Below are 131,478 nucleotides of genomic sequence, written 5' to 3' on the forward strand. Positions count from 1 at the left end.
TTTGAGCCTGGAGCCTGCCACACTGGGGAAGCCTTGTGCTGTGGTGTCTTCCTCTCTCCTTCTGTCTGTCTCTTTTTCTCTGAAAAAAAAAAAAAGGATACCCAGTGAAGCCCTGGTGAGGATTTAAAAAGAAAAAAAAGAGGAAAATGAAAAATAAAGGAAGGGAGGGAGGGAGGGAGGGAGGGAGGAAGAAAGAGAGAGAAGGAGGAGGAGGAGAAGGAGAAGGAGAAGGAATTGTTGGCTTAGGTCCCCTGCCGGAGTCCTGTGCTTCTCTGAGGCTGAGTGAAGGCCCCCACCCGCACCCTGAATCTGGCGCAGTTACTCACCCATCTGCAGCCTCCTGTGCCCTTGGCGAGGTGGTCAACAGAGACTGCCCCTCTGCACCTGCTGGCCGTGAGCTCCAGGATGCGGTGAGGGGAGGAAGCGGGGCCAGTCATCCTGGGGTTTCCAAGGCGCTTTCCGCCAAGGGCATGCACAGGGCACCGTCTGGGTGGCATGGAGGAGAGTGAAGGGGAGGGTTGTGCGGAGGATAAGGGCGTCCTCTGTCAGTGGGGGTTTGGGGACAGCTCCCACCAGGTAGTAGGGACTGGGGGACCCCTGTCCTCTGTCACTGTGTGGGGGTGTTGGAGGGTACCAACAGGGCCAGGATGACTTCTTCCATGAAGGTATGTTGGGGGATCCCTACCCCCTGTTACTAAAGAGATCAACAGGGAGTCCAGTGGTAGCGCAGCGGGTTAAGCGCATGTGGCACAAAGCGCAAGGACCTACGTAAGGATCCCGGTTCGAGACCCGGCTCCCCACCTGTAGGGGAGTCACTTCACAAGCAGTGGAGCAGGTCTGCAGGTATCTATCTTTCTCTCCCCCCTCTGTCTTCCCCTCCTCCCTCCATTTCTCTCTGTCCTATCTAACAACATCAATAACAACAATAATAACTACAACAAGAATAAAAAAAACCATGGTCCCGGAGGTGGCGCAGTGATAAAGTTTTGGACTCTCAAGAAGGAGGTCCTGAGTTCGATCCCTGGCAGCACATGTGCCAGAATGATGTTTGGCTCTTTCTCTCTCCTTCTATCTTTCTCATTAATAAATAAATAAAATCTTTAAAAAAAGAATAAAAAACCAACAGGGTAGCAAAAGGGAAAATAAGTAAATGAAAATAAATAAATAAAAAGATCAACAGAACAGTTCCCACTAAGTAGACAACTGAGGGGTTCCCTACTTAAGTTAGGGGGGTTCTGAGCAGATCAGCAGAACATCTCTTGCCAGGCAGGTGGACTGGGGGGTCCCCAACATCCATGAGGAGAGCACGCTTCAGCCCACAGGCAGCCATCACTCCACTTTCTAAATCTCTGTTGTGGAGACCCCTCTCCCATTTCCCAGGAAAGCCAGCTGGCAAAGGGGAACCCAGCACTCTCAGCCAGGGCAGGGAGCAGAGGAAGAGAGGGTGGATTGGGGGGGGGACACTGGTCAGGGGTCTCTGCCAGTTCCACCTCTTTCCTTGGCTGAGAGTCCCCATTCCCATGGGGGCTCTGGCTTCAACTTTCAGGTTTCTTTTATTCTTTTGTTTTTTTTAAGATTTTTTTTCCTTTTTAAAATATTTATTTATTTATCCTGTTTTTGTTGCCCTTGTTATTTTATTGTTGTAGTTATTGATGTTGTCATTGTTGGATAGGACAGAGAGAAATGGAGAGAGGAGGGAAAGACAGAGGGGGAGAGAAAGATAGACACCTGCAGACCTGCTTGCTTTACCACGTGTAAAGTGACTCCCCTGCAGGTGGGGAGCCAGGGACTCAAACCAGGATCCTTATGCCAGTCCTTGCACTTTGCACCACCTGCGTTTAACCCACTGCTCTACCGCCTGACTCCCTTCCTTTATTCTAAATAAAAGTTTTCAGAATCTTTTATTCTAAAGATTGCCTTAATTTTCTCTTTATTTTTATGAGAGAGGCCAGAGCACCATTCAGCTCTGTCATATGCAGTTCTGGACATTGAACCTGGGGCCTCAGGCAAGCAAGTCCTGGGCTCTAATGTTGACTTATCTCCTAGGCTCCTTCCAGATTTCTTGCTCCCTGACTTGCAGCTTCTTCATAGGCTTGGGGCTCCCTGCCCAAAGCAGCTCCAGGCTCCGTGCACCCAGAGGCTAGGCAGCCAGAGCAGAGACTCCAGCTCTGGCACAGAAACTGCCTGGCTCCCATGAGCTCTTAGCAAAGGGATCAGATGTGTACAAATCAGATGTCAGATAAAACTCTGCATTTCCAGGTTGGTTTTTTTTAAAAGATTTATTTTTCTTTTAACTGTTTATTCACTAATGATAGACAAAGGAGGAGGAAGAGAGAGAGAAGCAGAGCATCACTCTGGCACATGCAATGCTAGGGATTGAACTGAGAACCTCATGCTTGAGAGTCCAGTGCTTTAGCCACTATGTCACCTCCTGGGCCGCTTATCTATTTTCATTTTTTCTCTTTAAATTTATTTTTATTTTTATTTTTCATTGTCACCAGGGTTATCCTTGGGGCTCAGTGCCAGCACTACAAACCCACCGCTCCCTGCGGCCATTTTTTCATATTATGGTGAGCCCCAGTGATAACTCTGGTGGCATAAAAAGGGAAAGATAGGTGCCGTGCAGTGGGGCAGTGGTGCACATGGTTAAGCACACAGATCACCATGTGAAGGACCTGAGCCCCTTAACCCCATCTGCAGGGAAGCCAGTGCAGGTCTCTCCCTCTCTCTCTCTCTCTCTCTCTCTCTCTCGTCCTCTCCCCTCTCGATTTCTCTCTGTCCTATCAAAAAAAAAAAATTCGGGAGTTGGGTGGTAGCACAGCAGGTTGAGCGCACGTCGCAAAAAAGCACAAGGACAGGGGTAAGGATCCTGATTCAAGCCCCCGGCTTCCCACCTGCAGGGGAGTCACTTCACAGGCAGTGAAGCAGGTCTGCAGGTGACTATCTTGCTCTCCCCTTCTCTGTTTTCCCCTCCTCTCTCCATTTCTCTCTGTCCTATCCAACAATGATGCTATCAATAACAACAATGATAATAATTACAAGAATAAAAAATGGCAGCAAAAAATAAATATTTTTAAAAAGAAATATATATATATATATATATATATATATATATATCACATATGCAAGGCCCATGTTCTCCCATCAAGATATGCCCCCTGACACACACACACACACACACACACACACACCTCAGGTTTTGCTTTTGAATCAAGCAGCTCGTTCTTGGAATGGCTCTTGCAGTGATGGTCTGAGTTCCAGTTTCCATCACGCCCTTTTGTGTTCTCCTAGCTTCTCCCCCTTGACCCTCCCCCCAACCCCCTCATCTACACAAGGCCAGGTATAGGTTACTTTGCTGCCAACTAAATATAGTGGAGTTGGAAAACCAGCATTCTTTTGTTCAAGATAGATAGGCAGAGACCTCACAGCCCTGAAGCTGCCTTCCACGTGGTAAGGGCTGGGCTGGGCTCCAGGTTGACTTATGGCAAAGCAATGCACTCTATCCAGGTGAGTTATCTTGCTGGCCTGGAAAATCAACATTCTTATATCTGATGTCCTTCGTTTCCCCTCTCCACTGCCTGACCCTCTAGCTATTTGAAGTTCTTCACCAGCCCATTTCAGGGATAAGAGATCAGAAGATTTCGTTTCTGATTCCATATGAGTCACTGACTGGTTTAGCATCTTTACCTCAATGGTTTCACTTCTCTGAGCCGTAGACCCCTGGAGATAGTATTGCCACAAATCTCACCTGGCAAGTACAGGTTTGTAGGACACACTTACCACCTCTGCTTCCTTCTAAAGCAATTCCTCCAGGGTATCTTGCAAATGGACTCCTGCTCCAGTCAAGGCTAGGGCCTGCTTTCATGTGGGAAGCCCTGAGTTCAAATCCCAGTCCTGAGAATGACAAGCATGAAACAAGCCAGTGATTTGCCCTGTCTCTGTCTTTCTCTCAGTCTATCATAAAAAAAAAAAAAATCAGTCAAGGTTAGACACAGAAGGCTAGCCACTTCTGTTCTTGCTGGGGTCTTATCCCTGGGCAAGGGCACTGCTTAGAGTGGTGTAACCAATACCTTTCCTGTCCCCAGTCCAGGTCACCTCTCCTTCCTGGTCCTCAAATGCCACACCCCTCCCCTTATGCCTAGAACCTCCTGCATTATTCCCATCTATATGCTTGGAGATTGAGACTTTCTGGAAGCTCCTGTTTCTCTCTCAGAGGAATGGTTTGGGTGAATGAAAAGAGAGAAGGAATATAACTGAATACTTCAGCAACTTATTCTGGGAAGGCAAAATAACTCATCTGGCCCCACTGTGTCATGAGCACCAGACCCAGGTTCAAGCCTGGACCCCACAGCACCAGAGGAAGCTCCCATGCTGTGATCTCTCTCTCTCTCTCTCTCTCTCTCTCTCTCTCTCTCTCTCTCTCTATCTGAAAAAGTCAGTCTGGAATGGTGAAGTTTCAGTGAAAGTAAAAGCAAATTACTCCATCCCAGACATAATAGTAACAGCACCTATTGCCACAGGACTTTTGCTCTGTCTACCACTCAACTTTCCCCATAATTCCCCCCTTTGGGCCTTTTCTCTTACACACATTCCCAGTTCTAGAAGTGTAATGATGTGACATCTCCCAGGTCTCTTTTCTCCAAAGGTCTCTTTGTGCTTCAAGCCCCAACCAGGACCCATTCATCTCCTAAAGTGAACCCACTGAAGCTTCATGGCTAAATTATAACCTGGGGTCTCCCCCACTCCCTCCTCTTTGTAGCCAGGAGAAGTCAGGTCAGAGTGGCCTCTTAAATAGCTCTTGGGTCCTGATGTCTCCCTCCACCCCCAAATCCACACCCCATCACCCTTTGCTGTCTCCCTGTTTCCAAACAGCTATCCTACCCATCTATTGATAGTTCAGACATTAAAGTTTTCTTCCTTTTTTTTCTTTTAAATTTTATTATTATTATTTATTTTCCTTTTGTTGTTCTTGCTGTTTTATTGTAGTTGTTGTTGCTGTTGTTGATGTCGTCATTGTTGGATAGGACAGAGAGAAATGGAGAGAGGAGGGGAAGACAGACAGGGGGAGAGAAAGATACACACCTGCATACCTGCTTCACAGCTTGTGAAGCGACTCCCCTGGAGCACAAGAGGCTCGAACTGGGATCCTTGCGCGAGTTCTTGCACTTTGCGCCACCTGTGCTTAACCCGCTGTGCTAACACCCAACTCACTCTTTCTTTTTTAAAATCTTACCAGAAAACTGCTCACCTCTAGCTTATGGTGGTGAAAGGAATTGAACCTGGGACCTCTGAACCTTAGCCATAAGAATCTTTTGCAGAACCACTGAGCTGTCTCTTCAGCCTATCAAACTCTGAGCAAAGCAAATGACCTTCCATAAATCAGTGGCCTAAAAGCTCAACTGAAATTGAATCTGGGCCCACTGCTTGGTGTCATGGAAAGTCAAATACTGTTGGGTCAGCCTTTGCAGGAAGAGAAAGCTCTATTAAATGCTGTTTGAGTGGCAGGGAGAGAGGAGAGCTACCCAAATCTACATCATCCACATCATGTCCTTTCTTTCATGGAATATTTATTTCTGTAATATGGAGCTGGGAAATCAGTGTGTGTGTGTGTGTGTGTGTGTGTGTGTGTGTGAGGGAGAGAGAGAGAGAGAGAGATGGGGACAGGTTCTCAAGGGCCAACAGAATGAGGCCTTTCTGCTTCCTGGACTGGGATGCTTCCACCCATCGTGGTGGAGGAAAGAGAACTCTGGCACATGTGATGCTAGGAATTGAACATAGGGCCTTGTGCTCATAAGTCCATCACTCTAGCCACTGTGCTACTGCCTAGGCCACTGAAGAAGGAGAATTAAGCCTGGAAGAGTCTCTCTATTGCTTTGTTTCCTTCCTTCCTTTTCTTTTCTTTCTTTCCTTTTCCTTTTTTTTTTTTTTTAACCAGAGTACTGCACAGTTCCGGTTTATGGTAGTTCAGGGGATTGAACCTGGGACTTTGAAGCCTCAGGCATGAGAGTTTCTTTGCACAACCATTATGCTATCTATCCCTGCCCACTATTCCCTTGTTTAAGTCCCCAGCAATTCTAACAGTCATCACACTTCCCTAGCCATTCCACCCCCAACAAACATATACGAAGTCCCCTGGCTCCTTTAACCTTTAACTCCCCACCTTCCAGGCCATTTCAGTTTATGTGACAGTCCTTTCTTCTGGGGAGGTATCCCTAGAGAAATTAAAAGTCCCCTCCATGAGAAGTCCCTTGTTGTCAGCACAGGCTTTCTGTGAGCAAGAAGTAAGGCCAGTTTTAGTTTGTAAGCAACAACTTTGCTCATTATTCTGAAGGACCCAGAGCAACAGAAATGGAGCAAGGTGGTGGTCAGAAGTGTGTTTATGTCCACATGATTTTGTTTTTCAAATTTTCAACCATTATTTGCAAAAAAAAAAAAGAAAGAAAGAAAAGAAAAAAAAGAAAGAAAGAAAAGAAAAAAAAGAAAAGAAAGAAAGAAAAAAGAAAAAAAGGGACTTGGGTGGTAGCACAGCGGGTTGAGTGCAGGTGGCATGAAGCTCAAGGATGGTTTAAAGATCCTGGTTAAAGCCCCCGGCTCCCCACCTGCAGGGGAGTCGCTTCACAGGCGGTGAAGCAGGTCTGCAGGTGTCTATCTTTCTCTCTTCCTCTCTGTCTTCCCCTCCTCTCCATTTCTCTCTGTTGTATCCAACAAGGATGACATCAATAACAACAACAATAATAACTACAATAACAATAAAAAAACAAGAGCAACAAAAAGGAAAAAACAAAACAAAACCAAGTTCCTGCTAGCAGAGCACAGAGTGGTCTTTTCACCAACAGCCAGCTTCTCAGGTCATCTGTCCCCACCAGGGTCAAGCAGAAAGTCCTGTCCCTTTCGGTCCAAGGTTTCATAATCTGCTTTGAAGGCCAGAGGAGAAGAAAACTTGGGGGAACTCTAACTTCAGACTGGCTGCCATCTTCTTCTTCTAGCGTTTGCCCTTCTTCTGTAGCCAGTCAACAGCGTCAGGTTGAGCCTGATGTAAAGTTTCAAGACCTCCTTTGAATCTGGAGAGGTGGCAGTAGTTGACTATGTGGGTCATAGTCTGTCTGTAGCTGCAGGGGCAGTTCGGGTCGTCTCTGGCTCCCCAGTGATGGAACATAGCGGCGCACCGGCCATGGCCTGTTCGATAGCGATTGAGGAGGGCCCAATCATAACGTGCTAGGTCAAAGCCAGGTTGACGCTTGCAGGGGTCTGTGATGAGTTGTCTGTTCTTTACCTCAGCTGACTGCCAACTCTGTTTCCAAGAGACTGGAACAGAGAAGTTCAGTGTAGGCGTAGGGGACCAGATTGGGTGACGAGACGTCAAGCGTTGGACAGGGTGGGCGAAGATATCCGCGTATATTGGCAGGTCCGGTAGAGTGTAGACGTGGGAAATGAACTTAGATGATGCCGCATCCCGATGAATATCTGGCGGGGTGATGTTGCTAAGAACTGGCAGCCATGGAACCGGGGTGGAACGGATGGTTCCAGAAATTATCCTCATGGAGGAATATAATTTGGAATCGACCAAGTGGACATGGGGGCTATGGAACCATACTGGGGCACAGTATTCTGCAGTGGAATAGCATAATGCCAGAGATGATGATGGTAGTGTGGAAGCGCTCGCGCCCCACAAGGAGCTGGCCAATCTTGCAATGATGTTATTCCTCGCGCCCACCTTTGCTGCAGTTTTTATGAGATGTTTGTGAAATGACAGGGTGCGATCGAGAGTAACGCCAAGATAGACTGGCTGGGCTTCATGCCGGATTCTCGTATCGCCAAGCTGCACATTAAGCTCACACGAGGCCGAGGCATGGTGTAGATGGAAAACAGATGATACCGTTTTTGCAGTGCTAGGGATTAGTCGCCATTTTTTACAGTAATCAGATATCAGAGACATGTCTTTCGTGAGTTTTTCCTCGAGTATGTCGAACTTGGATGCCTGAGTTGCACAGCAGATGTCATCGGCATAGATGAACTTCCTTGAAGAAGTTTCTGGGAGGTCATTGATGTAAATATTAAATAGCGTAGGAGCCAGAACAGAGCCCTGGGGGAGGCCACTTGAGACAAGTCTCCATCTGCTAGACTTGTCACCCAGATGCACCTGGAATCTTCTGTTTTGGAGAAGAAACGATATAGTGTTGGCCACCCATGGAGGCAGGCATCTTGAGATCTTGACTAGGAGACCACGGTGCCAGACCGTGTCATAGGCTGCTGTGAGATCAACAAAGACAGCACCCGTCTTTAAATTCTTCTGGAATCCATTTTCAATGTAAGTTGAGAGGGCCAGGGCTTGTTCGCAGGTAGATCTTCATGCTACAGCTTTTTTCTGGGGATCTAAGCTACCAGCCCACCCTGCAGAATCTGGCTGGTCAGCCTTCCTATTTGCATAAGCCATTACATTTACATTTTTAGAAATGTATTAATAAGAGAGAAGGAAGTGGAAGACGAGAACCAGAGCATCACGCTGGCACACATGATGCCAGGGTTTGAATTTAGGACCTCATACTTACTTGAGAGTTCAACACTTTGTCCACTGTGCTACCTTCTGGGACACAAAGGAACACCTTGAAATAAACACCTTCTCTGCTCAAGGTGTGTGTGTGTGTTTGAATAGTAACAATCCTATCCATTTAGTTTTTCTGTTCACCACAAGAAGTGTCTTTTCCATTTCAAGACAATTTGCACTGCTCAGCTCTGGTTTATGATGGTGCCAGGGGCTGACCCTGGGCCCTTTTGGGCTGCAGGCATTACAGCACATTTGTCTATATAGACATGTGTATGATTTCCCAGTTTTATGTAACTGGTGTCTGCTAAATACTCTTGTCCCACTTTCCATGAAGGACCCCAAACTCCCTCTCCCCTGATTTACTTATTTATTTAAATATTTTTATTTATTTATTATTGGCTAGAGACAGAAAGAAATTGAGAGGGGGAGGGGGAAACAGAAAGGGAGAGAGACAGAGACACCTGCAGCCGTACTTCACCACTTATGAAGCTTTCCCCCTGCAGGTGGGGTCTCGGGGCTTGAACCTTCGTTCTTGTGCACTATAATGTGTGCACTTAACCAGGTTCACCACCGTCTGGCCCCTACTTATTTATTTTAATGAGATGGAGAGAGAAGGATCAGAGCACTGCTCAGCACCGGTCTCAGGATTGAATCTGGAACCTCAGAGCCTCAGGCATGAAAATTCAAGAAAAAAAAAAAAAAACCTTAAATCTTTAGTTACCCACACAGCCGTTCAGTCAGCATAGCTCCCACAATGACTTGGGGCAGATTAGGCAAAGACACCTTAAAGAGGTGGGTTCAGGACCTATAGGACTGAGGCCAGTAGGCCTTCCTGCGTGTATCCAGGGAAAGAAGTAGAGCTTTGATCCGTCTAGACCAGCACTGAACACAGAACAAATGAACTGCAGGGAAGTGTAAGTAATGGATGGATGGATGGATGGATGGAGGGAGGGAGGGAGGGAGGGACAGGACGTGTCGCTCTGTGAACGGTAGGAGACGCTCGTCAGAAGAGGGGTTCAGCCAGCCGGCGCCAGGAACGTCTTGAAGCGGGAGTTGGGGTGCGGGTTCCCGCTGCCCCAGCGCGTGGCGGCCCGGCAGCCAGACAACGTGCACTTTATGGAAGCTGGGGCTCTGGGGGTGCAAGGCTGCTCCCCGGCGCAGCACCCCTTTTTTCCTGCACCCCGGCGTCTGCAGGCGCGAAGAGTGGCGGGGCCGGGAGCACGCGGGTGCAAGACGCGGAGAGCCACCTCCCTCCGGGACGCGCGCACTGGCGGCGCGGGGGGGACTCACCATTCGGGCTTCCGGCTACGGGTCGGGGGCGGCGCAAGGCCTGGGGCTGGGGGGGTGGTCTTCAGGACACCCCCTCTAGGCGGCATCTCAGCACCGCGTCCCGCGGCCCCGCTCCGCCTCGCGGGCGGGAAACCCGAGCTTGAGCTGCGTGGGTCCCCCCGCCGGCGGCCTTGGTACGCCCCGGGGGACAGATGTCTCGGGATCTTTAACATTCGGATGCTGCAAATGCCGCAGCTCAATGAAATAGCTCCGGGGTGGGTGGGCCGGGGGTGAGGGCCGGGGTCCCTGTGCCCTGAAGACGGGGGCTGCAGCCGGGGGCACGCGGGCAGGCGGGGGGCGCCCCTGCTCCATGGGGCAGGTAAGGGGGAGACCGGGGGCGGTACTCGGCACAGGGAGGGGGACGGAGGGGGGACCGGCCCCTGAACCCACGGTCTCCCGCCTCAACCGAGGGGGCCCTGGAAGGGGACTGGGGTGATTTTGAAAGGGGAGATGGGGATAGGTACCCTGCATTTTTACCCCGGACGAGCCCTTCCAGCTCCTCACCCCTTCTCATTCCCACCTCCTCCAGGCATGGTGGGGGTGTGGGTCCCCGGTCAGGTTCCGGGAAGCCCGAGGGCCGTCAGACAAAAGGAGGCGAGTCTGGGGCCGCGGTGGGGGAGGGGAGCGGGGTGGACAGGACAAAGGGGCTTTTTAAGGGACGCCGAGAGGTCTGGTTTCAGGGCGCATTCCAAGGGGGCGCGGAGTCCCCATGCTCCCCGCCTGCCCCGCGGAGCCTGCCTGCAGGCGACACCTTTTCGGGTGGGGGGGTGCAGGCTGTCCAGAGGCGAAACCCGGACTCAGTGTCCGCCACCCCTGACCTCCCCCCCCCCCCCTTTAACCTCGAAAGTCGAGGAATTTCCCCTTTCTCTTTCGGGGCTTGGCTCCAGCTTCTGCCCATTGATTCCCTGGTTCGTGCAGTGAGATTTACGGGAGCGCCCCAGACTTGCACTTAGCTGGGTGCTGCTGGCACCGCGGGGCTGGGGAGAAGGAGGAGGAGGAGGAGGCCGCTCTCGAAAAAACTTCCAGTCTCTTGTAACAGAAGAAACTTCAAGAAGGGACTTAAAAAACTCTCAGAGACTGAAGCCTGCAGGGTATGTTAGAATTTTGGGCCTTTTCTGCAGGAAAGCTAAGCCCTAGAGAGAGGCAGCTTTTTGCTTTCTTTCGAAGTTAAATTCCGAGTGCTTTGATGCGGCAGCAGGGCTGCTTACCTGGAGTCTGGGCTGGGGCTGACCACCTGGACTGACTGGGGAGTGGGGCGTTGAACCCCAGGTTCCCCGTATGCCACTGCCATGCCCACTTCCGCTTGGGCTTGAAGTGGAATGGCCGGGGAACAGGGAGAACCTGTTGGTTCTCGCATCTTGGGGGCTGTGGATTTTTGCCTCCAGAGATGCAACAAGTGGATTTGAGAGAGGACTGAATTCCAGCCACCAGTGCAAACAGCAGGGCTGCTCTCCTGCGCTTCTGGGCCCTGAGCTTAGAGATTGAGGGGGCTTGGAGGCAAGTGGGGAACCTGGGTGGGGTGCTCTTAACTCCTCTATGGACATCACAATTACTAATGTGTCTCTACTTCTCACCAGCCTTTTTGCTGGAGCTTAACATCGCCAGAGAGCTGCTGGTGGCGCCTGTGACTTTGCCATTGATATTCCTAGCAGATCCCAGCTGGACTGGCTGAAAGTCCAGTTCTCATCCCTGAACTGAACCACTGCAGTGTTTAATAAGTGCACCACTGGCTTTTGTGCTTTTCTGCTTTGAGAGCTGTGTTTCAATATGATCGGTTCTCTGAGCAAATCTCTTAATTCTATTATTTATTTTTATTGAGCTGATTCTTTTTTTAATATTTATTTTATTTATTTATTCCCTTTTGTTGTCCTTGTTTTTTTTTATTGTTGTAGTTATTATTGTTGTTGTTGTTGTTGGATAGGACAGAGAGAAATGGAGAGAGGAGGGGAAGACAGAGAGGGGGAGAGAAAGATAGACACCTGCAGACCTGCTTCACCACCTGTGAAGCGACTCCCCTGCAGGTGGGGAGCCAGGGTTCGAACCGGGATCCTTATGCCGGTCCTTGTGCTTTGCGCCACCTGCACTTAACCCGCTACGCTACAGCCCGACTCCCTTGAGCTGATTCTAGAGACGTCTATTATCCATCCTCCACAAACAAAAACCAGCTTGAGACTGGGGGGGCTGGGCAAGGTGGAGAGTGTCAGCTCTACAGTGTCAACTTTCTAGAGGAATGTGACAAACCTGCAGGGGGTGGGGAGGTCTGTGGAGTTTGTGTGTCTTGGAGGACTGGGGCTAGCTCCTCAGCACACAACTCAGCTGTTTGTCCCCTGTCCATCCCCAGCCTAACCCTGGGGGAGAAGGAGGTGGCTGGCCTGGGGCTAGCTTCTCAGCACACAACTCAGCTGTTTGTCCCCTGTCCATCCCCAGCCTAACCCTGGGGGAGAAGGAGGTGGCCAGCCTGCAGGAGTCTGGCTGGCCGACATTCTCTGGAAGGAGGGTTGTACAGAAATGTCGGGTGGTAGCGGGTTAAGTGCAGCGCAGCGGGTTAAGCACAGGTGGTGCAGAGCTCAAGTACCTGTGTAAGGATCCCGGTTTGAGCCCCCAGCTCCCCACCTGCAGGGGGGTCGCTTCACAAGTGGTGAAGCAGGTCTGCAGGTGTCTTATCTTTCTCTCCCTCTCTCTGTCTCCCCCTCCTCTCTCCATTTCTCTCCTAGCCAACAACGATGACACCAATAACTACATCAATAAAACAACAAGGGCAACAAAAGGGAAAATAAATAAATAAATATTTAAAATAAATAAATAAATAAGAAATGGGAAGGTGAGCTGGGTTTGTTTGGGGGAGCTCCCTCAGTAGAGACACTCTCCACACCCTGCCCTAGGTGGGCTTCTGGGGGCTGGGAGAAACATCCCAGGAAAAAGTGGAGGACTTGGGAAAAGTCCAAGGAAAGGGGGCGTGGTGAAGTCTTGAGGGATTCCAGTTAGCTGATGGGATGTCAGCAGGTGACCCAGTCCCTCCCCCTCCCCCCTCAGCCACACTGGTCAAATTCCAAAGAGTTTTCCCTTTGCCTGGGGCTCAGGGGATGGCAGTACTGCAGGCCTGGGTTTTGTTTTGGGTGGGGAACTAATTGCATTTTGGCCTTCCGTTCCTCATATTTGGGAAATCAGCTTAGAGCCTGGGTCTCAGTTGGCCCTCTTGTGGAGTAAGGGACAGGACAGGGCTCAGGGCCCTGTGCCAGGGACTTTGTTGAAGGATGAATGTGGTACAGCATGACAGTGGTCTTGGGGAGGGGGATTTCTGGGATAAATGGAACAGCCTGGTCTTTTTGGTGACCCCAGACCTCCCCATATGGGAGTTCCAAGGCCACTGTTCTTCCTGAGAATTTTTTTTTTTTTTAAATTCCTGTTTGGAGGGAAGGCTTCAAATTGGTCTCCCTTTCACTCAGTTTGTATGTGTCTTGCTGGCTTTCCCTATGGGCTGTGGGTCATCTCCCTGCCCCCAGGGGTCTTACTTGCCTTGATTTTTGGAAAGGGAAACTGAGGCCCAGGAGAGGAATGACATCAAAGGGAGGGGAAACTTGGGCTCTTCACTGTTCAGCAAGTTGCACCCAGGCCCCTTGGGGCCATGAGGGCTTGACCCCCTGTTGCCCTCTCTTGGGGTTCTTCTGGGGAGCCCCTGCTCCCTGCCCCCCCCCCCCCCCCAGCTATCTCCGGAAGTGCAGAGGCCCAGGAGCTGCTGTGGCAACACCTTGCAGGATTAGTTCAGGGAAGGACTTGCTCACCTGCTCCTCCCCTCTGACTCAAGTCACAACAAGAACCTGGTTCCCCTGCTGGGGCAGCCTGGGAGGGACTGGCGGGCGGGCGGGACAGAGGAGGGACCGCCAGATGCCTGTGGAGAACCCAGGCCAGCTCAGAGGGTGCAGGAGGCCAGCCGGAGACTCTGGCAGTGCTACACCCCTTGGACCCCTGACCCAGGAACAAGGGATGTTTCCCTGGATGAAAACTGGAAGCAGGTGAGGGTGTAGTGGTGTGAGTGGGCCAGGAAGCAGCCTGGCCTGAGAAAACGGGGTCTGGACAGTGACCATAAACACTGCCCTGGGTCTGGGGCACAGGGGCAACAAGAGGGGCTGGTGGCCTTGATGAGGGGCTTGTCACAATAGTCCTCAGGCCTCAGTGTCCACAAAGAGAGGAAAGCAGAGAGACAAGAAGGGCCAGCCAGCCTGAGGGCAAGTGGACAGGGGTGTCCTTCCTCTGCCTTTTTGGGGGTTCAGTCAGATTGTTGACCCTGGAGGGTGTTTTCTAAATGGCCTTTCTCTTAAAATTGACACATGGCTTAAAAGTCTCTGTGGACTCTGGGGCAAGGCCCCTACAAATGTAGGGGGCAGGGACAGCCGAGGGTCTGACACAGCCATGTGGCTTCCAGCCCTCCTGACCTTGTCCAGACTGGCAGCTGGGGTGGGCCTGGGGCGCTGTATACTGGAGGAACGGGAGCCCAGCCAGCGGTGGTCTCCACTCAGAACCAACGTAGACACCTGGGGCTCCCCACTTTGCGTGCTGTGTGTTTTGTCCGACTTGGAGCAGCAGGTCAGCCCAGAGTTGGCACTTGATTGGGGTCCCTGAGTGATTCTGCTAAGCGGCTGGGGAGTCGGTTGTGGGGAGGGGGAACTTTTCACAGTCCCTCTAGCTCCCTGCTCCTCCATAAGTCCGGGAGCCCCTGAGAAGCAGGGCCAAGTGGCCACAGCTTCCCAAGGCGACTACTTAGTGGTTAATAATTAATTAGCAAGTGTGCCTAATGAGTGGTTCCCTGCCCACCTCCCCTCCTCCCCTTGTCCAGAGCAGAGGCTCAGGTGCTCTGCTGTGAGTCGTCCTGGGCCCTGACTGCTGAGGGTGTGGAGGCAGAGGGCTGCCTGGGGGGGCTGGTGGGTGGGAGAAGGAAGGGGAGGCCCCATGGAGGAGCCAGATGCCCGCTTCTCTGCACAGCTCTCATCTCCAACAGGGATCACTGGGAGGGATGGACCCGACTGAGGTAACTTGCCCTAAACACCTCCATCTGTGTCCCCATAGCAAACATGGCCACTCTTTGGCCTGTGTGCAAAGGACCTGCATCATTTCCCCTCAAGGGCTCAGGGTTGAATGTGCGCACTGGGGCTGCCTTTTCCTTCAGATAGAAACACAGAGGTGGGGAGTTGGGCAGTAGTGCAGCGGGTTAAGCGCAGGTGGTGCAAAGCACGAGGACCCTCGTAAGGATCTCAGTTCGAGCCCCCGTTTCCCCACCTGCAGGGGAGTCACTTCACAGGTGGTGAAGCAGGTCTGCAGGTATCTATCTTTCTCTCCCCCTTTCTGTCTCCCTCTCCTCTCTTCATTTCTCTCTGTCCTATCCAACAACGATGACAACAATAATAACTACAATAATAAAAAAGGGCAACAAAAGGAAATAAGTAAATATTTTAAAAGAAAGACAGAAACAGAGGTGCTACGGTGACTAAATCAGTGGACTTATCATGAGTTCCTGAGTTCAATCCCCAGCATCACATGTGTGGGACTGATGCTCTGGTTCTCTCTCTCCTCCTCATTCTCTCTTATGCTACTGAATTCTCAAAAGCCAGACAGAGACCTAAGCTCTCTCCAGTGCTCCTGTCTCACCTGTGGTGCTGGGGCTCCAATCTGGGTCTTGCACATGACAAGGTGGTTCACCTGCCTGGTCTCCTGCCCCCTGCATGTGCTAAAATAGATAAGTAAATGAATAAACAAGCACCAAACCTGCCATGTGTTCTGCAGACCTGCCTGGAGAAATCCCACATGAGCTGCCATGAAGGTATGCTGTTGGCAGCCCTCCTTTTAGTCACTACCCATGGTGCTTTGCAAAGCCCTGCCACTCCTGTCAGTCTGTACCAGCTCTCCTGTTCCTGTTCTTTTGGTCACCATGGTTGACCTATGCTTTTGGGACACCCCACTGTCAACATTCCCATCACTGCAGTAACCCCCCTCCCCAGTATTGTCCCCCAAGCCTGCTTTTTTCCCCCTGATGGTCCAGGGGTAGAGCTGTTCCCTCCCCTAACCCCAGGCAGGATAAGCTTCAGACGGAAACTCAGAAGGATTTTTGGACTCTTGCTCAATGGGCTGAGTCAGTGAGGAGGTGGCTGGGCTGTCCTCCACGCCACCCGCCCTGCAGCACCCGCCCCTCCCCACTCCTGCAGCAGGCTCCACGACCCTGGCTCAGGCAGGAGAGAGGGTGATGACAGGTGTTGTGACGGGTGTCCTTCTGTGCCCACATGACGGGGCTGTCCCTGGCAGCCCAGTGCTCCAGGGTGCAGAGGGGTGGGTCTTTTTCCTGGCCTTGGGGTGTTTCTGCTCAATCACTCCTTCACCTCCACCACTCTGGCACCACCAACACACATGCCCCAGGCTGTATGTGTGGGGGGGTTCTAACAAACCCCCTGTTGTGGGGTTGTCTCAGTGTAGCTGGTGGCACTGCCGTCTGCCTCCAAATGAGAACCCAGCTCTGGGTTAGGGCAGCCTGGGCTTCAGGGCGCTGGAGAGCAACCCCACTCTTTAGTGCCCCCCCGCTAGTGAGGCCAACAGAATAGCTCCAGACACCCTGGGTTCTCAGCTAAGGATGGGCAGCTTCCTTTCTTTTCCCTTTCTGTCTCTGTCTCTGTCTCTGTCTCTGTCTCTCTCTCTTCATTAATGAGAGAGCAAAAGAGACCCAGAGCATCACTCTGGCACATGTGGTGCTGAGGCTTGAATTCAGGACCTCTTGCTTAGGAGCCCAATGCTTTATCCTCTGTACCAGCTCCTGGCTGCTCTTTGCTCTTGGTCACAGTGGCTCTGTGGCCACCATTGCTGTCCACCTCCTTGGACGTTGGAAGAAGGCTCATCAGGGCCAGGGTGTACCCAGAGAGCCCACAGTGGAGACAGGTGCTCTAGCAAGACCCATGGACCCTTCTACCCACCCCCTCATAATGAGACCCCCCTGGAAACACAATGCTCACTCACTCATGCTCTCTCCCTGCCCACAAAGGCGTGACTCCAGAGTCCTGTCTGGAACTGAGCTGTTTACTTGTAGCTTTTGTTGCCCCTGTTCTCTTAAAAGCTGAGGAATCTCCAGGCCACCTACGTGTCCCGGCCCAGGCTGGGCTGGGTGTCGCCCCTCCCTGTTGTGCACCCCCTCCTCCCAGAAGTCCACCATGGAGAGTAAGGATGAGGTCAGCGACACTGACAGCGGCATCATCCTGCAGTCTGGTGAGTGAGTGGGGAATTCCCTCTCTCCCCAGGATCCAGGCCAGGCAGGCCATGGTGCCCACGGCCAGGGAGAGGCAGGGTGGGAGGTTGGGAGGGGCTGGTAGCCTCTGGGGTTTGGCCTGAGGAGACTCAGTCTGTCTGGAGCAGCTTTCTGGCCAGAGACTACAGCCTAGTCTGGAGTAGTCTGGACAGAGGACAGGAGAGAAAAGGCAGGAATGTGTGTACTGGGGAGAGAGGAGGAAGAGGAGGAGAAGGAGGAGGAGGAGGAGGAGGAGGCAGCGGAGGAGGCTAATGGCACTGGGTAGAGGGTGGGAAGGGAGAGGACTGGTCCTCTGAACCCCTTCCCACTCACACTGCCTGGTGGGGCAGCTGTCCCTCCGCTCTGTGACGTCACCCTGTGCAGCCAGGAGACGTGGTGTTCTGTGGTCAGGATACAGGCTGCAGAGGCTAGCCTGTAATCTGTGGGCAGGCCAGAGCGTGTGTGTTTGCATGTGTCTCTGGTGTCCTGAGTGTGCATTTCTGCCATGCCAGGCCCTGACAGTCCAGTGTCCCCGATGAAGGAGCTGACCCACGCTGTGCACAAGCAGCAGAGGGCCCTGGAGGAACGGCTGGGGGCCTGCCTGGAGGAGCTGCGGAGGCTCTGCCTTCGGGAGGCGGTGAGAGCCTGGTGGCCTGGCCCGCACACACAAACCCAGGCTTCACTGTGGGAGTTAGACTGAGGGAGAGGAGCCCTGTCCCCAGGAGAATTCTAGGTTATGGTGCCCAGAACATTTGGTCTGAGCACTGGGCTGCGCAGATTAGGGACAACCCAACAAAGCATGAGAGGGACTGTGGGGTGACTGAGGAGGTGGAGGATGAGACTTGGTGGGACTCTGTGTCTCCTGAGAGCTGAGAGGGAGGGGGCGGCAGGCAGAGTGCTGGCTCTAGGCTCATCCTGGCACTGCGTGTGGCTATGCCCTGCTCTGCTCTTTCTGTCATTACAGAAAAAATCCTGGTGTGAGTATAGCTGGGGTCTTGTACATAAGCAGTGAGTGTTCTGGACTAAATCTTAGACAGACAGACAAACAGGTGGAGAAAGAGACGGCATAGCACCGAGCTTTCTTTTTTATTATTTTTTATTGTTGTTATTGATGTCATCATTGGATAGGACAGAGAGAAATGGAGAGAGGAGGGGAAGACATAGAGGGGGAGAGAAAGATAGACACCTGCAGACCTGCTTCACCACTTGTGAAGTGACTCCCCTTTAGGTAGGGAGCCGGGGGCTTGAACCAGGATCCTTAGGCCGGCCCTTGCGCTTTGCATCATGTGCACTTAACCCTCTGCGCTACCGCCCGACTCCTCAAGCACCAAGTTTTCTTAGGGCCTCAGTATGTGGTGCTGGGTCTTGAACCAAGGATGTAGTGTGAGGCACACACTTGGTGAACAATCTCTCTCTTTTTGGCCCAAACAGAACCCAGAATGCAGTGGGTGGGAACCCTAGACGCGCCACTAGGCTCTGGGCCTGCAGGGTGGGGTGGAGGACTGGCACAGGCAGTGGAGCCCAGGGCCGGAGGGTGGAGAGGGCCGACTTGACCTGGCTTTCCTGCAGGAGCTGACGGGGACCCTGCCGGAAGAGTATCCGCTGAAGCCGGGGGAGAAGGTCCCCAAGGTCCGGCGCCGCATTGGAGCCGCTTACAAACTGGATGAAAGGGCACTGCACCGAGAGGTAGGCTTGAGAGGTGTCTCCTGGCTGGAGGGGGACCCTATGAGGTGCCTGCCTCCTCCTGCATGTGGCTTTCTCCATTCTACCCTGTGACATCCTGTGAGGGACACCCACCACGTGGAGCCCGGCATCCCTAGGGTCCAGAGCTAGATGCTGGCAGGAGGACCTTGGGCTTGGTCCTAAGTGGGTATAGTATGAGCATTTGGCAGGCAGGTGGGTGGATAGGCGGGCCTGCTGGGATAGTTTCCTCTGCCAGGAGACAGGAGGGCGGTGGGGGCGACATCTGGCCCTACGGGGTCTGGATGGAAAGTGACCAACTTTACTGTCCTCCCCACCAGGCCCTGTGCTAGGTTTCCAGGCTGGCATGTCCATACTTGAACACCTGCCACCTCTCTGCCCTCCGCCCGGGTGCTACCCTCTGCTGCCAAGGCCAGAGCTGTCCTTGGGGACCCTGCGCCTCCCACTCCTCACCCTGTCACCCCCCCCTGCCCACAGGACCCCCTGAGCAGCCTGGAGCAGAAGGTGGCACTGCAGCGGCAGATCACGCAGGCGGCGCAGCGACTGTGCGGAGAGGAGAAGCTCAGCCGCCAGGCCCGCCGGCAGCGCAAGCACTCGCTGGTGCAGGAGGAGCGGAAGCTGCGGGAGCTGGAGCGCTGTCTGGGGGAGCAGAGGCGCAGCAGTGCCCCCCCACCCACCACCGCCCTCTCCCTGGGCAGAGGTGAACTTCCCAGGGGCTCAGGCCCAGTGGGACGGGAGGGGACGTGGACCAGTGGATGCTATGCTCTGGCCGCACTTGCCTCGGTCAGCGTCTGTGCCAGACTAGAGCCGTGTTTGAGGTTCCTCAGGGGCACCTGCTACTCAGCCTCCCACCCTCTTTACCCTCTGCCGCCTGCCCCAGTTAGCCTGAGGACAGGACTCTCACCCCTTAGTTTTAGTTTTTGTTGTTGCTGGGTCTTCACTGCTCCAGACTGAGTCTTTTCAGATAGAAATAGAGAGACTGGCTTGTGAAATAGCTCACTTGGATAGGGTGTGACTTTACCATCTGCAGGGCCCAGGTTCAGCCCCCACTGCAATGAAGAAAGCTCTGGTCTCTTCTTTCACTCTCTCTGCCTCTGTCTCTATTAAGAGAGAGAAAGAGAGAGAGAGAGAGGAAGGGCACCACAGCACGGGAGCTTCCTCCTTTGCAGTGGGGGCCAGGCTCCAAGCTAGGCCACACACTTAGCTAAGCAGGTGCACTCTTCAGGTGAGCTATCGGGCTGGCCCCTCAGCTTCTTAGAGAACATTCTATTCATTCTTTCCACATCCCCTGGACACTCCAAAGATGCACTGTTCTTAGAAAGATTTCCTGGACAGATGGCTGGCATTCTTGGGCTGACATAGGCTCATTTTTTTTAAATATATATTTTTAAGATTTTATTTATTTATTAATGAGAAACATAGGAGGAGAGAGAAAGAGCCAGACATCACTCTGGTACATGTGCTGCCAGGGATTGAACTCAGGACCTCATGCTTGAAAGTCCAATGCTTTATCCACTGCGCCACCTCCTGAAACCACCTACATAGGCTCATTTTGAGAACTTACTCAGCCCTGGTATCACAGGACTACTTTCCTGCCTCCAGGCCCTAGGACAGTGGTGTCACCAAGGCCCCTGGCCAGTCAGGCAGCTCATGGCTTACTTGGCCACACATTACTGACCACTGAGGCACTCCAGGGACCCGATGCTACTAATGGGGTGTTCAGGTTAAAATCTAGCACCACCAGTGCCACATCTCATAGCCTCCCTAAGTACCCAGAGTCACCGGGTTGAGATGGGGTCCTCCCACTCTGTCCTCTGCCTCCAGTCTAGTCTCTGAGCCCTGTGGCTGTGTGGCACTTCCGAGCTGCACACACTGTGGCCCTGGGAGGGAACTGGATCCTGAGGCCTCTCGGGCCAGGAGAGCTGTCTGCTTCACCCTCAGCCTCAGACCTGCACCTCACATGCACTGCTGCTGTGTACAGAAGCCAGAGGGCCCTTCCTCCCAGTGCTCTCTGGTGACCTCCAGCTGTCAGGAGGAGCGGGCAGGACAAGGAAGGAGGTGTCTCCATGTGACCATGGGCAGTGGTCACAGGAGCAGTGGCACTGAGCCAGGATGTGCCTTGGGCTCAGCCCTCTGTGGGAGGCAGGAGGAACCTTCTGGGGGCCCTCAACCAGGGCTGTGGAGAGAGCATGGTGGAGCAGCCAACTCCCGCCCAGCAGTGCAAGAACAAGGCCCCTCCCGGTCCACCAGTCCATCAAGCCCTTCCATGTCTTGCCATGGGAGCTTGGGGGAGGCAGCTCCAAGACAAGCCATTCCTGTTCTGTGGTTCCTCTGTCCAGCTGTGCGCTCCCATGAAAGGAGGAAGTGGAGAAGGGTTTGCCATTGGAAACTGAAAGGCATTCTGAATGAAAATAAATAAACAGGAGAAAAATAGAGGGAAGAAGAAAAGAAAAACACACTAACCCCCCCCCCCCCAGGTCTCCACACAAGGGTTATTCAGCTTGGGAGCACACTCATGCCAGGTAAGAGCAATTAGCTCCGGCCACAGGTGGCAGGGAGCGGGCAGGTGTGGCCTTAATGGCCTCCCAGTGCTGGGTGCTCTGGGTGCTCACAGCAGAATGTGTCTGTTGATTGACAGACTGCAAGACTGTTGGGTAGATGGAATCTCTGTGTCTGCACTGGAGGCTGTGGTGATCCGGGGCCACAGGGCCTGTGAGCGTTTGAACACACCTCCTGGGACTGAGGAACGGAATGTTCAATTTTATTTTGTTTTCTTTCAGACAACTCCACATGAGGTTAGAGGCTTCTAGCTTCTAGTGTGTTGGGATTTTTTTTTTTTAATAGAGAAATTGAAAGAGAAAAGGAACTAGAGAGGAGGGAGAGGAGTGAAGCTCCTCCCCCTGCAGGTGGGAACTAGAGGCTTGACCCAGGTTCTTGTGCATGACAATGTATGTGCTCTACCGGGTGTGCCACCTCCAGCCTCACTGGGTTGAGAATGCACAGTGTTTAGGATCTGGGACTCCATAGTTGCCCCCTTTCCTGGGTGTCCTGCTGGTCTCAAAGTTGAGGTGGAGTTGGGTTGGGGTGCTGTGGCCAACCTGGAGAGTGGGTCCAGGAGCCCCTTGAGCATGGTGCTCCTGCAAAGGTGCGGGGGGGGGGGCGCTCCAGACTCCCCACTTGCATTGCAACTATGTGACCAATGGAATTCTGATTTGCTGGATTAAACATGTAATTATTATATGAGAGGAAGAGAGAGACTGGAGTTCTGCTCCAACGTATGCACTGCTGGGGATCTAGCCTGAGCCTTCGTATATGCAAGTTCTGTGTGCTACCCACTGAGCCACCTCCTAGGCCTTTGATATGCTTACTTTTATGAAGGTTGGGGATGGTGGAGAATGAGGACTTCCTTCCCTACTTTATCTTCAAACCAAAGCGCATGGCTCTAACTCCAGGGTGGTAATGGCTCCACTACTTGGCATTTGCAACGCTCTTTACTCTCCAGGGTTTTGTGAGAGACCAGAGGTGGGGGATCAGACTGCAGGAAGGTTCTCAGTGGATCCCAAAACAGGCCAGTGTGAGCCACGGGCTAGATCCCCACATGCCAGCCCTGTAATTAAAGAACTGCTCTGAGCAATAGGTAACAAATGCCTGTGAAGTTCAGACAGTAAATATGCTTGGCTTTCTGGACCATATGGCTTCTGTCACAGCTACTTGACTTGGCTATTATGTGAATGGACCCACAACTGGGATTCAGTGGAACTTTGTCTATACAGGTAGCCATGCAGTGGGATTGAGCCGTTGGGCCTGTATTTACTGTCCCTCTTCTAAAGAGCAGATGTGTGTTCTGCCACAGTTACTCTTGGGGGTGGGGTGGGGTGGTCTGAGACAGAGTACTCTGTCTGCCTGCCTCAGTTTACCAGCTGCTCTGGAAAAGAGAGCTGCCTCCATCTTACAGGGCTGCTTCTAGGACCACGTGGAATACACCTGTCTATCACACTTTCTCTTTTTTCTCCTCCTCCTCCTGCTAAAATATTTTATTTATCTTAGTAAGAGATAGACTGACTGACTGACTAACTAGAGCACAGCTCAGCTTTTGGCTTATGGTAGTACTGGGGATTGAACCTGGAACTTCAGAACCCCAGGAATAGAAGTCTTTTATGTAGCCATTATGTTGTCTCCCCAGCCCTATACTTTATTCTTGTCATTGGTGGGCATCACTGCTGGTTGAAATCACTCTGGGTTGATTTCTTCAGCTAGCAAGAAAGAGAGGGAGAAAGCTGTCACAGCTAGAACCTGGGTCATGGGCTTGGCAAAACAGGTGCATTGTCCAGGAGAGCTACTTCGCTGGATTTTGCCACAGTAGAAACAGTACTGTCACTTAGCTTTCATCCTTGTTCTCCAGCTGAGCGGAAAGTGCTTTGTGAGTACTGTCCAGGGCTTCTTAGGCTTGTTCTGAGGCCTGAAGGGCCCAGTTTGTCCAGGGGGATATGGCAGGAACAGGTTCCTCTTCTCTTTTCCTGGCTGAGTGCTGTGCCATGCTGGAGAGCCATCCTCCCTGTCCTCAGGGGACTCACCACATCACTGGCTTCAACCCACCGCTCAGATTCTCTCGGGCTGGTGGTGCAAGGCTTCTTGATGTAGCATTCATGGCAACAGAGGCTACAGAAAAATGGGCACAAAGTCCATTTTTGTCCCAAGGGGCTCCTGGTCTTTGCCTTCCAGAGCCAGGCAGCCCTGGCTTTGACAGATGGGGAACTGAGGCCTTGCCTTCAACATAGAAATAGCAACTACCACCTGCTCTGACATATTCAGAGTTGCAAAGCTGTGCCAGAGGCAGTGCAGCATCAGAGCATGGGACTTGTGCCTGAGGTCTCAGTTCTGGTTCCAGCACTGTGGTGTGCCCGAGTTGAGCAGAGCTAGTGGTAGAGCCTGGGTTAAGTCAGGCATCCTGTTCCCTGGTTCCTGACTTCTGAATGTTTCTACTACCAGGAAAGACCTTCACACCCAGGCTGGTATTTGGGGTTGGGGTGTGGCCCGGGCTGCTGGGTTGCCGATTCTGAGGGTCAGTGTCCTCACTTCTTTATCTCTCCTCCCCTTCTGCAGAACTCAGTGCCTCTGATGACAGCTCCCTCTCAGACGGGCTGATCCTAGAGGAAGGTGAGAGGGCGGGGCTCCTTCCCCCAAACCAGGGGGACTTGAGAGAGATCTCTGGGGAGATCTGGTAGGACTAGAGATGCAGGGAGCTAGTGAAGGCTCAAGAGTGGCATGTGCTGACTCATCTCCCATTCTAGAAGCTCAGACATTGGGGGTCAGGCGGTAGTGCAGCGGGTTAAGCACATGTGGCACAAAGTGCAAGGACCGGCGTAGGGATCCAGTTCAAGGTCCTGGCTCCCTGCCTGCAGGGGAGTTGCTTCAGAATAGGTGAAGCAGGTCTGCAGGTGTCTATCTTTCTCTCCTCCTCTGCCTTCCCTTCCTCTCTCTATTTCTCTCTGTCCTATCCAACAATGACGGCATCAATAACAATAAAATAAGGGCAATAAATAGGGGGAAAAAGCAAATTAAAAAAAACTAGGGGGAGTCGGGCGGTAACTCAGCAGGTGACACAAAGCACAAGGGCCAGCGTAAGGATCCCGGTTCGAGCCTCTGGTGCCCCATATGCAAGGGAGTCGCTTCACAAGCCGTGAAGCAGGTCTGCAGGTGTCTATTTTTCTCTCCCCCTCTCTGTCTTCCCCTCCTCTTTCCATTTCTCTCTGTCCTGTCCAACAATGACATAAATAACAACAACAATAACTACAACAATAAAAAACAATAAGGGCAATAAAAGGGAATAAATATTAAAAAAAATACTTAGAAGCTCAGTCATTCCCATGGGGCTGTGGGGGGAGGAGACCTCCCACAGTGCCATTCCCTTTGCCCTGAGACATTACTCCAGCATGTACATGTCTGGGTCCGAGTACTGTTGGCCCCAGCTGCTGTCCTTTCTGGAAAGAGGGTAGTGCTGGGGGACAAGAAGGCATGTAGGTATAGACACAGTCCTGAATACCAAACTTGTGGATGCTGGGGGTTGGGGGGAGGGGGTCACAGCAGGCTGAGAAAGGGTGCTGCTTTGCCCAGGAGAGTGCTGGGCCCACAAGGAACAGGGCACTTGGGCACGTCCTAGACAGGAAAAGCAGGCACCTGGAGGGGTCACTGCAGACATGGCATGGGGCAAAGGTCAGAGCTGAGACATGTTAGACTGGGAGTTAATCTGGGGAGGCTTCCTGAAGGCAGCAGGTGAGCAAAGGCTACAAAGGAGGGAAGGAGGGAGGGGTAGAGAAGAAAGCTTTTCTGAGTGTCTGGGGATGGGTGGGGTCCCCCTTCTGCCCATCACTGTCCTCACAAGTGTATTCCTCCCCGCAGAGGACTCCCAAGTGTCAAAACCTCCCCCTGAGTCCCCAGCTCCACCAGCCCGGCCTGTCCCACCCCAGAGCTTGGAAGGACTGCAACCCTTAGGGCCTGAGACAGGGGGCCTGGAGCGGGCCCCCATCCAGAACAGCCCCTGGAAGGAGACCAGCCTGGACCACCCCTATGAGAAGCCTCGGAAGACGTCAGAACCCAACAGCGAGTCCAGGTGCTGGCGGGGTGGGGGTACAGGTGTGGGTGGCGTGAGGGCTGGCCCCTCCTGATGGAGCTCAGCTCAGGGCTCCCCCTGCCCCATCCCTTGGGACCCCTGGGTGGGCCATCCGCACCACTGACTGGCTTTCCTTCCTGTGCAGTAGCCCGGCCACCACGCCTCAGGACAGGCCCAGTGCCTCCAGCTCCTGGCTGCTGGAAGCCGCCACCTACCATATGGTCCCCATCCGGGGCGTTCCCAGCCTAAGGCAGGGTAGGATCAGCGCCCCGGCCACCCCCGAGATGCAGGGGCGCAGAGGCCAGTCGCAGTCTCTGAGGTAAGAATGCAGGCCACCACTGAGGTGCTGGGACCCTCCCTTGACAGCCTACAAGGAGTGAGGGTGGTGGCTTCTGGGACAGAGCCCTGCAATGATCCCCTGGGAGCTCTTGCTGAGCCGCCCCTCCAGAGAGGCTGCGGCACCACCCCAGAGCCAGAGGCTGAGCATTTGAGAGGTCAGGGTTTTTTTTTCCCCATTTTGCAGCCAGGATTTTTGCTGGGGCTCCATATCTTCAGTATCAGTTGATTCTCCCCTCCCCTTTAAGCAGAGAGGGAGAGACAGAGAGAATGAGAGACACCATGGCACACTTCCACCACTGATGATGCAGCTTCCCCCTTGGCATAGTTCTCCCACGTGGCGGTGGGTTGGAGCCCTGGTTCTTGCATGTGGCAAAGTGTGCACTCTACTGGGTGAGCTATAACCCAGCTCCAGTGTTTTCTTCTTCCTTTTTCCTTTCCGGCTCCTTCTCTTCCTCTTCCTTCTTACATGATCTGGTTCAAGTTTTTTGCTTTTGACAATGTTTTGTTGCTAGAGTGTGTGTGTGTGTAAAGATTTTATCTATTTATTTTAATTTTTCAAGATTTCTTTCTTTTTAATATTTCATATTTATCTTGGATAGAGACAGAGAATTGAGAGGGTAGGAGGAGATAAGAGAACTGCAGCACTGCTTCACTGCTCTTGAACCTTCCCCCTTGCAGGTGGGCATTTGGTGCTTGAACCTGGGTCCTTATAGCATGTTTACTTTGCTGGGTGTGTCACCACCAGGCCCCAACTTATTTTCATGAGAAAGAGAACAGAACCCAGCTCAATTGGCATATGGTGGTGCTAGGGATTGAATCTGGGACCTCTGGGGTGTCCGACATGCAAGCTTAGTGCCCTACCACTGTGTTATCTCCCCCGCCCTCCTTGAGAAGATGTATCTCAGAGACACTTTTGCAATAAATAGCTTTACTATTGGTTACTGACCATGAAGGATGCACTTTTTCAGTTGACCTAGAGTTGATCTTCCCACCCATGTACTCACCAGGCCCAACCCTGCCTAGCTTCTGAGATCAAAGGATCAAGTTCAACATGGTATGTCAGTGTCCTCATTATTTGCAGGAGTTACAGCCTAGAAAGCCAGGCAGACACCGACCTAACAAACGCTGAGCCACTGCTTTTGGGGAAAGACAGGGCTAGGATCTTGGGAGTCATAGAATTTTGATCATTGATTTGTACATTGTGTGTGTGTGTGCATTTTTCTGATTAATGATCTTATTTTGGTATCTGAGAGAGAGCTCACTAGTTGGGGCAGGTGCCCTAGCACCACATGGGAGCACCATAAAGACACAAAGTAAGCTTGAATCTATCTGAATGAAAAAGTAGGTCCAGGAGCATTGAAATCACACATGCCTCTGGCTCCAGAGAAAGAAAAGATACCTCATTTAACATCTATTGGTGACTCACTAGTTTTGAACTCACAGCCAGCAGCCCGCCGCCCCCCCCCCCAACATTCCTCACAAGCACATGTGCTGAGGGACACATAGCCCTCTTTAGCACTGCATTCAGAGGCCACTAACAACAGTGACATCACAACGCACAGGGACAGGAGACCCATCTCTGAGCAGACTGTGGAAGGACACTTGTTTATAGCTCAAGCAAGAAGTCAGGGTGTTACTTGGATCCATTTCCAGACGAAACCTGTCAGTCTGGGAACCTGTCTGTTGGGCAGCTCACATCCCCCTCCGCCCTGTGCTGTCTGCAAGTGACCTCAACACGCACTGGAGTGGAGGTTCCCAGGGCCTTGGCTCAGCCAGCGGCAGGAGGCTGTGCAAAGGCAGGAAGTGTGAGGAGTTACCAGGTATTGGGGACTGGCTGCCGTTTGGCACAACAGTGATGTTATTGTGCTTTTCATTGCTGCCAGGTTTATTGCTGGGGCTTGCTGCTGGCATTCCAAATCCACCACTCCTGACAGCCATTTTTTCCCTTTATTTATTTATTTAATTAATTATTTGATAGAACAGAGAGAAATTGAGAGGGGAGGGAGAGATGGATAGGGTGAGAGACACTCGTGAAACATCCCTCCTGCAGATGGTGATTGGGGGCACGGACCTAGATGTGTATACCACCACCTTGTCCTTTTTCTTGTTTGTTTGCTTATTTATTTTAGTAACATGGCAGAGAAAACCAGAGCGTCATTCTAGCACATGTGATATGGGGATCAAACTCAGGACCTCATGCTTTTAAGTCCAGAGCCCTAGCCACCGCCCTGCCTCCTGGTCACCCTGGGTTGGTTTCTAGCACCACCACAACTCTGACACAGATTAGGGGCTTCAGTGATGAGTTTTAGTGGCTGGAAGTCCAAGGTCAAGGTGTCAGTAGGCCTTTTACTCTGTCAAGCTGCCCTCCCTGCCCCCTGTCTGCCTGCCTCTTGGGTGCCTGGTATTATCCACCTCACTAGATTCTGAGGGTGAGATGGCCCCTCAGCACAGTGCCCCCCAAAATGTCTGCAGACAGGTGGCACTGAGGTCGCAGGCCTTGACACAAGCCACTGAAGTATGGCTGGAGCTAAAGTGCATTTACATGCAGTGAGGGCGAGAAGGAGCTTTGAACTGGAGTCCCAAGTGCAGTTTCTTCACTCTCATGGAAAGGGAGAGAGTGCAGGGGTAGAAAGCATAATGCTGTTATGCAAAGAGATTCTCATGCCTGAGGCTCTGAAGTCTCAGGTTCAATCTCCTGCACCACCATAAGCCAGAGCTTATCAGTTCTCTGGTACAAAAAAAAAAAGAAAAAGAAAAGAAAAAGAGAACACACACCGGGGCTTCTTCTGGTGCCCCAGCACCTCCATGTCGTGTCAGGGGCTCGAACCTGGGCAGCTTGAATGATTGAGCTAGCCTTCCCCCCCCCCCCCCCGTTTCTTTGTCCCCGAATGTGGAGGTCCCCTGCCAGCCTCAGCGCCCTCTTGTGCCCCCAGGATGGAGTCCTCTCGGGCAGGCCACGAGGGCCGCGGCCGCAGCGCCTTCCCACGCCGGCGCCCCACGCACTACACGGTCACGGTGCCTGAGTCCTGCTTCCCGGGCCCTGCCTGCCACTCGTGCTCCGAGGACAGCGGCTCCGACGTGTCCAGCGTGTCGCACCCCACCTCGCCCGGCAGCAGCAGCCCCGACATCTCCTTCCTGCGGCCCCTGGCCCCGCCCGAGACGGCCCGGCCCCGCGGAGCCTGGAGCGCGGCCCTGTACCCCAGGCTGCTGTTGTCCCCCGGCTTCGTGCCCGCCGGCTGCCTGGTGGCTGCGGGCGAATGGGAGCTGCTGGGCCGCCCCAGTGCAGCCCGCGGGGAGGAGGAGGCTCCACGCCGCCCGCACCTGCCGCCCGCGGGCCCCCTGCCCGCACCCGGCCGCCTGGTGCGCGCGCCCTCGCTCAAGGACGGTGCGGCCCGCGGGCTCAGCAAGGCCGCAGTCTCCGCGGAGCTCAAGTCCTGGCACGAGCGCGCCCGCCTTCGCAGCGCCCGCCCGCACTCGCTCGACCGCCAGGGCGCCTTCCGCATGCGCAGTCTGCCGCCCGGGAGGGAGAGCTTCGCGCGTGCGCTGGGGGCCCGCGCACAGGTAGGTGGATCCTAGGGGTGGATGGGCATGGAGGGTGTCCCCAAGGGGGGGCTTCCCGGGCTGCCAGCACAGGAGGGAAAACCATGCCCTCCTAGCTTTGGAGGTCCTCTGGTTGCACTTCCCCTTCCAGCTTCCAATTTTGCCTGTTGTGTTCAACCAGGAGCACTTAGCTACCCACCCTGGGGCGGGGGTGGGTGGGTGAACCTCCCAGATAGTCCTCAAAATACACATCCCCCGCCCCTTTTGTTTTTATAAGACAGAGATTGAGAGGCAAGAGGGGAAATGGAGAGGAGGAAGAGAGACCTTGAAGTTTCCCCTCAGCAGGTGGGGACTGGCGGCTTGAACCTCGGTTCTTGGGCATGGTGATTTGTGTGCTCTACTGGGTGTGCCACCACCCGGCCCCCAAAGTCCAGTCCCAGGAAATTTCCAGGTTTGAGGGCCCAGGACAGGACAAAGGGACATCCTGGAAAAGTGGAGAAACCAGAACTGCTGACTACGTGTCAGCCGCCCCCCTCCAGCAGCCTGAGTAAGGAGCAGGCTGGCAGGCTGGCTAAGTTCACAGAACCGTGTCAGCCGCCCCCCTCCAGCAGCCTGAGTAAGGAGCAGGCTGGCAGGCTGGCTAAGTTCACAGAACCCAAAGTCAGACTCCGTAGGTTCAAATCTCAAGTCCGATAAGATGAGCCTTTGCCATTTCTGCTGAGAAATGTCGTCAGGCGGGAGTCGGGCGGTAGCGCAGCGGTTCAAGCCCCCGGCTCCCCACCTGCAGGGGAGTCACTTCACAGGCGGTGAAGCAGGTCTGCTGGTGTCTATTTTTCTCTCTTCCTCTCTGTCATCCCCTTCTCTCTCCATTTCTCTCTGTCCTATCTAACAACGACAACATCGTCAACAACAATAATAACTACAAACAAAAAACAAGGGGGAGTCGGGCTGTAGCGCAGTGGGTTAAGCGCAGGTGGCGCAAAGCACAAGGATCGGAGTAAGAATCCCGGTTCAAGCCCCGGCTTCCCACCTGCAGGGGAGTCGCTTCACAAGCGGTGAAGCAGGTCTGCAGGTGTCTATCTTTCTCTCTCCTTCTCTGTCTTCCCCTTCCTCTCTCCATTTCTCTCTGTCCTATCCAACAACGACGACAACAATAATAACCACAACAATAAAACAACAAGGGCAACAAAAGGGAATAAATAAATAAAATAAATATTAAAAAAAAAACAAGGGCACCAAAAGGGAAAATAAATAAAAAAAGAAAAAAAGGAATGTCCTTGGGCAAATTAAGTCTGGGCCTTTCTCTTCTGTGAACCTGGGGACAGTAAAATACTTACCTCCCAGGGCCATTAGTTTAAAATGAGTGAACATGTATAAACTGTTTTAAGCAAAGTGCAGCAAGTACTAAGTGTTTTAATTAATTAATTGGTTAGAGACAAATTGAGAGGGAAGGAAGAGAGGGAGAGAGATAAAGAGACACCTATAACACTGCTTCTCTGCTCATGAAGCTTTCCCCCTGCAGGTAGGGATCAGGGGCTTGAACCTGTATCCTTACAGTGTGCACATTCAATTGGGTGCACCTTACCCTGGCCCATAGCTAAGTGGTTTTATCTCTTCTGGGGCCCTGGAGGCCAGGGGCCACCTGGCAGAAGACAGAGGACTCTTAACATGGGGTAGAATGATCCTGGTTTCTGTGACCTCTATTCTTCCTTCTGAAACACAGGCCACAGTCCTTTATTCCTCCTCCCAGGGACCCAGGAGGTAGGGTGGGGGTTTCTGTAGGGTATGAGCCCCAGCTGCATGTCCCTCCCCCACCCACCCGTTCTCTGTGTGCAGCTGGCAAGCAGGCCTGGCAGTGCCCTGGCCGCAGTCCCAGGCCGCACCTCCATCTGATGTACTCTGGGCTTCCTGCGAGCTTGGGCCTGCCCTTGGCCCCTGCCCAGTCCAACCTGCCAGACAGGGAGGTGGTGAGAGGCCAGCCCAGGAAAGTGGGGGGAGGAGGGACTCAGGCTGGAGTGGGGGCTGGCAGGGGGCAGAGAACCCTTGGATGGGGCACTCACTGAGCTGCTCGCCTGTGTGTTTAGGGGCCGGGTGGAGTGACTGGGCTCACCTACCTCGCCCTTCTCTCTGCCCCTGGCAGGTGCCCGCGGTATGTGTGCTGCGCAGGTCGCCTGAGGGGGCCCCTGTCCAGGTCTTCGTGCCCGAGAATGGCGAGATCATCAGCCAGGTGTGACAAGATTGAGTGTGTCTACTGCATCCAAGTGCCTGGAAAGACTCTCTCGAGTGGACTGGGGCCTGGCCCGCCCGACCCAAGTGCCTTCTTCAGCCTCCTTGCCTCCATCGCAGGCCGATGGCCTGGAGCTGAGCCTGGATCCACCCCACCCCACCCCCTTTATTTTTATTTACTGGTTTTTGTTACGATGTCCTGGACTCTGAGGATTTATATCAGTGATTTATCCTCTAGATCTCTGTAACATGATAATGCTTTACTGCCCAGATGTGGACTAAAGGCCTTATCCACCTGACAACATTGGTCTCCTTCTAAAAACCCCTCCCCATCTGCCTGAGAACTTTCCCAGAAATCAGCTGCCCTACCTCACCTAGAGGTGGGTGGTGACACTCATCACTGTCCTCTCTGGCTCTCGGAGTGCCCAGCTGGTGGAGATTCCCTCACCCCTTATAATGTGCTCCGTGATGCACGCACCAAGTTCTAGGGTAAAGGTCAGAATGTTCTGGTCAAGTCTTGGCTCCCTATAAATCCTATCACAACACCCTCCATGAGCTGGCTGCAGCTGTGGTTTGGGCACTGGGGACCAGCTCAGCTTGTCTGGGCGTTGCAAGAACTCAGGTCCTAGCGCTCCCTCCCTCAAACACCTGTCTACCACCATCCTACAGTCGCCTTCCCAGTGTTATTATTACAAAGGCACCGTGCAAAGTCACCACTGTGGCAGTGTGATCTTTGGATGGCTTGGGGGGAGGACTGCCCCTTTTCTCCAAAAAACTGGGCATTGGCTGAGGTGTGGATTTCCCTGTGAGAGGGAAAGCCCTTGTTTTTAACACTTACGGGCATTGTGAAGTCAGATAAGGGCAGCCCGGCAACTGCTGTGCTGAGACTCATCCATCCACAGTCCCTGGGTTCTCCTCCCAGACCCTCCCTTCCCTGCTGCCAGCATCATACAGGACAGTGACAGTGCACCCAGTTGAGGGTTTTGAATGATTCCAAAGAGAGCACTTCTCCCTGCTGCACAGGAAGCAGTGTCGCTGACTGCACAAGGGTGCTGGGCAAAAACCATGGTGACCCACCAGAGAAAGGGGGAGAGGGGAGCCCCAGGGGAAAGGCCTGCTTTTCTCTCATCTCACCACTTCTTTGGGGACCCTCACTTTGGGGACAATCCATTACATCCCAGCACCCCACTTTGATTGCAGTTCTCTCTCAGTCTGTCTCACAATTGCCCCTGCCCAATGTACAGCCAGGTCCCTTCCCTGTCCTGGAAGCCCAGAGCTCAGGGCACTAAGGGTACCCCCCTAGCACCCTCATTCACTGGAGTATCCTTCACATTAACTTATTGGTCCTACAGGTGCAGGCTGACTCCTTGGGGCTGGAATTATGGGATTTGGTGCCAAATAGCTCAGTAAAGTCTGTCCTGGGAGAATGGCTGAGCACATGGTAAAGGGGTCTTTTGTGCCCTGCCCAGCTCCTCAGGGAGCCTGGATGGTGTGGTGGCATCATCCAGCTGGTCTGGCCAGATCCCTGTGGAGTGGCTTCAACGTGGGGTGGTAGAGAGAGGCTCCGGGGCTCTCTGCTAACCTGGAGCAGTGCAGGCCCATACAGGTTCAATCAGATCACTCCAGAGGGCTGGGGGCACAGTTCAGACTGTTGAGCCAGAAGTCCCAGGTTCGGGGCCAGGTGGTGGTGCATCTGGATGAGCACACGTTACAGTGTGCAAGGACTTGGGTTCAAGTCCCCGTCCCCACCTGCTGGGAGAAGCTTTGAGAGTGGTGAAGCAGTGCTACAGGTGTCTTTCTGTTGTTTCTGTACCCCCGCCTCTTGATTTCTGGCTGTCTCTATCCAGTAAAGATAATGATAATAAAAAAGTCCCAGATTCAACCCCTGGTACTGCCCTGTGCCAGAGCTGAGCAGTGCTCTGGTCCTTTTACATTATCTCATAATAAATATATACATTTTGGAGCCAGGTGGTGGCGCACCTGGTTAAGTGCACACACTACAGTGCACAAGGACCCAGGTTCAAAGCCCTGGTCCCCACCTGCAGGAGGAAAGCTTCACAAGTGGTGAAGCAGGGCTGCAGGTGTCTCTCTGTCTCCCTCTCTACCCCCCTCCCCTCTCAATTACTCTGTCTTTATCCAACAATAAATAAATAAATATATAAATCTTGCTGGCTGGTGGCACCAGCTAGGCACACATATTACTAAGTGTAAGGACCCGGGTTTGAGACCCTCTTTCTTTTTTTTTTTCTTTACCTGCAAGGGGATGTTTCACAAGTGGTGGGTAAAAAAGAAAGAAAGGAAGGAAGGAAGGAAGGAAGGAAGGAAGGAAGGAAAATGGCTCCTGGGAGCAGTGGATTGCTGGTATCAAGTCCCGGCAATAACCCTGGTGGCAATAATATATATATGACAGCATAATGGTTATGCAAACAGACTCTCATGCCTGAGGCTCCCAGGTTCCAGGTTCAATCTCCCTTACCTCCATAAGCTAGAAGTGAGCAATGCAGTGGTTAAAAAGAAAAAAAAAATTCCATGTTAGGTGATTTGGGGAGCTTCCTTGGGGTGAGGGATAGTGCTCTTCAACGCCTCTCCCCAACTCTGGGCCCCTCCCCTGAGGACTCTGGGGGTGGGGGTGGGGTGCTCCAACTCAGTCACCTCTCAGTCTGCCCTGTAGGGGTCTCCACAGGACCTGGGGACACAGTGCCCCCTAGAGCCTGCACCCTGGCTCTGAGGCCTCCAGCTTGTCAGGTAAAAGGGGTCCTGCCTGTCTGTCCCCCTCCCACACACACAGCTGGGCAGGGCCAGGGCAGGAAGGCCTAGGCTGTATGTGTGGGGGGCCTGCCAGCCCTGTCCTGAGTGCACACCCTTGGCCTGCGGTCCTCTGTGGACCTTAGGGACCTGGTTTACTCAGGCCTGGAGGCACCCCATTCTGACTAGAGGTGGGCTGGGAGTGGTGATGCCTCTGGGGGTGTTCCAGGAACTTGAGCATCCTGGTCTCAGACCCCAGCTTTGGCCTAACTGAAGTGTAGGTTCAGGGCACCTGGGTGTGTGCTTCAGACAGGCGCCACGGGTTGGGCCTTTCATCGGGAGTTCTGAGAGGGTGGGCATGAGGAGGCAATGCCTTGCCGTAGGACAGACCAGGAGGGGGCTCTGCACGGAGGTATTTGGAGATACCTTAGCAATAGGGTGTCCATTTGGGAGACCCCAAGACCAGGGCAATGAAAGATGCAGGCTGGGGTTTCCCTCTGGGGGGAGAGCACTGAGAAGACTCCTGGGGCTGGGGGAGGGTGCAGTGGTGGTGTAGCAGATTGCCTACCTGAGGCTCAGAGGTCCCAGGTTCAGCCCCTGGCACCACTGTAAGCCAGAGCTGAACAGAGTGCTGGTCTTTCTCTAAAATGAATGTCTTTCTTAAAAAAATATTTATTTATTTTCCATTTTTGTTGCCCTTTTTTATTGCTGTAGTTATTATTGTTATATGTAGTTATATTATTGTTGTTGATGATGTCGTTGTTAGATAGGACAGAGAGAAATGGAGAGAGGAGGGGAAGACAGAGAGGGGGAGAGAAACATAGACACCTGCAGACCTGCTTCACCGCTTGTGAAGCGACCCCCCTGCAGGTGGGGAACCGGGGGCTCGAACCGGGATCCTTATGCCAGTCCTTGTGCTTGGTGCCACGTGTGCTTAACCTGTCATGCTACCACCCAACTCCTAAAATGAATAAGTCTTAAGGGCTGAGAGAGAGCTCACCTGGTAGAGTGCACACTTTGTTGTATACCAACATCTAGGTCTGAGCCCCTGGTCACCACATAAAGTCACCTCTGTGAGAGAAGCTATAAATAAACAGTCTTCCGGGAGTGGTGGGATCCTAATGGCCTGGAGTCCCAGCAATAAACCTGGTGACAAAAATAAAATAAATAAATTCATTCATTCATTAAAAAGAATGACGGCTCCTGGGTAGGACAGGGTAAATTTGGGCATTGGAGGGTTCCCTGTCTTCTCAGGGACAGGAAACTGGTATGAAGGCCTATCCCTGACACTGCCCCCCCATTCTCTCTCTGTGTAATATATATATATATATTATGTATATGTAATATATGTATAATAATGTATACATAATCATATATATGTAGTTGTGGGGCTTCACTGTTCTATGCTGACTTTTCAAATAGAAAGAGAGACAGAGGGAGTCAGGCATAAGGATCCCGGTTCGAGGCCCGGGCTCCCCACCTGCAGGGGAGTCGCTTCACAGGCGGTAAAGCAGGTCTGCAGGTGTCTATCTTTCTCTCTCCTTCTCTGTCTTCCCTTCCTCTCTCCATTTCTCTCTGTCCTATTCAACAACGACAACAACAACTACAGAAACAATAAGAAAAAAAGAAAGAGAGAGAGAGACAGAGGGAGAGACACTATTGAACTGAAACTTTCCCCCAGTGCCAAGGCAGCTGGGGGTCTGAACCTGGGTGGCATGTAGGCATGCTCCCCAGTGAGCTATCTTTCTTTTTTAAACTTTTTTAAAAAGATTTTATTTATTCATTCATGAGAAATTATAGGAGAGATAGAACCAAACATCACTCTGGTACATGTGCTGGCGGGGATTGAATTAGGACCTCATGCTTGAGAGTCCAATGCCTTATCCACTGCACCACCTCCCGGACCACCCCAGTGAGCTGTCTCTTAGGCCCTCAGCCAATTCTTTCCCCCTGCAAATGGCCTCCCTAGGAAGGAGTGTTTCCCTGGCCCGGCCAGGCTGCTGATCACGTGAGCCAATGCATGAGCCCAGCGGGAAAGGACACAGCAGGGTGACCTTCGCACCAATTGGCCACATCTTGACAGGTGAGCAGGTGCCCGTTGGGTGTCTCCACTCCCAGCAGCAGCTTAGGAGTGGTGGTGAATGTCTTGCCCTGGCTGGAGATGTCATCACCAAATGGGGGCAAGTCCCTTCTCAGCCTTTGCATGTGTGCCCTCTTCAGACCAGCCGCTGAGAAGCCTGTAGCTGGGAGGGAACCAGACGTGGTCTGGAGAGCTTTGTTCTCAAGAGCGGGAGCAGAACTTCAGTGCCACGTCAATGCCCACACTTCTCTCTGTACTCCCGGAGCCAGGCCCTCTGCTCAGCCCCAGACTCTCAGTCCCCCCGTTAGTACTTGTGCCTTGACACCTAGCAGATACCTCAACTTTATAGGTTCCAAATAGGACTCCTGGCTTCCCTCCCCACCTGAACCTGCTCCCATTTCAACTTCATTTAATATATTTTTCCTCTTTTGTTACCCTTGTTGTTTATTATTGCTGTTGTTATTGTTCTTATTATCACTATCATTGTTGTTGAATAGGACAGAGAGAAATGGAGAGAGGAGGGGAAGACAGAGAGGGGGAGAGAAAGATAGACACCTGCAGATCTGCTTCACTGCCTGTGAAGCGACCCCCTGCAGGCCAGGAGCCCAGGGCCGGTCCTTGTGTTTCCTGCCATGTGTACTTAGCCCACTGCACCACCGCCTGGCCAATGTATATATTTTTTATTGCCTCCAGGGTTAGTGCTGGGAGTCTGTGCCTGCGCAATGAATCCACTGCACCTGGAGGCCATTTCCCCCCTTTTCTTCCCTTTATTTTATAGGACAGAGAGAAATGGAGACGGGGAGGGGGAGATAGACAGATAGAGACCCGCAGCACTGCTTCAGTGCTTGCAGAGCTTCCCCATTCACAGGAGCACTGAGGGCTTGAATCTGGATCCTTTTGCACGCTAACATGTGCATTCAGCTAGGTGCAACACCATCACCTCCCCCTCATTCTGATTTTAAACAAATATATTAAAGATTTATTTGTGAGAGAGAACCAGAGAATCACTTTAGCACATTCAATGCCAGGGATCAAACTCAGGACTTCATGCTTTATCCACTGGGCCACCTCTACTTCCTTTTCCAATTCAATCCCAGCCTTCCAGTCTCCCAGGCTAAATATCTTGATCATCCCGCCATTTCTTTCTTTATCTCCTTCCTTTCTTTCTTTTCTCAGAGTAGTTCTCAGCTCTGATTTATGGCAGTGCTGGGATTGAAGCTGGGATCTCAGAGGCTCAGGCATGATCTCTCTGTTTGCATAACCATTATGCTATCTCCCTCACCCTCCCTCACTTCTTTTTCTCACACTTACGCCTAGTTTCTTGCTTTTCCTGTGGATCTGACCATTGGCTCCAACTCTCCCTGCTCTGGACACCTATTGAGCTCCCCTGGGTAATTATCACACACACCTGCACAACCCCACTCCTGCCCCATTACCCTCCACTAGACTTCCAGAGCCATCCTGGTGAACACAGGTCAGCCCACAATCACCCCTCGTTCAACCCCCCTCAGGCATCCAAGTGCAACTCAGTGGATAAAGCACACGACTGGCACTCAAGAGGTCCCAGGCTCTATCCCTGACACCACATAATGCCAGAGCTGAGCACTGTTCTGTTCTCTCTCACTCTCAATAAATATATAAATCTTAGAGAGAGACTGCACTGGGCAGGATGCATGCCTTACTGTGTGTGTGGGCCAGTTTCAGACCCTGGTGCCACATGGGAGGGGATATAGCACCAAAGAAAGCACCAGTGCTGTGGTTTTTGTCCTTTCTCTGTCTCTATCTGAATGAAAAAGTGTCCTGGATGGTTAAAATAGTGAAAAATCAAAACCAAAACAAGTAGCTGTCACCCCCCTGCCCTCAGCTGCCCTCCCGTTCCAAGTAAAAGCCCTAAGGAGGCTTTGCCGTCTGATCACATCAGCTCCCACCACAGACATGCAGGTCTCCCTGCTAGTCTATGAGTGTGCCAGGCCTCTGCTTATCGTCTCATCCCCTGCATTGGCTGTTTCTTGGGTCTAGAATGTTCTTTCTCTAAGTAGCTGTGTAGCTTGCTCCTCACATTCCTCAGCATCATCCAACTTCAGTCCATGACATGCTTTCTTTGTCTCCAGGGTTTTTGCTGGGGCTCAGTGTCTGCACTATGAATCCACTGCTCCTTGAGGTCATTTTTCCCCATTTTTGTTGCCCTTGTTGTTATTGTGTCATTGTTGCCATTGTTGTTGGATAGGACAGAGAGAAATTGAGAGAGGAGGGGAAGACAGAGAAGAGGAGAGAAAGATAGACACCTGCAGACTTGCTTCACCGCTTGTGAAGCGACCCCCTTGTAGGTGGGGAACCGGGGGCTCGAACCGGGATCCTTACGCCTGTCCTTGTGCTTCACTCCATGTGCACTTAACCTGCTGTGCTACCACCCACCCCCCTTTCTTTTTCTTTCTTTCTTTCTTTCTTTCTTTCTTTCTTTCTTTCTTTCTTTCTTTCTTTCTTTCTTTTTAACCAGAGCACTGCTCAACTCTGGTTTATGATGGTGTGGGGGATTGAACTTGGGACTTCGAAGCATCAGGCATGAAAGTCTCTTTGCATAGCCATTATGCTATCTTCCCCACCTCCATGACATTTTTTCCAGCCTCCTATACATGCACACACACACACACACACACACACACACACACACACACACACACACACACACACTTCCCTACCTGGATAAGTAGATGCTATAAGAACTCATTAGAAGGCTAGTAAATAAGCTCTGTATCTTTTTTTAAAAAATAGATTCTATAAGTCGTTATTTCTTAAAAAAATAAAATAAAAAATTTATTACCATTAGAGAGAGGTGGAGAGAGAGAACCAGAGCATCACCACAGCACATATGATGCGCTAGGGATTGAACTCAGGACCTCATGGCTTTCAGTCCAGTATTCTAGCTGTGGTTCCTCCTCCTGGGCTGCAAGTGCACTATCTAGAAGAAGGGACCTCCACAGAGATGCTCAGGGGGAGTCTGCTGTGGAATGGATCTGCTGTTGTCCTCCTCAGCTCCAGAGACTATGCTGAGGTTTTCACATGAGTGGGTGAGTTTCAGTCTCAAAGCAGTCACAGTGCTGTGGCTACTATCTCCAAGTTAAGAGAGCACAAGTGTGGTGGAAATTCACTTTACTCCCTATTTCTGCATAAAAAAGGGAAAAGAATTGGCCACCAGGAATGGTGGAGTAGTGCAGTAGAGCCTCATTGATAACCTTAGTGGCAAGAGAGGTGGGGGGGCGGGGGGAGAGACTAAGAGAGACTGATGTACAGAATGACAATTTGGAAAGAGAGAAAGAAGCCTTTAAATCACACCACCATCACCACCATCACCACCACCTTGGCCACAAATGACTGATGTCCTTACTTTGGCAATGAACTTGAAACTCCAAATTAATGTTAGAACCTCACTTGTTTTGGAGACTTAGGTGAAGATGCAGAGACAGGAAGTCAAGGTTAAGAGTAAAGCCTGTCCACCCCAAAGGGTCTACTGGGGAGAGAGAGAAAGGGAGAAAGGGACAGAGAAAAGGAGAGACACCTGCAACACTGCTTCACTGCATATGGAGCTTCCTGCTTCAGGAGGGGACCTTGAACCTGGGTCCTTGCACATGGTGGTGTGTGTGCCACCACCCAGCTTCTCCGGAACTCACTTAACTAAGTGTCTGTATGACTGATTGTCTTTTCACTGAGGCTTCTGAGGCTGGCACTAGGCATCCAGCCCTTGGAGCTGGGTCACCCACACATGCTACTTACGGCTCTGAGACTTTTGACCAGGGCTACAGGAAGGATGGCTCTCTCTGCCTTCTCATCTCTTCTGCTCGGAACATCCCGACTCCTCTCAACAACTTCTCTCTATAGGACTGCGCCAGTCAGAGCAAGAAGCCTATCAGTTCATTCTGGAGTTTATAGATCAAGGAAATGCGGTAAGGAGATTCTCTGAAAACTTTCAAAGAGCTGAGAAGGGAAGTGGGGTGGGGGGAGGGAAACAGACAACAACAAAAAGATGAGCACAGGTTACCTGAAATGCTAGTCCTGGCTTTGAATTCAGCATGCTGTGGAACCTTCAGACCTGGCCTGTTTTAGGTGGCCAGGCCACTAGACAGGGTACTAGCACTTGAAGCCTCTTCCTCACAGACCCCAGGCCCACTCTCCCCATAGGGCCTCAGCAGGATCAGGACTGGGGAGCACCAGTCCAGAGGACCAGGGGTCTGGGCTGGGTGTGAGGGCAGGCGCTGGGCTGCAAATTTGAGCACGGCCTGTAGGAGGCGCTAAGAGGTGACGCTAAGGGCCTCAGAGGCAGACATCATCCGTGTGTTGTATCCTAGATGGAGTTGGACAAGCTGAAATTCCTGAGGGCTGTGGAAACCTTGAGTGATGCTGTTCGTTACCAGGCAGACGCGAATATAAACAAGTATTTTCCCAAAGTCATCCTGGCCAAGAAAATTGAGGTGAGAGGGATCCAAGGTCTTCTGGGAGCTAATTATCGAGGGGCGAGGAAAACATATCCTAGTCCTGCAGCATCCCCCCACATCCCTCTCTGAGGAAAATTCTTGTTTTTCTTGGCTCTTCCAGGCAATAATACTTGAAGAACCCACTGAGAACTTGACCAGCAATGTCTGTCAGCAAGCCATGCTCTGCATTGTGGCTCTGAGGTTCCTTCCTTGCCATTATCTCTTGAGTCCCTGGGTCTCTGATACTGAGAACATCTGGGCTGGGGAGGGAGGGACAAGGCTTGGAGGCTTGACTATTGGGTGGTGGGTGGCAGCATCCAGAAGTGTTAAGGGTGTCCCCCAATTTCTCTATTAGAAGCTTAATAGCAAACTCAGGGTGGGGAGGATACCCCCAAGAAGCCAGGGCCCCTATTTCCTGGTAATGAGGTCACTGGAAAGCATTTGGGGGTTCAGGTCTCTGTGACTCCCCATGCCTCAGAGAGAAGCAGAGTGTTCTTCTGCAGGAGTCTAGAAATACAATCCATCCTTTCACAATGCCCCTCCCCCAGGCTTCCTTGTCTTTTCTCACCTCTCCCCACAGCCAGGTGAACCCACAGTTCTATTTACCCCAGAAGCTGGACCTGGTGAGCGCAGCCATTACTAGTGTGTTCCCTCTGCCGCTCATCACGCCCAGCCCAGACCGGAAGGAAAGCGCGAGTCTCTACCTCCAGGTCAGCGCCATCTTGGTTGCCTTTTCTGGGGAGCATAGGAGAGGGACTATCTTCTGAGACCTCCTGTCCTCTCAGCTCTGAATGTTTGCCTCTCTCTTCCTCTGACCCCTCCTTCGGGAACCTAAGGTTCCATGACCCTCATGCCACTGCCTCATCCTCACCCGTTTCCCCAGGGTGGCCCCAAACCCCATACTGTCTGTGACCTACTCTTTCATCAAGGCTTATGACCTTCCATGACACCCTCAGTCTTAGGAGGGGGCAGTCTAGCAATAAAATACATAGTTTTGACAGAATAGCTGACTTCCAGATCGTCCCTAAGAGTTTCAGTTTCAAAATCAGAAGCTTCCTTAATCTAGCAGAATAACTATATCTAGTGGTGAGGTCTGTATTTGTTGGGGAGACCTGCCCAACATCTGCCTTTTCCTACCCACCCTCTTATTTGATCTGGCCCTGCCTGGTCTGGTCAGCGAGATCAGGGAGACAGCACTAAGGGATGTTCAGACCAGGATGGCCACCACTTTCCTTCCACTAGAGGAAAGTTCTCGGGGGGGGGCGGGTGAGAAGGACCTTGGGGGGCTGGGGCTGAGCTGGCACTGGCTATGATCATGTGGATGACGCCGTCTTTCCTTGCTGCTCAGACAATCCAGGCCTTCGATGAAATGCTGCAGGCACTTGTGATGGAGCATATGGAGCCCAGCATGTTCATCCTGCAGAACATTCTTGAGGTAAGCAGTCAGGGGCCAGGGGAGCTCGACATACAAGGGAACGTCTGTTAAAGGGAAGTAAAAGCATATTCATTCCAACATGTCCTTCGACCCAAACACCATCAATTACATCAGAATCACTTGGGGGCATATTCTTAGCCCAAGGATCACATCCAGAGAACCACAGCCATTTCAGGATTCCTTCTAGAACCTAGGAATTTGGCTTTGGCATGTATATCAGACCACACAACTGTCAGTGGAGTTGACTGGCAACAGGCAGCCTGAGCTCTGGTCTTCCATCATGGCGGTCTTCGAGAGACCTATTCTGGAGTCCTCCTTCTCCAGAGTGATTCAAGATTAATGGAGCAACATCCCCCCCCCCCCCCCGCCCTGCCCATCCAGCACTGCTTGAGACAAATATCATGCGAATACCCAAGGATCTGAAATTTCATAGAAAACAAGCGAGGGGCACAAGTTTGCAATCAGACTCATGCCTGAGGCTCCCAGGTTCAATTCCCTATACCACCATAAATCAGAGCTGAGTAGTGCACTGGTAAAAATAAAATAATAATAAAAATAGCAATACAAGCAACAGTGTAGAGAAGGGTAGGACGTCTTTGAGTAAGGACTTGAGCTTGATCCCTGGCACTGCATATGACAAGGTGATGCTCTCTCTTGTAAATAAATAAATAGTTTTTTTAAAAAAGGAAATAGCAAGGAAAATTACTTAAGCAAAATTTAAATGGTAACAATAATATTTTTAGATGCAACAAAATTTAGGTTTTAATCTCTGCGCTGAAGTCATTCTTAAGACGAGGGAGTCAAACATGAGAACTGTAGATGTATTTCCTTTGAAATCACATGGCAGCCTAGCACATCATCATTTATTTCTCATTTGTCTTTGCAACTGTAAAAATATGGAAAGTCTGTATTGTTTTCTGCAAGGGCTCCTACTTTTCTCCCATATTAATATATATGAGAGAGAGAGAGAGAGAGAGAGATGAGAGATGTGAGAGGAGGGAGAGAGTGGGAAGATCTGTGTTCAGCCTAGCATAAGGTGGTGCCAGGGACTGAACTTGTGGCCCTCGGGTCTTAAGCATGCATGTTGGTGCTCTAACAAGCGGAGCCATATCCCCACACCCCCATATTTTTATGAAAGTATAATTTGTAGCCAGTGCAATTCATCCTGTCTAGTGTATGCTGCTGCGGATTTTGACAAACAGACACAGGCACCCACAATCAAACTTAGGGGAGTTCTATGCCCACTTCCAGTTCCCCCAAATCCTCCATCCACCCCAGCCCCTGGAAGTGACTGACTTGTTTTCTGTCCCCCTAGCTGACCTTTTCTCAAATGTCCCATCCATAAAATCATACAGGACATAGCCCTTATTCTGTCTTCTTTCATGAGGTGTATTTGAGAGCCATCCTTATCTGGTATATTATTAGCAGTGAGTCCTTTTTCTTTTGTCACTGGAAGGATCCTGGTTCGTGTCTCCATCCTCCCTCTGAGAAGTGTTTCGCTTGTTTCCAGCTTGGGATGATTACAAATGAGGCTGTTGTACATCCTGGCCCTACCCCAAACAGGCCTTTGCATGAACTGTGGGTCTTTATTCCACTTGGGTAAACACTTTGGGACAGGATTGCTTCACTGCAGGCCTCACGCACACTGAGTTTTAGAGGACACTTGTCAGTTGTTCTCCAGAGTGACTGCAGCGAGTCCAGGTTCCAGTCACTCTGCCCTGTGGCCACACCGTGCTGTTAGTGTGTCTCATCTCAGTCACCCTTGTAGGTGCATAGCGACCTCTTGCATTTTTTTTTTAACCACTAGGGTTACTGCTGGGGCTTAGTGCCGCTACTAAGAATCCACTGCTCCTGGTGGTCATTTTTTCTTTAAATTTTTTATTACATAAGACAGAGAGAAATTGAGAGAGGAGGGGGAAGGAGAGAGGGGGAGAGAAGAAAAGAGAGAGGGAGGGAGAGAGAGTCATCTGTAGACCTGCTTTGCCTCTTGTGAAGCGTTCCCTCTACAGGTGGGGAGCCTGGAGCTCGAAGTCGGATCCTTGCATGGGTCCTTACGCTTAGTACTTTATGAGCTTAACTGGGTATGCCGCTTGCTATTTATTTATTTATTTAATTTTTAAAAAAGACTTTATTTATTAAATAAATATTTATTTTATTAAAAATATTTATTTATTTTATGTATTTATTAAATAGGAGGAGAGAGAAAGAACCAGACATCACTCTGGCACATGTGCTGCTGGGGATCGAACTCAGGACCTCATGCTTGAAAGTCCAAAGCTTTATCACTGCGCCACCTCCCGGACCACCACTTGCTATTTATTTTTACAGTTCAGGCCTCTCAGTTCTCTAGGTTCTACATGAGTGAAACCACTTGGTGGTTGTCTTTTGCCTCTTTTTCTTATTTCGCTAAGCCTAAGATGGTGAGCATCTTGTCACAGATTCATGTGCCTTCTCTGGGTCTAAGTGGGGGGAAGACTAGAACCTCACTCTGGTAAACGCAATGTGGAGGATTGAATTTGGGACCTCATGCTTCTAAGTCCAAGGCTCTAGACTCTGCACCATTTCCTGGGCCTTTATTTTTATTTCTTTGTACATGAATGTCCATGAAAGGGTCTATTGTCTGGGCAGAAGGCCTGCTGTGAAGGGCAGCTCTGAAGGTTTGCACTGAGCAAGACAGGTGGTGTGATTCTCACCCTGTGAGACACTGCTTGTGGGCACCTCTGCAGGGAGAGACTCTGAGGACATCAGGTGCAGGGGCAGAGGTGTGCAAACTCTCTGGCTTTGCCAAGTCCAGGGGGGAGCCTCGCATTATGGTGCCTGTGAGGCTGTCCACACCTCAGTTCATCTGTCTGCCATCAGGGATGTGGAATCCAGCCAGGGAAGGGAGGGGACAGTTCTCTCAGAAGAGGTGTTGGTGGAGTCTCTCACTCCCTTCCAGATCATCTTGCCTTGGCTGACACAGGCAGAGAAGGTGCACGAGCAGACCCGTGCGCTGGGCGCCATGGCCCGGATGCTGAGGTTCCTCTGCAACTTCCCGGAGCTGTCGGTGAGGGCCTGGAGGCGGCGGGGAGGCCGGCCCAGGGGGCATCTCTGGAGGGTGGGCCGAGGAGTGCATCGCAGAGAGGCAACCAGAGTCTTCTGGCTGGCAGCACATGGCAGAGTTCACAGTGAGCGGGAAGCTGGTGGGCACGCTGGGCCTGTACTGCATCCACCACCAGGCGGAGGTCAGCTCGGGGGCGGCCGAGACGCTGCACTACCTGTTCAAGGTCCTGGTGCTCCAGAGAAGTAAGTGAGCTGAGTGGGGAGGAGGGGGCCTTGACTGAGCCGGTCTTGACACCTGTTGGGGACCAGAGTGCCAGGCCCCGACCCCAAGAGTCCACTCTGAGCTAGGGACACCAAAGCGGCTTTCCTGAGTGCTTTGCCTGGGTGAACTCTGATCCCATTGCTAATGCAGAAGCTTTATTTATTTATTTGATAGAACAGAGAGAAATTGAGAAGGTAGGGGTAAGAAATGGGAAGAGACAGAGAAATACCTGCAGACCTGTTTTGAGGCTTGTGAAGCTTCCCCCCTTGCAGGTGAGGACTGGTGGCTTGAACCTGGGTCCTTGTGCATGGTACTGTGTGTGCTCCAGCAGGTGTGTCATCGCTCACAGTGGTCTCTTAAGAGAGTCCTGGAGAGTCTTGGGGGAAGGGAGGGCCTGGGTTCGTAGCCACCTATGAGACCACCGGCTCCTTGCTCTGTCCCTGCTGTCCCCTTGTTACTGACTAGTGGTACTGGGAGCCTAAGAATTCTTTCTCAGGGAGCTAATTTGGGGTCCCCTGGTCCAGACCTTCTGTATACCAAGGAAGCCAGAGAGGCAGACACCCAGTTACAGAAGCATCTGAAGATGGGCTTTTCAGAAATCTTGAGTTTTGGGGATTCAATAGGGTTTCCTGCATGCAAACAGGCATTTCCCTCAGTAGCCAGGCTGAGGGACCATCCACATGGTGGCATGGAACAAAGACAGCAAATCCTAGAGGGCCAACGATGTCCACAGGTCTGCCCTACCCATCAGCCTGGCCCCAGGGTATTCTCTGAGGCAAATCCCTTGAATCCTGCTGATGCTTGAGGTGCACAGGCAAAGGAGGAGGGGGAGTGTGTGTCCCTTTGTCCCCTTTAAGGCCCTTAACTGTTGATTTTGGATCTGAGGTCTGAAACAGAAGACAGAGACCATCCTGAAAAATTTGCAGAAGAATTTCCGTGGGGACTGGTCCGCCAACATACAGAACCTCACGATGGTAACCCTCAGTGCCCCACAGGGTAGGGCTCTGGAGAGTGGAGGGGAGGTGTCCTGGGGTAATCCTCCCACAGGGCAGCATTCAAGGCCACACAGACAGCAGACTGTTTCCCCAGTGGCTTCTGAGTTGACTGAAGCCTGAGGCGTGTTTAGAATAGGGGTCTGGTTGCCCCTCTTCTGAATCAGGCTCATACCCCATGCTCCTTTGTGGCTCAGTTTGTTACAGAAATTATCCCTGGGGGGGTCGGGCTGTAGCGCAGCGGGTTAAGCTCATGTGGCATGAAGCACAAGGACCGGCATAAGGATCCTGGTTCGAGCCCTGGCTCCCCACCTGCAGGGGAGTCGCTTCACAGGCGGTGAAGTAGGTCTGCAGGTGTCTATCTTTCTCTCCCTCTCTCTGTCTTCCCTTCCTCTCTCCATTTCTCTCTGTCCTATCCAATGACAGTGACATCATCATCAACAACAACAACAACAATAATAATGGCAACAAAAGAGAAAGTAAATAATAAAAAAAATAAAAAAGAAAAGAAATGATCCCGAAGCACAAGACTTAAGCCAGTTCTTGATGAAAGAGAGTTTATTACACTGGTGTATAAGAGACTCCAGGTCACTCTGGGATGTTCTCCCTGCACCTTCAAAAAGCACACAGTTTTATGAGGCCCCTCTTCCCCAAAGGGGTGGATGGAGCAGGTTTGTTTCACTGTCACAAAGTTGGCAGAAACATATGCAATCTTTCACGCAATTGCTATACATCTTCCTTATCTGTGGCCTTGGTAAAGAAAGTGGAGAACTGGTGTCTAATAAGTATCAGTCTTGAGACAGCTGAATCTACCCCCTAGTCATCTTTTACCTAAGTACCTGTTGTCTCAGGCCCATTAATTTAGGAATGTGGAGGGGAGGAGGGGTAGCAACTACAGCCACTGAGTTAATTGCCAGAAGGGCAAACACAAAGAAAATGCAGTCTTAGGGTTTATGTCTCCATATCAGAGAGGAAAGGCACTTCTCCACCGGGCACACAGATTAAAATATCCACATGGGGTAAGTCAGGAGAGTGTGCACTCTGTTCATCTAGTTCCCATAATAAGCTTTGCTTTTGTCCTGTGAAGGCCTGTCACTTGTCTGAGGTGTGGGGTTCCCTGGCTCAGTCAGTTGCTGTCACCCTGCACAGACACCCTCGGCTCACAGTCACTCTGACCCTTCACTCTGGGTCCTCCCCACGTCTATCTCTCCATCCCCACTTGGTTCTGCTCCAGCCACACTGCGCCAACTTGCCTGGGACAAGTGCAACAGTCTACCACTGAGCTGTCCTCTCTTCCTTTCTTTCTCATTTTTGTTTTACTTTATTCTTAAGATAGAGGCAGAGAGAGGACAGTGAGAGAGACCACAACACCAGAATGGCTTTCCTTTGCGCACATGGCAAAGCAGCACACTATTTCAGTCAGCTATTTCACTGGTTCGCTTCCTTCCCTTCCTCTTTCCTTCCTCTCTCCCTTCCTTCCTTCCTTCCTCCCTCCCTCCCTCCCTTCTACATTCCCTTCTTTCTCTTTTAGATAAATGCAGAGAAAGAGAAACCAAAGCACCAACGCTTCCTTTAATGCAATGGGGAGCTGACTCAAATCAGTGTGTTGCTCATGGGGCAAAGCAAAGCACTGTCTAAGTGACCTATTTTGCCAGCTCACGATTGTTCTGTTTCCAACCATGCTGCCTCACCATTTTCTGCATTGTATTTGAGTAGGCCCTCCTCTCCCTTCCCCTCCTCTACCCTCTTCTCCCCTTCCCTTTGCACTGTAAGATCACTGAAGTCTCAGGTGTGCATCCTTGTATGTCTCAACTACAATACTTTAAGTCCACTGCTAAAACCTCAGCTTCTTCCTTCACCAATTGATCTTTTCCCCTTGATCCCCCTCCCTCCCCACTTCTGTTCCTGCAACTAGAATCTGAGCTCTTATTATTTGTCCTATGTGGCTCATTCTTGTGCCCAAGAGAGGAGCGAAATGCCGTGGTGTTTGTCTTCCACTGCCTGACTTAGTTCACTAAGTTCCAGTCTTTTCCACTCACATTGCTTCGAATGGGAGGATTTCATCTTCTTTCATATGGAGTAAATAGCTCACTATCTTTTTTTTTTTCCCCAGAGCACTGCTCAGCTCTGGCTTATGGTGGTGCTTGCGGGGGGGGGGGGGGGGGGGATTGAACCTGGGACTTGACAGAACCTCAGGTATGAGAGTCTTTTGCATAACCATTGTGCTATCTACCCCCACCCAATAGCACACTATCTATATATACACCCCATCTTTTATTTTTTTCCTTTCCAGAGCACAGCTAAACTCTGATTTACTGTGGTGCTGAGAATTGAACCTGGGACCTCAGAGCCTCAGGCATTAAAATGTTTTGCATTACTGTTGTGCTGTCTCCCCAGCCCCTGTCCCACCTCTTCTTTACCAGAGATTTCTAAAATACAAATATCCTCACAGTATTCTTCTGGGTTTGCACTAGCTCACTCTTGGTTTTTATGCTATAATACAAACTTGCCCTAACTGGCAAGGCTCCTTGTGATCAGGCCCTGGTGTAACCCTCAGGCCTCCCCTTGTCTGCACCCCTGTTCCTGCTTCCCTGTGGGGCTGGGAGCCAGGCTGTGCACATCTGCATTCTAGGCCTTGGCTGTTCCCACTAACTGGTCCTCTTCCCCATGTTTTCTCTGGGACTTTGGAAGAACTGCTTCCAGAAAGAGTCCTCAATCTCTCTAGTCCAGTTCTGTGTCCCTTAGTAGCCTATATATATTTTTTTTTTGAAATTTTTTAAAAAGAATTTATTTATTCATGAGAAAGATAGGAGGAGAGAGAGAAAGAACCAGCCATCACTCTGGTAAATGTGCTGTCAGGGATTGAACTTGAGACCTCATGGTTGAGAATCCAATGCTTTATCCATCGCGCCACCTCCCGGACCACCCTTTTCTAACACTGCTCTATAGCTGTCTACTTCCTTACTTGCAGCCTTTGAGGTCAAAAGCATTGAATGTCTTTTAAAAATATTTGTTATTATTTAATAATAATAATAATTATTATTAGAGAGAAATTGAGAGGGGAAGGGAGATAGAGAGGGAGACAGACAGAGATAGATAGGTAGAGAGAGAAACCTGGGGGGCTGGGTGGTGGCTCAGTTGGTTGAGTGCACATCTTACAATGTGCAAGGACACAGATTTGAGCTCCCAGTCCCCACCTGCCGGGGGAAAGCTTTGTGAGTGGTGAAGCAGTGTCGCAGGGGTCTCTCTGTCTCTCTCCCTCTCTATCACCCCCTTTCCTCTCTCGATTTCTGGCTGCCCCTATCAAATAAATAAATATAATAAAAAAGAGAGACACCTACAACACTGCCTCACCACTTGTGAATCTTACCCTCATAGGTGGGGGTAGGGGCTTGAACCTGGGTTGCTGTGCATAGTAATGTGTGTGCTCACCCACTGCCCAACCCTCTGGATATCTTATTTGTTGTCTTTGCCTTCTCCCAGCATTATAACCAGGAGCAGAACTGGGGCTCACTATTTAAGCAAAAGAACTTCTCTGCAATGTTTAGACTCAAAATTTCCATTTGCGACCTTTGAATCACTATTTGTCTGAAATGCCTTTAATTCCAGGAATGTCAGAACTCACTTTCCCATGGAACTGTGGGAAATGAGCCACTGAATTGCATTCCAAGTTCAAGCAGTGGTGGCTTTTGCACTGTCCTCTGGAGGCTTAAGAGTTGGGGACACGTTGGGGCTTGGCCTTGCACCATGGGCTGTCTCCAGGGGACCTAGGGTGACAGTCCTTTGTGGGCTATCCCAGCAATAGCGTCTCTGCTGTTACCACAGAGAGCTGTCGTTCTTCTTCCTTCAGTTCTTTAGGTCTTTTTAAAAAAATATTTATTTATTCCCTTTTGTTGTCTTTGTTGTTTTATTGTTAGTTATTATTGTTGGATAGGACAGAGGGAAATGGAGAGAGGAGGGGAAGACAGAGAGGGGGAGAGAAAGACAGACACCTGCTGACCTGCTTCACCACTTGTGAAGTGACCTCCCTACAGGTGGGGAGCCAGGGGCTTGAACCAGGATCCTTACTCAGGTCTCTGTGCTTTGCACCACCAGCGCTTAACCTGCTGCGCTACCGCCCGACTCTCAGTTCTTTAGGTCTTATCTGACCCCCAATGAGAGAGCTGACATGATCCTGGTGCTGCTGGAGGCCATGACCAAAGACAACCCGCACGGGGTGGACGCTGCCTCCAAGGTGCTGCGGACGGTCATGAAGTACTCAATGCCGGAGATCGGGAAGGTAGCTCTAGAGGGAGCTGAGGGGGTCGGGTCAATACTTCCTGCTGGGTGACTTGTTCCCTGCTAATTTGGGTATAAGAAATCACATCCCTTTAACCCCAGGAGAAGATATTAGGAGAGGAGCTGCTTGTAATTGGGTGAAAGGCTGTTCCGGGGGAGGGGCCTCCACCGGCCTTCCATACCCCACCCCCACCCGCCAGGGAGAGAAGCAGCAGTGAGTCAAAGTTGCCAAAAGAGGCCACAGTGGGTCCCAGCAGCATCGCTCCTGCTAGCAGCTATGAGTGTAGGTCTGCGGGGGCCTTCTTCACCTGCACGATAGAGATAGAGGAGCGCATCGTGCGTGTGCTCACACGTGTGTATACCACACACCACACACATTATGTGCATTTAGCTCACGTTACCTGGATGAAAAATACACATTTCTATGAGAAGTTGACATGTGAAAGTGTTGGAAAGCCAGACTTTTGTAAATCTGTAAAATTAAGACAGTTTAAGTAATATATATGTATATATATATATTTTTTTAATTTACTTATTAATGAGAAAGATAGGAGGAGAGAGAGAGAAAGAACCAGACATCACTCTGGTACATGTGCTGCCGGAGATTGAACTCAGGACCTCATGCTTGAGAGTCCAGTGCTTTATCCACTGCACCATCTCCTGGACTGCACTTTATATTTTAATTAGAAATACAGAGGGAATGATACAAAGAGGTAGAGATAGAGGTAAAGGTAGAGAGACTGGGACCAGAGCACTGCTCAGCTCTGGTTTATGATAGTGTTGGGGATTTAACTTGAGACCTTGGAGCCATGGACATGAAAGGTTTTTTTTTTTTTTCCCCCCCAGATCACTGCTTAGCTCTGGCTATTGATGGTACTAGGAATTGAACCTGGGACCTATTGCATTCATGTGCTTCCTCCTCTATGTCCCCAGCTCAGCAAGTCTTTTTTCAAATATGTAATGCTTAAAATGAGTCACAGATAGGGTCACCGATGGGCTCTCTCCTTTCAAGACACCTCCATGAAAGGACCCCTTAGCAGTTCTGGAGGCTCCCCTCCCTAGTCTCTTCTGGCCTGGAGAGCAGTCTGATGGCTCTGAGCAGACACTGAGAATGCTCTCAGACTGGGAGGGTACTCCAAAGGGGAACCCCTCCAACTTCCCGCTTAGTCCTTGAGGTCCCTCCTGGAGTGCCCTTCATCCTTGGGAGCAGACTCAACTGAGAGTAATCTTGCTCCACGCCTCTGGCTCCTTCCCTGCCTTCTTTCATCCATCCTGCCATGTGACTTCCAGACAGGACTCTGGTCCTCTTATGGAACCTGGGGAATAGGACAGTCCCCAACCAATCAGGGCCCATCGTGCAGCCAGTGACTTCTGTATGGATACTGGGGCCCACATGGACATGCAGCCCTATGCTGTCTGTACCCAGGGGCCTGGCTAGTTGGTTCCCTCTGAGCTGGTGGCAGCATCCAGAAAGAAGCTCCCCCCCTTAGTCCCCTCGTCCCCTTTCCGGCTTCAGGTGCCGGTGATCATCCAGTTCATCTACCAGAATCTGAACCGCATTACCAACAACGTTGCCCGAGGCATCGTAAAGAAGGTCCTCCACCTGTTGGCCCAGAACTACACAGATCAAGTCATCCTGACACTTGTGGAGATTGAGGACCACATTCCGAGGTAGGGGATGGGCAGCCTCTGGAAGGCCTTCTTCCTTGCCCTCCATTTTTTCCTGTGAGCTTTTGGTAGGACTGTGTTTAAAATAAAATCTCATTCTGGAAACATTGCTTTGTAACCTTACATAAGTTTCAGGTGGATATTCCCGATCATGGTCACAACCCAAAGTCTAGTGTCCATCTGTCACCAGACAACCCCAACAGCCTTTTAATCTGCTTATTCTTTCTTATTTTAAGGATGTATTTATTTATTTGTGAGATAGAGACAGAGAGGCAGAGAGAGAGACAGAGAAAGAGAGAGAGACAGAGAGGCAGAGAGAGAGACAAAGAAAGAGAGAAAGACAGAGAGGCAGAGAGAAAGAGAGAGAGAGAAAGAGACAGAGCATCACTCTGGCATATGCAGTGCTGGGGGGAGGTCAAACTTGGGACATTCCTTGTACAAGTCCTGTCCTTGGTTCTGTGTCACTGCCCAGCCCACTCATTTGTTTATTCTTCAAAGTAGATACACTTTTATTGATTTATCTATCTAGTTACCTTATTTACTTATTTTAGAAAGAGAGAGGAGAGACAAAGCAGTGAGACAGCATAGCTTACTTACTTCCTCAGGCACTGCACATGGTCCTCTCTGGTACCTCCATGTGGTACCAGGGCTTGAACCCAGAACTTCACAAACGATGAGCCATGCTCTACTGGCTAGCTGTCTCTGGGCCCCCAATGTATTCACTTTCTAATGCAAATAAATGCCACACTTATTTGGGGTGAGGTGATTATAAGAGTAACACCAATGTGTTGCAGGTAATTTGGAAAGCATGTAAATTTTGAAAAAGGAGTCAGGCTGGGGAGACAGCAAAAGACTTTCATGTGTAAGGTTTTGAGATCCCAGGTTCAATCCCAGTAACACCATGAGCCAAAGCTGAGCAGTACTCCAGCCTCTTTCAGCCTTTCTCTCTGTCTGAATCTCTCACTAAAATAAACAATGAACAGATAATTAAAATGAATAAAATATAGGGGCCAGGTGGTAACGCAGCGAGTTAAGCACACAGGGCGCAAAGTGCAAGGACCAGTGCAAGGATGGTGGTTTGAGCCTCCGGCTCCCCACCTGCAGGGGAATCGCTTCATAGGCAGTGAAACAGGTCTGCAGGTGTCTATCTTTCTCTCCCCCTCTCTGTCTTCCCCTCCTCTCTTGATTTCTCTGTCCTATCCAACAATAATAACAACAATGATGACAACAACAACAACAACAACAACAAAGGAAAAAATGGGCACCAGGAGCAGTGGATTCATAGTGTAGGCACTGAGCCCCAGCGATAACCCTGGAGACAAAAATAAATAAATGAGTAAAATATTTTTTAAAAAAGAAATAGCAACACAGAGAGATCAGATCACTGCTTAGTTATGGCATATGGTGGTGCTCTGGATTAGACCTGTGGTCTCAGGCATGCAAGTCTGGTGCACCACTGCTGTGTATCTCCCCTTCCCTGGGTACATTAAAAAATTTTATAGTTTGTCCATAGGCAAGTGTGGAATGACAGAGAACTGGGAGGTCCAGGGGTGTCAAGAGATGAGCGGAGCAGAGGGAGAGGCAGAGAGGGGGTAGTGAGGGTGGAGGCTCAGGAGGAGGAAGGCAGCCAGTGAGCGGACTGGGCCCAGGAGCTGAGTTCCCTCCCAGGAGCACTGCACCATGGAGGGTGACCCTGCTGGTTTCTCCCACTGCAGGGGGATTTGCAAGCCCTGGGAGATCCTGTCCTCGTTCCCCAAAGGTTACGAGATGATCCTGGAGTACCTGCTGCAGAATCTGACCACCTACCAGCAGCCCAGCAGCCAGGAGCCTGACCAGAGAGCCAAGATCTCCTTGCGGATTGTAGGGAGGGGCCCTTGGGGGGAGCAGGGGCTGCAGGGCAGGGGCTCCCTAGTGCCCACATCTAGACTTTTCGGCACTTTGCTTTGGTGTTCGGTTCAAGTTATTCTTATGGCAGAGACCTTAGGAGAGGTTGGAGGGAGGGGGTTTCTAGCTGACTTGGCTTTGAAGGGACTGGTGTTTTATTTATTATTTATTTTCCCACTGGGGCTATTGCTGGGGCTCAGTGCCTGATGCCACCACTCCTAGTGCCTACCTTTTTCCTTTTTTTGATTTCTTCTTGATAAAGGGTGAGAGACAGAGAGAGATAGGGCTAGAGATAGAGAGAACAGAAGAGGAGACTCCTCATAGCACTGCTCCACCACTCTGAAACTTCCCCTCCCCGCAGACACTCATTCACTCCCATGTGGATACATGGGGGCTTGAACTCAGGTCCTTATCATGGTAACATATGTGCTCTACCACATGGGCCAACTGCTGCCTCTCAGGTATTTAATTAATTATTATTTTAAAAAATTTAACCAGAGAACAAATAAGCTCTGGCTTAATTTGTACCTATTAATTAATGAAAGAATTAGGAAGAGGGAGAACTGGAGCATCACTCTGGCACATGTGCTGCTGGGGCTCAAATTCTGGACGTCATGTCTGAGTGTCCAGTTCTTTCCCCACTGTGTCACCTCCCGGGCAGCTGGCCTGGCATTTCAGTTTTCTTTTGGTGAGAGCTCAGGGCAGACAAACACCCCCAGTCCCTCCTTCCTTCTCCAGGATGGTAAGGCACTAAAAGAACTGCCCAGATTCAGGGGCACGTTCTAAAACAGCAACCTGGAAATGGGCCCCGGTTTTCCCCAGGCTCCCGCTGATCTCGTCACTTGCTCTCCTGGTCTGGGTTTCCTTGAACCTGCCCATGGGGGGATGTTTGTAAGCAGAAGGTTGAAGGTGATGACCTTCCCCCTCCCCCAGGCCACCAGAGCCATCCACGAGCTCCTGCTGGAGCCAGACCGCCGGCTGGAAGTGCAGACCATCTTCCCCTCGATGTTCATGGCCCTACTGTACCAGATGTCCTTCCTTGTGGTGGAAGGGGGCGCACAGGCAATGCAGGACGAGCAGCAGTCCGGCGAGTGGGTGGACCTCGTCAGGTACCTGTGGACCCTGAGCCAGAGAAGCCAGTGCCGCGCTCCAGGGCCCGTCACTGAGTGCCTCACACTCCACCCAAGCCAGCTCTGCTTCCAAACAGAGCCTCAAGATGAGAGTCTTTTTGCATAACCATTATGCTTTCTCTCCCCATATTCACATAGCAAATATTTTCCAGTTCCACTCATGATAACTCAGATGGAAGGATTTGTTTATCCTTCAATAGTGGCATGGTATCCCCTTATATGCATGAACCACATCTTTCTGCTCCTCCATCTCTGGGTGCTTACATGGTTTCTGCGACTTAACCACTGTACATAATGTTTCAGTAGACATAAGGGTGTACCTGTCTTTTCAAATCACTGTTTCTGTTATTCTTCAAATAGATATCTAGAAATGGAATTGGTGAGTCACGTGGTGGGTCTATTTTTTCATTTCTGCGGAGGCTCCATATTGTTTTCCATAGTGACCGCACCATTTCCATCCCTACCACAGTGTGCCTGCGTTTGCATTTCACCAAGTCTTACTGAGCTTTTTAGAAAGGACCCTTTACTTCTCTCTGATGCACAGATTCTGCCAGAGTGAAACCAGTACAACAGACCCAGTCACTTGAGTCCACAGACATGGCTTCCGTTCCACGCCCTTTCCCTCAGGGAAGCTGTGCTTCTCTTGACTATGGTTGCCTCATCTGTAAACTGTTAACCCTGGGACTCTGAGGACTGTCCCATCATTAGCAAGCAGTTCATGATTCTAAGAAGGGTCATAGATGAGGGAGAGGAGCTGATAGGTTGACTTCCTGTCTGCAGATGGAACGACTTCTTATTTGCTTTCTACCCTCTCCTCAGTACCACGTTGGAAACCATGAAGAGTCTTATGCGAAGTTCAGGCTATGGGGAACTTGTGTCTTATATTCAGAAGCTGGAGGGCTGGGAGCTGCTCATCATTCCTGAGAGACACTACGAGGGCGTCACTGTGCTGGCCAGGTTAGCCAGCATGCAGGCTTCAGGCTCAGGCCCGACTCTTGTGGGCAGTGGGCACTGTCCAGGCCTGAGCCAGGACACTGTGCTCCCTCTACAGGGTCATGGTCCTCAAGAACTGTTGGCATAGCCGGCCCATCTTCAGCCTCATTATCAGGATCCTCCAGCAACTCAACTGCACAAATCATATCACATCCATCGTGCTTCTGATTGAGGTGAGAAGAGTAGAGAGGAAGGAGGGCAAAGGGAGGGGGGTGGAGACAGCCATGACCAATGGACACCTTCAGGGAAGGCCACTAGGGAGGGCTGCCCTTGCTCTGTGTTGCTGCCCCACAGAGAGTTGGGAGGAACGCTGATGACACCTCACTGGGCAGCCTTGAGTCCTGTGGTATTAACTGGTCTGAGTCCTCTTTTGCTTGACTTTGCCATGACTTTAAGCAATAGCACAGGTCTTTCCCTCAGCTGCCTCAGTCTTTTTTTTTCCTTATTACAGACAGAGAGACAGAGAGACACCTGCTGCCATGCTTCACCACCTGTGAAGCTTTCTCCCTGCAGGTGGGGACTGGGGGCTCGAACCTGGGTCCTTGCGCATTGTAACATGTGAGCTCAACCATGTGTGCCACCACACAGCCTCAGGTGCCTCAGTCTTTTCCAACCTTTTAGAATTAGTCTCTGAGGGGCTGGAGAGATCACATGGTAGTGCATCTGCCTTGCCATGTGCTAGGCCCGGTTATATTTCAGACACGACATATGCGGATATTCTGATCCCGGCAGAAACTTTGGTGCTGTGCTATCTCTCCCTCTGCCAATCTCTCCCACATCTATATCTAAATCTACATCTACATCTATGTATTGACACTGATATTAGCATCTGTATCTGTTTAATAGAGTCTTCCCAAAGTTGTGACCTCCCCCAAGTATGAGGCTCCAGTGAAGTCAAAATAAATTAATGATTAATTTTGAACAGAGCCACAGTCACATACAGTGCTCACACTACAATGGGGACAGATGCCATTCTAGGGCTTTGTGATGCGCCTCTGTGTGGGTATCAGGACCTTGGGTCCTTGTGGAAGGTGCCCAGGCTCTGAGCTGGTGTGTGGCTGGTGGTATGGGGTGTGACACCTGCAGACACAGATGTGTGTCATGTGGGCAGCAGATGTGGATTGTGCCTGCAGAACCCTGGGAGGGAGGGATGCCTTTGCCCAGTGGGCATCAAGATTCCTGGCACTTGCCCCCAGAATTTTGGGATCAGCAGTTCTGGACATGGCTCCTAAGTCATCATTTTCTGAAAAACCCCAGGGTGGTGGTTGGACAGGCAGTAGCTGAGCCCAGCTTTGAAAACCAGCATCAGGTACAAGCCCACTGGACAGGGGACTGTCACCAGGTGGGGATCATTCTTCGTAGAGCAATGGCTCTGGTTAGAACCCTCTGGGGGCTTTCTGAAACAATAATGTTGAACCCTCACTTGTTAAAGTCCTCTCCCCAAGTTCAGCTTAAGCTCCACCTCTTTCTTCAACTCTCCCTAGATCAATCAATACCTGTTTATGATTTTAATTTCTTAATTTTTTTATTGTCACCAGGGTTATCACTGGTCTCAATGCCTGCATAACAAATCCACCACTCCTGGTGGCCTTTTTTTCCTTCCTTTTTTTCCCTTTCTATCTTCCTTCCTTCCCTCCTTCCTTCCTTCCTTCCTTTCTTTTCTTCCTTCTTTTTTTTTCTTCCCTACTTCTCAGAATTGAGAGAAACTGATAGGGGAGGGAGAGATAGGAAGGGATAGAGAAGATAGAGAGATAGAGATAGAGAGACCTGCAGCACTGCTTCATCATTTGTGATGCTTCCCCCTGCAGGAGGGGACCTAGGGTTTAAACCAGGATCCTAGCACATGGTGACATGTACACTCTATAGGGTGTGCCACCACCAGGCTCCCTATTTATATATTTATCAATTTTTTAAATTTATCTTTATTGGGTAGAGATGGTCAGAAATTGAGAGGGAAGGGGGGATAGAGAAGGATAGAGAAAGAGAGACACCTGTAGCCGTTTCACCATTCTCAGGTGAAGACTGGGGGCTCAAACCCGAAACCCAGGTCCTTGCTCATTGTAACATGTGCGCTCAATCAGGTGAGACACAACCAAGCCCCCAGACTTCCTATTTGTAATTTTAAAGTTTATTTGAATTTGTACAGCACTGTTAGTACCTTGAAATAGTCACCCAGTGCTCCCTAGCTCCTCAGCTGAGTGAGGACAGAACACGCTTCTCTCTTATTCCTACACACCTCCTATTTCAGAAGCGATAAAGGGTGTGTGGGTTCTGGGATGGCAGGGCCCACCTTCCGGTAAGCTCTGGCTTCTCTCCACGTTGTTCCATAGCCTTCAGAGCCTGGCTTCACACAGAGAGGGAACCCAGACTCACAGCCATTGAGGGTTTTACTCCTTTGCCCTCTCAGTCTCTCTGGGTCTCCCTTTGCCAGCTGGTCCGGTGCCCCAGCCTGGCAGCTATGATGGATGATGTTGCTACCCAAGTCCTGGGGAACTGGTTTCAGTGCGAGGAGCCGGCCACAGTGAAGCTGCTGCTGCAAGTGGTGGAGATCTTCGCGAAGCATGGCACCATGGTGAGCCCAGGGCCTGTGCTCAAGACCTGCAGTCGCCAGGAGAGGATCCAGAGGCCAGTGTGGCCTATTACAGACCAGGGAACCACACTTTGAGGATCAGACCCATCAAATGCCGGTTCAGTCAGTCCCTGGGATTGAGGCAGTAATGCTTTCTCTCCCCAGGCTAGGTAGGAGAGGGGACATTTATCCTTGGACATTTCTGAGCACAGACCAAGTCAGACCCTGGATTCAGTCTACCCAGGGCTCCTGGAAGTTTGGCATCATCACCTCGTGTCATGAGCAGAGCCAAGGACTTGACTTGCATGCCAGAGTGAGGCTCTAGTTTTCTCTCTTTTAAATTCTTCTTCTTCTTCTCCTTCTCATTCTAATTATTATAACTATTATTATTAACTTTAATGAGAGAGATAAAGAAAGATATAGAGACCCAAACACTGCTCAGCTCTGGCTTATGGTGGTGCTGGGAGCTGAACCCGGGACCAAAGAGCTTCAGGCATGAAATTCATTGTATAGCCATTATGCTATCTTTCTAACCCTCTTTCTCTTATTAGTCAGTACATATCTTCCTTATTTTTTTGCTTTTTAAATTAGCAATTTAACAGCATGTTTCAAAATTGCAAGATAGCAGGGATACAGTTTCATACCCAAGCATGGTGTGTGCGTGTGTCACTACACCCTCCACCAAAATTCTGCCCACCCCATAACCACCACAGTTCTCACAGAACTGTATCTCCTGGCCTGAGAGGGGGTCTCATGCTGCTTGGGCCCTGAGGCATGAGGTCCTGAGTTCAAATCTCCGGCATCACATATTCCAGAGTGATGCCCTGACTTTCTCTTTCTCATTAGCAAATAAAAATTTAAAAATATTAATATATATTCTTTTATGCCACAAGATTATTACTGAAATCATGGCACTTGGACCACTCCATGGCTCTCAGCAGCCATTTTCTTGATAAAAAGTGAGACAGAGAAGGGGAAAGACAGAGAAAGAGAGACACCTGCAGCACTGCTCCACCACTCCTGAAGCTTCCCCCCTGCAGGCAGGGAACCTCACACATGGGAAAGTGTGCTCTCTACCAGGTATACCACCACCCAGTCCCTAAAATAGATATTTTTTTGCAATGGGAGGCGGGCTTTCCTTTGCCTCCTTTTTGCTTCGTTTGCCCATGAGGACTAGAGGAGAGAGGAACATCTCTCTGGGTGGTGTTCTCTGGTTGACTCTGCCAACTGGGCCAGCCCTGGGTGTGGGGAGATGTGGCAGCGTGTGTGGCCACAGGCCCAGCCTGGAGGGCTGGAGAGAGAGCCCTGGACTGGGCAGCCTACGTTCCTGATAGTCCTCGCCTGCCTCCACAGGCCAGGCAGATCCGCATCCTCCAGCCCCACGTGTTCAAGTGCTGTTACTCCCTGGACAGTGACCTGGTGATGGAGACCTTCCTGCTGCTGCACCGGCTGTTGGAGCACCTCAGCTGGCAGAACGCCCCCTCCTTCCTCACGCAGCTCGCCTTCACCCTGGGCTCCTTCTTTGAAGAGGTGATGTTCTGAGAGGCTATGTCCATTCTGGCATCTCTGAGGTCAGGGAGTCTGGGCACTGTTGTCTTGGCAGAACCTTGTAGGGGGGTGGGCAGTGGCACACCCAGATAGAATGCACATGCTTGAGGATCTGGGTTCAAGTCCCTGGTCCTCACCTGCAGAGGGGAAGTTTCACACATGGTGGAAAAGTGCTGCAGGTCTCGGTCTCTCTCTCCCTCTCTCTCTCTCTGTTTAGAAACACACACACACACACACACACACACACACAAGATTGACCACCAGAAATGGTGGAGTCTTAGACACTGAGCCCCAGCGATAACCCTGGTGGCAAGTCAAACAAGTGGGCAACCTATACAACACAACCTAGTTGCCTACGTGCCACTGTGATGTCTCCTGTATAATAACCAGGGCAGGGGTGAGATGGAGTGAGGAGAGGCCACCAGGGATAATGGTGGTGCTGCAGAGTCAGAGTGAATTGTGTTGGGGGAACATCAATGTAATGGGGGGGTGTCTGGTTGGTGGGGTGGAGCTTAGGGGATACCTGTCCCCTGGGCAACTGGGGAGACTGAGAGTGAGGTGCCTTCTCCATTGTGTGTCTGTGTGCATGTGTGTGCCTCTGTGTATGTGTTTGTGTGTCTCTTTATGTGTGTCTGCGTGCATGTGTCTCTATGTGTATCTGTGTACATGTCTCTGTGTGTGTGTGTGTGTGTGTGTGTGTGTGTGTGTGTGTGTGTGTGTGTCTTCCTGTCCAGGAGTCTGAGAGTCTGCGTGTGATGGCCTTTGAGATCTACGGGGCTCTCTTGGCCAAGGTCAAGAGGCGGATCCTGGTCTTCCCCCTAAGGCACCAGGTCCTCAACCTCATCGTCCTCCTGGTGCTCCACCTGCTTGATGAGAACTCACACGTGGCTCAGGTGAGAGGCTGGGAGCAGCCCCCAGAGCTCACGAGAGGTGAGTGGGGGAGAAGCACCCAGCAGGGGTCTTGGGGGTCCATTGGGACCATGTAGCAGGTGTACTCTCCTCAGATCCTGGAGGGTGGCCATGAGCTGCTCGAGGTGGGCAGACACTGACAGCAACCTCTCTCCGGCACCTGACTTTCTCTACTGGCCACCAGCACACAGGAGTATGGGGGACATGAGAGCCCCAAGGAGGAGCGCCACGGGCTGGGCCCCTGCCTCACCTGCCTCCTTGCTCTGCACCCCGTCTCTGCAGATCTGCCGGCTGGCCCTGTGCCACACGGCCACCATCTTGGGCTGGGCACGGCTCAAGGTCACATTTGCTGAGAGAGACACATGGTCAATCCTCAGGGCCCTGGTAAGCCTGCAGCTGCCTCCCACACTGCACCTGCGCCTATGCCTGTACCTGTACCTGTGACTGGGGTGGAGGGATGTCTGGAGAATGGGCGAGTGGGAGAATCCAGTGTTTCCCGGGGGCTTCTGGGGTGTGTGGTGCCAGAATCCAGCAACAGAGTGTCTGCACTTCATATTCATCCAGCATTCAGGCAGAGTGGCCCCCTCTGCTACTCCCAGGAAGTCTAAGTTGGGAGGCTAGGCTCCTGAGTGGATAGTTAAGATCATTTGGGTCAGATGAGAGAGAAACGGCCAGAGGAATAGCTCCCTCAGACAGTGTGCTCCTCTGTCATGTGCTTGATCCAGCTTCTAGCCTGGTCCCGACCTGATTGAAGAAAGTTTGGTGCTGTGGTCTCTTCCTCTCCCTCTCCCTCCCCTCCCCTCCTCGCTCTCCAACTTCTCTACCTCTATCAAAAACAAAAACAAAATAGAAAGGCATTCTTTATAGTACAAGAGGGCTTAGCTCACTCTGGGAATTAAGGAAGACTTCCTGGAGGAGGAATGAAATTCATAGTCTCCTCTACCTATATACACACAGAGGCGTGCACACACACAGCCTTTGCTGCCCAGGAGAGGGCTCCAGGGCCCTTTGTGGCTTAGGCGAAGAGAGGCAGGCAGCCCTTACCTGACGCAGCCTCCCCTGTCTCTTCTTGCAGCTGGAGCAGGAGGCCAGCAAGGCGCTCTGGTTCCTGAGGCAGAGCCTGGCTCTCTTCAACAACCCGCAGACACCCATCCGCCAGGCTGCTGTGTGGTTCTCAGGTGGTTCCCCACGGCCCAGGAGGCAGGACTGAGGGTCAGAGCAGGAAGAGGGCCTCTCCTCTGCCCCCTCCTCCAGGGCAGGAGGCTCAGAGACAGATGGGACCAGCAGGCCAACCGCCTGTACCCCCAGGGAGCATCTTGGGAGCAGAGGGGTGCCTTCCCTCTTCCTTTAGTCCAGATGGGGGAAGTAATGGAAACTTCTTAGACTAAAGGCCTCAAGAAGGGACAGAGGAGGGAGGAGGCAGGTGAGTGAGGGTGGGGGCTGAGCTGCTCCATTCGGTGCCCCCTCAGGCCAGGTCATCCAGATCCTCAGTGAGGAGGAGACCAGTGACATCGATGATGTGTATTCAGGTGAGTGGGACCCAGTGGGCCATTCCTTGCCTCTGAGAGGCGTGGGGGGTGGTGGAGGCTCAGGGAGGAGGGTAAGGGGCTTTGGTCAGAGCCTTCCTGTTCCCCCTCCACTCCCCCAAATTCTCTTATCCTCCCCCACTGGCCTGTTCACCACCCAGAAGTCTTTTAATAAAAAAACAACAACAACAACAAAAAAACCTTGACAGAACAGAGAGAAATTGAGGGAAAGAAGAGATACCCTCAGCATTGCTTCACTACTTGCGAAGCCTCCCCCTGCATGTGGAAACTGGGGGCCTGAATATGGATTCTTGTGCATGGTAACAAGTGCACTCAACCAGATTTGCCACCGCCCAGCCCTTCAGAAATGTTTAATATGTGAAGATTTATTTATATTTACTAGATATTCACTGCTCAGCTTATGGTGGTGCTAGGGATGGAATCTGAAACCCTAGAGGCTCAGGCATGAGAGTATTTTTGTATAATCATTATGCTATACCCTTCACCCTGCCCAAAATTTATTTTATTGCAAAATAAGAGGTGGCACAGTGGCTAGAGCATTGGACAGTCAATCATGAGTTCAGTCCTAGGCACTGCATTAGCCAGAGTGTTGTTCTGGTTATTTCTCTGCTCTCTTGCTCTTTCACGTGAATAAAATAAATACCCCCCTTTTTTAAACTAGAGTGCTGAGAAGCTCTGGCTTATAGTAATGCTGGGGACTGAACCTGGAACCTTCAGTGCCTCAGGCTTGAGTCTGTTTGCATAACTACTATGCTGTCTTCCCAGCCCAATATAAGTCCTTAGTAAAGGATTTATTTCATGAGATAGAGTTGCACATGACATTGAGGACTGAATCAGGAACTTCAGGCATGCAAGTCCTATTCTCTACCAGCTGAGCCTTTACCTTTAACTGCTTTCTGAGCTCTTTATGGGTGAGAGGGGAGACAGCTACCTTTTTCTCCCTTGAGGGGAGATGGTGTTTCCCCATGTCTCCTCTTGGAGCCTCTAGAGCTGCTCTCATCAGTGTCCCTGTCCCCCTAGAAGCACCCTCCCTTGCACTTCCCTGGGCCCCACTCCAACGCCACTCTCACTGAGAGTTCAGTGCTCAGCTCTGGCCTGTGGAGTGGGAGTACTTCACTGGCAGCTGTTGTCCAGGAGAGAGGAGGGTGGAGCCAGGGAAAAGGAGGGGCTGGTGGGTCACTGAGCCTTTTCTGTTGTAGCCCTCAGGCAGAAGCAGAGAGACCCAGAGCCCACTGTCAGCTGCCTGGCCACGCAGATCTTCTACATCCTGGAAGTCAAGGAGAGGAGGCTGTCAGCCAGCCCTGCCTTATGCTTCTGTCACAGGAGGTCTTGAGAGGGTGCCTGCGATGGTGACAGTGACAGTGGCCAGCTCCTGAGCAGCCGCATGCCTCAGCAGGGTCCTTATAATAAAAGGAGGCCGTGTGAGCTTTTGTGAAGTGTTTCCTGGTCATTCCACTCCAAGGAGCTCTTGGCTGTTTTGAGATTCTTCTCCCACTCAGCTACGTGCGCTGAGAGCTTTTGACTTTAAACACTGACTTGCTCTCAGTGCAGGGAGAGATGTGATGTGGGGGACACTAGGGTATGTCCTCAGTCAGGTGCACCAGGGAAGGCCTGCCCTTCCCTCTAGGTTGCCACTTCTGTGATCTCTGTCTTTGGAGATAGGGATGGCCTGGGGGGGGTGAGGGGGGGGAGTAACACCATCCTCAGAAGCCCCTAGAGGAGTGGCTCCCAGTAGCTGTCTGAGGGACCAGGTGTCAGGGCAGCTGGCCATGGCTCCCTGTGGGGCCCTTGCAGACCTGCAGAGGGGCATGGCAGGACCTCTGGAGATGGTAGGGGAACCATGGTCCTCAGAGGGGAACTGCCTTTTCAATTTTCCTGTCTGCTCTAGACCAGAAGGAAACTGGTGAGTGGTCAGGTGGATCTGAGTTCCAGTCCTGCTTCAGTTCTTACAAGCTGAGGTCATGGGCAAGTCACCTCCTTCTTGACTCTTCTCACTTCAGAGAGAGACCCTGGCTTTGTGGGACAGCTCGCTCAGCAGAGTGCACACTTTATAATGCTCGAGGACCTGGGTTTGAGCCCCTGGCACTGTATGGGAGTCCCATGCGTGGCAGCCGGGGACACAATGAATAGTACAGTGGTGCTGTGGGAGCTCTCCTTTGCCTCCAAATTGCAGCCCCCCTTCCCCAGTTTCTATCTGTTAAAAGGAAAAAAAAAGGGGGCTGGGTGGTGGCACACCTGGTTGAGTGCACATTACAGTGCACAAGGATCCAGGTTCAAGCTCCAAGTCCCCAACTACAGAGGGAATGCTTTGCAAGTGGTGAAGCAGTGTTGCAGGTGTCTGTCTCTCCCCCTCTATTACCCCCTAAAATAAAGATAAAAAAATTTTAAAAATGGAAAAAAGGGCATTGTGGTGGGTGGAATAACAACTGTGAAGCCCCTGCACAAATACTGATGTAATAGCAGTGATGAGAGGCCAGGTGTTAAGCACACGTTACAATGCCCAAGGCTCCAGGTTTAAGCCCCCAGCCCAACCTGTAGTGAAACAGGGCTGTAGGAGTGTCTCTTGCTTTTTCCCTATCTACCCCTTCCCTCTCAATTTCTCTGTCTCCAATCAATAATATTAAAAATAATAAAAGACCTTCCAGCCCATCACACAGAGCAGTGCAGTGCCAACCAAAATAAAAGCTAAAAAGAGGACCCACCAAGGTGCAAGTGCCCAGTGAATGCCAGCACCCCACTTCTACCCCTGCACCTACCCCAGGAGCCCAGAGTCGTGAGGAGAAGGCCATCCCCCATCGTCATCTCCTGAGTGGACAAGTAGGGCACCCACCGCCCAGGACACTCTCACAGGTTTCCCACCCCAGAGGGTGTCACTGGCCCTTGGGGCCCACACCACTAGACACTGGTCATTCAGGTTTTATTTATGACAATGTCTCAGAACACACATCCCGTCTAGGAACAGAAATGTACGGCGGGGGCTTAAATAACTCTCGTACACTATGTACAGTCGTCAGCAGAGGTACAAAACTTATCTACACCTTGTGCTGGCCATGAGGCGGGCGGGGGTGCAGGGGGGCCCGAGGACAGCCCCCGCGGCTCCAACAGGGTAGACCTTGAGAGAGCTGGTGTGGATGAGGCCTGATTCACCTTCGGGCCTGCACCGACCACCCTGGCCATACAGGCAAGGGACCAGGCAGGGAGTGGGGGTGGACTTGGCTGCCATGGAAGGGACGACCTACCTAGCCTGGAGGCTCTGTCCGTGCACAGGAGGGGCAGCAGAGGCCCTGGGTCCAGGAGAGGACAGCAAAGGCCCTGGGGCGGTGCAGGCCTGTGGGTGATGATGCACAGCTCCGGAACTGGACCTACTTCCTGGCTGAGATGCCAAGGGCAGACACTGGAGCTCTGGGCCATTCACACCCACTCACACAAGCATGGTGATGAATGCAGGGCAACAGGCCAGAAAGCATCCTTCAGGACTGAGGCAGAGGACAGCAGAGCACCTGCTTGCCTGTGCCACCACCTGGGTGGCAGAGAAGTCCCGGCCAGCAGGCCTCCCCGAGGTGGCTTTGTGCTTCTAACTGCCCTGTGCCCAAACTGGCACCTCCCTGTGGACGGTTTCTGGGTCTGGAGCTGGGGATTCACAGGCAGCACTGGGGAGGGGGCAAGAGGGCAGCTGAGACTTCCTCACGGCAGCCCTAAGAAACACTGCCATGGTTAACACTGGGGATGGTGGGGGACTCTGGGGGGCCTTGGGGTTGGAAGATGCTGAGAATGCAGTGGGCAGCATGGACAGAACTGTGTTCAGGAATGTGGGGTATGGGTTTGAGTGAGGGATTCAGGTATGGCCCAACCTGAAGTGGCCCAGCCTCAAGTCTCCAGACGGGCTCAGAAGAGGAAAAGACAGTAGGATGAGTCCCAGATTGGCCTTGGGGTGATAGACACTCCTCGTCCCCACAGGCAAGCTTTAGTCTAATTCAGTCAACTTGGAGGCCCTTCCTCGCCACCTGCCCCGAGTCCCACTTTTGTGCTCAAATCCAAACCATTTTGTGCTTCCCACACCAGGGGTACTTGTGCAGAGAGTGGAGTTGGGGGGGCCTGCCCCGAATTGTGTGCCTTGGACATCCCTGAAAAAGTTGGGCCGAGACTCCAGGGCCGGGCAGCCCAGGGCTCCTGGAAGGTTTCAAGTTTGGAGCACCATGAGGTAGCTGAGCCGTCAGAAACAGCAGGAGACGGGCAGCGATGCGAAGGGGACAGGCTCTGTAGCCACAGCGCAGCCCCTGCCCTAGGCAGGCACCCTGGCTGGCCGTGGGAGGTGGGGCTGGGGTGCAGTTTCTTGTTTCTAGAGTTTGTAAACAGTCATGCAGAGGGAGTCTTTCTGACAGGTGCCAAGGCTGGAGCTCGCTCTGTTCAAGACAGAGGGACAGGGTAGGGTGACAGGTGTGCGGACTTCTCAGTTGCTGAAGAAGCCCCCTGCCCCCAGCCCAGGGACTGGAAGGAGGGAGACTCCGGGCCATTGAACAGACAGCCGCAGGCTCCAGCAGCCCTGCCCATGTTCTTCCTATCAAAGGGTATCACCCCCAAGCCCAGAGGGGCCACTCACAGCAGAGCAGCACAGCCTTCTTAGCTTGGGTAGGGGGACACTCTGAGGGGGCTGCATTCAGGCCTCAGCAGTTTTTCTGTTCTTCCTTTTGTAACTGGCCAGTGCTCTCAGGCCTCAGAGCCAGCAGGAAGTAAGCTCAAGAGAGGTGCCAAGTCCAAAAGCCACTACAACTTCTGAGCAGAGCTGGGGTTCCAGGCTTCCCCTGAGGGACCAGCTGAGCAGCAGAAAAGCAGTGAGGACAGACTCAGGCAGAGGGACAGAGAGGGACCTTCTGGGCTCTGTCCTGGAAATTCCAAGCTGTCGCAAGAGGGGGCTCATAAGCATGGATGTAACTGCTATCATCCTCCCGAAGCCATCAAATCCTCCTTCAGCATGGCCTGACCCCGCACTGGTTTAAGGCTCCAGCATGTGTCTCCTGAAGAGCTGGAGAGAAGAACGCAGGGGGGATGCTCTGGGTGCAGGTGCCAGGGAGCCGGGGAGGGCCGTTCTCACCATCTGAGCCAGGTCAACATAGTTCTCTGAGCCGCTTCCTGTGTGGTCCTGGGCTGTGAGGTGCATGCCCCATCTTCAGGAGGGGAGTGGGTGAGAGAGCCCTCGGGGGAGAAGACACAGGTGGCGCCACAGGCATAGCTGGTGTAAGGCCCAGGAGGGAGCCAGGCCTGGGTGGAGGAAGGCACACAGGTGCCAGGCTGGAGCCACTCTGGGTGACATGGGGTATAAGCTGCAGAGCGGCCCTGGAAACACTGCCCATCTCTGTAAAGCTCTCAGAGGCAGGAGAGGCCAGAAGGACAGGTAGACTGGACACCCTTGGGGACACCTGGCCCCCCAGAGTGAGAGGGAGAACATGTGGGAAGAAACTTCAAGTTGGTTTCCAGGAGGCAACAGCAAAACACCAACATAATAAATAAAAGCACAGAACAGTCCCGGGCCTCTCCCCAGAGGCCTCTTCATTGAAGGCCCCCGAGGAATCTCGGGGTGCAGCTGGGCAGGGGCTCAGGGTCTGCAGGGCCCAGCCGCCTACACCTGGTTCCCAAGGTTTCCTGAGGACTAGCTTTGGGGGCTCAGAGGCAGGTGCAGGGGCTCAGAGGCTGGGCTGAGAGGCGGGGGAGGTCTGTGGATGGAGGGGCATGGCGACTGCCCCAAGGGGTCCTTCGGCTCAGCCAGAGGACACAGCCAGCTCAGCAGGAGGCCCGGGGCCCAGGGGAGAGAACAGGAGGAAATGCCCTTTGGCTTCACAGCTTCATATTCTCCCCAGCCTCTCTCCTGAGAGGCTGGGAAGGGGCTGGGGACAGGAAGGAGAGCAGGAGAGGGGCCATCCATCACCCACACTGTCTCCAGGGTAGCTGGCCGCTGGGCACACAGTTTCCCTTCCATGCCGTCAGGCTGTGGGGGCCAGAGGTCCTGGGGCCAGCCTCTGGCCTGGCTCCTAGTGGGGGGCGCTGGGTAATCGCCGTGCACTCCAGAACTTCACTGTCAGGTCGCTGAGGTGAGCAGGAGGGGGGAGGGGCTGGTCAGTCCTGGCAGTGTGCCCTGCTGGCTACCCCCCCAAAATAAAGGTTGGAGCAGACTACCCAAAGTCCCCACATGTGGCTGAGCAGAGGGCAAGCATAGCTGGGATAGGGGTGAGGATGTGCAGGTGGAAGGGTGCCGGGCAGAGGGAGGGGCCAGTGGTTGCAGAGACCCTAAGGGGCTCCTCAGCATAGGGTGCCTCTGTTGTCCTCTTGCTTTGCCCCACCCCCATCCTCTGCTTCCTGGCTCCCTCTCCTGGGGGGTGGGTGCCCCACTCACTGTGCATGCTGGGGAGAGAGGGGAGGCAGGGGGGTGGCAGGGCGAGCTGTGTGGCCAGGCAGGACAGGTGGGGGGAGCAGGGCGGAGGAGTAAAACAATCTCATACCGTTAAGAAGCAGCTCAGATCGAAGTGGAGAAAGAGAGGGAACAGGAAAGAGGGGAGAGAGAGAGAGAGAGAGAGAGAGGAAAGGGGGCAGGGGGAGGGCAGGAGGGTCAGGGCAGGGTGGTGGCGCGGCCCTTTATGGCCAGGACTCGGCGAGGAAGGCAGGGGGTGAGTCCAGGGACGTAATTCCACAACTTTACCCGGCAGTCACTGTGGGGGAGAGAGGCGGGAGGCAGAGGACAGGCCGTGGGGGATGGGAGGGGGATGAGGGACAGGGTGGGGATGAGAAGGAAAGAGAGGAGACCACTGAGTCCCTGCTGTCTGGTGGGGCCAGGTGGACTGGGCTGGAAGGACGTGGGGACAGGGCTGCCCTGTGGTCTGAGGTGGGCACTGCTGGGAGAGGGATGGGCAGGCTGGAGAGTGCCCCTTCCTATGCCCTGGCCCTGTGGGCTCTCCTAGATGGCCAGCAAGGGTGAGCAGTGCCATGGACAGTGCTCTGCAAGCCGCACCCTCGGGGAGGCCCGGGTGGCACCCACCTGGAGGCCGTGAAGATGTGCCTGGCGTTGGTGCAGATGGCGTTGATGGGGCTGTCATGGCCCTTGATCTCCCCGAGGGGCGTGAAGTTGTCCACATTCCACACCTTGATGACGCCGGCGCGGCAGGCGCTCAGCAGCATGGGGCGGCCCGGCACAAAGGCCAGGGCGCACACCCAGTCCTTGTGGGCATTGGGGATTTGCTGCAGGAAGGAGGGTGCAGAGCGGTGAGGGGCTGTGGGGGTAAACTCAGCGATGCGGTCAAAGCTGGGGGCAGCCAGCAAGGAGGGTGGGCGTGGCCACACAGGGAGGGCCCACGGTTGGGCGGGGATGGACTGAGGAGAGAAGGGCACTGGATGCGCAGGCAGGGAGAGCTCTGGCCTCACCCAGGGCCCCGCCCCCGCCCCCGCCCCCGCCCCCGCCCCACTGTCTTCGCCTTACCTGGATGAGCTCCTGCTGCTCCAGGTCCCACTTCTTGATGCCATTGTCCCGGGAGCCGCTGAACAGTACGTCGCCCTGGATGGCCAAGCACTCGATGCCGTCGTAGTGTGGGGGCTCGAAGTTATGGGTGGGGCCCACGGTGCCTGCCACGCCCTCACCCAGTTCAAACATCTGCCGGAAGAGACAGGGGTGGGCAGGGCAGAGCATCCCATGGGCCCGACACATGCACCAGGCTAGGGCCTTTCCCCTGCGGTGGAGGGTTGCAGAGCCGAGTGACCCCGGGTTACCCCACAGTGAGTGAGAGGAGTGAACTTCTCTTTCAAATCTTTATATATATATATATATATTTAATATATGAAATATGCTGTTACTAACACTTTAAATGAAAATACTCATCACCCTCCTGCCACCTTCTACTTCTCAAACTAATTAATTTAGTTGTCACGGGCCCAACACATCATGATTTTATTGCTCTGGCTGACTTTTTTTCAGAGAAAGAGAGACAGAGAGACCAAATGGGGTGAGGGAGCCACACCAGGGTGCCAAAGCTTCCTCTGGCATCTCCCTTGTGGTGCTAGAGCTCAGGCCTAGAAATGCATCCCCCTCCCCTCATCCAGCAATGTCCATATGGTACTTCCCTTTTTCAACACTGCCTTCCTTCCTATGGGACCTGTCCACAGGTCAATCACACAATCAGGGGTCGACCAGGGGGCTTAACGCCCTTTGTGTTTTCTTTTCACATCCAGCATAATTTTTAAAAATATGTATTTATTTATTTATTCCTTTTTGTTGTCCTAGTTGTCTTCTTGTTGTAGTTATTATTATTGTTATTGTTGTTGGATAGGACAGAGAGAAATGGAGAGAGGAGGGGAAGACAGAGAAGGGGAGAGAAAGATAGACACCTGCAGACCTGCTTCACCACCTGTGAAGCGACTCCTCTGCAGGTGGGGAGCCAGGAGCTCGAAATGGGATCCTTATGCCGGTCCTTGCACTTTGAGCCAGGTGCGCTTAACCTGCCGTGCTACCGCCTGACTCCCCCATCATCATTTTTTGTTGTTGTTGTTACTATGAGGTAGAGAGGGAGTGTAAGACCAGAGCACCACTTCTGCACATGTGGTGCTGGGGATTGAACCTGGACCCTCAAATATGGAAGTTCCCTGCTCTACAAGCTGAGTTCTTTCCTGGCAGCCTGCTTGGCATTTTCACAGCTGCATACGGTTCCTGGAGTTTTTCCTGCCTCACTATTATTCTACCTTCAGACCTTTGGGTTGTTTTCGGTTTGTCATTAAGTCCCAGGGCACACTCTGAGGGGTGTCTTTCCTCTCCTTGCAGCGTTTTGCTTCAGCACAAGACCCCAGAAGTCTTATTATTTTTGGTGCGTGCCCCCATGGCAATAGAGAGCAGGAGAAGCTTCTAGAATCACGCCCACCCAGGCCTCTCCAGCTACCTTCACATAATGGTCCTTGGAGCCGGTCACCACCAGGTCGTGCTGGCTGGCAGTCTGGGTGACAGTCAGGCACATCACGGGGCCGATATGGCCGGTCAGCTTGCCCACAGGCTGGAACCTGAGGTGGGGAGAGGCAGGCATGGGAGGGGTGGTCAGGAGGAGCCTGGTGTGGGATGGAGTTCAGAGACCAGGAGCCTGACACAGCGCCTCAGTGCCCCAGAGTCTCAGAGCACAGGGGGGTTGCATTCTGCAGGACACCCCACCAGCAGCCTAAGGCAGAGGAGCAGCTGAATGTGGCAGCCCTGGGTGTGCGGCGATGCACCCTTCAAGGTGCTGGCCCCGGATACCCCCTCACCTGCTGAGCTCCCACACGCGCACGGCGTTGCCCGAAGCGGCGTACAGCATGGTGCCTGAGGGGCTGAGGGCGATCTGGTTGATCTGGTGCTCACCCTGAGCACTGGTGATGGCACGCGTGGATGTGGCTGCGCAGGCGTCCCCTGAGATCACCTGGCCTGAGGACCTACAAATGTGTTGGGGGTGGGTGTGGGGCAGGGCATGGGAGAGAGAGAGAAGGTCAGGTCTGATAGCCCACTTATTCCAGAAAGCCCTCCCTGACTGACAGGGAGGGCTACAGCGTCCTGTGGAGGTTTCTGTTCTGACAAGGTGAGGCCAAGGGTGAGGACTCCACTCCATGCCTCACAGGAGACAAGCCCTCATACTTGCTGTATTGTCTGTCTGCAGGTGACTTAGGCTTCAAGGCTAACTCATGAGTCTGTCTTTGAATCTGGGTCTTGTGGAGATAATATTCTGTTTACTCTGGGCTTAATTTCTACGCGCGCGTGCGCGCGTGCGCACACACACACACACACACACACACACACACACATTTTGACTCTGTTTTTTTGTGCCTGCACAATTCCATAATTCCTGGCTCTCTTCTCTCCCCCTTTAATTCCAGAGAGAGAGAGACAAAGAGGGAGAGACACTATGGCACCACTCCACTATTTAGGAAGCTTCCCTGGTGCTGTGCATGGGACTCGCATGTGAGGACGGGGGGCTGGAACATGGGTCCTTGATCATGGGGATGATGTATTCTACTCAGTAAACTATCTTTTGGCCTCTTAACTTATTATTTTTTTTAGAGGGATTTAGGTTTAGAGCAAAACTGAGGGGAGGGCACAGAGCTCCCACCCCCACCTGTCCCCAGCATGCTGGCACAGATACCCCAACTGCCAACACCCACCCCAGAAGGGTACACAAGTTAAAGTGACATGTTCTGACATGCAGTCATCAGGTGGGGCCCCAGGACACCACGGTCACTGCAGTGCACTAGGCCACAAGGGTCACATGGGGCGGTTTCACTACCTTCATTATCTTGTGCTTACTTCTTCTTGTCTTTTTAAAAAATATTTGTAGGAATCATTGCATTTCAATATTTTTTTAATTTTTTAACTTTTTATTTTTTTGTTTTATTTATTGGACAGAGACATCAAGAGGGGGGAGATAGGGAGAGAGACAGACACCTGCAGCCCTGCTGAAGCCTCTTGTGAAGCTTCCCCCCTACAGGTGGGGACCAGGGGCTTGAACCTGGGCCCTTATGCTCTATAATGTGAGCACTTCTCTTCCTCCTTCTCAAAAAAAAAAAAATCAAATTAAACAGTAGCCTGTAGCTTACCAGGGGCTTTTATCTTGGAGGGCCCTCCCTCCCCCCTCCTCCTCACCCGCACCTGCCTGAGCTGTTTAGGCTCAGGGCTCAGTTGGCTGATTTGTATGGCTACCACCTATGGTTTCGCCTTGTCCCCAGGATCCTCTGGCCAGCCCAACCCAAGGGCAGGACCTGGGACATAGGCAGGTGCCAAGCAAGCGAAGGGCCACCCAGCCACCAGCCAGACACCATGGTCCTACTGGGGATCTCAGCCCATGGAGCAGGGGAGGGTACTCACGTGAGGGTCCGGATGCACCTGGCCGAGTCCCGGATATCCCACACCTTGATGTAGGAGGTAGACACAGAGAACACGCGCCCCGAGTGGCTGCAGTACTTGACGGAGACCACGTTGTTGGGGTGGCTCTTGAGCGCCACGATCTCCTGCCCCGTCACTAGGTTCCACATCTTGCAGCTGCGGTCTGCAGGTGGGGAGGGCAGGGGTGCTGGGGCGGCACAGGGGCAGGTGACCCTGGTGCAGGGAGGGTTCCGGGGGGAGAGGGAGGGAGGCTTCCCTTCTCAGGAGAAGCTGCTAGGCCTCAGAACCAACTCCTCAGGCCAATGCCACAGACGGCAGGGTGGCGAGGGCACTGCTGAGGTGCCCTCCCCCCCCCCACACACACACAGAGAAAGACCACAGCACCAAAACTTTCTTCAGTGAAATGGGGGCCAGACTTAAACCTGGCTCATCTACAGACAAAGCAATGCACTATCCCAGAGAACTATTTTTCTGGTCAGAAATAAGATTCTTTTTTAAAACTTTTCTTATCTTTATTTATTTATTGGATAGAGACAGCCAGAAGTTAAGACGGAAGGGGGAAACAGACAAGGAGAGAGACAGAGAGACTCCTGCAATCCTGCTTCACCACTCACAAAGCTTCCCCCTGCAAGTGGGGACGGGGGGCTCAAACTCAGGTCCTTGCACACTGCAACATGTGCACTCAACCAGGTACGCCACCAACTGGGCACCTTGAAATAAGCATTTTTAAACAAAGAGGGGAGCTGGGAGGTAGCACGCCTGGTTAAGCACACAAGTTACCATGCACAAAGCCCCCACTCCCTAACTGTAGGGGGATACTTCATGAGTGGTGATGAGTGATGAGGAAGGTGTCTTTCTCTCTCCCTCTTCTCTCTCTTCTTTAGTGATTTAATATTGATTTACAAAATTACAAGATAACAGGGGTATAATTTTGCACTGTTCCCAACACCAGAGTTCTATGTCACCATTCCCTCCATTGTAAGCTACAGTTGTCCCCCACCCTACCTTTTACCAGAGCACTGCTCAGCTCTGGTCTATGGTGGTGCAGGGGATTGCACTTGGGACTTGGGAGCCTCAGGCATGAGAATCTGTTTGCATGACCACTATGTTATCTACCCCCACCCCAGTCCCTCTCCTCTGTATTTCCTACTTCCCTCTCAATTTCTTTTTGTCCTAGCAAATAAAATAGAAAGGAAGTAAAATGGGGGAAAAAATGGCCACCTGGAGTGGTAGAGTCCAAAGCTGGCACTAAGCTCCAGCTAACCCTGGTGGCAATAAAATAACAAAACAAAACAAAATTATTTACTTATTGAGAGAGAGAGAGAGAGAGAGAGAGAGAGAGAGAAAACCAGAGCCTCACTCTGGCATATATGATGCCAGGGATCAAACTCAAGACCCCAAGCTTAAGCGTCCAACACTCTGTCCACAGCATTACCTTCCAGGCCACTAAAATAAGACTATTAAAGTCTCTGACTTCTCTGTCTGCAGCTGCTAACTGCTGACAAAATTAACAAGCCAATGTCAAGTAGCCTTAACGGGGAAAACATGAAATCCACCCATCAATCACTGAGGCTGACAGCTACTGCCAGGTTCCATGGCGATAGACTGGACAATGGTGGACCCTCAGAGGGTGTTGGTTTGAGGTATATAGCAGGCCACCAGCTGGGCTTGTGTGAGGCAACACTGAAGTGCCCTAATGATGCTCTCTTAGCATGAGCTCCTGTCTTAAGCAATGCATATATCTTTCTGTCTGTCTCTCTCCAACAGAACTGTTGTCTCTGGAAACTTGTTCTGATGGTGTCTCTAGATTCAGCCACTGTGACTTTGTAGGGACCTGCACACCAGTCTATAGGCACTGCTGGGTGTAAGTACGGGGATGGAGGGCTGCGGAATTCTGGAGGCTGAACAGACCAGGTGGACAACTGAGGTGGGAGGGTCGTGACCCTAGGCACAAGCCAGAACACATCCTCAACTCCTGCAGGCTATGTGTTCTCATCTCCTTCACCAACTGATCTGTTAAAGAGAGCTGGGTGGCTGGGAGCCCTGCACCCACCCAACTGGCCCAGGCCACACCCACCTTTGGAGCCTGTGAAGAGCAGCTCGTCCGTGGCGTCCAGGCAGAGGATGGGCTTGGTGTGGCCCTCAGCCACTGACACACACTGCAGGGGGGCTGTCCGTGCACCCTTGGCTCCTCCCATGGAGGTGATCATGCCCCTTCCCGGGAGAGAGGGAGAGAGGGGGTGCCTGTCAGCCGGGCCATGAACCAAGCAGAGCTCAGCAGGTGGGAGAGGGGGAATGGCCCAGTAAGTAAGACTCCAGAAATCCCACTCAATTCCAGCAGTCTTGGTGCCCAACACAGGCTGAGTAGGTGGTACCTGCCAGTCACCATCCTGAGCACTTTTGGGGGGTACTGCTGGAAGGAGCAAGAAACAAGGGCCCTTGCCTGACCCACAGCCTGGCATCTGAGTGCCCAGAGGCCCCACTGGGCTGAACAGAGGCTCCAGGGCTGGACTCATTCCTGTGACTCCCCACTCTTATCACTCCTCTCAACCTAGGAGCAGCAAGAGGCACAGGAGGAGCTCTGGCTGTCTCTCCAAACACCCCTGTCCTAGGGCACCCAAATGTCAGTGACTATCTCTGGGACCAGTATTTACCACAGCAACACACACAGAGACACAGACACACAGATCTCAAGCGCGCGCGCGCACACACACACACACACACACACACACACACACACACACACACACATACACACACACACACAGTCCATGACAGAGGTGACTAAACCCCTGCAGGATGTCTAGGGTAACCAGATGCCATGGACCTGAGGACTTTGCCCCACCAGCCAGCTTGGAGTGGGGGAGTCCCAGGAAGAGAACTGAGGGTGTTCTGGAATGATGGCCCGGCCGTCCTGTGCAGGCCTGGAAATACGCCCTAGCTCTTTCCCAAAGAGAACACTGCCTCAAGCTGGGGACGCCAACACTTCAGTGTCCCTCAGAAGAACCCTTGGGGTCCAATGCCCCCAGGGACACAGGGCCAGCCACCAGCCAGGAGTAACATATGCACACAGCTCTCCCCAAGCTGCCCCAGCCCCTCAATTCTATCACAGGTTTGGGCCTGGCTCTGTGGCCAGGAGAGAAGCCCGAGGCTGCTGAAGGATTCTGTCAGAAAGACAGCTGTTTCCCTGAGATAGGTTGCTGGGCCAGCCTGAACCTTGAACTTTGAGCAGAAAAGCCTGGCTGCCTGCTGTGACTGACAGAGATACCCCTGAGGGGTGGGGAGTGGCAGGGCAGGGGCCTGGGGGAGCCGGTGGAGGGGATTTTCAGTGCCTCCCTGCGTGGGCTGGCTGAAGATGGTGGCTGGGGGACAGCCCCCAGATTGCGGACAGGGAAAACGCTCACTCCTGGCCCCCATCCCAGGACATGTGGCAGGGGCCACGTACCCCCTCAAAACACCCATTTACAGGCTAAGCAGGGGACTCTGGGTGCAGTTGCTGACACGCCACAAGGAGCATCGAGCAGCCCAGCTCGTCCCTAGGCAGAGCTTGGCGCAGGTGCAGCAGCATCCTAGCTCCCAAGCTCTGCCCTCACCCCGGTGACAAGGGGGTGGAGGACAGGGCCAGCTAAAGTGACGAGCAGCCTCCCAAGCCCCCAGCTGCAGAGCGGCCTGGTGACTGAGGCCATGCGGTGACCATGATGGAAAGAGTCAGATGGTGGGTGGGGGGCAGGAGGGGCTGCATGCTGAGGACTAGGGGTGCAGGCGGGGGTGGGGGTAGCAAGAGGCAGAGAGAGACAGGGCGTGACAGAGTGAGGGGAGCACACGCAGAGATGTGGTGTGTACCTCAGGACCTCCGACAAAGAGGAGTCGCTGTCGTCAGACCTGGGAGGGCAGAAAATTAGCTGGATTAGGGGGAGAGAGGAAACACACATGAGGAGGGGACACAGCAGAGACAGCAGCAGCTGGGGGTGTCAGAGGGCAGGTTATTGTCTCTGAGGGGGTGAAGAGAGGCAGAGGGATGAGGCTGCTGGGGAACAGAGGGGGTGGAGGGAGCTGGGGACTGGCCTGGGAACAGGTCACCAGGGATCCCTCAGCTAACAGGATGTGGGGGGGGCACAGGGAGACTGGGGAGCACCAGCCCCCCATTTTGGGGAGCAGTTCACGGTTATATGCTGGTTCCAAGCTCACTGGCTGCCCCATCACACATGTGGGGGTGCCCTGCGCCTCAGCAATGCCAGCCCTTAGCCACAGGAAGCCACGCCCCTTTGTCTTCCAGCAGTTTTCTGAGGTGCTTATTTCACAGCCTCTGAGCCCAGAGAGCAAGGCTGCGCAAGAGCTGACTCCCCACCACACAGGGGCCCGGAGACAACAGACCAGCACGTTCAGAGCCCCAGCCCAGGGCACATTCGCCATGAAGGTGTAGAGAGCAGGAAGCACCCTGGTAGTGGTAGTCCTCTCCCACCACAGGTCCCTGAACCCGTGGAACTTATGGGTGGGGGGGCGGGTAGTGAGCAGGGAGGTGTTTAGTCCTTAGAGGCACAAGGTCTGGCACCTTCTAGAAGGACCCTTTGCCCTACTCTGGGCTCAGAGTCTTCTAGGGAGTCTAGAAAGACACTCAGGATCTGCAGTGACTTGGAGCTGGCCAGGGCAGGGCCTAAGGGTCCCTCTCCTTCCCATGACAGAGCCCCACTGTCAGGGAGGGGTGTCCTGTCACATTCTAGAATGTCCTGGGCCCTCTTTGAGTCTAAGTTCCTCTCGTGTGAAACAGACAAACCCCAGGACTGATTTGGAGGTGGAGCAAAAGCACAGAAAGAAAGTGGGGTGTAACGTGAGGGCACCTCCTGAGTATGTGGGGGTGCTGCTAACACCCGTCCCTGTTAGCAGGGGCACACATGGGGTGCACTGGTTCTATCACATGATGAGGGTGGGAGGGGTCACCTCCTGCTGCTGGGTTCCAGTGAACATTTGAGGTGGTGAAGGAGTGGACAGAGCTGGAAGGAGGGGCTTCAGAAGAGAAGCCCAGGACTATCAGGGCGGACCGGGGGCAGCTCCAGGGAGCCCTTGTAGACTCCTGGACACCTGGCCTTCAAGGTCGCATCCACCCACCTACTCTGGACACCAGCCCTGTGGCTCTCAGGCTTTGCCAGAGGTCACAGCCCCATCTCCCATGGGGACCAGTCAAGCTCTCCCCTTGTTAAGTGCCCCCCGTCCACCCTGGCTCTTACTTGTCCAGCGCTGACCCTTGGCTCTGATTACTGGTGAGACGAGAGAAGACGTTGCGGTCATTTCGGGGTCGAGTGGGAGGGGATGAGGGGGGCGTGAAGCCCATATCTGTGGACCTGGACAGAGAGTAGTGTCAGTGGTCACCTGCTGGGGCCTGCAGGCCTGGAGCCAGCTCCCAGATGCTGTCCATAAACCCGTGACTCCGTGCTGGGGAATTCTCCTAACTCGAGGGTATCTGCACACCCAAGGACAGAGGAGCATGTGAAGGGGCCAGAGGACAGATATTCAATGGAACCCTGCTCTGTGATCCAGCAAGATGGACTGTGTTGTTTGGAGCAAAATGGATGGAACTGGAGGTGATTATGCTGAGTGAAACAAGCAGAGAGGTGAAGGACAGCAACTGGAGGGTTTCACACCTTTGTGGATTAGAGACAATTAAACCAGATGAACTACATCACTGTCTCTTGGATTTTGTGAGAACCAGGATGGTTATGGGGGTGGGGGTGGGGCTTCAGTAGAGAGTTGGGTAACACACATACACACCACATGTAGTCATAAAATTAAGCCCCTGGAATCTTAAAATTCTGTAATTGTATCACTAATAAAAAAAAAAACGAGTCCGTAAGTCCCAGATAACACACACAGTGCACCCATGGTTATTTGCATGGGGAGGTTCCTGGCTGAGGTCAGCCTTGACAACCCTCCATCCCCCATCTGCTGCAGCTCTGCTGGCTGGCTTTCTGCAGTGGCCCTTGGTGGGGCACTGTTCCAAGTTCCCAAGCACAGGGAGGTTGTGATGTGACTGTGACTTATGAAGCAAACTCCTGCCTAGAGAGGTCCGTCCCTGTAGAGTGAGTGCCTGGGCTGAGCACAGAGATAGTGGGCCCACACTGACATTAGACATGGTGCGTAGACGCATGCCTGTGATCAGGGTGCACGTGGATTGTGGGTGTCACTGGGAGCAGTGCATCCTATTGTTTGCTTGGTGTCTGCAGTGACCTTGTAAATGATAAGCCACTGTAATGGGGCACTCATCTCGACACCCCATTCTGACTCCCGAGAGATCCCTCTCTTGGGACAAGTGTCAGATGTGGCTTAGACCCTCCTTCCTTCTGAAGAGCCTTTGAAAAGTCCCCCTACAGCATCTTAAGGGGTGCCCTGTCTTGGTTCTTGGGTGAAGTGATGGTTTCCAAGGCTCCCTGTGAGCTGGCATCTTGGGGGACTTCTCACCAAAGGCTACTTCTGCCCACCACTGGGCCCAGGCTCTGTGTGGGAGGGAGGGTTGGCAGCCTGAGCAAGTTCTCTGCTCAAGAGGTGTGCTCAGTCCAGAGCTTTTACTACTGGCTAAGTTACCTGGGTGCAGGGGGGAGGGGTGTGTTACCAGATCTCTCTGAAGATTCAGTCTATGGGCTGGGTGGCCCTGAGAGGCACCCTGGGGACAGCAGAGGCTCTATGGGACTGGCTCTGAGTAACTGCCCAATCAGAAATATCTCCAGCATTCTGCAACTATCTCTCTCTGGGTTTTCCTTAACCCTTGGCATTCCACTCTGACATCAAGGACTTAAAAAGGACTGATCTCCTCTCCCCTCTCAGCCCCAGCCAAGGATTTAGGTTCATGCAAAAAGGTGAAGCATGTCAGTGCAGTGAGTAGCTCATCCCACTCCAGAGCCACGGACGGTGAACACACTGTGGCCACACATGGTGGGCAGTGGCTCCGGTCACCCCAGTTCGAGACGCTGACGGAGGCTACTTGCTGAGGCCACACCTGACCACTCTGTCACAGTGACCCAGATTAGAAAGTGACACATGATCTACACTGAGGGACACTGCAATAGCTCAAGGGCTAGGTCGGCAGTGGCTGCAGCGCAGGTTTTAGAACATTCCCTCACCTGATAGGCTGCCCTCGGTCGTACGACTTCCTCCGTGTCAGAGGGGATGTCTCTGAGCCTCGAGACTGCCGGGGGCTGGAACACAGGGTCCTGTGAGGCCCAGCCTCAAGCGCCTGCCCGCCCAGACCCCATACCCCATCCCCTCCTTACAAGGTGCTCCCTCGGGTGGGCAGGCTGATGGTGCGTGAGACCTTGTCGCGGTAGTAGGGGTCTCGGATGGAGAAGCCCACCCCATCCTCCTTGATCTCAACCAGGGAAGCCAGGGACTTGGTGATGTTCTTGGTGGAGATGTCCAGCGGGGGACCCAGGCACTCAGCCGACACGGCCTTCATCTGGGCAGACAGCTTGGGCTCTCCCTGGAAAGAAATGTCTGGCCTGGCCAATTGGCCCAAGGCAAGGGAATCCCCAGGGGACAAGTTCTGGGGGGAGGGGCACAGGGTCCCTTGGCCTAAGGCTGGAAGGGCAGGCAGACTGGAGAATCCAAAGCTACAAGTGCTATACTCAGATTGAGCAAGGCAGCATTCCTAGCAAACTGCTCTGCCAGCCACTGGCTCACTAGTTTATCTCTAAACTATGCAAAATTCCCTGTGGCCAGCCTTAGGGGCCTCTCTCCCCTGACCACCCCCCAACCCCCACTAGGAGCCAGGGGTGGGGGAGGATGGACGGGGGAACATCGGGCCCAAGGGAGTTGGCTTTGCCAAGGCAATAAGCCTTTTTCAGAGCAGCATATGAGCTGATTCTCTCTCATTCTCTCCTCCCCTCTATCTCTCTTAATGTGAGAGATACAAAGAGAAAGATTAATAGAGACCAGAGCATTGGTCAACTCTAGCTTATGGTGGTGTTGGGGACTGGACCTCAAAGTCTCATGCATGGAAGGAAGTCTTTTGCAGAACCATTAGGCTGTTTCCCTAGCCCTTAAGTGCTGATTTTCAGGTTGATAGTTTTGTTATGACCCTTGATGTTATGAATATCCAAATGGCCCTGGACCTCTGATCTAAGATAAAAGGCCCTCCACCCCTTATCTAAGCAATGGCCCTGTGAAGCTTAGACTTGGGGTCCCAAAGAGTACCCAACTTCTTGCTCAGCCCTGAGGCGCTATCCTGTTTGTGGGGTCACCAAATAACCAGTCCCCTGCTGTGAACCCCATAGCACAGTGATTACAGAGCTAGACTAAGAGCTGGAGACTAGGCTTTTACTCTGTGTGAGGCGTGGTCTTGGATGGAAATGGGGGCAGGGTCTCAAAGTTGGGTGTCAGCAGACAGTGGCTCCGACCATTTCCCCCTTCTTCTTCTTCTTCATTTATTTATCCCCTTTTGTTGCCCTTGTTTTTTATTGTTGTCATTATTATTGCTGTTATTGATGTTGTTGGATAGGACAGGGAGAAATGGACAGAGGAGGGGAAGACAGAGGGGGAGAGAAAGACAGACACCTGCAGACCTGCTTCGATGTGAAGCGACTCCCCTGCAGGTGGGGAGCTGGGGCTCAAACCGGGATCCTTATGCCAGTCCTTGCGCTTTGCGCCATGTGCGCTTAACCCGCTGCACTACCGCCCGACTCCCCCATTTCCCCCTTCTGCAAAACTCTGGGTAAGGTCTTTCCTGGCACCTTTCTCCCAGCTGGAGATGACATGGGACAGAGCTGAGGGTGGGGCTCACCTTGAACTTGAAGTCATCATGGCTGGTAGAGCCTTTCATGGTGAATGACTGGGAGAAGCTGGGGAAGAAGCAAGAGTCAGGACCCCCACACCCCTCTGGGACTCAGACTCAGGGGTCCCAAAGAGCCCCCCAACCCCAGCTCAGTCTTAGGGCCCTACAGAAACCCCTCCACCCCCATCCCCTTGGTCCATGCTGTGAGCCAGACTCTCACCTGCCTTCAGAGAACTCGGAGACCTCCTCATCTGTGCTGGCATAGCCATTCTCTGCAGGGGTGGCGGGAGGAGGGTGTTAGGAGGAAGGGGCCTCTGATTAGAAGACCCCCAAATCTCACCTGCTGGGGTTAGACTGTGGCTCTGGGGGCTTCCTGGGTGCGAGGCCCACGTACCCTGCTGCACATTGTAGATGAGGGCCTGTAGCTCGGGGTGTGCCTCGGCCTTCTCCCGCAGGGCGTCCAGGAGCAGGTGGTTCTGGGAGGCGCCCGCCATGTCACTCTGCCTCAGCCGGCCCTCCAGCAGCCGGATCTGTGCCTCCTTCTGGGCCACCTGCAGTCCCTGAGAGCAGGCAGCGAGGCCAGTGTCACCTTGCCTGCCTGCGGGTCCCCAACATTGCCCTCACACAGACTGCTTCCAACAAGAGGCCTTGGGGGACTCCCCCAACTGCCAGATGGCACCTGTGCCTGTCACTGACCTCAAATATAGGCCCAGTCCCTTCACTTCCTGCAGACAAGAGTTAGTGGGGGTCCCCTTAGGACATACTGTGTATTTGTGGTTGAATTATGTGACCCCCTCCCTATTCCTGTCTTGGAACTCTAAGCCCCAGTATCTCAGAGAGTGGGTCTATTTGTGCAGAGGGTCTTATTTACTTTTTAATCCCCCCCTTTTTTTTATTTGCTAGGACAGAGAGAAATTGAGAGGCAAGGGGGACACAGAGAGGGAGAGAGAATGAGAGACACCTATAGACCTGTTTTACTGCTCGTGAAGCTTCCCCCTGCAGTGGGGGGACCTGGGGCTTGAACCAGCATTCTTGCACATGGTAACGTGAGAACTCAACCAAGTGCACCATCACCAGGGCTCTATGGGGCAGGTCTTTAAAGAGGTGATTAAGCTGGGTGGGGTCCTCGGAGGGAGCCTTGATTTAACATGACTGGTGTTTATGAGAAGAGAGAGAAGAGAGAGGAAGGCCTCAGAGGTAGCCAGCCCTGCCCAGGCCTTCACCTTGAACTTGCAGCCTCGGGAGCTTCGAGGAAGCCACTCTGTGCTGTCCCAGTGCCCAGCCCTTGGCACTCTCTCACGGCAGCCCTCGCACTAAGAGTGGGGAGTCCAAGAGGGCAGCCCCCTGCCACTTTCCAGAGTGACAAGCATGCTAGTGCTTCCCGTGTATCAGGGGACAGGTGTCCCCAAAAGCCACAGGCCCCAGGGAACAAAGAAAGCACCTCCCTCCTCCCGTCAATGTACTGTCAGGGAGAGGAGCGGAGCTCCAGGTACACCCACCACGTGTCCTTGTTTAAACCTTCCTGGGTGGAATGCGGCCATCTGTCTGTCTGTCTGTCTGTCTCCTGCTGCCCCACCCTAACACGCATACACACATGCTGCTCACATGTCCAACAGGCCCGGGCCGCCACCTTTAACGGAGTCCTGTATGTGCCAGGCACCAGGCCAAGCCCTGGCAAGTGTCATCTCGCTGAAGCCACACAGCCCTGAGCTGGGGACTGTCATCACCCCAGATCCGGGGCTGGGAGGAGAGCCAGCCTGTCCCTGCCTGCAAGTGACGCACGCAGGTCAGCAGGAGCCAGGTTTGACCCTTGGGCCCTGGCACACAGCCGGGTGCTGCCCACCTTGTCAATGGATGCCTTGAGGAAGTTGTCCAGCAGGAGGCGGGCTTCGGCCAGGGAGCAAGAGCTGATGACCACCGATGTGTCCGTGGAGTCCAGCTCCTCCTGCGCCGGGAGGCAGAGAGGCCTGGTCAGCGGGTCTGCTTGGCCCCTGGGGTGTCCCACCCCCTGCACCCCAATTCCCCTGCCTCGGCCAGCCTCAAGGGGGTGTACCTTGGTCTCTTCCAGCTGCATGATGGTGGCCTGGCAGTCGGTGATGCTGTCATTGATGTAGTCGATGTTGGCTGCCAGCACCTCAATCTCCTCGGCCAGCTCCTGCAGCCCCTTCTCCTCCTCGGGGCTCTCGGCCTGTAGCCGCTCCCGCTTCCTGCGCAGCGCCTCCTGCAGGAGGAACAGCTCCTCCCTTTTCTGGGGGGGGGAGAGGGGAGGCCTCAAATTGCAGCCCAGGCCCCCAGGGCCCCCGCTAAGATTTCAGTGGAGGGGAGGGAACGGCAGTGACGTCACCTTGATGAGCCGCTCCATGTCGGCCTCCAGGTTGACGATGGTCATCCTCTGCATGACGATGTCGATGATCCTCCGCTCCAGCGACTGCCACTTGAGCCTGGCAGCCTTGCTGAAGCTCTGGCTGGCCCCCTTCTTCTGGAACTTCCTTCTGGAAGACAGACAGAGAACTGAGCGGGACTATGTTCCACCTCTGGAGCTCCAAGTACCCTGCCCAAACTCTGAGCTGATGGTCAGGAGGTAAGGGGACGCAGCACAGGGCCCATGTCCCCAGAGCTGGCATCTCCCTGGCCCTGCCCTGTGGGTTGTGCCCTGTCCCCTGTCCCCTCCCCAGGTCAGGATGCTGTGCACCTCCCACCCCAGATCAGGGTGTTGTGTGGCCCCCTCACCGGGCAGGGCGGGTGCCGTTGACAGTGGGTGCAGGGTGGTCCCCCAGGAAGTGGTTGATCTTGCGGTTCCACTGGCGCACAATGCTGGACACGGAGCGGGCCCCCGATTCGGCCTCTGATGAGGTGGTGCTGGCTGACACCTCAGCCCCTGAGTCCAGCAAGGGGGGCTTCGGCGCTGTGCGCCCTGCCACTCGCTCAGACATGGGCTTGGCCAGGCGCCGCAGTGCAGAGACCTGGGGGGCAGAGGAGAGGACCCCGTCACTGGGGACCTGGGGGCCAAGAAAGGCCCAGGCAAGGGGTTTTGGCTTGGGGTCTCCGTATGATGTGAAATGAGTACAAGCGAGAAGACCCCTTCCCCATGAGCCCCATCTGAGACTCAGCTCTCCCGGGAGGAGGGAGTACCCATGGCCTAGCTCAGGAGCAGGGATGCCTCTTACCTCCTGGGTCTTCCTCCTCAGTACCATCTCCTGCTGCCGCTTCTGTGACTCCAGAGCACGTATCTGAAACTGGGGTGAGAGGGGGAGAAGTTGGGTGGGCGTCAGGGGACCTGAGTCCATTCTGGCAAGAGGAGGCACAGTAAGTTCAGTTCCCGAGTCTGTCTGGGTTTGGGGGTGACTCATCATGGGAGTCACCATGGGCCAACATGGGTGACTTCACCGAGAGCCACGGACAGGATCCCCTAAGGCCTGTAGGCGCTCGGCCTCAAGTGCCACCACAGTTACATGGGACAGTGGCCACTGAGGCACACTTGGCCATGAGGGCAGAGGGAGGGTGGGAAGCTGGGGCTGACAGCGTGGGGCCCCCAGGCTCCCCCCACCTCCTGGCGCCGCTGCTCCTTCTTGAGCTGAGCGATCTCACGGTTCCGCTTGGTCTCTACCAGCCGCCGCCGCTGCTGCTCCTCGCGCATCTGCTTCATCAGGGCCACCTGTGTGGGCATGAGGGAGAAGTGGGGGGGCTGTGGTGGTCTTGGGGCTCCAGGGAGAGAGTAGCCCTGCCAAGGTCTTCCCTCAGTGCATCCCTGCTCTGGTCATTCTCCTCTCTGCCTGAGGACCTAATGGTGAGGAAGCCCCCCCCCCCATGGAATCCCCTCTTGTCCCCGCCAACAGGGTCCAAATCATGGTGACAACTCAACCCAGCATCATCTATTAATGTTGAGTGTGACAACCCACTGAGACTGGCATTGCCATTCCTGCTTAACAGGACATGAGGCTCAGAGAGACAGAATGACTAACTGTCATAGAACTGAAACAGAAACTTTGCCCCTCACAACTCTTCTCATAGCACAAGAGTGTCACACACACAGGGCTTTATACACCTGTCAAGTGACTGGACTGTGAAGACCATGTGGGGTTGAGTTTGCGGCTGCCACCGGGGCCTTGGCATCACCAGACTGTCACCAGCCTGCCCCAGTCTGAGCTCAGTCAGAAAAAACAAAGGGCACAGGAAGAGGAGGGCCAGTTGTCAGGGTGACTCCCCAAAGACGGGTCCTTATGGCTGCAGTAGTGTCTTTGGGGGTGAACCTCCTGGGGCAAGGACTGAATAGTCCCAGCCAAGCCAGGGTCCTGCACTGAGCCCCGAAGGGAGGCTTCTCAGAACCCAGCTCCCAGGGACTCTGCGTAGGAGTCTGGACACCCTCTATCCTTCCATCTAAGTCCCTCCTGGGGTAGTATGGGATGGGAGTGGGGGTGAGGGGTGCTCCTTCCAGCCTCTGGCCTGGGCCCTCAAGAGCACAGTGAGACTGGCAGAGCTGGCTGCTGGGTGGGCGGGGACACAGAGCACACACAGAGCTGGATGACATTATTTCTCTAGGCATCAGAGCCAGGTGGACTCTCCCTCATGAGAGTCTATAGCACGGTCATCTCACTCAGGGATGGGGACAGGAACAGGGGGATCCTTGCAGAGGCATCAGCAGGGGAACCTCCAGGGAACCACAGAGTAAGGACGAGAAAGACTACCCAGAGCTGCTCCAGGGAGGGGAGGACCCCCAGGTAGGAGAATGGCTCCAGCCCAGGAAACCTCAGGTTTACAGGTTTATCCTCCACCAGCAGAGGGCGCCCGAGGCCCGGCTTCACCATGCTCTGGACAACCTTCACCTTGGGCGCACTAAAGGAGGAGAAGAAACCTGCAGCTGGTGGGGAGGAGGAGGAAGGACAGGCCAATATGAGAAACACAGGGAAGTGCTGAGATGGTCATCAGTGAGGGGTGTGCTGTGGAGGTCTTGTCCCAGAACCTGATCCAGAGCTGTATGTGTGTGTGTGTGTGGGGGGGGGGCCACCAAGACGTGGGGTCTGGGGCAGGAGAGCAGCAGCAGGATGAACCCAGGGGGAGATAACAGAGCTGGAGCCCCAAAGTCAGACCCCGGGGGTGGACCCCAGGTCCTAGGGACTAGAGACCTTCAAGAGAGATCAATGTAGAAATGGGGGGAGGGGTGTTGGACCACTAAGAACACATGCCAGCTTGGGAGGCAAAGAACTGAGTTCAAATCCTAGACAAACTCCTAGTAGTTGGAATTACGTTTCTCTGAGTCTCTTTCTCTCTTTTTCTTTTCTTGCCTCCAGGGTTATCTCTGGGGCTTGGTGCCTGCACTACAAATCCACTGCTCCTGGAGGCCATTTTTCCCATTTTGTTGCCCTTGTTGATGTTATTATTGTTATTGTTGTTATTACTGTTGTTGTTGATGGACAGGACAGAGAAATCGAGAGTGGAGGGGAAGACAGAGAGGGGGAGAGAAAGACAGACACTTACAGAACTGCTTCACCACTTGTGAAGCCACCCTCCTGCAGGTGGGGAGCCAGGGGCTCGAACCTGGATCCTTATGCCCAGTCCTTGAGCTTTGTGCCATGAGCGATTAACTCACTGTGCCCCCTGAGTCTCATTTTATAGCCATACACAATATGGGAGCAATAATGGGATTTTTCTCTTCCTTTCTCTCTCTATTTTATTTTTTTCCTTTACTCATCACCAGGGCTTCAGTGCCCCAGGCCAACTCTTTCAGATAAAAAGAAACAGGCAGAGAGGGAAAGATGCCACAACACCAAAGCTTCCTTCAATGAGGTGGGGGCTGGCAGGAACGTGGAGCACACAGGTAGAAAGCAGGCCCCCTCACAGGTGAGCTGTCTAGCCAGCCCAATAGTAGGGTTTCTTCCTCTCTCTCTCTCTCCCTTCCTTCCTTCCTTCCTTCCTTTCTCTCTTTAATATTTATTATTGGATAGGGACAGAGAAATTCAGAGGAGAGGGGAAGACAGAAAGGGAGAAAGACAGAGACACCTGCAGCCCTGCTTCACCACTTGTGAAGCTTTCCCCCTTGCAGGTGGAGACCAGGGGCTTGAACCTGGGTCCTTTCACACTATAATGTGAGCACTTAACAAGGTGTGCCATTGCCTGACCCCACCCCCCCTTAAAATAAAGTATTTTGCTTTATTTTCATGAGATGAAGAAAGATACCGCTTTTGCATCACCATTATGCTGTCTTCCCATCCTGACAGGAGGACTTCTTTCCTGGGTTTCTCCCTAGTCCTGAACAGAGTCACACGTTAGGTGACAAGCTTGCAGCCTGTCCAACCAGGTGTTATTATTACTACTCAATGGACAACTGCATGGTACATAAACACATGCCACCATCTACATAACTACGGCAGAGCTGTGGTCATTGCTGGGCATCATTATGGCCATCAGCCAAGGCTGCACATGGGAGAGGCGTCACATTAACACTGGAAGGGTCGTGGCACCAGGGCCATGGAGCTTCCCACCACGGGGAAGCTACCTTCCTACCTTGGCCTTCTTCATCTCGGCCACCTCAGCCTGCAGCTTCTTCAGCTCCCGCTCGTAGCGGGACTGGTTCTTGAGCAGCCGTGCATGCTCCCTCTGCGCCGCCTGCAGCTTCTGCAGGTCCCGGTTCATCTCCCGCAGGCGTTTCTCGTAGTCAGCCTTGATCTTATTGGCCTTTTCCTCCGTGTAGCACTCCATGGTGCCTGAGTGGAAGAGGTGGCCATCAGGGGCGAGTCCCTGGTGTCCCTGTCTGCCGTGGGTTGGGGCAAGGGTGCTGGACATCTGAGTGGTCACTGGCAAGTCACACACTCATGTGCCCATTTCTTGCTTTCAACAAGAGAGGCTCAGACTGGAGGCTGCCCCGGGCCCTGGATCCATGGTCTCTTGGACCTGGAAGGGGTGCTTTCATCTTGGGAGTCTGAGGCCTGGTCACCAGTTTCCCGTGAGGGTCCCAAGTCACTCGAGTTGGCTCACTTCCCACCCCAAGACTGCAAAGGACTGGGAGGGTGGGGTGATGCCAGGACAGGGTGGACTGGGCCAAAGCAGAAGGCAGACTCACCCTCACCCAGAGATGCTCCATGTGGCAGGAACAGAACCCCCAAACTTCACCTCTCAGGGTAGATTGTCACATCCTCCCAGAAGCCCACATCTGGGGACATCTTGGCTCCTTCCACCCAGCCAACTCACAAAGTTTTCTGCCTTTCCCTTCCAACTGCACCTGGAACCTGTCATTTCTCCCCTGTTCCAGCCCTCTATCCCTAGAGTCTTATTTATTTATTTTTAAGAGAGATGCAGAGAGAGAGAGAGAAACACCAGAGCACTGCCCAGCTCTGGCTTATGGTGGTGCAGGGCATTGAACCTGGGACTTCGGAGCCTCAGACATGAGAGTCTCTTTGAATAACCTTTGTGCTGTCTCCCCCACCCTGTCGCTAGGGTCTTTGGGAGAGTTTCCTAGCTGGTCTCAGAGCCTCCTTCCCTTCCCCTTCATAGGGGTCACAGTGATTTTTTAGAAACACCTCTAACATTGACAGCTGCCTCTCACTCAGAACCCCGCACACTCCTGCTCAGACACTAAAGTCAGGACCTGCCCACACACTTCTTCCCTGGGCACCTCTTTGCCACTGTCCTGTCACTGTGCTTCAGTTGTCTGGTCCCCTGGCCCTTCTGCAGAAAGCTGAGAAGAAGGTCACAGTGTGTCAAGTTCAAGTGCCCAGAGAGAAAGGATTCTAATGGGGCCAGACAGATAGTGGCGAACCTGGTAGCATGCACATATTACCATGTGCAAAGACTTCGGTTCAAGACTCAGGTCCCCACCTGCAGAGGATCAGCTTCATGAGTGGTAAAGCAGCGCTGCAGTACCCCCTTACTTTATTTTATTTTTTTACCAAAGCACTGATCAGCTCTGGTTTATGGTGGCATGGGGGATTGAACCTAAGACTTCAGAGCCTCAGGTATGACAGTCTGTTTGCATAACCATTTGCTATCTATCCCTGCCCTCTTTCCCTTTCTCTCTCTCTCCACCACACCCCCTTCTCCATTTCTGTCTCTATAAAAATAGTAAATAAAAATGAAAAAAAAGTTTAAAAAAAAGAAGAGGGAGTCGGGTGGTAGCACAGCGGGTTAAGCACAGGCGGTACAAAGTGCAAGGACCGACGTAAGGATCCCAGTTCAAGCCCCTAGCTCCCCACCTGCAGGGGAGTCGCTTCACAGGCAGTGAAGCTGGTTGGCAGGTGTCTATCTTTCTCTCCCTCTCTCAGTCTTCCCCTCCTGTCTCCATTTCTCTCTGTCCTATCCAACAACAGCGACATCAACAATAATTACAACCAAACAAAACAAAAAAAAAAAAAGGAGAAGAAGAAGAAAGGATTATAACAGGTAAGATGACACTAAAAGAGGCCCTAACCAGAGAAATACACTTAAAACTGGAGCAGGGTCAAGGCTGGGAACAGGGACTCTCCCTGGGCCCGAGGGCCCAGGTCAAGGTCAAAGTTGCAGCCCACAAGCCCAGCGAGGTCTGGCAGGAGCAGGGGGCTCACTGAGGTTCTGCAGCACGCGGTCGCGCTCCAGCTGCGTGTCTCGGATCTTGTTCTGCAGCAGAATCAGCTTCTCCTCGTACTGGTGCTTGAGTGTCTGCAGCCGTCGCTGGCTGTTCTCCAGCTCATCAATCAGCTTCTGCTTGATCTCAATCTCACACGTCAGGTCAGCCAGGTCCGCCTGGAAGTTCACCTCTGGGAGTGGAACAGCATGGGCGTCCCTGGGTCAGCCGAGACAGGGGATACCACTTCCCCAGATGGGTCGCGTGGCTCAAGGGTGAGGGTGGTGTTGGGGGTGGGGGTGGGTGGTACACTGGGTCGAGCACACATGTCACCCTGTGTAATGAATGGTTCAAGTCCCTGGTCCCCACTGCAGGGGGAAACTTGACAAGCGGTGAAACAGTGCTGCAGGTCTCTCCTTCCTTCCCTAACTCCCCTCCCCCTCAATGTCTCTCTATGAGAAAGGAAGGAGGGGGGGGCAGTCAGGAGGTGGTGCAGTAAGTAGTAGAACTCTGGACATGTGAGCTTGGGGTCCCGAGTTGCAGCCCCTGCACTATATATGCCAGGGTGCTGCTCTGGCCTCTCTCCCTCCCCTGTCTCTCTTTCTCTTTTCTCTGGCCTCTCTCCCTCCCCTGTCTCTCTCTTTCTCTTTCTGAAATAAATCGCACCCTGGAAATGCAAGGCTAAAGCTGGGTGCCCCAGAGACCCGGCCTGGGAGGTAGGGGAAGGGGGTGAAGGCCCTGTAGGACAGAGCTGGAGAGTGGTGTTCACAGTTAAGAGGGGATTTTGGCATTTTTAGCCCTACAACTGCCACAGGGAAAGCAGAACACCCCTACTAGTTTGTTCTGTCATGGGGTCCCAGGCTTGGACGGTTCAGATAGGTGACAGGGTCAGCCTGGCACAGCTGTTTTGTCACTATCTTGAGCCTGAGAGTCCTGGGCCCCATCATCACTGAGAACTCAAGCAGGGTCTGAGCCCCGGCCAGGCACGCACCCTTCTCCTCAGGGTCTGAGTCGGAGTCTACCAGGCTCTCCTCACTGCCGGAGTCCTCGTCTTCGTCCTCGCGCCCTTCCTCCTCCTCACAGCCACTCTCGTCTCGCTCCTCCTCCTCCTGGAACCACGGGCCATTATGGGGCCCTGGCCTCAGGATGGGGGCCCAGGAGTGGGGCCCAGGTCCCATAGCTGGGGGAGGTGTGGGTCCTGTACCACCCGCCCCCTTGGGAGATGCCCCCCCCCCCACCCTGCATCAGCTACAAGGGGCTGTGGAGCTCACCGTGGCTATGGTCCTGAAGCCCCAGGATGCCCCAGTGGGGAATGGGGGGTACACATGTGGGGTGGGGGTCCCTCACCTCCTCTGCCTCATTCTCATCCGTTTCCTCGCTGTTTTCCTGCTGGAGCTTCGCCCTCTTTTTGAAGGCCTCCTTCTCTGGGCTGCCCGAGAGGGGAGGGGAGTCAGGTTAGGCTGGTCTCAGCATGCTATGGGAGGTGTGTCTGGGGGAGGGGGCTGCAGTTGCTTAGAGGGTTCCTGCTCCTGAACCTCTCTCTCTCCCTCCTCTGCCCCTTGGGGAAAACAGAGCACTGAGAGAAAGTTCAATGGCCTCTACCCCAGCCCCCAGCAAATTAGCTCAGTAAGTTTCCAAGTCAGCTCGGGGGGCCAGCTGTTGACAGCCTGGGGGGCTTCCAGGGGGTGGTGGTAAGACCTCACTCACCTCTTTCTCCGCTGCCTAACCTCCTTCTTTTTGAGCCGCTCCAGGTCCTGCTTGGCCTTGCGGATCACCTCAGAGGCGTCCTCCATGGAGGGGGCCGGGCTGCCCCCGAAGCCCGCAGCCGCCGGAGAAGCACCCAGGGAGTAGGGGCTGCGCGTAGAGGCCCGAGAGAGGCTGCGGCGCAGGGATTCGTTCATGGCCTCACTCTCCAGGAGCTTCGTCCTGCATGGAGGTGCGAGCAGGTGGGGCCAGTGAGCCTCCAAACTCCATGAGGACTCCCCACCCAAACACCCCCAAACACATGGAGGCTCACTCACCGGAGCTCCTCTATCTCCCGGATGTAGTTCTGGATGAGAGCGCCTATGGCCTCATTGCCGTCGCCTGGAGGGTGGGGGGTTGGGTGGGCAAGAACAGAAATAACCAGCGGCGCTGAGGCTGTGCGCCCCCACGATGGGACGCTCGCGAGCCTTTTCCAAAAAGGCATCTAGAGAAAGACAGGCTTATGTGTTGGTGCGGGAGCACTGTGTAACCGCTGGAGATAGGAAGGAAGCAACCAAACGTCCACCAAGAGGGGGCGCTGTCACCACTCATTCATCACCACTGTGTGTGGCTTGAAAGAATTAAGGGGCTGAAAATGTCTCGCTGCAGAGAGATTACTACAGCACGCAGCTGAGAGAATAGGGAAGTCAGAGGATGCGCTTGAGCTCGGGTGCAGGACAAGCGAGAGCAAGGTGTGTGCCCTCACTCACTCACAGGCGTGCAAGTAGGGGTGTGTGTTCACACTTGGAGCAACAGTGCTGAGAAACGCCTGCACCTCACAGTTGGAAGAAGTCAAGAGATGGGGACCAGGTATTGGTGCACCTAGTTGAGTACACATATAGTGTGCAAGGACCTGGGTTCAAGCCCCTGGACCCCACCTGCAGGGGGTAGGCTTCATGAGTGGTGAAGTAGGGCTGAAGGTGTTTTTCTTTTGACATCTCTCTCTCCTTATTTGTAAAAGTTATTTTTACTTATTGGATAGAGACAGCCAGAAATTGAGAGGAAGAGGGAAATAGAGAGGGAGAAACACACAGAGACCTACAGCCCTGCTTCTCCATTTGGGAAGCTTTCCCACTGCAGGTGGGGACCTGGGGCTTGAACCCGGGTCCCTGCACATTGTAGCATGTGCGCTCCACCAACTGCTCCACCACCCCTCTTTCGACCTCTCTATCTCCCCCTCCCCTCTCAATTACCCTGTCTCTATCCAAAATAAAAAATAAGTAAGTGAAAAAGAAGCCAAGAGGACATGCGGTGGAGGAGCGTTCGGTAAAAGGGAGTGTGACCCTTCCACTCTGTCAGCGCATGTTAAACGTGGATCAGAGTCCTCCACAAATGGCGTCCAACTGGGAAAAATATGTGACTGTGGACTGATGGGCAGTGCAGCTCCCCACCATGCCGGGCTGCATGTGGGGCCAGAGGGCCAGGCGCCCCACTCACCGGCCTTGGCCAGCAGCAGGTTGGCCTCCTGGCTCATGAGCTGGGTCACGCGGTTGTTGATGGCGTCGATGGCCTCCTGCATGGCCTTCACGCGCAGGCGCAGCGCCCCGTTTTCCTTCTGCAACATGGCGTTCTCCCGGAAGAGGTCGCTGTAGCCCTCGGACCCGTCCTCCCCGATCACCCGTTTGCCCTAGAAGGCGACAGACAGGGGGCAGCCCCATGTCAGCATCGCCAGGAAATGAGGGGTGGTGACGCTGCTCAATACCCTGGCCTTCTCTCTGGCGTTGACAATGCTCCCAGCCTCCTGCCCTGCCCTCGATCTCCCCAAACCCAGCTCCTGTCCCCCAGAGCTCAGAAACCTTCCATGGCTCCCCTGTCATTGGTGTCCATAATTTATTAGCCATCACTCCCGCCTGCATTTCCCTCTTCACCTTCTAACTCCAGGGTCAGAACCCAGGTGTCAGACTATAGGGAGTGGAGTTAATAGAGTTGTGGACTTAATCTCAAAGGCTACTTCTTTCAGTGAAGTGCCCTGTATTGTTGGCTCTTCAAACTGATTTTTAAAAATTCTCCTTTTCTAAATATATATTTTATTTATTTACTGGATAGAGACAGAGAGAAATCAAGATGGAAGATAGTGATAGGGAGAAAGAAACACCTGCAACCCTGATTCACTGCTCATGACGCTTCTCTCCCTGCAGGTGGGGACTGGGAGCTTAAACTCAAGACCCTACACATTGTAATGTGTATGCTCAACCAGATGCGCCAATGCCCCACCCTGGATCTTCAGATTGTTGAAGACAAGCTCAAACACTCCCATACTCAGAAAAGTTGGCTCCCATGTTGCATTCTCTTAAAACAATATTAGAGCCAAACCAAAACTCATTTGTCTACCAGGTTCAGATTTTGGACCACGGACTGTGGTTCCTGCCTTAGTCACTGGAATCAAACACTTTCTTGCCTTGATTACCCCAGCCTAGCCTGTCTGCATCCTAGAATGCCTGCCTGCTCTATCTCCTATAGGTGATCTCTAATTTACTCAAAGAAAAAAGAAAGAAAGAAAGGAAGGAAGGAAGGAAGGAAGGAAGGAAAGAAGAAAGAAAGAAAGATAAAAATCAATGCAAAAAGCCACCTCCTCGGTCTCCAGGACCACCTCAGGGAGCAGGACTCCCTTCCCAATAGTCACCCCATGGGCATGCAGCCAGCTCACCGCCTTGTACTCCATGAGCTCCATCTGCAGGCGTGCGATCTCAGCCCGCAGCGCGCTGATCTGCTGGCTGGTCTTGTCCTGGTTCACCACCACCTTGTTCTTGATGTTTCGAGCCCGGTTGGCATATTTCAGCGTGTTGAGCGTCTCCATGAAATCCCGATCAGAGGGGCTCACACAGGCGATCATGACCGTCTGGCTGGAGGTAGCAGGGTACAGGTTGGGGGTGAGGACTCAGGCAAGTGTACTCCAGAAGCACCCTCTTCCTTCACCCTTCCCCCTCCGCTGCACCCGGGGCCCCAGGCATTGACCAGGGCAGAGACTTGCCCTAGGGTGTGCTCCCCACCACATATCTAGAGGGTGTGAGCCCAGCCCTGTGTTTTCCTGGCACCGCTCACCCACCACCCCAGCAGGCACCATCACACCCCCTGGACTCTCCCTGCTGTGTAGTCAGGAGTCGGGTTTGAACCCACCAGGGCACACCAGGGGCTCCAGGTTGGAGCAGAAAGCTCCCTGCACTGCAGGCAGCCAGCACCCCTTGCCTCAGGCCTGCATCTGGCCCTGACAGAGGGGCGGGGTAGGGGTACCTGTTTCCACCCAGCGAGTCCTGCAGCAGGCGGGTGAGCTTGGAGTCCCTGTAGGGCACGTGCACCACCTTCTTGCTCTGGTCGCCCAGCGCACTGATCACGTTGCCCAGGGACAGCTGTGGAGACAGACCTCGGTGCTGGTGGGGCACTCAGGATGGGGGGAAACCCCAGAAACCCCCAGTGCCCACAGATGTGCGGGAAGCCGGTGCCTACCAGACCACAGTTGATGGAGATGCCCTCCTTGGCGCGCTCGCCGGTGGCCCCGGTGCGCTTCAGGCGCTCGGAGCCTGCCAGGTCCACGAAGTGAAACTTGGCAGTGAGCGTCTCATACTCGCCTGCGGGCGCCGGGCCATCGGGGAGCCCCGGCACTGCCTCGTTCACCTGCAGCACAGGGTGGCCTCTGACTCCGTGGCAGGCCTCTTCCCTGCCCCCCAGGATGGGGCAGAGCAGGCGGTCACCTCTGCCAGTGCCCAGCGCCCCAAAGGCCAGCTGCATGGGCCGAACCTCAGACCTCAGGCGACAGGAGTCGTCACCTCATTCAGCAGATGAGGTGACTGAGGCTCCAGAAGAGACAGGGAAACCCAGTGAGCCCTAAAGCGGAGTTTTAGCTCCAGCTCGCTGACTTGGTCCCCCACCCCCACCAGGCCCTGCGTGCTCACCGGGCTGGACTGGGTGCACAGGCGCATCTGGCACAGATGGATGGTGAAGATGGCGTGGGAGCGGGAGCTCTGCACGTTCATCTGTGTGCTGGCCGTGGTGCGTGACAGGGCCCCTTGCTTCAGACACTGGATTAGCTGGGGGGAGGTGGGGAGCTGCGACATGAGGATGGGCTGGGGCGCCCCCTGCCTGTTCTCCTGCCTAGCCCTGTGCAGTGCTCACCTCCTCCTGGGAGTTGATGAGGCGGGACGTGACACCGGTGGTGTAGATGCCACCACTGGCGTCCTCATGGATCTTGATGTTGGACTTGCGGTGGCGTGAGTCCGGGTCGCGGGTACTGTCAAACAGGTCCAGGATCTCCTCATTGTAGAGCTGCGTGGATTGAGGGGCACGGTGTGGGGATCGAGGGGACTGCCCCTCGCTGCCCAGGAACCAGCATCCAGTAGCCCTCACAGAGGGCCAAGGACCTGAGGAGACGCAGGGACATTCCTGGACCCAGTGGAGGCAGATTGGCCCAGAATGGGGCAAATCCTCTAAGATATTCTGGAGGGAGGGGCGGGGCCTGAGGGGCAGGACCGGGTGCGGGAGGCCCTGGGAGGTGCCCAGATCCCCACAGCCTCAAGGAGGTGACAACAGCCTCCCATGGGGAGGAACCTGTCTGCATGCCCTACCCATGCTCTGGGTGGGGAGGGGCATGGAAAGCATCCTCCTGGGGAGCCCACCCAGCTTGGAGAGTGACCTGGCTGGGAAAGGTCACCCCACACTGATAGGCTCAGCTACTGGGGTCCCCACCAGTCCCTCACTGGCAGGAGGGCTTGGGCAGCTCACAGGTTGGGGGGGGGCTGAGGAGTGGGAGGTGGGACGGGCCAGCAGACAGGGCAGGGCTGGCTATAGCCCCTACAACCAAGGTTTGGGGGGGAAGGAAACAGGACTAGAGCCTACAGGTGTGGGTACAGTGGTGTCTCTCTGGGGAAAGAGGCACAGCATCATTTAACCCCTTGGGGTTCAGCCTCAGTGTAGATTTCTAGGAACTGGCTGCTCTTCGGGGATCTCCATGGCAACGAAATGGAGCCAGGACACAAACAAGAAGGGACTATGGAATGACTGACAAAATCAGACACACACACACACACACACACACACACACACACACACAGAGCGTGTCTAATCAGAAGCAGACATCTGGGAGGACAAAGATAGCTCCTCAGTTGCGTATACAGTCCCCTGGGGTGGAGCTGCTGGGAGGGAGAACTGGGATGTGGGGAGTCTCCAAGAAGGCAGGGCCACCTTTCCTTCCTTCGGAAGGCAGCCTGGGCACTGCCCAGCACAGAGAATGCAGACCTTCCCACCCATGCCAGGGCAGGGTCTGTGAGAACTGAAACTGCCTGGGTTTGATGCCCAGGGGAGAAACTGGTCTTGTCTGAACCCTGAAATTTATCTGAAATGTCTTTGGATCCACCTCCTTCCCAGAACCCCTAGGGAGGGGCGGCTTTTAGGTGGGGATGGGGTAGTGTGGGGAATAGATATGTGGGGGGGTGGCTGCCTCTGGGGTGTCTGAGCTGGGACTCAGTGGAGGGCATAGGTCAAAGAACTCAGAAGTGCCCCCTGACCCTCAAAGTCCCATTAGTCCTGGACCTTGGTCCTCTCATCTCATTCTCAACACCCCTAAGAAACAGATACCATCACTCTCATCTGACGGATGGGGAGCTGCCCAGGGCCACGTGCCACTAAAACTATGAAACAGCCAGTGTGAGATGTGTACTCACGCCCCACCTGCCACTGGGGACCCTTTCAGAGCGCACCCACCAGTGGTCTTCCAGCCCTTGATTGGATCCTTCCAGTGGTGGGGGACTCATCACCTCAGAGGCCGCCATGTGCCTTCTCACCCTGCTGCCCCTGCAGAACCGAACACAGTGAACACAGTACCTCCAAGAACTGAGCGCTGACTTTGAATTCCGGCCCAGCCACACCCTTCTCCTGTGCCTGCCGCTTGCGCTCAGCGATGCCCCCGAAGAGGTGGGCGATGGCCCTGGGGATGATGCCCTGCTCCTCCTCTGACGTCACCGTGTCGAAACCGGTGCCCATAGTGTACGTCTTTCCAGCCCCTGTCTGCAGTGGCAGAGACAAGGGGTGTTAGCCAGCACCCTCTGAACCCCTTCATTGTCCGCCTCCTGGCCCCGAGCCATACCCCGTGAGGTCTGAGGGTTGCACCCTGCCCTTGGGGAGAGCAGGTGGCAGGGACCCTCATGGCTCACCTGCCCATAGGCCAGCACTGTGGCGTTGTAGCCCTCGAAGCAGCCCTCGATGAGCTTGCTCACACAGGTTGAGTAGATCTGCTCCTGCCAAGTGTCCAGGTCAAAGACAAAGTCATAGGTGAAGGCTTTGTCCTTCCCCAGCAGCACCTGGGGCTCCCCAGGAGTGACAGAGGTGCAGATGTGACAGCCCTCAATCTTCTCCTTTGACAGCTGGGGCCGGATCCTGCGGGGTTGGGAGAGCTTCCGGTCAGACCTGTTTCCCCCCTCGCTGCCCCCAGGATCCCATAAGCTGGAGGAGCAGGAAGCAGGCTCAGGGTGTTCCCAGGAAGGAGCAGTCTTGCTGACAGCACAACAGTCAAATGAAGAGGAAGTCAGCACCAGCCTGATGGCAGGCGGACGGTAAGGTCTGTGGGCTGCTACATAGCCTTTCTAGTGGCCAGGGAGGTGGCGCAGGGGTAGAGCACTGCATAAGACAGTGTGACACTCAGTCTTTTGTGTGTCTCATATATGTGCTATAGCACTGCTTCCAACCGATTTCTTTTAATTTTACACCGAGACAGAGAGGGATAGAGGAGGAGAGACACCAAAGTGCCGCTCCATGGTTTATAGTGCCATGCATGTCTCTCCCCTGTGGTGACCAGGCACTTAAACATGGGCCCACACGCATGGCAAAGTGTGGGATCTAATGGCTGTGCCATCTCCCAGCTGCTTTCCCCCTACCTTATTTTAAAATTATTATTATTATTTAAACTTTATTTTATAGGACAGAACAGAGAGAAATCGAGAGGGAAAGGGGAGATATAGAGCCAGAGAGATATTCTACAGATGGGGATCAGGGGCTTGCACCTGGGTCCTTATGCATGGTAATATGTGTACTTAACCAGGTATGCTACCACCCAGCTCTGTTAAAATTATATTTTTACATAAAAAAATTCGTGACTTCTTCACTAGATGCCTGTGGGCTATACAGGTATTATTATTAATATTTTTATTTTTGAACCAGGGTTATTGGTGGGGTTCAATGTCTACATGTTGAATTAACCACTCCCAGAATCCCCCTTTTTCATTTTTCTATTTTTAATTTTATTTTAATCAGCGATTTACAAAATAACAAAATAACAGGGGACTAATTCCACCACCAGAGTTCTGTACCCTCATTCCCTCCATTGGAAACTGCAGTGATTCTCCCAAGATCACAGATATGGGTTGGCTATTATTTCTAGAACTATCTGTATGTGTGTGTGTGTATTGTGTTTTTTCCCACAGCTACACCCATTACTGCTACTGAATATCCTTCCTTTCTCCCACTTCCCTCTCTGAGTCCTGATGGAATTGGGTTTCAGGGCCCTCTAGTCATCTTCCCCCAATATATCCTCCCTCTGGGAGTATGGACCAAAATTCTTTTGGGGGTGCAGAAGGTAGGAGGAGAGAACCCATTTTTTAAAATTATGATAGAGATAGAGAAATAGGGGAAGGGAGAAGAGGAGCGAAAAAGAGACATCTGCAGCTGGCTCCACCATTTGTGAAGCTCCTCCTTGCAGGTGGGGGCAGGGGTCTCAAACCTGGGTCCTTGAGTATGATAACTTGTGAGCTTTACCTATTGTACTAATGCCTGGCTCCTGAGCTATAGCCATTATTTGCCTGGTTTTATAGATGAGGAAACAGAAGCTCAGGGAATTAGTAACTCCAGCACAGGTTGCATAACAGAAGGGAACAGAGCTGACTGCAAGTATGGCCGCATCAAGGTGCTCCTGACTGAATGGGAAGCCTTATAGGCAGCACCCAAATGCAGGGCAGAGAAGACAGCACGCCCACTTCTGGGGGCAAAACTCAGGATGGGGGAGAGAGAAACAGGCCCAGGCAAGTTCTGGGGAAGCATAGGAACTCTCACTGGGGCCTGGGGTGGTGATGATATTAGGGTCCTGCAGCCAGCGCCCACCTGCCCCCTACTGACATAGAGCCTAGTGGAACTTTCTCAGGTTTGAGTTCTGGTTCCCCTGCAGGAGCTGAGGGTCCAGACCACAGTAGGAAGGTCTGAGGTTTACTCTAGAAAGGCATCAGGCCACCCACAGTGGGGGCACCCCAGATTCGAGAGGGGGTGCTCTCCTGGGAAAGGAAATGGCATCAGGTTGAGCTGGCTCAGTATGGATGGGACTGTCTTGTCCAGAATAACCCCCAGCCTCCCCCCCCAAAACAGGTTCCATGACAACCAAGTATGAGTCAGTGAGACTGTGCTTCAGGGGGGTTGGCAGAAAGCACCCCTTCCCAGGCCCCAAAGTAAAAAAGGGGGTGGGGGCTTAGGCACTAACACTCACGGTCTCACACCAGCCCTGCTCTCACAATGAGCCACTTGTCAGGTTCTCTCTGCTAAGCCAACATTGACCCAAGGGAGGACAGCTGCAGGGGAGCCAGGCCCTCAGCCAGAGGACCAGGGCCTCCAGGCTGCCACCCTGTCCCTGCCATTGTCCCTGGCTGCCCTCGCCAGAGCTGTGAACCCGGGTGAACTGCACTGTATTGCGCGTGAGGGTCTTTGGGAGCTGGGGAGATCCTGGGGTCGGGGGGAAGACTCACCTAGTGGGGACCTAGCTCACCCTTCCATGTGGGAGTCAAGCTTATTCCTTAGAAATGAGGCCTCTGCTGTGCCCTGCTATGCTGAGAGGAATGAAGACCCCACAGCTAACACCCATACTCACCATCATCCAGACAGAGGTGGGGGGCACCCTATTTCTGAGTCCCCCATCTGAATTGGTTCTAACTAGGAAGGAGTTATGGTTTTCTGCTTGTCCTCACAGAGGGGACACCCCCTCTCTGTCCAAGACCCATCATAGACACACAGAAAGCACGAGATGCTTGCAATGTCACCAGAAGGTGGCCTGCTCTGCCCTTGTTAATACAAGTGCCTGGTGAGTCAGTGACAGCTTGGGGTTCAAGCCTGGCCAGTGTGTGCCCAGGGCAGTGCTCAGCATGCCAGAGGGAAGACAGCAGGTGACCTGAGGTGAGAGGGAGACTAAGCACACAGCACCAACCAGAACTGCACAGCACTGGCTATGGCACCTAGGACACCCAGTGAGTACCAGCCCTCACCACGTGGACTGCTGTGATGGGATTTCTGGATCCTGTTCAAGCACCATTTAATTACCCGAGGCAGATGGTGATGCTGGTGATTGGAGGAAATCAAATCAGGGTCCCCTGGAGATGGGGGGGGGGGGGCAGGACTGCTAGGTTGAGTCTGTACATCAAGGGCAGCCTCCTATTCCTTCAACAACCAGCCCCTAGCCACAGAAGCCTACAAGCCAGGGACAGAGAACAACAGAGGATGGGGAAGAGGGGGCTCAAGGGCTTTTGGGTGCTGGAGTATGGGGTCCTGGGGGCGGGGTTTGTGGACAGCCAGCCTCCTGCTGTCCCAGCTACACCAGAGTGCTTTGCAAATGGCTGAGCAGGGTCGCCCAGAGAAGGGGTGCCAATGGGAGTCCGAGGAAGTGGCCCTGGGATGGGGTGCTGACTCCCACCAAGACTGGCTTAGAAGGGGGAATGCTGGACCAGGTACTTGCCAGTCTTTATAATCTACAGTTAAGATTTTTAGGTGGGGGAGACAGCATAAGGGATCTGCAACGTGACTCTCCTGCCTCAGGCTCTGAGGTCCCAGGTTCAATCCCCAGCACAAGCCAGAGCTAAGCAGTGCTCTGGTAAAAATACAAATAAACAAAAATTTTCTTACTGCATTTTATTTATTTATTTATTTATTTATTTATTTATTATTTTTTGTCATCTCTGGGGATTCACCACTCCAGCCTGATTTTTTCGGAAAGAAAAGAGACAGATATGGAGAGGTACCACCAAAACTCCCCGCCACCCTGTGCAGTGGGGGCCTGGCTCAAACCCTGGTCACATGCAGGTAAAGCAGATACCCACCCAGGTAACATGTCTTTCTGGTCCTTATTATTTGCTTTTTATGACAGAGACATGTGGGAGCACTGCTCAGCTCCAGCCTGTGACAGAGTCAGGATTGCGCTTTGGGCCTCTGATGGCTCAGGCATGCAAGTCCTACGGGTTAACACTGGACTATCTCCCCACATGCTGTCCTGAGCAGGATCCACACCCAGGACCCACAGGGAAGGGTGGGAAGGAGAAGGTGGAGGGAAAGGAGGTAGGGTCCCCATCACAGCCTCTGCTCTGATCTCCTCCCGGCTGGTGGGCTAGGCTGAGTATTGTCTACACTACCTGTCCCATAGCTGACCTCCTAAGAAAGCCCTCCAGCCTCTTTCTTCACCCTGGGAGAGGTAACCTCTGTGCAGGACCCTCTGCCAGCCCCATCTCACCCCAGATAAGAGGAAGGAAGAAGCTGCCCTTTGCTTTCCTGGATCCTCTCTGGTGGCACAGAAAGGATGACCCCCAGTTTCTGGGTCTCCTGGTGAACCTCACACACCCAGGGACACTGTGGTGCAGAACCTGATAGGGCACGGGAAAAATACGAACAAGAAATGATAGCCTTGTGAAATATTTGAAAAAGTAAAATCAAACCATAAGCCAGGCTGCTGGCTTTCTTCACTATATTTCTGTGGCTCAAACACCCGGTGTCCTTTCTGTCCTCACCGGGCACTGCAGTCAAGCCCCAATGCCTCTGCAGTCTGCAAGGGAGGCTGGTGGACCGGCTGGGCAGGCTGGGCTCAGAGGGGCCCCGGAACCTCCCGGAACAGAGCAGGGTTTATTCGCCACTTGGCAAGCAGCAGGCTGTGGGGTGGGAGCAGGAGGGCACATGGGGGGAGGAGGAGGGCCCAGCTTTTCAGAGGCAGGATCTTGGCTCGGGTGCGAGGCCGCCCAGCTTCCTCTACTCACAATTGAGCAGGAGCTGGTGTGATGTGTCATTTAGTTAAACATCCGCAGCCTCCCCCCACCACCAACACACACACACACACACACACACACACACACACACACACACACACACACACACACACACACAGAAGTGCACTGAGGGAAGCATTGCCTGCTGGGGTCGCTCCCTCCTCCAGCTCCAGCCCCATCTGTGGGGACAAAAACCCCCCAGGCTATAGCCTGGTTGGAGGAAGGGCTGATCTCAGCTGTTCCTCTTGTCTACAGGAGACAGGAGAGGGCCAGGCAGAAGGAGAAGGACTGGGGATGGCTGGGATGGGTGGGTGGTGGTGGGGTGTTTTTGAGAGGCTGCCAAGGAGAAAAAGACTAGCTCTGTAGAGTACGGCATCAGGGAGTCTCCAGGAGCCACAGGCTTTGCAGGAGGAGAAGGGATTAGCTTCCTTCACCCCTCCTCGGTGACATCACACAAACCCTGCCCACCAAGAACCTTGGGGTCCTGGCCCAGCTCCCAGGTGAAATCAGCCCCATTCAATCAGGCTGTAGCTCCTAATAGACTTGTACTCCCAGCCCCACATCCAGGCACCTGGAGCTTTGTGAGCTGCCAAAACTAGGGGTGGCGGTTCTTAGATTCCTTAGTAGGTAGGATCTTCTCAGAGATGTGATATCAGGTGGCATGTTGCTAGACTGGGACTAATGCATAAAGTCCCGAGTTTGCCTCCCACAGTCACCTGTGCCTCTCCTCCCTCTCCCTTTCTCCTTCTTATTCTCTCATGTTAATAAATAGATCTTTAAAAAGAAATCACTGGCCAAGAACTGTTCCAGAATCCCAGAAGTCAGTGCATTATGGTCTGTGGTTCCCCAGCTCAGGAACCCTATTCTGATTTTGGTCACCCAACTTCCCATCACTGATTCATGAGCCAGACTGCCTTGCACACTGCACCACTGAGTCCTTGGGTGGGTTCTGCATATGAGGGTGCAGAAGAAGGGACATAACCAAGTGCATAGCTGGGAAGTTGGGAGGTGCTCAGAAGACCACCCGTGCCACCAGGCCTGGGGAGAGGGGACACCCAGAAAGGGAGGTTGGTTGAAGAAGCAGGTGCAAAGCTGGTGCTTATGAGCAACTGGCAGGCTGGGAGCTTCCAGGTGGGGTAACACAGCCCCCCAACCCCGAAGACTGTGAGAAGAGCTAGAGGAGCCCCTCAGAGAGCCAAGATGAAACCCCAGGTATAACTGTTCCTTTCTCCTGCAGGACCTCCGAGACCTTCCCAGAATGAGAAACAAACACCCAGAGACTAGAGAGACCTTCCAGGGAGGGGCTGAAATGAAGAAGTTCACTGTCCCACCTCTGGGTGCTGCACCCAAGCCTGAGGGGGCAAAGCAAAGCTGCACAGATCCCATCACCCTCCTGGTGCCCAGTATAGAATCTGAGTGCCAAGTTTCCAGCGCGGGGTACACCAGAGCCACCAGTGCAAGTGTGTGTGTGTGTGTGTGTGTGTGTGTGTGTGTGTGTGTGTGTGTGTGTGTGTGTGTGACAAAAGCGAGCCCCGTGACCTCTAGCCTGGACCTGGAACACTGAGTCACAACCCTGACCTGCTAGGTACCAGCTCTTGCTCCTCCTCAGTGACAGAGCCAGATCAAAGGGGCACTGAACCACAGTGGTAGGGAGTGATATAAGCTATCAGGGAACTTCTGGCCTGCAAGGAAAGGCAGGGAGTCTGGAAATCTTCTCCAGAATGATGGCCACAGTAACCTCTGTTCCCAGACCTTACTCACTGCGCTGGGACAACACTGATGCCTTTTAAGGGCTCACAAACAAGTGACTGTGATGTTCCTATGGAGCAAGGAGACTGGGAAGGTGGATGGAACAGGCTGAAGCCACAGGGTTCTCAGCAGGAAGGTGACATTCAACCTGGCCTGCCAGTGCCTCGTCCCTCTGCAGCTACTGGCACCAGGGCAGGCAGGAGAGGTTGGCTTGGAGAAAGATGATCCCCTCAGAGACTGATCCCCACAGCTGCTGCCAGTGTCCGGCTCAGCCTCCAGAAAGCAGTTTTCCTGTCTGGTGGCTGAGAGGCCAGGCAGGGGTATGGGGGGCCTGGGAGGCTGCACCCCTGCAATAGCCAGAGGGGAGAGAGGACATCTACACCCTTGTCTACACCCCACCAAGATGAACATTCTCCCTCCTCCTTCCGGCAGACTGCCAGCTCTGCGGAAGGCTCTGGAAGCAGGACCCCGCTCTCTCAGGGGAGTCTGGCTCCCAGACACCTGGGCTGTGAGCTGACTTATCCCTGAGCAGGCGTCTCCCTACCTAGGCCTATCTTCCCCCAAGTGCTGCTTTTAGCTACAGGGGTTCAATGGACCTTGTTGCCTTGGCCCCTCACAGACCCTCTCTCTGAACCCCCAAACAAGAAGGCTTTGTCCTGTGGGGTCAAAGGGCATGGGAAAAGGAGGCCCTGGTGAAAGGGGCAAGTCAGTTCTCTCAGCCTGACTTCTGCCCCCGAATGTGCTTTGGGGAGCACAGGGAGGAGCCGGGGACACCCCAAAGAAACATATGGAAGACTTGGGGTGTCAACTCTGGTGCTGGGGGCTCAGGACTCTCCAAGCACCCCTCAGGGAATGTCCTTGATTTTTCTTTTTCTTTCTTTTCCTCTTTTTATTAGCTCCAGTTTATGGTGGTGCTAGGGATTGAGCCTGGGACTTCAAAGCCTCAGGCATGAAAGTTTGCTTTTTGTTTTTTGCATAACCATTATGCTCCCTTCTCAGCTCTCTCTTATCTAGTGGAACTATGTCCTTGAACAGGAGTGGTTTCCCTGCTGCAGGCCACTTTCCCATTCAAACACAGAGAAGGAGAGACATTAGACATCAGAACTCCCTCTAGTACAAAAGCACCTTCCTTGGGGCACCAGGGCCTGGCCCTGAGCCTTTCTCAGGATGACAAAGGACCCCCTGCCCAGTAAGCTATCTCCTGGGTCCTGTCCTTGACTTTCCTTACAGCTTAACACAGGGCCCTGTGTGCTGAGAGATGCCCAGTCCAATGGGGAGGATGCCCCCTCCCAAAGACCGAGACCACTTGGTGTCAAAGCTGGGGAGCAGGGGGACAAGGAGTTGCTGTGAGGGGGGCCAGTCCCAATCCCAAGCTGGACAGTCCTGGCAGTCAGGGCTGCCCCTCAGCTGCACTGCTTATGGCTTTTATCTCTTCCTGACAGGCCCTTCCCCCCACCCCCAACTCCTCTCTGGCATCTGGCAGGGTTTCCCATGACCTCCCTGGAGATGGAAACACTACAGCCATGTTGGCATCTGGTGGGGGACAGCTCCAGGGACTGGGCCCTGGGGACCATCCCCTGCTGAGGAATGTAGAGCAACAGGCAGTGGGCTGAGAGCCCCACCCCCTAGACTGTTCTCAATGTACTTGAACCCAGTCTTGACTACCAGCCTTAGGAGGGAGTAGGGGTAGAGCCTCTGGAAGGGACAGGGGAGCCCCACAGCTGCTCTGTGGGTGGGTTTCCACCAGGGGAAGCAAGGGCAGGGACTCTGGGGACAAGGGACTAAGGTGCCCTGCCCCCTCCCTTCCATTCCCCATGGCTGCAAGAAGTAAACTCCAGATTGGGGGTGGGGGCATGAAAAGGGAGAATTCACAGTTCTTCCACCAGGTGCTAGGAGGCCTACCCCCTAGAAACAGAGGGCTGGATTTAGGGGGTCAAGGAGGACCAGCCCACAAAGCACACACCCCTCTGATGCCAGGGAAGTGTCCCCTCCCCACACCACAGCCCCTCATGATGGTCAGGCCTCTCTCTTCAAGTGGCCAAGAGCCTGTAACAGGGTAGCCAGAGTATACTAGGCCAACCCCAAAACCTTCTCTAAACAGGGACAAGGTGGAACTCAGGCAGGAAAGAAAATTCTAGACAGAGCTGCAGGAAGTTTAGGAAAGGGATCAGGAGACTCATGGCAGGAGACATGACAGGAGATTCAGGGCTTGGGAGGTGACCCATGCAGGTTTTGGAGGCAGGACCTCAATGGGACAGGTGGGCCCCAAAGGCAAATCCAGACACCTCATCCCTTGTCACCTGCCTGCTGTCACTTCATGCTTCCACAGGCATGCCCCACCCCCATGGTGGCAGCGAGCAGGTGTGGGAAGGCCTGTGCAGAGACCAAGGCACAGAGACCCACATGCTGAGCAGGAAGGCAGGCAGGAGAGGCACCAGGGGTGGGAGCTTGGTGGTGACAATGCTCTGGGTTCAAACCCCACTCCTGGTTGTTGGTGTTGGGTGCTCTGGGCAGAAGGAGGAAGAGGAGTATGGGGTCCAACCAGCTATTCAGTAAGCAAGGGTGCTGATTTTCCTGCGAGTTCAGGCTCCTCGGCATCTCATGTGCTTGCTGTGGCAGACAGACACACACATAGAAGGACTGAGGAGGAAGCTTTCGTTTTACCTGACAGTCCCTTCAGCTTAAACTACATACTACCAAGGGGCATTTTAAGTTAGAGTTTTTAAAAATATACTTTGAGGGAGTCGGGCGGTAGCGCAGTAGATTAAATGCATGTGGCGCAAAGCACAAGGACCCGAGTAAGGATCCTGGTTCTAGCCCCTGGCTTCCCACCTGTATGGGAGTTGTTTCACAAGCAATGAAGCAGGTCTGCAGGTGTCTATCTTTCTCTCCCCCTCAGTCTCCTCCTCCTCTCTCCATTTCTCTCGGTCCTATCCAACAACGACAACAATAATAACTATAACAATAAAACAAGGGCAACAAAAAGGAATAAATAAATATTAAAAATATATACTTTGAAAAAATTATTTTGTTTCACAAGTTATAGGTAAATTGAGTGGTGGTGGAGAGAGAAAAAGAGAGGGAGAGAGAGAGAGAAGAAGGAAGAGGAGGAGAATAGGAGAGAAGTATGATGCCACGGATTGAAATCAGGATGGCATGGCTGGAGTCCAGCATGACACCACCTTCCAGGTTAGGCATACTTTTTTTTTTGCCCCCAGGGTTATTGCCGGGGCTCGGTGCCTGCACCACAAGTCCACTGGTCCTGGAGACCATTTTTTTCCCCTTTTGTTGCCCTTGTTGTTTTATCATTGTTGTGGTTATTATTATTATTGTTGTTGTTGCTGTCGTTGGATAGGACAGAGAGAAATCGAGAGAGGAGGGGAAGACAGAGAGGGGGAGAGAAAGATAGACACCTGCAGACCTGCTTCACCGCCTGTTAAGTGACTCCCCTGCAGGTGGGGAGCTCGAACTGGGATCCTTATGCGGGTCCTTGTGCTTGGTGCCATGTGCGCTTAACCCGCTGTGCTACTGCCTGACTCCCTACCTCTTTTTTTAAGGTGCCTCTTGCATGTGTAAGAGAGCAACACAGATCCAGAGCAACCTTCATTCACTTTCTCCCCAGAGAGACAGGAAGAGAGAGACCAGGGCATCACTCCACCATCCATGGTGCTTCCCCTTCCCCTAGTGTCATGGTGCTCCCATATGGTGTCAGCTTTGAACTCTAGGTCTCAGGCATGGTAAGGCTGGTGCTCTCCAAGGTGAGCTATCCTCCAGCCTCAGTTACACTTTACTTTTTAGACACTTTATTCATCCTAGCCTCCTCCTCTGCATGCCACATACATCACCTGAACCTCTCCCCACAAACGAATCAGCCAGCTATCCATCAGATGGCAGAGAGGGCTGTGTGGAGAAGGGCCCCAGGGCCTGACCAGCGGAGGCCCTACCTTAGCCCCAGCCTGGGTGCAAACTGGAGAGTGCCAGGCTCCTGTGGCCTCTGCCACTTCCCTCAGCCCAGTCCTGCTCCTTCACTGAGGTTTTCAAAAACCAGAGAGCCAATCAGGCAAGGCTTGCCTGCAGGGTGTTTGGGGGGTGGTTTCCGGGGCTGCGGTTCCAGGCTCCACTTCCTGGTGATGACATCAGCCTGTCTCTGCAGCAGTGGGAACCTTGGTTTCCCAGATCCCTCAGCTGGACAGCAGGCTGGGACATGGTGGCAATGGATGACATGGACTGGCCCTGGACTCCCTCAGATCAGAGGCTGGGACACTGCCGGCATCCTGTACCCCAACCTTCACACAGCTATGCCTGTCTTCTTCAGTCTCTGTCCCAGGACACGGGCGTCTCTGAATTCAATACTCAGAACACTGACCAGGGACTGGGCAGGAGCTGATCAAATGCTGTCCCTGTGCCCCTGGCTTATGGACGCCCATCCCTTGGAGGGTCCTTGGAGAGCTCTGGAGTGGTCCTGGCTCCTCCCCCTCCTCCAGCAGCCTCAAGGAAGGAAGCCAGGCAGAGATAAGGGGGAGGGGGAGGGCATGAAAGGGCTCCCGCCTGGTGGGGCTGAACGGGGGCTTGAAAGGGTCTTAAATAAACACACAACACGTGACCTGGTTTCCTTCCCCAATTTTGACTTTGCCAACTTGCATTTCTTAACAGCTATCCCTTCCCCCTCTGAGGCTTGGCCAGCCCTGCTTCTGCAGTCTCACCTCTCTCCTGCACACACCCCCCTACACACACACCTGGGGCTGAAAGTCCTCCAGGCAGCATGATTAAAGGATAAAGGGGTCACAGACAGGCTGGAGGGACTGGCCTGCAGTCTTCTGGTGCAAAGGGTCAGGGACAGGTGGGTCAGATTCCCAGCAGGCCTGGGTGGGATTTGTGAAATCTACTTACACCTAGCCCTTCTCCCTAGAACCCTGAGCCCCAAGCCCTGAAAGCCCCTCTCTGACACCCCTACTCTCACGCACTCCCCAGCCTGGGTCTCCTAGGAAGCCACCTCTGATTATCCTCACAAGGGGATTCCAGTGCCAATAGCCTGGTCTGGTACTTGTCATCTAGTCTAGTGGGACCTTCCCTTACATACACACACACACACACACACACACACACACACACACACACACGCGCGCGCACGTTCCCCAGACCAAAACTGTCTCATTCCTGGTTCCTCTGCCCCAAGAGCAGGACTTAGAGCTCAACACGAGTTATTCTCACAGGGTCTCAGAAAGCACTTCGGTCAAACAGAAGCAAGAAAGGGTTTCCAGAAACTCAAGAGAGCAGGCAGATCTGGCAGGGTACAGTCCCATGCCTTGCAGGGCTCCTGGTGGGACAGGGTCTGGGGCTGGGTTGGGAGATGCCAGTGCCCAGAGCACTCTGCCCCAGCTCCTAGGCGGCACTATCTGCTCCCAACCCAGCCCCAGCCTGTCCGGCCTGTCCTCAGCTCTCTGATTAGAAGCTGGGCTCTGTCCAGGCATTGTCCGCTTTCCTTCCACGGCCGGCTGCCCATTGAGGTCTGGCGTGTGCCAGGCAGGGCGCTCATGCTGGGGTGGGCGGGCCCCCACCTTCCAAGAGTCCCAGAAAGCCTGGCTCTCTTGATGCTCCAATCTCCCCTCCCCTCCATCCAGACCAGCAACTAGAGGCAAGAGGAGGGGACGTGGGGTTCCTTCCAGGGTGATTTGGGTAGAGGGCAGGGATGAGGCCATTACCCCAAGAACTGGGTGCAGTGGGCAGGCATCTCCCTTTCTGTGGGGAGGAGACTCTGGTGGTGGTGTGGGGAGAGAATACCAGCTGATTCTTCACTCCTCTACACAAAGTGCCATCCGTGGGGCTCCCCACATCCTAGATGCCTTAGTTCATGGGGGAGCTTTGTCTGGCTTTTTCCTGAAAGATGGAGTCTAAAGGAAAGCCCCCGTGGGAGGCCACCCCTTCCTGGCCCTGGCACACAGTGGGCGGGGGCCAAGGCTTCATTTCCCTTTATATGAAGCACAGGACTCTCCCATCCTCTGCAGATGTCGCATTTACATCTCTCACACACCCCCAGCACCTCCCTCTCCAACCTCCTCAGTTCCCAGCAATGTCACCCCAGCAGCAGCTGGCCCCGCCCCACCAGCCCACCAGGCACCTGCGGGCTCCTCTTTGTCTCTCTAGGCTGCAGGGGTCATTGAGGCTGTGCTCCAGTGATGCCAGGGTGCTAGGGCAGTGGGAGCACCTCAATTGCCCTCCCTCCACCCCAGCGCTGTGGTCGACTCCTCTCCCAGCCTCAGAGGCTGGTGCCTGGGGCCAGTTTACCCACAGCCATGTCTGCCCTTTCTGTGGGGACTTCCCCGACTTATAGAATCTGGGTCATCTAGAGATCTGCCTTGGACCCCCACCCTGGCCCCATCACACAGGGTTGGGGCTCCTCTCCACCACCCCTGCCTGGGTGACCAGCCCCAGACAGGCTGTCTCCCACCAAGAGACCCTTCTTAAAGAGACCCCTTCCCCAGCAGCAGCAGCAGCACAACCAGGGTGAGGTGGAGTGGTGTAACCTGACTCCACTCAGCACAAAGGATGCCCAGGACTCAACTTTGCAGTATTTCCTAGGGCCTCTGGCACCCCAGCCCAGAGGACCCCTCAGCTCTGGTGTGGCCCCCACCTCTATTCTGTCAAGTCCTAGATAATAAGTCCACCGCTACTCCACCACTCATTATAGCCCGGAACAGAGTGCTCAGGATGGAGGATGGGGCTGGGGTCCCACCCTCCTAAGGCAGAGGCAGCGCTGCAGATCCACGTCCCCCCCCCCCCCCACTCCCTTCGAGATGGGACTGGGGCTCTCTCCCAAAGCACCGAGTCTCCAGGAAGGCCAGGGCACCACCTCTTCCCAGACTTAGATCTTTGTCTGTAGCATCGGCTCCCGCCCAGGGGGCTGCCTTTCTAGCTGGACCAAGAGCTCAGTACAGGCGATGAGCCAGGATGAGATGACCCCAGCCCCCCAGCGTCCCCAAAGAGACAGCAGCAGCCCCGTGGGGAGGCGAAGAGGAAACACACAGACACTCCAGCCTGAGCCAGGGCTGGGTGTGAAATACCGGATTTCCTTGTTTATTCGATTTTCTGATCATTAAGGGATCCCGAGAGGGCCCCGAAATGACCACCCAAACAAAGCCACCTCCCCGCAGCCCCCGGGCCCAGCGGCGCCTCCCGCACAGAGCTCGGTGGCTGCGATCTGGGAGGCGGGCTCGGGCCCCTCACGAGCAACACAAAGCACCCGACCCCCGCCCCCAGCCCCGCCAGTACCTACCTGACGGCCACCTTGACACAGCAGTCGCCCTGGCCGGCCATGGCGCTGTGACACCGGGGTCTGCACACGGATCAGGGGCGGGGACGCGGGGGCCACAGCTGCGGGCAGCGGACGCGGGCACTGCGGGCCGCGGCGACACGAGGGGACATGCTCGCGGGCTGCGGCGCGGCGACTCAGCCGTGGCCGGGGGCGTCCCACCGGGGCTGGGCCCGCGCGCCTCCCCGCGCCATCCGCGGGCGCAGAGCTCGCTGACAGCCCGCGGCGCGCCCCGCCGCTCCCCGCAGCGCAGCACACGCGAGCTCACACCTCCCGTCCGCCCCCACCTCCAGCCGCAGCGCGAACAAAGGGGGCGGGGGCCGGCCAGGGACAGCCCCGCCCCCCGGCCCGCGAGCTGCCAGGGCCACACCCCTTCCAGCAACTGCCAATAGGAGGCCGGGATGAGCTACAGGGCCGGGGCAAAACCCTTTAAAGGGACCTCCTGGCTTGCGTTCACCCTCTAGCTTGGGGAGCTTCGGGGACTAGGTCCCGGCGAATCCGGCCAGCTGCAGCCTGCCCCTCCCAGAGCCGCAGGACCTCATATTGAGGTGGAGAGGGGGAGTCCTTGTTTCATAAAAGAGGAAAGTAGGTCACAAAGAAGGGAACTATCCAAGGTCGCGCAGGGAGCTGGCGGCTAAACCTAGGTAAGACCTCGGGTCTCCGCGCCGCTGCCGGGCAGCCCCTACGCGACCAGCGGCTTAGGCTGTGACCCCCCGCACTGGAGGGTCCACGAATCCCGACACCTGCCTCCACTTGGCCGTTTAATAGCTTGTCCCGGGCCAGCTCCTCACCCGGACTGGCCCCTCCTGTCTGTGGGGGTCACCGCGATCCCAGTGACCCTTAGGACCCACGGGTGACCCCTCTGGGTCTGACTGCGACTCTGCTTTAACGCCTGGCGGCCTGCATCACCCTTGGAACAAAGAAGGCACTCAGCAGGCCACCTGCATAGATGCTGGGGGGACCCTTGGAGAGTGGCTGCCTTTATATGAACAGAAAGGCCAAGGGGGAGCCCTGAAGACTTTAAACGCCTGGCTGTGATGCAGGAGACACTGTGGACAGTCACAGACCCTTTCCAGGCCATCTCCTCCCCCAGCCCAGTCACCTCCCTGCCCCCCCCCCCACTCTCAACATTGGGGCCATTTACAGACCCCTGGCCAGCTGCTGCTGTCCCTCCCCTCGACCAGTTCCCTCCCCTGGAAAGCGCCCAAGAGATGGACCCAGCTGCAGCTCCAGATGTGGACAGTCGCGGGGGGGGGGAGGGGGGGGGACTGACTCCAAGCCTCTTTCATCAGCCTCAGATGATGAAACACTGTTAGAGACTTGGGCAAGGGCAGGAGGGAGGGGCAAGGCCTGAGGATGCATCTATAGGAGTGCCCCCATCCCTCCTACCTACCACAGACCAGATAATTTTTCCATCCACTGAGCAAGATCACTGACCTGTTCAGTCCAAACCTAAACCAAAAATCATTTCTAAGGCACATTTCAGGAGCAAATAACACCCCCTTCACACCCTGACCCCTTTAGTTTTTGTTACTAATTTTTAATCCTGGGGAGACTCTCTGGGGCCAACGGATTAGCCCTCCCAGAGCAAAAGGTCAGCAGAATGTTGAGTCAGCTCCTGGACTTCTTTTCCTCATCTTTAATTGTAAACTATTTATTTGTGAAAGAGAATCAAGTTATCACTCTGGTACATGCAATGCCAGAGATCAAACTCAGGACCTCATGCTTGAGAGTCCAGAGCTCTACCCACTGCGTCACCTCCCAGGCTGCACCATCTTTCTAACTAAAACAAGAGGTAAGGAGAAGACAGTCATTGATGAACTGCCTGCCTGAAAAAGGCAGTTAATTACCTTTCATTCTCATATCCCTGTGAGCCACGCTTTAGGATTCTGTTTCAAGGCTACAGATGGGGAAAGTGAGTCTCAGCCCCACATAAAAGCAAGGGCCCTAGGGTGTGAGCTCCTGCATCAAGCCCCAGACTCCAGATACCCTTCATACTAATGGGTAGGGGGCTAAGCTGGCCCAGGCTCTGCTCCAGACCTGTCCTGGGGTGGAGCAGGGGTAGGGGGGCTAGCACTGGTCATCACTCACTAGACCCTGGATCTTCCTGGAGTTCAGTGCTGGTTTCCTGCCTCCAGGAGCTCTGCTCTGACTTCCCAAGGTAGATAACCCTTTTGACTCACTGTGTTGCTGGGAACCAGCGCCTGAGCTATGCCTGGCCCCTCTACATCCACCCCCCACCCCCACTCAGGCCACAGGATGTCAAGTCCTGGAGGCAGGGAGGCCTGTGGGCTGGGGATATGAACAGTCAGCTACACCCCCCCCCCCCCGCCCTTGGCCACCCAGGAACACCAGGGCAGCTGGATGGGCAGCCCCCAACTCCTGGCCAGAGACAAGGAGGTCACTGGGCATGTATGCAAAGCTGGGGCTCTGAGTGGTGGGAAGTAGGCTTGAACTGCAGCGTGGGAAGATTTTGGTTGCAGGGGTCACAGGAAGCCTAGGGCCATTCCTGCCTTGCCCCAGCCTATTCATCTTCAGCACAGCCGCTGCTTTCCCTCTCTCTGGATCTCCCACCCCCCACCCAAGCCTCCATCTCCTCCCAGATGCTCTTCATCCCTCCTTCTCAAATCCCAAAGTTTCTCCTGATCAGCTACAATTAATCTCCTACTTTACCCCCTTGCCTCTCTGCTGGGCAGGATCAGAGGCAAATACACACTCTGGCTCCGAGCATCTTAACAGGACTGGAGTTTGAACCTCAGCCCTTGTCCTTAGCTGAGGCTGTTCATACTTCCTCTCTCCCTACCCTCCTCCACACACTTCTTGGAGGCCTTCATCACTGCTCCTGACAGAAGCTGTGGGCGTCTGGGCAGATGGGAACCTGGGGGAGGGGGGCTCTCCAAGGCAGGAAGCTCCCACGCTACTGTAGTTAAAATACTTCTGCAGCGACTTGGGGCAGCCATCTGGCTCAGCTCTAACAGCAACCTTCCAAAAACCAGTCAGAACACCTAAGAGGCACCCCTAGACCTGAGAGAGGTAACCAAAGAGGCCTGAGATTATCCTCTTCAGGGTCAGCGTAGGACACTGGCATTTGCAAAACCTAAGTGTTAACCTAAAATTCTGATGGTGATGGTGGTGGTGATGTATGTGCATAAGACTCAGAGTTTTGGGGTTCATTCCTACTGCACCCAGTCCCACCCTTTCAGCTGTGCTTGGCTCCATGAGGGCCTAAGTCTTTTGTAGCAGGTGATTCAGCTGCAGCCCCCAGGACCCACCGAGACAGCCTCTTTCTGTAGTCAGCAGCCTGGAACCCCAGAGAGGGTTTATTAGGTTGCAAGTCTCAAATCCTATCCCATATAGTCACTCAGCCTGACTTCCTCCGTGAAAGGAGCAGACAGACTGAGCCGGAGAGGAAACCAGAATTTGTTAAAAATAGCAAGGGAGAGATCTGCAGTGGATTACAAACACTCATCAATCCTAAAACAAATAAAAGTCAAGTATTTTTGGTTTCAGATGTTAAAGTGGGTTAAATCAACACATACCCCAGCTAACCTCAGATATGGGATCCTGACCCACTCCTCTACTTTGCAAAGCTTCATAGTAAAATTAGGGCCCAAAAGGGGAGCAAGTGTGGGCAAGTCTCCATGTCACAGAACCCCAAGATCAGAGTTTACCACCTAGTTTAGGTGAAGCAGTTGTGGTCCAGAGAGATAAAAGAAACTTGTCAGAAGTTGTCCAATAAACTAAAGGTTGAACAGGAACTAAGAGTGAGAAACACACACACACACACACACACACACACACACACACACACACACACACACACGGGGGGGAGAGACTTGCTCTGCCCCTGTTTTTGGCTCTGAGTGTGACTGGACGGGGAATAAGGTAGATTTCACAACAGTATGATAGGATCTTAAGACTAAACTTTCAATATTGATCTGTTGTTGAGTTTATAAGGCAAATTAAAATTAAGAACCCGGGAGTCAGGTAGTAGTGCAGCAGGTTAAGCGTAAGGACCTCTGTAAGGATCCTGGATCGAGCCCCCAGCTTCCCACCTGCAGGGGAGTTGCTTCACAGGCAGTGAAGCAGGTCTGCAGGTGTCTTTCTCTCCCCCCTCTGCCTTCCCTTCCTCTCTTGATTTCTCTCTGTCCTATCCAACAACAACGACATCAATAACAACAACAATAATTACTACAACAATAAAACAATAAGGACAACAAAAGGGAATAAATAAGTATTTTTAAAAATTAAGAACCCAACAGGTAATACTGTGGATAAAACCCTGGATGCTTGGGCTTTGGGTCCCAGGTTCAGTCTCCCACACGATATGTGCCAGGGTGGTGTTCTGGATCTCCCTTCCTCCCTCTCATTAATTACTGAATATTTAAATATATATGACAACAGGATTTTTAGTGGTGCATCTGGCTGAGTGCACATGTTACAGTGCACAAGGACCCGGGTTCAGTCCCCACCTGCAGGGGGAAAGCTTTGCGAGTGGTGAAGCAGTGCTGCAGGTGTCTGTCTGTCTATCTTCCTCTCCTCTCAATTCCTGACTGTCTCTGTCCAATAAATAAAGATAATAAAAAAATAAGTGTTCCAGGAGGTGACACAATGGATAAAGTGTTGGACTCTCAAGCTACGAGGTCCCGAGTTCAATCCCCAGCAGCACATGTACCAGAGTGATGTCTGGTTCTTTATCTCTCTCCTCCTATCCCTCTCATTAATAAATAAATAAAAATATTTTTAAAAATCAATAAATAATTAAGTCTGTACAGAATGACAAAAGACAGCCAAGAAGTCAGAACGGGGTGTCCTGAGTCACAGAGGTCTGGGCTATCTAACCCTGGGTAATGGATGGAATCATTCCAGCTGTCAGCTTCCCCACCTCAAAATGAAATTAACGTCACCAGGCTCATCACAGGGATGGTATAAATTGGAAACAAGGTCATCTAGGCCAAGCACCCAGCACAATGTTCAGGGTAAAACAGAATGTGCTTCCTTCATATTTCCCATTTCTTCTCTCTCTTATCTCTAACTGGACAGAAGAATGAGTCTGTTCCGAATATGTGCCGGGGTGGTGGTGGGGAGAGGTGTTTTAGATGGGTGACTGAGGCTCGGAGCAAGTGTGGTGGTAGTGGGGGTTGCTGACCCAGAGGGGCACTGATTTGCAGGGATTTAGCCATCCTTGGCTGTCTGTTCAGGGCTGAGATCCCAAGAGCCTGAGCAAGTGCTGGCAGAGGCAGGAAAGAGCCCCTCACACATCTATACCCGGGTCCCCTCACACCAAACCTCTGAGGTTACAGAGGATACCAGAAGTTGCCCAAAGTCACACTGTGAGGGGCTAAAGCAGGGTTTGAACCCAAGCTGGCACCTTCCCTGCTTCAGCTTGTGTTGGCTTGCAGGGAAGAGAAAGGACAGCTGGCTCTTGGCAGAGCTGAACTGAGAAAGCAAGCAGTGGCAAGCCAGTAGTGTGTGATCCACAGAGACTCACACACTACTGTACATTGCAGCTTGATTTGCAGTTGCCCCAAACTGGAAACAACCTAAATGCCCACCTGCAGAGTATAGGCAAACTGGCCTAACACACAGCAGAGGAAGGGAATGAATGACCTTCAGAACAATCACAGGAGCGAAAGAAACCACTGCTACACATTTCCATTCATAGAAAGTTCTAGAACATGCAACACAATCTACTGTGTCACAGAGCAGACTAGTGGCTGCCTGGCTGGGAGGGGAGAGGAGGTAGAGAGGAAACAGTTGGCAGAGGCAGAGGAAATTTGATTAATAAGCATTAAGACATTTTGGGGTGTTGGGTGTGTATATGATGGGGTGATGGTTCCAAAGGTGTATACATCTTTTTTTTTTTTGGTGGCCATTTATCCCCTTTATTTTTTTTGATTGAGAAAGAAGAATCAAGAGAGAAAGTAGAGACAGAGGGAGAAATAAAGAGAGACACTGGCAGCACTGTTCCACCACTCCTGAAGCTTCCTTCACTACAGATGGAGACCAGGGGCTTGAAGCTGGGTCCTTATGCTTTGCGCCGGTCATGGGTGCAAAGCTACTTAGATAGTGCACTTTGCATATGTGCCACTTCTACTGTGTGTTAGTTACACGTCAATCAACAGTCTGCCCTTTGTTCAACCAGGGCCAAAGCCACAGGTGACTTAGGCAGAGCCACTGGGAGTCCCAGCCACCCAAGGCCAGCTGAGCCCTTTTTCTGCCCTGCCTCATGTGGACTTTGGGTCACTGGGAGTCAGGTATCCCAAAGAAGGGGGGCAGAAGTGGGGAGTCTGAGAGAACAGAGAGGGAAGTGTGGGCATGGTAAAGGGAAGCCAGGTTGGGAAAGCAGAGAAAAGGGCGGGGGTGGTGGAGAGATGAAGTCCCAAGGTTGCAGACAAGGAGAGGAGGGAAAGAGACAGAGAAACTTCTCCAGACCTGAAGGGAAGGAAGGGGCCTCTGAGAAGTCAGTCTGTACTCTTGTCTTTTTGTTTGTTTGTTTGTTTTTGTGCCAGAGCACTGCTCAGCTCTGACTTATGGTGGTGTGGGAGCAGAGGGGAGTTTAACTTGGGACCCCAGAGCCTCAGGCATGAGAGGCTATTTGCATAACCATTATGCTGTCTCCCCTGCCTCCATCTTCTCTGATTAAGTTTAAGTGGACTAGCACTGCCAGGAAGTTGTAGATATCCAGTGCCCAAGGAGGTGTCCTTTCCTTGAATTTTAGTAGCGATTTGCCTCAGTCAGCCCCTTCAGAGTAATTAATGGCAAATGAGCTTGAGCTTGTATGGCTTTAAACATAGGAGTGTGTGCGTGTTTTGGGGGGGGGGCATTGTGGACTGACGGGAGGTAGTGCTGGTGGCAGTGGGAGTCATACAGAATTTCCCTGCACAGTGCCAGTTATCCATGCTGGGGGTATGGGTTGACATGCCGATGTCCATGCCCAGCAAAGAAGCAATTAGAGAACCCAGAACCCCTACTTTCTGCACCAAGAATTTTGGTCCATACTACTAGAGGGGTAAAGGATAGAGGAAGAAAACCAGAGGGCTCTGCACCCCCATTCCACCAGGAACCAAAGCATTTGTCACCAGTAATCGTTTTTTTTTTTTGCTTCCACAGTTATTGCTGGGGCTCGGTGCCTGCACTATGAATCCACTGTTCCTGGAGGCCATTTTTCCCCCTTTTGTTCCCTTGTTTTTGTTATTATTTTTGTTGTCATGGTTGTTGGATAGAACAGAGAGAAATTGAGAGAGGAGGGGAAGGAAGAGAAGGGAAGAGAAAGACAGACACCTGCAGACCTGCTTCACTGCCTGTGAAGTGACCCCCTGCAGGTGGGGAGCCGGGGCCTCAAACTGGGATCCTTATGCCTGCCTGTCCATGAGCTTTGCACCACACATGCTTAACCCACTGTGCTACTGCCCAGCCCCCAGGAATCTAGTTTTTATCACATCATTGAAAGGAAAGTGAATCTGGAAAACACCAGAGAAAGTCAGGCACTATTTCTTAGAGAAAGAGAGAGGGGAAAAAAAGGCAGTGAAGGCAGGAGCATTGAAAAAATGGGGGAAATTATATAGAGAGGGACATAGCTGTAGATAGATAGTTATATAATCAAGTCATATTTGTGACCTTGGGAGAACCACTGCTGTTCCCAATGGAAAGGATAAGAACACAGAACACTGGTACTGGGAACTTTATTGGGTTATATCCTCATTATCTTATAATTTTGTGAATCACATTAAATCACTAATACAAAGAACAACAACAAAAACAAAGTGCCAGTTATCCAGATGCCATCAGGCTCAGGGTGCTGTGGGCCAGGGAGGAAAGCTGCAGCCTGGGCAGTGGGTGCCGGGCTCCAGGACCAGCTGAGGGAGGGGAGAATCAAAGACCCTCTCACTGGATGGCTGGAGGTGAAAGACTTCCTTTCGGAATAATGTGTGTCCTCTCTCCTCCACCAATTTCCTGTCATTCCCACCAGCTGGGGAGATGGATGGGATGAGAAGACACACAGAGGCATGGCAGGAACTTCCTTTTTCTCTTTATCTTCTAACTAGCTTTGAAAAGCCAAAGAGAGGGCCAGACCTGGGCGGAGCAAGGTACTTGAAGATGTAACCCAAGTGAGAAAGGACACAGAGGGAGAGGCTTGCCCTCATGTCCCACCATATTTCCTCAGACTGGTGACTATCCTGTTCAGTGGCAGAGGGGACAGGAGGGGGCTGGGATCCCACCCTAGGAGGAGTCCATATCCAAGAGTAGAAGACCAGGCACAAGGTGTCCTAGAGGCAGGCTGGTGTAGCCCCCCTGCCCCCAGCCCTATGGTGGTTGAGTGAGTCCCCCTTCCCACCCAGAGGGGACAAACTTGAGGACAGGTGTGAAAGCCTGGTCACCCACTGTGGCCTGAGAACTGCCTATATGAAGTGAACCCCATATAAACCTTTTGTGGGTGATCAGGATGTGCATGCTTAAAATGCCACTGTCCCCCAAAGTAAGTTTCAGGCTGCCTGTTCCCCAAGGGGCAGAGTTGGAGCAGGACAGTGGAGACACCCACTCATGTTGTGAGAGATGAAGCATTGCTGGCTGTGGACCACAGGCAGAGACTGTTGGCCATGCCAAGTGGTTCAGTATAATCTCCATCATTTATTGGTTTACCTGGTGGTCCTGTTTATCCTCTATTTCACCACTCCTGGATTGACCTTTTTTTTTTCATTTAGATGGAGAGACAGAGACAGATAACATAGCACTGGAACTCTCCCCAGAGTCTTGGCACTCCTATGTGGTGCCAGGGCTCCAACCTGGGTCACGTGCATGGCATGATACTCATCCTACCCAGTGAGCTCCCCCCAACCTCTTTCTCTCTCCACTCTCTCCCTTGTTGGGGATACAAAGTTGATAATGATCGGGTCTCTGCCCTTTAGAAGCACAGGGCAGACTTGGAAAAAGCAGACTGTTAACTTCTAATTGTAACAGTCAACACGTGCCAAGATCAAAGCTATCAACTGCAGGAGGAGGAACAAGGGGGAAGCACTGAGCTTACTGGGGCCACCTGACAGGGTCCCAGGGGTTCTGTCAGGATGAGAAGGGAGAAGCTGGTATGTGCAAAGGGGACTTGAAGAGAGCCCCGTGGGAGGAGGATGCTGTTGAGTGTGGTGGGCTGGTAGCAAGAACCTGGGGCCAGATTGGCAGATGAGGTTGGTGGGCAGGAGGCAAGGACCTGAAGTCAGACTGGCAGATGAGGGTGGGGTGTGGTCTGGGTTGTTCACGTGGTCCTCACAACAGCACAGGAAACTGGCAGCTGGGGTATGAGTCCTCGATCCTGTGGGACACCTGGCCTCCACACCTCTTGGTCAAATGGAGGACACTTGCAGAGAAGGCAGCAGGGGTCAGCACAGGGCTGAGGCCAAGTGGGACAGGGACTGTGCATGCTGTTGCCGGGCCTTGGAAGGCCTTTAATGGTTTACATGAAGTCATGAGATTAGCGGTTTCTCCTTTTAGAAAGATCAGAGTTGCCTGGGAGGCAGAGGAGAAAGGAGGCAAGGAGGCCAGCTGAGAGGCTGCCACAACAGATGAGTCACAACACCAGGACTGAACAGATTAGAGGGGATGGAGAGAAGGGGACTGAGCGAGGCTGGAGGATTACTTAGGAGGGTGAATCTGTGGGTACAGTGTGGGGGGGGGACAGGGAAGGGAGAGGCAGGGGGCAGGGGCAATCCTAGCTTCTGGTTTGAACAAGGAATGTGATCCCCTGGATCAGCAGCAGCCCCAGAGGCCTAGAAGGCCAGAGGTGGGGTGTGACATGAGGGGTTGAGGGTCACACTGGACCAGAAAAGCCTTAGGTGGACTTGTCTGTGAGGAGTAGGATCCAGGGACCTGGCATTTAGAAGGGATTTGGATGAGCAGCCTGGATTAGAAGATGATGGACACGCAGCTAAGATGTGAGGGAAGGAGAGCTGAGTTGTGTCCAATGCTGCTTAGAACCCAGGGAAAACCAGGACGTATAGAGGACCCTGGGACTGGCAGCACAGTTTTTAGAGCAACTGAGGAATATGGTTTCAGAGTAGGTGTGGGTCACCAGGTAGGTGCCACAGGGCAGAGACATGGGGCAGAGAAACGGGAAAGGCAGATGAGGAGACAACCCAGCTAAGAGGTTTGGTCTTCAATAGTGGGCTAGATCAAGGGTAACAGATGACAGATGTTTGATTAGAAAGGCAGAGGTGGTAATGATAGATGAGATGGACAGATAAATGAATGAAGCATAGAAGGAGGGGGCAGGGGTGGCACACTGAGTTAAACACACATACTATGAAGTGCAAAGACACTCTCAAGGATCCCAGTTCGAGCCCCTGTTCCCCAACTGCAGGGGAGGTTGCTTCACAAGTGGTGAAACAGGTCTGTGGGTGTCTATCTTTCTCTCTCCTCTATCTCCCCCTCCCCTCTCAGTTTCTCTCTGTCCTATCCTATAAAATGAAAAAATCACCAGCAGTGAGTCCCAGAGATAAACTGAGGTAAAAATAAACAAATAAATAAATAAACAAATAAATAAATGGATGAATTGAAGGATGAGAGAGATGGAAAGAAAGGAGGACCAGATGGAAGGAAAGAAGGAAGGAAGGAAGGAAGGAAGGAAGGAAGGAAGGAAGGAAGGAAGAGTGGATGAATGCGAGGATAACTGTAAGGTCACACTGTCAAGACAGAAACTTTTTCAGTGTGGAGTCTGCAGATGCAGGAGGGAGGGGGAGGGAAGGAGGGTGGGCGCCTGGGTAGAACTGGAAGCATTGGCTACAGGAGAAGCCACTTCCACTGAGGGTGGGGTCAGTCTGGAAATCAAGCTGAAGGGCTTGTGCTGAGGTTTGTTAGTGAGCAGCTCTGAAATGGCTGCACTGACTGGGGGAGCCAGGAGGCCTTGGGGTACAGTGGGAGCCTGGGGCAGGAGTCTGCAGGGCAACCCAACTGAGCCATGCACAGCACAGGGTCTGCAAGGAGCTGCCCAGGGCTCTGCCAGTTGTCTGTGGGAGGGCCATGTGGTTACCAAGGCAACACAGAATGCAGGGGCTTGGCAGAGGGGAGGGGAAAGAGTACTTATCTAGCCAGGATGGGGGTGGAGGGTTTCCAGAAAATTCTTTTTCTTTTTTAAGATAGAAAGGTGGGGTGTGTGTTGGGGGGTGGAGCAAGAGCGAGAAAGATGTTGACACAACAACACTGAAGCTTCTTTCAGCTAACTGGGGGCCCGGCTCGAACCTGGGTCACATATATGGCAAAGGAGGGCACTAGCCAAGTGAGCTATGTCCCAGCCCAGCTTCTGGAAGATTGTGACTTCACCACCTCCTCACTCCTCTGCGCCTCTGTTATCATGTCTCTAAAATGGAATCTTTAAAGTGAGCATGTGTGTGAACTTGCTCTGATGTGAAGTGAGAGGCCTCAGGTGGCTGGCGGAGCCGTGCTGAGCTGTGACCACCCCTGGCCATCACCCCCAGTGGGGACAGGAAGCCATGGCGACAGGAGGACTTTGAAGCCTGGGCCATAAACAGTGCAACCGAGGCCTGGCTGGCAGTGGACTCTGGTCAATGAGGCATAGTCACGGCTTCCAGAAGGCTATCTTGGGTGTGACTGGGCTATGGGGCCATGGTCAGGGGACCTATGGTGGACTTTCAGGGGATCTCTTACCCCACAGTGGGGGAGGGGGAGTTGTCTCATGCAGAACAACAACCCAGACCCCACCCTTCTCTGTCTATCAGGCCGAGACACCTGGTCAGGGGCTGGGGGAGGGGAGAGAGGGGCGTAGATGGGTCCAAAAAGAAGGCAAGCAGAGGCTAGGTGTCACAGGCTGGTGATTTTACTGTCCTGCTGTTGGGAGTGGCCTCAGGCCAAGCAGCTGAGGCACTGACAGGCTGGCCAGGTGACAGGAGAAACTCCACTTGAGGGAGCCTTCAGCGGGAGAGAAGGACCTGTCCATCTTCTTTGGCAGTTGGAGTGTTTCTTGATGCTGCTGTTCAGTCCACCTGCTCAGCTGCTGGCAGATGGGGGTGGGAGGTTTCCACCACTTGCTGCCCCAGCCCCCCACTGAAGGTGCTGGTTCTGGGCCCCCTTTCATGGCCCAGGGGTAATGAGGGTCTCCTGGGAGCCTTGGGGCAGGTCCAGGCTGCCCATTGAGGACTGGAGGCTGGAGCCATGGGTCACATCCTCTGGAGACTCCCGTCCTCTCAGGAGCTCTGTCGCCGCCACCTCCACTTCCTCTGGCTCCATCTGGCAGGCATCTGCCAGGGCCTGGCCTGTCACCATGATGAAGCCAGCATCAGCTGCCAAGCTGTCCAGGCCCCCTCGGACCAGAGCCTGCAGACAGTATGGGAAGCTGTGGGGGGACTTCTGAGGTGCCTCCACCAACCCCACCCTGTGTCCAACCACTGAACAGTCCCTTGCTCTGTGTATTTTGCCATACCTCCTGGATAAGCCGGGCTGTCGCTGGAGCTGGGTGCTTAGAAGGACTCCCCCGGGCCCTGCTACTGTGGGGGGGCTCCTCAGGCAGTGGCCCCAGAGTGGGGCTCCTCTCCTCTGCAGGGGGCGGCTCCTTCCTGGACCACTGCTCCAAGAGCACAGAAACACAGGCCCCATGGGGAGCTGGAGCCACTGGGATCTGAGGAGCCCTAGCTCCTTGAGAAGGCCCAGAAAGACCCACAGAAAGGCTGGGAGCCAGGAGACCCCTCCAGTTGATGGGCAAACCACTGCACCCCCTTCCTCTGCCCTGGTACCTGGTGGGGGGCAGGGGCTGACCCAGTGCCTGGCACCATGCTCTGGTTCAGCTGTCCTCTTGGCTTCTCCACACAGGATACACCATGGGGGCCTGTGGGGAAGAGGGGCTGATTTCTTGCCTGGCTGAGCCCCACCTACAGAGACCTACTCAGCCAGCCAGCTACATACTAGGTCCCTCTGAGAACCCCGGGGCTGGGGAAGGCACTCGAGAAGGTGGTGATGTAAAGGGCCCACCAACTCCACATCACCGCACTTCCCTCTTCTTCCTAAGGAGAAGCCTTCTGTGGCCTCTGCTACCCTCTGCCCCTGTGGGCTTGGGAAGAGGAAGCAGCTCCATTCAGAGGTCTTTGGGGCTGGGAGGTGACGCACTTGATTGAGTACACATGTTATGCGCAAGGATCTGGGTTTAAGACCCTGGTCCCCACCTGCAGGGGGAACACAGTTTCACATGCAGTGGAAAGCAGTGAAGCAGTGATGCAGGTGTCTCACTTTCTCTCTCTCCCCCTTGCTTCTCAGTTCCTCTCTGTCCTGTCAAATCAAAAAAGGGAGGAAGGAAAAAGGAAAAAATGGCTGCCAGGAGTGGTGGATTCCTTGTGTAGGCACCAAACTTCAGTGATAATTCTAGTGGCAATAAAAAAGGCTTTCAGTGTGCCCATATATGTAGGCATATGTGTACAAATGTCTGTACATATGGGATGCACACGTGCATCTTCACTCACATGTATGCCTACATATACTGATACTTACATGTATATGTATGGATACACGTTGTGCATGATGGCACATGTGCACATGAGTGCATGTAAGTCTACGTTGAATACATATGTGTTTTGCCCACGTTGAGGAAAAGGATGGGTCCCCTTATTTCTGTTGGACTCCAAGCTCAGGGCTCCCACTGGCACACAGTGGCCTGGGACTGACTGGCAGACCACCAGCTGATGGGCCTTGTGCATCTAGGGGCTGCTGAGTGGGGTGAGCTTCCTGGCATATGCATCCCCACCTCCTGGGCACTTGGAAGACTGACCTAGGGTCTTCCGGGCATGGCTGAAGGCTCCTCTTCTGGCTGCCAGTGTCTCTGTTTCTCCAGGAAGTTCCTCCTCGCAGTGGACACTGGAATGGTATTGGGTCATGGGGCAGACCTATACCTTCCCTCAGGGTCTAAGGCCAGCATGGGGGCTCCACTGGTGTGCCCTCATTGGTCCCCATCACAGGCCCTGAGGGTCCCTCCCTGCTCCCTACTCTGCCCATCCTCCGTGGCTCAACACCAGCCTTGCAGCCTCCAGGACTCTACTTCTCAACCTGACTGCCCACTGGCCTCTCAAGTTGGGAGCTGGCCAGGCCCCACCACAGACCTACTGGCTCTGAGTGCTCCCCAGGTGCTAATGGGTCTCCGCTTTGTCCTTTCTATCTCTTAAGCCCCAGCCTTCTGCACCCCCAAATATGGGATGACTATAGGCACTATCACTCCACATAATGCCTGTGGCACTGTAGTGTTCCTACAACCTGGCCCCACAGCACCCCAGGCACAGGTGCCCTTCAAGGGGTGGGGGGATGGACGTCTGTCTGACCCCAGGGGGTACAGCTGCTCTCTGCCCTGTGCTCCTCACTCCTGCAGGTGGGGGACTCGTACCTCTAATCTCCAGGCTGCTGTCTTTAGCTCCCAGGGATTACATGCACTGTGAGGCTCTCTCTGCTGTTGTTCATACTTACATAAGCACTGACTATTTAGTCTAGGGATAGGGATGGGAGAGAGGGGCCACCCTCAACACTGTGTGGGGTCTCCTAAAACTCAAATCCACGATTTGAGCCCCCGGCTCCCCACCTGCAGGGGAGTCGCCTCACAGGCAGTGAAGCAGGTCTGCAGGTGTCTATCTTTCTCTCCCGCTCCTCTCTCCACTTCTCTCTGTCCTATCCAACAACAATGACATCAATGACAACAACAATAATAACTACAACTATAAAAACAAGGGCAACAAAATAGATAAATAAGTATTAAAAAATACATAAAAAAAACCCAAATCCAAGAAACTGGAATCAGCCAGCACAAGGCTGCCCCTTGCTGGCCAGCACATCTCTGCTGTCCACACCTGCCTGGTTCAATTAGAGTGTAGGGTGGACCCCAAACCAAGCAAAGGATGCCAGAGTCCCTCTTCTAAAAGAAGCCTGGTATCCCCTCAGCATGTCTCCACAGACCCTCTCCACAGCTCCCACTGGCTGTTACCTGGAGAAAGCCTGGCTGTTGCTAGGGCCTCGGTTGCCCTGGGCAACATTGGCGTTGGCATTGTTGGTGTTGGCATGAGCCAGAGGGTGGGCGTTGGGATCTTGAGGGAAATCCTCCAGGAAGACAGGCGACTCCAGCTCCTCCATCTCAATCTCGACAAACTGGAGGGGTCTCTGGTTGGCCATGACGGGGGGCAGGGAGTTGGTTCTTTCCAGAAAGTTGTCCATTTGGCCAAACAGGCCTCCAGTCCTCTGGAGTGGAAGGGTGAGAATGGTGACTGGGGCATAGGGATGAGGGCTGGTGGTTCGAGAACAGGAGGGGCTGGAGTGGGTGGGGCACCAGGTGTTTCCTCAGAGGTGGAATGGTGACCAGTGCTTATGGCAAGGGGAGAAGAGACCATTAATTCCGAGTCCCGAGACATACGGGCAGTGGATGTCATCAGCCTTTACTCTCCACCCTCTTCTATAAAGCTCGGCTCCCAGGCTTCCTCCTTGGGGGGCCTCGCTCGCTGTTCCCTCACCCAGACCCTCTGGCCACGATCTTCACTAACCCGGAAGATGCCCTCCTCCATGGCCGCCTCCACCATGGCTCGCTCCAGCTCCTCTTCAGCCGTCAGGTCCCCTGAGATGGTGCGGCGGATCTCAGGGGCTGCCTCCTCCTCTATCGTTCTCAGTCCTGCCTGGGGACATGGACAGACAAGAGATCCAGTGACCAGAACTGCACCCCTCCACCTGGCTCATTGCTGACACCCAGGCCAAAGAGAGGCTACAGATATATGTGATTATGGCTCTGCACCAGGCTCTTGGGCTCTGAAGCATGTTGTGAGGACAGTGGTGGCATGCTCAGGCCTCAGGATCCAGTGGAGAAGCCTTTAGGGGAAACACACACTAACATCTAAATTGATGGAGCAGCATGTTGGGAATTACTTTCAAGGGGTTCAGCAAAGGGCTGTTTCTGTAACATTCACTACTATAACGTTGCTTCAGTATATCAACAGCAATGACATACATTCTCAGCACACAGCCCAAATGCACGGGTATTTCTGAAATGATAAATTATGAGCACTGCCTGGGTTCAAGACCCTGGTCCCTGCCTGCAGGGGGAGCTTCGTAAGTAGTAAAGCCGTGCCGCAGGCGTCTCTTCTCATTCTTTTCTCCCTTTCTCTCTCTCCCCCCCTTCTCTGTTTCTTATCCCCTATAAAAAAATGACTACCAGCAACAGTAGGCTCATGCAGACACCAATAACTCTAGTGGCAAATGTATATTAAAAACAGAAAAAAAAATACATATGGAGGGTGAGACAACAACACAGTTCTAGCAACTAGAGAGGTAGCTCAGTAGATAGAGCACATTTTAAAAATATTTATTTCCTTTTGTTGCCCGTATTGTTTTATTGTTGTAGTTATTAATGTTGTCATTGTTGGATAGGACAGAGAGAAATGGAGAGAGGAGGGAAAGACAGAGAGGGAGAGAGAAAGATAGACACCTGCAGACCTGCTTCACCACCTGTGAAGTGACTCCCTTGCAGGTGGGGAGCCGGGGGCTCGAACTGGGATCATTATGCCGGTCCTTGTGCTTTGCACCACTTGTGCTTAATCCACTGTGCTACAGCCCGACTTCTGATAGAGCACATTTCTTGCCTGTGTGAAACGCTAGGTTTAATCTCTGGAACTGCATATGATGGAGTGGTGCTCTGAGCTCCCTCTTACTCCAGTCTCAGAAAAGACAAAGTCCGAGTGGCTGGGGAAATAGCTCAACAGGTAGAACATTGAAATTTCAGGCCTGAGGTTCCTGGTTTGATCCCTAGCACTGCACGTACTAGAGTGGTGCTCTGGTTTCTCTCTCTCCTTCTCTCTGCCTCTCTCTCTCATATGTAGGAAGTAAAACAAACCTCAAAAGAAAAATAAACCAGAGTTCCAAAAATGCCATTGGCCTACCTGGTGGGTTATTTTAGGGTCCCTTGGGGGAATCTACCTTGTTTGGAGACCAAAAACTTATAAAAATTCTTTAAGAGCTGGGATGTGGTTGTTGAACTGGCTGAGCACACCTGTTATCATATGCGAAGACCCAGGTTCAAGTCCCTGATCCCACATCAGGGGGGAAGCTTCAGGACTGCAGTTCTCTCTCTCTCTCTCTCTCTCTCTGTGTGTATCTTTATCTCTATCTCCCCCTTCCCTCTCAACCTCTGACTCTCTATTGAATAAATAAAGCATTAAAAAGTTCTTTAAACATTTTTATTTGTTATTAATGGGAGAGGAGAGGTGAGGGAAGGGGAGGGAGAGCAGAGAAAGAGACAGAGATGGGGGGGAATGGGAGTATAATCACTCTGGTATATAGATGCTGGGACTTAAACTCAGAATCTCACACTTGAGAGTCCAACACCTAATCCACTGTACCATCTTTCATGTCACAAGAGCACTAACTTTCCCTCTCTCCTTGGGTTTCAGTATCCAGAAATGGAAGAGCTCTAGCTCTTCTTTCAAGGTGAAAACATTCTCCCTCTTGGATCAAGTTGAAGAGTCATGCCATCCCCTCACTCCCCACAGCCTTGTCACTGCCTCTCAGGACCAGGGGGTCCCTCTCTAGAGCTAGTCCCAGAGGAGCTCAAGTGTGTTAGCGTCAGGCTGACCTGGATCTGTACGGTATCCTTCTTGGGCTGGTACCCATAATACTCCTCCTGGCGCTTCATGAACTTGCGGAAGTGCTCCTGGATGAGGAAGGTGGCGTAGAACTTCCCCACAGTCACCTCGTCATCTGCAGAGGGGCCAGGCATGTACGTCCCGTGGGGACTCTGACACCAGCCTTGGGGTGGGAGCCTCATGGCCAGAAGAGGATTTTAGGGTGCTCCAAGACTGGCTGGCATCTGCCCTGTCCTCCTGGAGGGTCCAGGTCCTTCTCAGATGCCCTTGGGTCCTCATTGCCCCACACCCCACAGCACCCACCTCCGATGGGAGGGATGAGCTGGTCCAGGAGCTTCATGCTGGTTCTCTTCCAGATCTTCTTGATGATGGCCCTCAGCTCCTCGTTGGCCTGTTCAAAGTTGCCTGGGGACGCAGGAAGGCACCAGCATGACCTTTCTGAGTGCCCTCAGGGCACTTGACTCTAAAGGCTGGGGTAGCTCACGCTCTTCCTCTTGCCTTTCAAAGCACCACACCCCCAGATCCTTTTCTCCCCCATACTTTGTGCTGCTCTGGCTTGTCCCTCCCTGTCACACTTGCCCTGCCCCTTCTCATCCCCACCCCGGACACCTTCCCATAATTGTCACAGGTGCCTGGCGTCTGCCCAGATGAGCACCAGGGAGGGGTTCTGTCCTCCTGGAGGGTCCAGGTCCTGGCATAGGCCCTGGCTGATAAGCTACCCATGGGGAGGACTCTGACATAGCAGGAGCACCTCTGCAAAGGGGATGCAAGTGCCGAGGTTCCTCACCTTCTGTTTTGATTTTGAGTGCTGTGCGAACCAGGGCAA

General features: G+C 53.2%; 4 protein-coding genes and 1 long non-coding RNA gene across 11 annotated transcripts in view; 2 read left to right on the top strand and 3 right to left on the bottom strand.

Moving 5' to 3' along the window:
- Positions 1-332: 332 nt before the first annotated feature.
- On the bottom strand, positions 333-11,174 carry LOC132534601 (uncharacterized). The gene is made up of 3 exons (XR_009546309.1): positions 11,083-11,174; positions 3,749-3,894; positions 333-486 (listed from the first exon to the last, which is right to left on the bottom strand). It is a non-coding gene; the product is annotated as an uncharacterized LOC132534601 (long non-coding RNA).
- On the top strand, positions 10,041-32,264 carry INAVA (innate immunity activator). 2 transcript variants are annotated; one of them, XM_007522069.3, is made up of 10 exons: positions 10,041-10,193; positions 16,968-17,116; positions 17,648-17,772; positions 18,705-18,821; positions 19,314-19,536; positions 23,940-23,993; positions 25,236-25,446; positions 25,592-25,765; positions 28,719-29,346; positions 31,466-32,264. In XM_007522069.3, the coding sequence occupies exons 2-10, from the start codon at positions 17,062-17,064 to the stop codon at positions 31,556-31,558; spliced, it is 1,680 nt and encodes a 559-aa protein (XP_007522131.2). In that variant the 5' UTR covers positions 10,041-10,193; positions 16,968-17,061; the 3' UTR covers positions 31,559-32,264. The 2 variants fall into 2 exon arrangements, with proteins under 2 accessions (XP_007522131.2, XP_016043161.1); XM_016187675.2 differs by lacking the exon at positions 10,041-10,193 and adding an exon at positions 13,287-13,887.
- Positions 32,265-36,050: 3,786 nt separating this feature from the next.
- On the top strand, positions 36,051-65,544 carry LOC132534602 (maestro heat-like repeat-containing protein family member 7). Its single transcript, XM_060178516.1, has 22 exons — positions 36,051-36,379; positions 40,253-40,317; positions 40,720-40,842; positions 40,967-41,046; positions 41,426-41,555; positions 42,194-42,280; positions 45,219-45,326; positions 45,430-45,565; positions 46,470-46,558; positions 50,706-50,855; positions 52,371-52,525; positions 54,238-54,382; positions 55,340-55,515; positions 56,356-56,493; positions 56,588-56,702; positions 58,961-59,101; positions 60,452-60,628; positions 61,381-61,539; positions 61,838-61,939; positions 62,631-62,733; positions 63,025-63,084; positions 64,302-65,544. Exons 1-22 carry the CDS (start codon positions 36,313-36,315, stop codon positions 64,433-64,435), a joined length of 2,640 nt encoding a protein of 879 aa, XP_060034499.1. The 5' UTR covers positions 36,051-36,312; the 3' UTR covers positions 64,436-65,544.
- Positions 65,545-66,002: 458 nt separating this feature from the next.
- Positions 66,003-113,344, bottom strand: KIF21B (kinesin family member 21B). 6 transcript variants are annotated; one of them, XM_016187677.2, is made up of 35 exons: positions 113,020-113,344; positions 99,153-99,375; positions 98,824-99,006; positions 97,120-97,269; positions 96,900-97,034; positions 96,454-96,621; positions 96,241-96,356; positions 95,657-95,852; positions 94,447-94,636; positions 93,288-93,351; positions 92,974-93,192; positions 92,614-92,695; positions 92,258-92,375; positions 91,268-91,459; positions 89,235-89,434; positions 86,281-86,388; positions 85,901-85,969; positions 85,464-85,696; positions 85,078-85,225; positions 84,787-84,981; positions 84,577-84,678; positions 83,128-83,293; positions 82,954-83,005; positions 82,743-82,800; positions 81,238-81,443; positions 81,088-81,162; positions 79,201-79,314; positions 77,819-77,857; positions 76,053-76,189; positions 73,958-74,138; positions 72,370-72,534; positions 72,015-72,132; positions 70,568-70,738; positions 70,130-70,329; positions 66,003-69,183 (listed from the first exon to the last, which is right to left on the bottom strand). In XM_016187677.2, exons 1-35 carry the CDS (start codon positions 113,058-113,060, stop codon positions 69,129-69,131), a joined length of 4,869 nt encoding a protein of 1,622 aa, XP_016043163.1. In that variant the 5' UTR covers positions 113,061-113,344; the 3' UTR covers positions 66,003-69,128. The 6 variants fall into 6 exon arrangements, with proteins under 6 accessions (XP_016043163.1, XP_016043164.1, XP_016043162.1 ...); XM_016187676.2 differs by lacking the exon at positions 66,003-69,183 and adding an exon at positions 69,603-69,803; XM_016187678.2 differs by lacking the exon at positions 77,819-77,857.
- An 11,519-nt stretch (positions 113,345-124,863) lies between these two features.
- Positions 124,864-131,478, bottom strand: part of CACNA1S (calcium voltage-gated channel subunit alpha1 S) — a 65,825-nt gene continuing 59,210 nt past the window's right edge. Inside the window, exons 36-44 of the mRNA XM_060178517.1 lie at positions 131,440-131,478; positions 130,956-131,057; positions 130,643-130,767; positions 128,565-128,693; positions 128,015-128,265; positions 126,818-126,903; positions 125,793-125,884; positions 125,483-125,623; positions 124,864-125,376 (exon numbers count right to left, since the gene is read on the bottom strand). The exon at positions 131,440-131,478 is cut by the window's right edge and continues 64 nt beyond it. Of these exons, the coding sequence (XP_060034500.1) occupies positions 125,134-125,376; positions 125,483-125,623; positions 125,793-125,884; positions 126,818-126,903; positions 128,015-128,265; positions 128,565-128,693; positions 130,643-130,767; positions 130,956-131,057; positions 131,440-131,478 (1,208 nt within the window). The 3' untranslated portion in view covers positions 124,864-125,133. The remainder of the gene's footprint in view (positions 125,377-125,482; positions 125,624-125,792; positions 125,885-126,817; positions 126,904-128,014; positions 128,266-128,564; positions 128,694-130,642; positions 130,768-130,955; positions 131,058-131,439) is intronic.

Source organism: Erinaceus europaeus, chromosome 19, assembly GCF_950295315.1.
Source record: "Erinaceus europaeus chromosome 19, mEriEur2.1, whole genome shotgun sequence".
NCBI classification, from domain to species: domain Eukaryota; kingdom Metazoa; phylum Chordata; class Mammalia; order Eulipotyphla; family Erinaceidae; genus Erinaceus; species Erinaceus europaeus.

Bases quoted from the DNA above. Each gene is read 5' to 3' on its own strand.
- LOC132534602 (XM_060178516.1), top strand. From the start codon at position 36,313: ATGCATGAGCCCAGCGGGAAAGGACACAGCAGGGTGACCTTCGCACCA. The intron at 40,318-40,719 runs GTAAGGAGATTC...GTTGTATCCTAG, and splicing joins TTATAGATCAAGGAAATGCG to ATGGAGTTGGACAAGCTGAA. The intron at 45,327-45,429 runs GTGAGGGCCTGG...TCTGGCTGGCAG, and splicing joins GCAACTTCCCGGAGCTGTCG to CACATGGCAGAGTTCACAGT.
- INAVA (XM_007522069.3), top strand. From the start codon at position 17,062: ATGGAGAGTAAGGATGAGGTCAGCGACACTGACAGCGGCATCATCCTG. The intron at 17,117-17,647 runs GTGAGTGAGTGG...CTGCCATGCCAG, and splicing joins CGGCATCATCCTGCAGTCTG to GCCCTGACAGTCCAGTGTCC. The intron at 25,766-28,718 runs GTAAGAATGCAG...TTGTGCCCCCAG, and splicing joins GGCCAGTCGCAGTCTCTGAG to GATGGAGTCCTCTCGGGCAG.
- KIF21B (XM_016187676.2), bottom strand. From the start codon at position 113,060: ATGGCCGGCCAGGGCGACTGCTGTGTCAAGGTGGCCGTCAG. The intron at 95,853-96,240 runs GTACCCCTACCC...TGCTACCTCCAG, and splicing joins GACTCGCTGGGTGGAAACAG to CCAGACGGTCATGATCGCCT. The intron at 94,637-95,656 runs GTGAGCTGGCTG...GTCGCCTTCTAG, and splicing joins AGCTCATGGAGTACAAGGCG to GGCAAACGGGTGATCGGGGA.